We start from the raw sequence: 136,309 nt of genomic DNA on the forward strand, positions 1-136,309 counted from the left end.
CTACAGAAGTTTTATGGTCGCAATCATGAACTCGTGGATGTTTACGGTGTATCCATCTGCACCATGAAAACTGATTTGTTCATTGTGTCTTTCTTTCCCTTTCATCTTTCGTCTACCCTGGACATGAGCAACTCGAAAAGCAGAGGACGCGTATCCTACCGGTGCTCCTGGTCCATGCTCCCAGTTTTTAGTGAAGTCCGTGTTGCCCATTTGCTTTTGTTACTTTGTATGTATTATTTTAGTTACTTAATGTTCTTTATTGTGTATGTCTGTTTTCCATGTTTGGTCTTTGTCCCTGAATTGCTTTCTTTTGATTTCCGCTAAAACCTTGGTAACCTTGATTACTCTTAGAGAATCAAGTCGATGAAATTTATAATAATACATCAACAATACTTTCATTTTGAGAAGAAACTTTCAGTATTCAAGTTCTTCTAGGGAGAATTTTCAATACAGTTCATTTCACGAAATGTTTCAACAGTACATGTATAAACCCATGATTTGTGAATGTCCTTATCTTTCCAGCTCGACTGTTCCTACAAAAGGTCAAGATGTCGCTTTCTTTGCTTATATAAGAGCAAATTTAGTAAACTCTAGTTCCGGAATTACTGTTGTTTTCGTTGAAGTTGTTAGTTACAAATTATGTTAACAATTACGACCCTGTTCGTGGAGTATTCACGGCAGATACTATTCAGACATCAATGACGCCGGACGCCATCTCCATCTGTTTTTGACGAAAATTCAGCAGAAACTCAAATCAGTTACAGTCAGCTTGATTGGAACACCGACTCATGGCTACGGGTGGGTGTTTCTGCTGCCTAACACATGAACCGGGGAGATAGGGTCTGGATAGAAACTGGAATATCAGGTGGACAGAGCACACTAGTCGGACACAGCCTGGATCCAGACATTTTTAAAAGGAGGGGTGCCAGTCGAGGTTCCTTAGAAAGAGGGGGTGATTGGACATTATTTGCCATTTTTTTGCCAATTTTACACATGAAAATAACAAATTTTCTAATAACAAGGGTGCCAATTTCCTGCACCCCCTTCTTTGGATCCGCCACAAGTAGCGGTGCACACTTATTGGTCAGAAGTTGCGCACGGTGTTAATACCGTAAAGTGTAACGTCAAAACGACACTTGATGTTTCTTCTAAAAAGATTGTGTTAACGGTGTGTTTTTGCTTTGATATTAAAATCCTACTGAACTTGAGTTCAAATATTAAGCGTAGCTAAAAATCCATTTGAAAATAAAAACCGATATTTTTGCGTAAATTAAATCATTTTGAATCTACGAACAAATAACATAAGAAAGTCATTTAAGAATCCACCCATGCTTATCCATGCTAGTCAATAATAGTGACTGTTTTGTTGTTTGTTGATGTTGTTGTTTTGGTCGTTGTTGTTTTTTTTGTTGTTGTTTTTGTTGTTTTTGTTGTTGTTTTTGTTTGTTTGTTTTTTTTTGTGGGGAGGAAGTCCCCGAAACAAAATTTGTTTGCCCTTAATCTCGATGTATAAAAATTCCATCTCCGAAGTGGACTTCTAAAGTACGACCCTTATTGTACATCAATCCTTGGCATTCATATAGCAAGTATGTACATGTGTCATTATTTAGACAGTATTTTTGCGCGGGCTATTTTATTTTTTTTTACGAAAAACCACGAAATTAAATAATATTTTCGATGCAACGGTGGATCAAAACAATTGATTGGAGAAAAAACAACAAAACGTTTTATTCGCTGTTCGAGTTTTGTTAATTTTACAGTTTAAACAATGGGACTTTGATTGGTCTGGGATTTTTGTATGAAAATGCGCCTCCTAAAAAAGAATCCTTTGATCCGTGTCTACGTGCAAATTTACCGGGTAAGACTATGTCGGGGTCGAGAGTACTGGTGGTATATCATACGCAGTTGGACGCAAAGTTATAAATCAAGTCGACGAAAATACAAAAACAGTGAGTTGCTTTTCAAAATATTGTCCAACGAATAGAATAAAAATAACGATCATACATGCTTACATTTTCAAACACGCATAATGAGAAAAACATGAACAAAAGAAATAACTCTTACACACCCTTACTTTTTAAAACTTCACATACATGTACCCTCCCGCCCTTTTATTGGACAAACGAGTGCATCGATTAAACAGGAATATTGTCTTAAAATTTGCATTTTGTTTCATTCTCTGTCCAATTGGTCTCAAGGCTTTTTATACCGGTATCCTTTTTTATCTCCGTCGCCAAAGGCGAAAGCAGGTCTAGGAGTGTCACTCCGTCCGTCCGTAATAGTTCAGACTGTCCTTTCAACTCTTCTGAAACTACCCAACAGAAATTTTTGAAACTTGGTATGTTGGAAGAACTCATATGGAGTTGTGCATATTGTCAGAAAATTTTGATTCTTTACTTTATATATATATAAAGTATGTTTCATTTTTTTAAAGTTTCCTTATACCATTCATTCTTTGTTTTTCGTTATTTTTCTGCTTTTGCTAACTTGTTTACTTTGATTTGCTCTTAACAGCAGATTGGTAATCCATATTTGGCGTGGTTTACTATCAACGCATATTGTTTTTATTTTGTTGTTTGATTATTCCTAGAGCGGGTATTGAAGAAGAAAACGTTGCGGATGTTTTTTTTCTCCACTCAATGTCGCATGCACTATAATTACGTCAAATAACCATGTGGACATTTTATTTAGAAATCGCAAAATACTGTATATATGTGATGCATTTATGCAAATTTCATAATTAAGGGTTTCAAAAGAAGTTTTGAAATACACATTTCAAATATTTCTGTTAGGAATGTTTAACTATATTCATTAAATATATATAAGGCGTGAAATACATTAAAGCCATGCTCAAATTGGTAGAAATATAGAGGTGATATTTCCCTGATTGTTCTTGTTGTCGGTTCTATATTAGATGCACATTCTTCATATTTTCATTTCTTCTTTTTCTGTGTATAAAAATTCATTTTTATGGGTAGTTTACCGAATTTTCCGATGATGTACAGCGTCTACATTACTTACTCTATATGGAAAGTGGCCATGCAGAATGAATAACAGCGCTCACCGCCATGGTTTCTAACATATAAGAAATTCGTGGAATTTGGCGTCGCTTCCTGCAAAATTAGGGAATGCATATTGCATTTCGGTTTTTGTTAAAATACTATATCCGTTCTGAATGCAATATTTAGGTTACGCGTCTACAGTAATTTTTAACGATTTTGGTGACAATTTCGTGTCAGAATCCGACTGAAGTATCATAATGTGCCGTTTTTAGGTATCATAATGTTAATTTATGCAAAATATCAAATATTTTGATATGTGATAAATCCTACTTTGGTTTACTGTTTAGGACTCGCGCAAAATTTAAAAAAAAACTACGCAATATTCGCAACACAGTATTGAACACCGTGCGCAAGGATTTCTTATAACTGCTTATTAAATAAAGGGTTGGTTTTTTTTAAATGAGTTCATACATAACATAAACTTATACTTTGATAAAAAAAAAGTTTCTAAAAACACATTTTATTTATATCTCATGCACTAGAAAAGTTTTTAACTAATTGTTTTCATTACAGATCAAACAAGTGTTTTAATAAACGAAAAATTAAGTATATAGAATAGGAGTAAACTTGCTTGTTTGTTTGTTATAGATCTTGCTTCTATTATGTTTTCTTTAAATTACAAATGGTAATCGATATGTCATCTTTGATCTCGGGATTTTCATTTTCAACCAACAAATGCCTAGAAGGGAGTGTGTTTAAATCAGAACAAGAATGATCGACTCCATCTAAAAATGAATGTAAAAAACCATTACTGTAAACCACTGACATGTAGGGACCGGGCATTAATTTATCTCCAGAGTTGGTCGGCAAAAACGTAGGCGGTCAAAGAAAAAATAGAAAATTTTAAAGGGGTTATAATTTTTTTCTGATTTATTGAGCATGATTTAAAAAATACATTATTCATTCATGATTATATGATGCAATCAATATATGTCGGTCCACTCCTGGATATGAATAATAATCAAAATTTAGTCCAACTACCACCCACATACACACGGCAACGGTCACGTAGAAAGGGAGATAAGTCAATAATGTTAGACTTAATTTTGTGCTGTTTTTAACTTTAAGAAAAATTAGAGCAATTTTGATCATTTATCAATTGCGGAAAGTCACTATTTTCTCTAAACGAAAGGAGGTTAAATCCCGTATTGGCGCACTTTTAATTTTATATAGTATTGGCAGTTTTGGTCATATTTAGGCTAATATTCGAACGTTAGTCAATAAATCAAAGTTTAATGTTCCCCAAACTTATAACGGCGTCGATCTGCCGTAGATATCTCACTCATTGAAAATGTCGGCTTCAGCAAAACCGAGTTAATGTTCTTTCATGTCTTGCTATATACGGAAGAAAAAACTATTCGTACGCTCGTCTTTATTGTGGACATGTCGGAAATGGAGAAATACAAATCTCAATCCTTGAAATGACATAATAACTTACAACATTAGAGATACTTTATCCCTCCTTGGAGCTGTGCTGTTGAAGCACAGTGCTTCGAATCTAATTATTGACATGGCAGGATTTATACCCTTCTTATATATAGTTTATGATATCAATGCATTTTTCACGAGTTTTGAGATTCATTAATTTGATCTTGAACTTGACATTTTTTATTCAAGGTCATGATGAAAAATTTTTTTTTTTATTTATATGTTTAGGGTATAGTGTACCGGTGCCAAATTGTATGCCAAATTTTGAGGTCAGACTCCGAATGTGGAAACGTCTCTTACCGTTCATTTGAGAATCATATTTTCACAGTTTGGAAGGGTTGTTGACACATTTCCCGTTTCTACTTTCTTGTCTATTCTTTCTTGTTCTATTGATAAATAGTAATGATGTATTTTTTCAAATGGCTTTGTGTATGTTTTTATATATATAAACATATTTTTGTAAAATTAAATATTTTAACATTTGCCATAGATTTTTTTTTATAATTTATGATAAAATTTATGACCCGGAATGGAACGTCAACTCCTTTGTAAACATCTTTAAGTTCCTCTTTTCGTCGATCTGCAAGAGAAGGTCAATATATCTGATTAATCAACTTTGTTGTGTCCTAAAATAGCTTAAGTACGAGTTGTTCGACGATGAGACACTATTAATAGGTACAAAAGAAAAGAATTTCGGGCTAAATTTACTTCATTTTAGGAAACATACTCAATTTTCTACAGGAATTATCTCTCATAACACTTACAGTAACAATACTTGATATTTTGATAAAAAAAATCTCATTTTGCCGGATGATGGTTGAAAATCAAAGTTCTTTAAAGTAGAGATGTACTTAGATAATCACCTAGAAGTGATAAATCAACATAGAATGTGTTCTTTGAAAGTCGCACTACTTGGATAACGTTGACGTGTCACGGTATATTTATGCCGCTTTATATATTTTAGGAGGAGGCTTGGTACAACACATAAACAACCTTGTTTCATAAACTATAAGTGTCCTTGCTCGTAAGTCCACACTTTGAGTTGGTGGTATCCAGGCATTTAAATGGGAACAAATTGTGCTACTCTACTTGCTGACCTATTCCGTCACTCTTATGAGGCTGACTTTACAGCTGAACTAATCCAAAAGAAGGAGCATTGTTTAGCTAGATCCTTTAATCTCAGTTCCCGCTATACAGATGACGTATTATCGTTAAACAATCCTAGTTTCAGGGATTTTATAAATCGCATCTACCCCCAAAGAACTTGAGATAAAGGATACTACAGACACAATGAAGTCAGCCTCATATGTTGAGCTATTGGTTCACTCTCTAATAATGTATAGGTTTTGTCTTTTGTATTGCACATGTTTGTTTGTGTGTGTTATTCGGAAGTTCCGTTTATGCTATCATTTTAACTTAGTCATGCTCGAATTTAACACAATATATGGTATTTTATCACCCATGATCTTTTTATCTTGGAACACTTGATCATTTCTAAAACAAATGAGGAACCGAGGCACCAGGCGGAGCATCAGGTAAACACCAGGCGAACAAAACATTGGTGGTAAAAAGACAAGTTATAAGTTGTTTATTTCATAATAGAACATGAGCAAGTCCAAGTTTCCGGAATAGTGGAAATAGGAACACATGAAGTGATTTGTAGATTTTTCAGGTCAATGGGCATTATCATGGTTATAACATGACATAAAAAATAAGAAAATGTCAGTAATACTTTTCTCAGTAGCATATAAGAAGAGGATTTTCAGTATTATATATATACAAAAATATACATATTTGGTACTATAAAAATACTTTAAAATCCGTCCTCTTTCTGTATCCGTTGAAGAGGTGTTGTTGCAGTAATTTTAGACAATTTTTTCACCGTGTTACTTATACAGACAATAGTGTCGATGACTTCACGTACTTCGACAATCAGTTTAAATGTTTACCTTCTATTTTAGTACGCCGATGGCGACCTATTTTTACAGGTTTGTTTTCATTTAGAACTTAAACCAAATATAGTGTGTATTCAATGGCCGTATTTCAGACATCTCACAAAAGTAAACAGAGTGAAACACTTACAGCAAAACAAACCATCAAACATATAATGAGTCCAGTGTTTTCCTTCATTAAGATTAAACTCACCATCGTCAACTTTTTATACATAGTTGAAGTGTAATTTTGATATGATAGAGTGGGGATCTAATGTTAAGTTTTATAAATCAATGGCTTTCTGTCACATTGATAAATATTTACTTAGCGCTAGCCTTTCTCTAGGAGGCCTAAGATTGTGTGTTGACAATAGGTCCCTGTTTGATTTTGTTTAACATATAGATCTATAGATTTATGTGACGGGAGAATAAGCTCTCAAATATGGATCATTGAAGATATTCACATCAAGGTAAATTGCTTTTCTTGTAAAATAACGGATAATTTAACATCAAAAAGAGAAATTTCCATAATTCGATAAAAACCACAATAGCATGTAAGAAACGCAAGATGTTTCGTAAAATCAGAATAAAATGGTGTTTCTCTTTAAATAAAACTTATCTTCATAACATTCGAGTGTTATTACCACTCCAAACGGATATTAAGGTCAAAAGCCCATAAGTGTTTCAATACATCTGTTAATAAATGAACTGTGCTACAAAAAGTGATGTTGAAGTGTTGATGTTTTTCTTTCGAAAGAAGGTAGGACACATTTTATATGATTTAAAAGTTATTTTACTCGTCAGGAAGGTAAGCTTATAGTGAAAATAGATATCACATTTTATTTTTTATTAGTGATCTAGAATTATTTTGTTTTCGATCGAGAAAGAAGAAGAGAAAGGGGAGAACAAATGGAAATCTGACAATGCTCACTGGGAAATAAGACAAAGTATATACATGTACATGTATGTTGGATTACAAGGATTATATCACTATGCCGTTTATCAACGGTAAAGGGAACAACGCAACTATCTCAATGTGAAGTATTGTCTTAGTCATTCCAATATAAATTGTATTTATATAGTGGTCATATAGATGGTCACCGACGATAACGTTATTTATCCCCAATATAATAATCTGGTGGTTGTCAAAAGCGCAAAAAACTATAGCTATTTAAGATTAACATTTTCCCACTAGCTTTCACATGTAATTCCTAACTTAAAAAATAACAATTGATCTTTCATATCTACCGTAGAGAGATGGGGGACCAACGCACCTAGTCCGACCTAAGCCTTGGTTGTTCAAATTTTGATAATAAAACGTGTGAACGGCTGTTAATACCAAATCAAATGGATTCTCTTCACGGGAATACAAAATAGTAAATAAAAGCGATATTGTATATCAATATCAAATACTGTAAGTGTTCACAAAATAAACAATGGATTATAGAAAATCGACATTACCTTGATACAGTAAAGGGATAACATATTAGAACGATAGTCTTCATATCATGTATTCAGATTAAAATATACATTTTTTTTGTGTACGCATTACAAGTGACTGTAAAAACACCATATGGTTCACCCAATATCGCACCATACTCGTAACACAGTTGACGTATAGTTAAGATATATAATGAAATGAACATGACGTTAAAATCTGTATCACAGGCGGTATCAACCCTCGACCTATATCATGGCGGTTCCCCTTTGATTGGGTGATAGACATGTAGTAGCCATGGGTTTATACGGTATGTGATACAGATTTTGGCGTGTTATATCCAGTATATAACAATGATATAAGACGTCAATAGATCGTGGATGATGTAAATAACTTTCTATCAACTTAGTCTCCTTTTTTCTTGTTTTAGTTTTCTTTATATCGGGACCACCCCCGCCCCTTTTAGCACAAAAAGTTTACTTGATTATATGAAGTAAAAATTGAAAATCACTGGAGTGCCCCTCCCACTTTGACCATTTAGCGGGTCTCCACTTTTGGAATTACTGTAAAATGTATATAGCCTTTTCAGAATCAACAATCAGTACAAGTCTATAAAGCAAAAACCAGGAGAGTGATTCAACTGCATTCTTACGTACACATAATCACTTACCACGAGTCAAAACAAGATATTTTGTTGCCATTAGTTCATATATTTTCATTAACCAAATCTCCAGCGTCCCTTTATTCACCATTTTAGAAAGTGAAGTACTCGATTAACTTAATATACTAGATCAAAACAAACCAGCAGGTTCTGATAGAATATCTCCCAGAATTTTTAAAGAGGTGAAAATAAGTTTGATCAGACGTCTTGTACTACTTTTTAATTATTCGTTACACTTCAAAAAGGTTCCTAATGCATGGAAATTTCACGTTACACCTATTTATAAGGGTAAAGGTACAATGTAGTTCTCATGATAGTCTTAACTACCGCCCTATTTCTCTTACAAGTGTTGTTTCCAAAATTATGGAGAACATTCTATTTAAACACGTTTTTAATCATATGAAGGTGATTAACCTATCATCAAAATATTAGTCTAAAATTTCAACCAGGTGATAGTTCTGTTAATCAGCTTTTAGAAATTTATAATGTACTGCTATCATACCTTGATGCTGACAAGGATGTCCGTTAGATTTTTTGTGACAAATCCAAAGCATTTGATAAGGAATGACACAGTGGATCTATAAACTCAAGTGTTATGGTATAAGCAACAATCTTGTCAAATGGATTCCTGATTATTTGATAGATGTCAAAATGTTGTTCTAGAAGGTTTCTCATCTGGGACCCTTTTTGTTTTAGATTTACATTAATAGTAATAAATGACCTAGGTTGTATCGATACATGGGCTAAAGACTGGGCTGTTAATTTTAACCCATCTAAAACTGAGAGTATGACATTCACCAGAAGGAATATAGAATTTCCTGTTATTTTGGACAAGGAGGTGAAGAAGTAAAGCAAGTTGAGAATCACGGTCATTTAGGCCTAAATTTCCAAAATGATGATACATGTTTTTCAGTTATACCATTGACTTAAACCGTATCAACACTTTCAAACCTTTCTTACTTTTACTTACTATTGTAAATCCTAAATTCCCTTTAAGTTTTCTTGTTCTGATTTACTTTACTTTGTTTCTATCTCACCTTAATTAAATTTCAACGTAATATGTTTTCTTTATTTAATTTCTTAAATTCTATATATATATATATATATATATATATATATATATATATATATATATATATTCTTTTCTTTGGTATTTATTTTCCTTTTAAAATGTGTTTTCATACTTAATTTGTGCTTAATTATGTTACTAATTAATTTATAATGTAAGTGATAAATGGTTTAGCCTCTTATTTTACTTCTGGGTGCATTGAATATTTTGTGTTGTGTACAAATTTGCATAGTGAAAGGAAACTAGCATAAGCATAGTTGGCCCAAAATTTAAACACTGATATAAAATTGTCAGCTATATTTAAAATATATATTGTATTGGAATAAAATCATTGAACAATGAAATATAATTACGGACCTTAATACTTTGTAAACTAGTGTTTTTAGTACATGGTTAAATCATAACATACAGTCATATTTATTAATCCTCTCTTAACCAATATATCAATATAAATACATATAAAAATAAAAATATGTCAACCAATGTGTCTTACACATTTTTCAACAGTAATCATGCTAATTATATTCACTTAGATACAATGTACATAACAGTTTATATTGTATTGCTTACCGAATGTAATTATTATACCTTGTATTTTTGGTCAGGGCTCATACGGGCATTGCCTGCTGTCCGATCCTATTCAGCCTTATACTTAATAAAATAGAGTTTAAACTCCCTTTATTCAAAGTTATCAAATATTGATCATTTGAAATGTTATATTTATTTTTTTCTCGCGTCGATAACTATTTTCTAATCCATTTATTTTCCGATTTAATGCCCCGATTTACCCTGTGTTTAAACATTTATCATAAGAGTACCTTTGACTGAGATACGTGTTCATTCCAGCCGATACAAAACATCTCCCTGTAAAATTGGATTTATTGGAGACAAACAGACGGATATAAACAACATATCTTAATTGCATTGTTTACATCGAGCAGTCATACATTTTATTGTCATTCGAACCTCAAATTGGTTTCCGAGTATTGTCATTCATGCCGCAAATCAGTTTCCTTATATTGTCATTCATACCACAAATCTGTTTCTTAATGAAGGTAATTCTGCGACAGTCTGTTCTGATAAATTGTTTTCATCTATTTCCAGTAGGTACAATGTTAAGGGACATTATTGGCCCAATTCTTGTTCTCAACAGCTGTGATCCGTCGTTACATATGGCTAAAATGAGCTTTTCATAGTTTTAACGCACAATCATATATAATAATGCACTTCTTTACATGTATTTTATGAACATGCGATAAATTAATGTGATTTTATTTGTAGTGTTAAAGAAGGAATTGCTCGAGGCGGTTGTCGGTGATATGATGTAGTACATGACAAGACAGTGGGGGAAAATAGTTCAACCTAGCACTTCGACAAAACAGTTCTGAATGTGGATATTAATAAGTGTTGTGAATTCTGGAAAATTGAATTAACTGCTTTTCCGATCAAAAGTACGGTAAGTTCATCATATAATATTAGATAATATATGATCAGAGACTGTTGGTCAATGTTTTTAGAATTGCAATTAATCGGAAACATCTATTCTGGAAAATAAGTATTAAGGTAGGTATATACACAAAGACCATAGGTATGGTATTATAGAACGTAATATATATCTGGTATGATGAACAATAATTACAGTAACATTCCCTTTTCCAGACCTCACTGTGATGCATTTCATAGAATGGGACAACTCGAGGGACACATATTTAAGGTTTTTCATCCTACAACGCCATTAAGACAATTTATCATTTTAATACTAACTACATGTGTATGCGATTCTTAAAAAAATAAGATATGTGATTATAGCGTTTTAATTATCTCCATATTGAACTCGTAAACATTCATTTTGTTGCATGGAAGCAAACCAAGCAGACACATTTCTGATTCTGTCACTGTAATGTTATCGAATTTATGCAAACTATGGTTATAGTAAAACTTCAGAAAACAATTTATCAGTGCTGTCTTTAATACCAGTTTATGCTCTCAGGCAACATTCAATGATTTATTGGTTGTCAAAGTTTCAACCCTGGTATAGCATGCCTGATATAATCATAATACAAATTGGTTTGGTTTCAAAACACAGTTTCATTTCCTTGAAATTTAGGAACAAATGGCATATTATGTACAAGATGTTTATGCTGAAGTAGAATATACACTAAAACTTTATGTAATTAAGAATTGTAATGTTCTCATTTCACAGATGTATTGTAGCATGCTATCCTGAGGGTATTTTATTAATTGAAATTTCATGCACATTGCCATGGAACAATATGTAAAGTCAGGTAGAAAGGACATGTTGACAATCCATTGTAATGTTTACATGTACGTTTACACTTTAGAAAGTATGTTAATTCAAATTAAATTGCGATAATTTCATTTGCTGCCGTTTTTTAAAAAACCCAAAACCTCATATTCAAGCATAGCAACATTCTCTTTTGATTTCATAGGATGTTAGAGGAAGTTTGAAATCGCGCCCTATTGCTGTAAAAGACTAAATTTTAAAGTATCCACCATGTTGATGTTGACATTTATGTTAGTTCGCCTTACGCACCGAGTGACATGCCTTATACTGTGCATAAAACGATATCAACTTATAGGTAGTAAACTGATTAGCTAACAGTATTGACATAGCAAAGAAAAAGCAAAAAGATTGATAAACAGATAAAATACTACATCAAGTACATGTATAACTAGTAAATGTGCAGATTGTAAGACTATGTACAGCTGTGTAAAGGGAAAAATGTATTAAAATTTATATTCTCGAATCACGTCATTTCAGAAAATTAATGTTTGCTACGGTTAACCACCGAATTTTTGTTTGGTTAATCTCTAACGACCTTATTAATGTGAAATGCCGTTTATTTTAGCATGTACGTAGTAAAAAGATTTGTATTATGTTTCAGTTACATGTAAGTTTTGCCGACAGACATGAGATAACCAGATGAACAGTTTATCCTCTTGCCTTCAAATTTGTAACCTTCAGGGTTCACGTGACCTATCTGGTTTCTAGCAACGTGTTACAATCCACTTCAAAAACTTATTTGTTTAAAATGCATGATAAATCAGTTTAGTTTATCAAAAAGCATATGAATGTGAACTGTCTGATAATATTTTCTAGGGGCATTCATATGATGTAACAAGTTCGCTGGCGCTGTCAATTGTACGGAACGATCTTCTATAACAGCGTCTGACCTGGGTTTATATCACGACCCAGCATGATCCTTGTATAAATGCAAAGATACTTTTGTTACATCCGATTGCTTCATCACGATATTGACTGGATATTCCTGTGTTCCATGCATTTTAATTGTCACATTATTCCCAGAACTTTTACAACAGGATATCAAGAGTCTTATTCTTATAGCAGGAAAGAAGCGTCTGTAATGTAGATCATACCCTATAACACTGAGCATTCTTTTCTGTCATATTACAAAATCATACAGACATATATTTTCAATGAACAAAAATGAATTGTAAAATTTCAAACATTTTAAAATTGTATAAAGCTACTTTTAAGGGCAGATAATTAGCGGGAAATGCAAGTTTTTTGGTCGTATATTGAAATGGCGGTGTATTCGTCGTCGTCCGTAGACACTTGGTTTTCGTATGATGAATAAAGTAATGATTGACCAATTGCTTTGAAATTTTGAATTAATTTTACTAACCACTAACGGAAGGTTCGCATTAAATTTGGACTTTGTGTCCCCTACCGTTTTAGAATAAGGAGCCAAAAAGGGAAAAATTGGAATTTATTTATATTAAAACCTATGTAGAATGTCTGTTTTTCTTCAAATTTTGATCATTCCTTATTTATTGTGTTCCCTATCTAATTCGAGTAAACCAGTGTATCAGCAGATTTGATGCGTTTTGTTCTGTTTTCGAGTTATAAAGGGTCAAATTGTCCATACCCAAATATAATCGACTTTTTTATTTTTTGTCCCATTTCAATTATTTTTATATAGTTTTGGATTCCTTATGAAGATCCCTGCCAGTTTTTATCTAATATTACAAGGAAAAAAGTTCGGTGATCTCCTGTTTTCTTTTTATAAGTATTAAAAAATGTTAGTTAAAGGTTTCCTATCAGTATTTAAAATTAGAAGAAATTCTATCTGCCAGTTTTTATAGAATGCGAAATAGTGAAAATTCCCACAGAATCCACACAAAAAATCGCCTCTATCAAGGCTCAGTTATTTATAAATAAAATTCGGAAACCTATGTTTTTTGCAATAAATTTTTAAAGTATGTTTATTATGGTAATTTTCCAGAAAAAAAATACGAAAATTTATCTACTAAAAATATTAGGTATGATAATATCCTTCCAGTACTACTGTGGTAGATCGGTCAGTTATATTTGTTTTATTGTTCAAATCTGTCGGTACCACCAGAGCGAAAGTTGCCAATGATTTTGGGTCAAAGTGCTAAAGTCATAAAACATTCGTATTTTAATCTGTCCCAGATAAAAACATTCGGACACAAACTTATTTTCCCAATACGTAAAGAGTGTATTTTGTAATATGCAATCCTAAGGGTGTGAAGTGAACTTCTTTATTGATATCCATGTGTCAAGTGCCAAATTTTGGAAGAACGAACTTGTTTGTATTAAACATCGAAATCATACAAAGTTAAAGATCATTTACTCGTGCATCTGCCATGCCCGAACACAACTAGTAACCATATAAAATCAAATGAACACAAAGCTGGTTATAACTACATTTACATACCGTGTACGTTAGATGGAATCTCTTTTGATAATATGCGTGTTTGTATTTTCTTTATAGTTCTACCTCTATTTTTCTCTTGGCTTCACAGATCTGAGTATTGCACAAAACTGTATAGGCGTTGTTTCCTCTATTCCACTTACGAAAAGAATATTTTTGGAATATATGATCATATTCAACTGTAGCTTTGTAGTATATTTAATAAATTACAGATTGCAAATAAAAGTATTACTGGTGTATGATATAGCAATTACATTCCATTTTTACAATAGCAAATTATAGCTTCGAACAAGTTTAAGACGTCATTGATGAATAGGAAGTTCATCCAATAGTTATGCTAATTGTATCATAATATATGATATAATTTTTTAATCAGTTCTCCTAAAGTTAAGTAAAGTACACTAGGAGGGGACCATTTTATTTAACGACAGCTGTGGGCTTCTTCATTTTTGTTTCCTCAGTATGCACTGTAAGGTGTAAAATACCACGACATTAATATTCACATTTTTTTACAGCAAATCGGTAATCGTTGTGTTGATGATGCTTTTCGAACTTAACGTCTATCATTGATTGAAAAATTGCCTCATAAAATACTCTTAAATGACAATTTATGGCCAAATCTTCTCTTGAGAGGGTTTTGGTATATGTTGCTTTATGACTGTTCTATGTGAGCAATAACAATTTACAAAGTTATGGTTCAGGAACAATCAATCATTTCTCACTAAAATCTAAATAAAACTGACTTGTAAATTTCTAAGACAATTATTGTGGAACTGTTCGTGTTGATATAATTGGTACGACTATATGTACCATATAACTTACGGTTATTATTCCATTCTGTTGAACGGTATGATGAAGTGGATAGGAACAAGGTTAAGGCCCGATAAAACTTAGTTAAACCCCACCGCAGATTTCATGCGCCTGTCTATAGTCAGAAGATGTTCCTTTGTGTAGTTATATTACTTTTTAATTTGGTTTTGTAGAATTGCCATCGTCCTGCTTCCGTATATTTTATAACTTACAATTACTATAAAATCGTAAAAAGGGGATTTTTTTTATCAAATACCGGACTTCAAACAAGCTTTTGCATATCCAAACACATTTATTTAGCATCTTCGCTTTCAATTACTTGAAAAAGTTGCACATTAAGTTGTGAAATGGAAGAAAATATGGAATTCCGAAATTCCCTTTTTTATGAAAAACTTATTAATGTCACCCTGAAACTGACAAATGCTTGTCTGAAATGAGCAGATATGTTGGATACATCGATAATTAAAACAGTAGTACCCAACATGTCAATTGTACACCATTTATATGCTTAAAATTAATATTTTGGTTCATCTTGAGGTATTTTTCATGTGTAAAGGGGGGGGGGCAACTTTTCACCTAACTTGACTTGGAAAAGTTCAATATTTATCACTTTGGTCATTTGAAAGCTAAGACAATATATAAATGTACTTAATCACAAAAAATTGTTTAAATTACGATATAAAAATAATGACAATAATAGTTAAAATTCTGAAATTTTGAAAATTCCCATTTTTACCATTTTACAATAATTGTAACCCCAAAAAGAAAATCGAAGCGCCTGAATTTATCATATTTATTGGGAACATCATTTTCTTAATCATTAATGTCTAAAATATGCGTTTTACATTGTTGGTATGTTGTGAATGGGAATTCTGTTTGATACTGAGACCAGTTTTCTAGGGGTATGGGTAATATTTTTAACATTTTTTGAAAGAAATCTTTCTTGAAAGATTTCCGTAGGTTATTTATGTAGAAAATTAAATTATCTGTAGAAAAATGACAAATTTGAGACGTTTAATTGAAGAATTGAGATTATGCGACTTTTTACGGGAAAAACGAAATTCCCATTTTGGGCGGTTTTTTTTTCTACGAAAATCGCCACAAATCATCAACAGAACCCCCAAAAGTATTAATTGTGATAACACTAAACAGAAAATTCCAAATAAGCCATTTTTTACTGATGCATAAATACTCTAGGTGTTTTGACGTTGAAAAATATGTCAATTTGAGCGATTTTTCGGTGGGATAGGGGACATTTTTTTTTTCATTTTACTCAAAAACTCTACTTTCTTGATACCATTGTAAATCTAAGACATTGGGCTATATGATAATACTAACGTATATTTAGTTTCTTTACATGTACTGTCCCAGGAAGACTTACATGTACTGTCCCAGGAAGACTTAGACCCTTGAACAATTGAGTTACAAAAATATTGGCTTTTTGACCCAGTAGGATACAAATATAGACTTATATAGTACTGAAAAGAACCCAATAATATTCTTTGGCGACAAATTGCTTCAGTTATTGGAGGTATAAAGGTACCTGAAAATCACCATGAAGTTGATGAGTTGGGGTGCACGGTGGACCCTCCCAGCCCATGGACTAATACTGTTTTATTTATTTTGAAATCTTGAAGAAACCGATTCTGGTTTACATAATTCGTATCTTAGGAATATTATTTTCAATTTATGACAGTACTGTGATTATTTTGAACGCTATATAAAATCTATCTTCCAAGTTCTGGTTTTATCTAGGATTGGATGAATGAATTAACTGTATAATTCAGAACTGTGGGATCAGATCAATTACCACAAACTCATTCATAAAACAGCGTCAAACACATTTTATTCCTCGTCTGTACTAGAGCTAGACACTGCTATATTTATTGTCCATTACCAGTATATAGCAAAGTTTACATCCAGTGGGAGCGTTGACCATATAACGGTAATATTTACCCTCTAGTGGCATAAAGTAGAATTGAAAACAACTTCAAAAACCGACTTTATTACAAATAGTTATTAAGCTAAAGCTTGTTTATTGGTATTCGTCCTCGAGAAATGCTGTAAATTAGTTACATAATCTACGGAAGGGTGTGTTGACATATTTCCAAGACAGGGATTTAATCAAAAATCAGGAATAATGCTGAGAGTCATCTACTATGAGAGCTCGTGTTCAATTTACAACTTTTCTTATGTAAAATTGCATTTGTGTTATTACTTCTTCATGAAGATAAGAATATTTCTGTTTTCCTGTATCAAGATATATTGGTACATACGTTCAAATAATCTCGCCTACTGCTTTTGGAGCGTAATGAGAATCTACAGAGACTCTATGTAATCCATAAATACTAGTGTTTCTATTAGTTTGTCATCTCCTATTAGCTATAAACAAGTTGTATATGAAACAGGTGATTCTCTATGTAGTTCTGCTGTAAATCATAAACTAAAATTTGTTGTCATATTGTAGAGAGGGAAGCTAGCTACGAATGATACTTTAGTCATTTTAACGGTAGAAGGTTAAACTAGGCAATAAGTCTGAATCGTTGGCAATTGGTAAATTGGTTTGGTTAATTGAGATTAGTTTGGTATTAATAACAATGCCAAAGTTTTTATTCAAAATAAATGTCTTGCTGCCATAAAGCTGCTTATTAATTGTTTCATTTGAGAGAAAAAAACAACTATAACAAAAATGTTGCTTAAAAAAGAAGGAGTGCAAATGTATACGGTCAGTTCAGGCAATAGGACCCATTTCCAATTGAATATAGGCAAAAACCCATTCCAGTATCAACACAGGAGGAAAATCCAAAGACTTCAAAATCCAGACATTGACAAGACATAAAGTCAGGAAAGAAAGAGTATCCACATACACAATTTAGACAAAAGAATTATATACATTTTAATGTATAAAACTGAAGAAATGGAAAACATGATATCACACAAAATACTTAAGCACTTGAAATATGAACTCCAGAGAAAAAAATCCGCCAGCGACATAAAATTCTCCTTGAATGTAAGCATGTCCTGCCCGGCCAGAGAAATCTGTCACATTATAAGTGAGTAAAAAAGTTAGGGCGGCTTTCAGTCCGGTAAGACGTAAAATATAACTGAATATAGTTATCTTGTCTCATCTAAGAGATAGAAACTTCAAATCGGTCAATCAACATGTGATGACAACCATTGAAATTTTGTAGTAATAAGAGCAACAAAGGCCTAACATATCCCTTTCTCCTTGCTTTACTACAGTTCGAATTACATGCACAAAAGTAACGTGTTAATCCTGTAAGCTGGAGATGTTGGTATATTGCCACCAAGAAAAGGGTAGTTTGTAAACATACGTTTGTCATAAATGTTCGATTTCAAACGCCCTGTTTTATCTGTGCACAAGTTTAGTTGACGTATTTATCAGAAAATCTTCAATTTCAGTTCATTTTGAAACCAAACGTAAATTGTCCTTAAAGTAAGTATCATTCAAAGGTAATACATCATCTATATAACGGAACCGAAGACCAATAGAGATCGATTGGCGGACAGTTTATCCTCGTATCTACTCACAGGAACAAAATATTGTTCACCATGCCTTTGTATTACAAATTAGACTCCTAGAACTTCTTGTGTGTGTTTTTTTTTTCAAAAATAAACATCATCTGTACATAATAACAGGTATTAAGCTGAATCCTAGACATTCGCAGGAATAAACGTATGACGAGATAGCTGCCTGTAAGTCATTAATCCGAACTACGACTGAAAAATAAATATATACTTGGTAAAAACCATCTTCTGTATATTATGAATCCATATAAGCATGTCTAAATATAGTGCAACGAGGTTAATATTATATAGATATGCAAGTTTTTATTTAAAACATTTGATGCACATCAAACCAAACAGACTATAAAAGCAGGTATATTGTATGATTAAAGTGTCTATATGATTTACCTTAACCAACGATGTTGACTAGGACTTGTCTGAGGAATTGATGGCTCCTTATCATACGTTACATTTGTATTCAACACGCATTTTCTAACCGACTAAATTGAAATACTTGAATATACGACCCTGATTTGATAAATTGTATTCTTGCTGTTCGATGAGATAGGTTTACTTTAAACACGGAGATATCTCTTAATGATAAAATGAAGTAATGCTGTCAGATATACGTCAACAAATTACTTTATGTTTTATTCATGCAACTTAAACTAAATTAAAGATTTTTTTAAGTTAATTTGGTGTTTGTTTGAAAGATAGTCTGTAAATTTTCTTCACTTTTTGTCGTACCGATTCATGCACATGCACTGTGTGTACTGATGTTCACTGTGGATTTTCTGTTTATATCGGAGGTAAGATACTAAACACGTTTACTTCTAAAATTAAAATGTAGTCAAAAGAATATCAGAACCAGATCACGTGAAAATGTTTGGCCATATTTGTTTAATGTCCATAAATATGTACCAATCTTCGAACCGCGTCTGATATTCCTATACGTGCGTAAAGAGGGGACACGAGAAATTCCGTCGTATGTAGATATTGGCTTTGATAGCATCTGATCTATTTTCGTGTAACAATTCTACAGCATCTCATCCCTTGTTCATAATGCTGTACAATACAATATGTTATTGAGCAAGCTTAATCGCTATTGAGCGGTTAAATGAACCATCTTTTAAAAAAAAAAGATGATATTGAGAGAAATTGAATTATGCATTGAGTTAATTTGTGACGAACACAGTTTGAGTCAGTAAGGGGAGACGGTTTCACTTTTGATTATTCAGAATGTGAGTGGCTTCCTGATTGATTCCACTGTTCCTTGTTAGCGAATGCAAGTGAAGAATTGTTTTATGTATATTGACTGTTAACGGTATAAATCCTTTCTCTGCAAAAGAATCTAACGTCAGATCACACTCACATCAAATTTGAGGCTTTATTTGGTTTGCAAATCTACTAAAGATTTGTATCATTCCGGCACTGACAGAAAAGTAACGGTACGAACTTTATCAGTTTGATATTAATATAGTATTGATTGTTATCTCAAGGAAATTACTAGCATGCTGCTCCCCTGAGGTAAGAACTTTATACTTCATGTTATAATGCATTAAAAAAATCCGATAAAGCATAAAAATATGTTTTCTGTAAGGGTTATGATCTGAATTTTTTTACCTATTATTGAGAAAATTAATGAATTGAAATGATTTTGAAGAAAGAATACGTTAATCTGTACTTCGCTTAAAAAGGTACCAGGTACACTAACTTAGTAGTAGAAAAATGATCTCGAAACAAAAGGACTCCTGAGCAGTTTCCAATAGGAAAGAAAAATTCGTACATAACAGGTTTGAAATTTATCCTCGTGTTTTAGGCTATCAGTAAAGAACGAAGGTTTTCTATCCTTTAATCAGTTTTTCACTCCAAGTATTTTTTGACGGATTGATTGTAGTATGGCAAGTTCTAATCACCGAAAGAGTACATAGTATACTGCGTATTCTTCCGAAGATAAAAGTAAATGCCGCTTGTTCAGGTTTTTTTTGCTGATTTAACTGGCTGCGTGCTTATAAGATAATGTAGGTCATTAACCGAAAATGACATATGAACTAAATTGAACTTTGAACTCTCTGTCTGGACTATTGTGGAAGTACACTGTATAGTAGTGTCTTATCATTTAAAGGTTCTAAAAAGCGGACCAATTAGATCTACACGGCATCTATTAGGTAACTAACTAGCGATGTACTAGTTAAAGAAAAGTACAAAATCATCATCCTCTTTACGTATCCAAGGTCTCCTGTTGCGTATATAATGTAAATGAAAAAGTTTTTAAGACTATGTAAATTTGATTAAAATTATAATTTATTAAATGTTGAGTTAAAATCTGAAGGAACTCCATTGGCGCGAGCTTCAATATTCTCTGTGTTGTGTTATTCACCCCAACATTATGTTCTCTTAAAGGTATCACTTCAACAGGGACTCTTTTTTTGTGTTTTGTAAGATATCAATATTTGAAAACCCAGCAGCACTTTGATGGCATATAATATTTAACTCTGTGCATTATATTGTTTTATATTTTTTGACAATCTTAGATTATTAAAAATCGATTAAAAGCTTTTCTGATGTTGCATCTTTGAATTTTACTTGGAAAAAATGATATATGGTATGATTGCCAATGAGACAGTCAAGCAACAAACAATTAAACTTCTACAGGTCACCGCACAGTCTTCAATGATCGGTAAAACCCATACCATAAACGTCTACAGGTCACCACAGGGTCTTCAATGATAAGTAAAACTCATACCATAAACTTTTACAGGTCACAACAGGGTCTTCAATGATCGGTAAAACCCATACCATAAACTTCTACAGGTCACCACAGGGTCTTCAATGATCGGTAAAACCCATGCCAAAAAGCAAGCTGTAGAAGCCCACAATATGAATAAAGTTGAATTATTTATAAAGGACGAAAATCGACCTTAAACCGTAAAACGAATAACAATAAACATCAAAAAACGACAACCACTGTATTACATGTTCCAGGCTTGGGATGCAAGCCAATGCTTGAACCCATTTAGGCAAAAACAAAATGTCGTCCATGTATCTCTTGTTTAACGTATTAAAATATAAAACAACCGGTAATACAGATTTATATCGGTTTTGTTACATTTGTCAAGCTAGTAAATAACGTGTTGGTTGTATGTTCTTAAATAAAGTTAATGGTGGTCAGATTAAATCGCTTTTGATGATATAAAATGTTGATATGACATTCTTAACTGGACATTTGTGTTAATCTAAATGTCATCTGTGTCACTTCGCCACAATGAAATATATTTAATATTAGTTCTGTCAGTTTTTATTAACTTGTGCATTTGACCGATGTCATTTTTATGAAAATCAGGAAAAAAGACAACTTACTAATTACTAAATGCGCTGGGTTCTCAGTTTAATGTTCAACGTATTGCCTTTTCTCAAAATGGTCCTCATCAAAATGTTTACAATAAAACATTACCGCATGTTGAGTCGATAAAGGTATCTTTTGGTTCCCTTCTTTACTCTTTGAACCATTCCTCAGCAATGGTACCACATTCTATGTAATGTAATGTAACTGTGGTGAGTAGTTTGCAGAATAAAGTGTTCAAAACATTTTTTTTTAAGATCAGACAGATGCTCTTGAATGCAATTCAAGCAGTATACCTCCCTCTCTCTTGGAACGAGGATATTTAAGGAGATGCAATTCGTATCTGCAAAAATGTCTACAATCAACTTCAACATAGTTTGCCTTTCCTCGTTTGTCTACCCCGGACTTGACTTTTTATGAGCAACTCGCAGGGTGTTTCTAGAAAAGCAAAGGACGCATACCCTACCGGTGCACCTGGTCCATGCTCCCAGTTTTTAGTGGAGCCCGAGTTGCTCATTTGCTTTTGTTACTTTGTATGTATGATTTTAGTTACTTTATGTTCTTTTTTGTGTATGTCTGTTTTCCATGTTTGGTCTTTGTCCCTGGGTTACATTCTTTTGATTACCGCTATAACCTTGGTTCCCTTGATTACTCTTTCACTATTACTATTTACTGTTTTGCATTTCTGGATTTAGTGTAGCCGAATTGTCCGAATAATTTCAAATTATAAAACAACCGGTAATACAGATTTATATCGGTTTTGTTACATCTTTACATTAGTACAATTCACGGAACAGTCGTGACGTTAGATCCAGGAACTGCTTTGTTACAAATGTATACAATAAGTATAATAATGAATAAGGGACATGCCTATGCTTATTTTCTCAATGAATTGTTTTTTTGATTTAACAAATACAGTCAAAGCTTGGCCAACATAATTGTGAAACAAGCTAGTCGTGCCTTTGTCCCAAATCTACTGGGGCAAACTTATGATAAGTAACTTGTCTATCGATAAGGGCTCTTTGGCTTATAATATCGTCCTCTTACAGGTTAAACATGCCTCCTATCAATTATCTACTACGACATTGGATATTACAAAAGTACTATAAGTATTAAAATACTGGGAGAGGATTTGCTACACAGTTTCTACTCCTACCACGTAAGAGGTTGGAATCCCGTTCGTCTATACCCCAACCTCTTACTTCCGAGCGCCGTATTGCATATAACTCTCGTTCCGCCGTTCTTTGAAATCGGCAGAATTATAGTTAACTATTTGCCATTTAAAACGTTTTATATAGCTTCTTTACCATAACACGACAGAAGGTGACTAAACTACAGAAAAAACAAATGACCTACCCGATGAGAAAATTCACCAATCCTGGAAAACTTTTGTAAAAACAGTTAAAATGAACTTCATATTTGGTTTTTAGCTTTTTGAGTGTGTAATAATTCCGGTTGATAAAATTGCGGATTTTAAAATTTGCGAAACGAACATTTCAAATAAGCGAAGAATTCCCTTTACTAACTTTAAGTTTGTTTTGTCAGAAAACATTGTATTCCGTAAAATAAGTGACCTAATTCAAAATGGCTGGTCATTTTGACAACTGTCTTCATTACAAATGTTTTCTACGTATTTAACGAATATTTAGGATTTTTATCGCTCGATTTCCGGTAAGTTAAACTTCTTTTATGCAAATAAAAGACTTAAAATATTTTAAAACACATGTTTAGCTAATTCACATTGGCAGTGGCTTTCAACATGTCAGAAGCTAGAGGTTAAAATGGCACCAAATCAGAAAATAGCTTGCCAGACAACCTCTAGGAATGCTGGAGTACACAGTTTCAAACCCGACATGTGAAAAGTTCTGTGGTCGTCACCTTGATGTGAGTGACAAATGTAGCAGAATAATTACAATGTACATTGAGTAAGATATTTTATAAACAATAGAAAAATCACTCTGCTACACTCGTTGAAGTTTGATACTAAAATACAAGGATTGACTGTTATATATTTTCGGTCTATGAAGAAATAACTTCAATCACGTGGTGCACACTAAATAACCTGCTAAGTGTGCACCATGTGGGCAGACATTGAAGTTATTTCAAATAGACCGAAAATATATAATAATCAATCCTTATTTAACTTAATTTTAGTATCAAACCTCAACGATTAAATCTTTGAAGAAGGTTGATGACGTCACAATCACATTATAAAACTTGGTCTATAAGACGATGGACTTTTTTACCCAACCAGAAAGCGTGTTACTTCTGAAATTAAATTATGTAATAATATTGTATTTCGATCATAAAAGATGAATACAGAGTAACAGTTTAGCTGTTCGTTTTCGAAATTTCTAGTAATACTTATGAATATTCATGAATTAGTAGAGCTATTTTAGAAATGACTGTTATATTTTTTTTTGTCTTTGAGAGGATAATTTCAATCACGTGGTGCACACTAAATCACTTGCTACGCAGGTTATTTTAAAGTATGCACCACGGGTATTGTTGTTTCAAATATACCGAAAAAAATGTAGCAGTCATTTGTTGTAATTTAATGTAATTATCAACATTGAAAGAGTAAATCAGCAAAAACAGGTTGATTACGTCAGTCACATTACAAAATTTGGTCTGTGATTCTGAACAAAATATTACATCCAGTCAGAAGCGTGTTATAACTGAAATTAAATTATTCAATTTTGTAATCGAGTATACATGGTTTGGAGATTTGATTGGTCCGTTTGATTATTGGCGGTAGTTGTGAATTCTATTATTCTTGACCGGGAGTAGGGTTTTGGATTTCTTATAGTTTGCACTTGTTCTTGAAGGTAGTGGTTGCATTGAGTTTGATATTGCCATGTTCATATGTGTATGATATACAGTTCATCTGATTAGACATACTACTGGTGGACAATACTGGCCATTTCTTACATATTTTGACACATTCCTATATATGTACTGTTTCAACTGGCCAGGACCATAAATTTTACCCACGATACACTCCAAATGTAAGTCTTTGATATTGGGTAATAAACCATCTGAACCCTAGACGGCTCGGAGGTGTTTCTTTTGGCCTAAACAACCCCCTTTCACAAATGGCGCCAACGTATGGATTTTTTTTTTCATGTTTGATGAGCGACATATAACTGTCATAGATATCTTTATCTCCACTTGATTATACCTTCTACAAAATGCAGAGCTGGTGCGTTGCGATAAGCAGAGAACTGCTCATTATTCAGGAGGCCCTAAATTCACCCCAGTTTTAAGTAGGGTCCCTGCTGTTCGTTTTATCTGTATATACGTTTTGGTTCTATTGTGATGTACACTTTGATCTTCGTGTGCTTATTTTTGTATTCTCAGTGTTGTTTTGTCAAGAGATTCCCAGTCTTCTTACAGTAGAGTGTGCGAAGTGCGATGTCAATATAACCAAAAGATGAAAAAATCCTCACCGGTTTTTTACCGAGAAACTTCAGAGATTCATTTAAACCATAATTTTTTATATGATATAATACGTGTTCTGGTCCACTATTTCCAAAGAAGAGAACGTCTTCTTTGTTAGAGATATTTTCATTTTCTGTTGTTTGACTCGATGAAACTATTTTACATTTAGGTTTTAAGCATGTGCATGTATTACGTTTCACCATATCCGTTTATTTTTCTTTTGATTTCGTCAATTATCACCCTGGGCATCGTCCTTTTGCGCCAATTAGATAAAAAATCGTAGTTAAATTGCGCAAAAAAAAAATTTTCCGTGTAGTTCTTTTCCTACAGAAAAAAGACTACCTTTTGCGCCAAATACAAATAAGTAAATCAAACATCAAAAAGATAAATATCCAATAAAAAACCATCATGAAATAAAGAAAATGAGTTAGAAAAGAAATAAATTAAAGATAAGAAGATTAAAGATGTCTGCATGCTTTATTAAAATAACTCTTTTTAAACATTAACTCCCCCAGTGAAAGCTGCCGGTCCGGAGCTCAGAAAAAGGAAAAGGGTCTATATTTCCATTTTTTAACTAAAATAAAAATCTTATTTTTCTTATATTTTATAATCATACTTGCATAAGAGATGAACACCCAGTTATATAGAGATTTTTAAAAAAAAAATGGTGAATAACATACAATAACCACAACATGCATCTAATGTACCACTAAAACAATATCAAATATATATTTACCTGTATTCTGGTGCAAAAGGATCATTAATTTCTTGGCGCAATTTAACTACGAAAATCGAAAAGAAAACTGGCGCAAAAGGAGTACTGACACAAGAGTTGTGGCGCAAAAAGAAAACTTCCATCTCCCTTTAGTTTAAACTTTTAAATTTTGACAATTGCCTCGATTAATTTATTATTACCTCTATTAACCAAAGCATTCAAACATCCTTACTACATAATTGTATGTAATTGTTAGGATTCGTTTTATAGAACTTATTTCCATTTTCTTATTTAAGGTTTCTGGAAAAGTATGGTTTGCGAATTATCAAAAAATTCAATGCTGTAATGAGTACAAGAAGCCACGTTCAAGTCTGATGTGTTTTATAGGTTTTCGCATTTTCACGATTGTCATTACATTTGATATGCTATAAGAAATTTTTGTAGTGAAAAAACTTGGTTTTTTTTTATAGAAAAGTGCTTGAACGAGCCAATGATTTGTGTGGCCCAGTGGGTAAATCCCTCGTCATTGAAATGGTATTACAACAACAACAAAAAATGACATGTAAAAAAACCACAAGTAGGACCAATTTAAAAAAAAAATGTTAAAATGTCCAAAATTTTCATTTAGTTAGAATCTGTAGAAAAAATCCTAATGTTCCGAAAATGCATATTTATGGAAAGTCAGATAGGAAAAGTACAAAAATAAGCAACAAAGGTACTACATTTTCGGTATTTTTGTTCAAAATTGAACAAAACCACCGTTGAAAACATTACAGTGTAATGTTTTTTACGATCTGAGTCGTACCACTCTTTAATATATGTAGTGGCAGTCGTATCACACTGTAAGCTATGTAGTGTTGGCAGTCGTACCACTCTGTAAGCTATGTAGTGTTGGCAGTCGTACCACTCTGTAAGCTATGTAGTGACAGTCGTACCACTCTGTAAGCTATGTAGTGTTGGCAGTCATACCACTCTGTAAGCTATGTAGTGGCAGTCGTACCACTCTGTAAGCTATGTAGTGTTGGCAATCGTACCACACTTTAAGCTATGTAGTGGCGGTCGTACCACTCTTTAAGCTATGCAGTGGCAGTCGTACCACTCTTTAAGCTATGTAGTGTTGGCACTCGTACCACTCTGTAAGCTATGTAGTGTTGGCAGTCGTACCACTCTTTAAGCTATGTAGTGGCAGTCGTACCACTCTTTAAGCTATGTAGTGTTGGAAGTCGTACGACTCTTTAAGCTATGTAGTGGCAGTCGTACCACTCTTTAAGCTATGTAGTGTTGGCAGTCGTACCACTATTTAAGCTATGTAGTAGCAGTCGTACCACTCTTTAAGCTATGTAGTGCTGGCAGTCGTACGACGCTTTAAGCTATGTAGTGGCAGTCGTACCACTCTTTAAGCTATGTAGTGTTGGCAGTCGTACCACTCTTTAAGCTATGTAGTGGCAGTCGTACCACTCTTTAAGCTATGTAGTGGCATCGTACCAATCTTTAAGTTATGTAGTGGCAGTCGAACCACTCTTTAAGCAATGTAGTGTTGGCAGTCGTACCACTCTGTAAGCTATGTAGCGGCAGTCGTACCACTCTTTAAGCTATGTAGCGGCAGTCGTACCACTCTTTAAGCTATGTAGTGGCAGTCGTACCACTCTTTAAGCTATGTAGTGGCAGTCGTACCACTCTGTAAGCTATGTAGTGTTGGCAGTCGTATCACTCTGTAAGGTCTGTCTCTAATATATTCATGTTTTGCGTTCATTAGTTAAAATGTTATTATTAAAATGTCATTTTCTTGTTTCAATAATCAACGATTCTTACTTTGTCAGGACAGTACATTTTATTTTAAAATTTCATGTTCTGATGTAAGACATGATACTATCCGAATGAAATCTTATCCTGTGGAAATTATGTCAGATTATTATTTTTTTCGGATATTACTTCACTATAAAAAAATTTCACATATTAAATTGTTTCCAGTACTTGAACAATGATATTTACTATAGTAAATTATGAAAAAGCTAGAGGTACTCCTAAATTTATACATGATCTTATTTCATACTACAGTATTAAATAATATCCAGAAAATAGTTCACATAGATTGAACAGAAATCGTGATTGTAAACAGAATATTATTTCATACTATTGAATAATATTCTGAATATAATTCACATATGAAGAGTGAACAGAATTCATACTGTTGATAAAATTGATAATATTTATCAATTAAATAGTATAATGGATGAAAAAAAATATGTATAAAACATCCCCATAAAATGTCATCCAGGATACTTATTAATATCTGAAATTATCCTGGATGAAAATTAATATCATGTCATATCAAAGACTATCCAAATCGTTAATACCAATAACAGTGTGAACTCTTTTTACCCAACAAACCAAACCCCACTTTTTTTATAGTACCCTTAAAGGAAACAATTTAATAGTCATGGGAAACATTTAACTATTATTCCCGACTTGCGGACCAACATTTTATCAACATTTATCTCCCTTTGGAGCAGGTAACTATTCGGAACACGTAAGGTTTTCCATCCGATATCGACGAACTTTAGAAAATCTCGAAAGTCAAAAGGGAATTTATCGTTCTACTGACCCTGCCATAAATTTTCTTTACCCGGGATACAAACGGAAATCATCCTTATGTAACCTACCAAAAAAATGAAACACGCTGTAAATTTTAGATACACCGTTGTGTCATTCCGTAGACCTAGGAGCCTAAGAGATGCCCTAGTAAGAGCAGATATTTCATCTCAGTCCAAACAAAATACAACGGGCCAGTGTCGACCATGTGGAGATAAGAGATGTAAGACCTGTACCCAGATGCTGCACACCAAAATTTTTAAAAGCTACTGCACTGGAAAGGAATTTGCCATTTTTTGCGACGTAACTTGCAAAACCGAAAATACCATATACCTTCTCCAGTGTCGATGTTGTATGCAGTACGTTGGCGAAACAGAACAACCTTTCAACAGGCGTATGAATGGTCATTGCAGTGACTACAAATGCAAACCAGACCTCCCTCTAAGTTGCCATCTTAGATCTGCCGGACACACCCAGGAGGATCTCCACAACATTGTTGTGACGATCATAGAACATAATAAAAACTGGTCAAAATGTAAAAGAGTATCTCGGGAAAGCTTTTGGATGAAGAAATTGTAAACAACTTCTCCAGATGGAATTAACGAGAAACATAGATTTTAGCGGAAGTCACCCAATTTTAAAGCATATCGCATTTGTACCATTTCGGATGTTGAAAGTAAGCCAAAATCAGTGACAGTGAATATTTGACGATTAGCGACTTTGAAGACGTCAGTCTTGGATTTAAATTATGTGAGCACTTTTCGGTGAACAAAATACCGGGGAAAGTTGGCCCAAGCCTTCTTAAAAATACAAAATGTTCATTGAAAATACTGAAACTAAGATACGGCTATGTTCAAGAAATTTAAATCAAATGCGGGGGATCAACAATACGCCTGAAGCAACCTCGGAAAAAAAACCTAGTACGACTGTGTGGTCAATTATTTAAAATATGTTGGGTAATTAGCTCAATCGTTTAGGTATATTTTTGAAAAGAAGCACATCTCCAAAAAGATCATTAGCAATCTTTTTGCACTTTTCAAAAATAATTCATCAATTAGGATGGGGTATACTTCTTTGGAAAAGTGTTCAATTTAGAGCGACAATGTCAAAAATAAAAAAATGGAATGCATTGTTAACGATGTGTACCTCGTTTCAGGTGTTTTCAAATAGCAAAATTTACAATTATAATAACAAAGGTCTTTTTTCCACAAATTTCGGTGAAATTAAAACAGTTCTTCAAATGACTCTCAAATTAAGGTAAAATGTCAAAAATAAAAGAAGCATTTTAACGATTTTGCTATTAAATTTTGTTCTCCTTTTATTTTATTCTTAACAAATTTTCATTTGTTATAAAGGGTTTTTTTAGCGAAATTTAAACAGTTTCTCACATCATTCTTACTTGTAGTCAGACTCGAAAGTGGGAAAGTTCGAGTAACGCATATGTCTTACAGTTCATGAGTTTTAACATGCTAGTTTTAAATGCTCAATCATTTGGAAAATATTGACATTCATATAACACAACTTTCTACTTGAACAGCAGTTTGACCAAACCTTTAACTATGCTATATGACTACCGAGTCACTATCGAATTAGCCGCTTTGTTCAAAATATTTTAACTGCAAACTGTATTGACTTGTTTTGTACTAATATACTCGATTCCCTAATACAAATCAACAGTCAGTCTTGGAACTCATATAGCACTATCTTAAATTTACAGAGACTTCATTTGCAGAATACCCCTTTTATGGCATCCGCCATTAACCCATAGCCAATCTATTGATGATCTTCTATTATTCATCCAGCATTGCCTGTTTATATTGTCTGGATTGATTCCTCGAGTAATCTTAGCCCCACACTCAAAGGTTAACATCTTATACTCTCATCACTGACAAGGAGTGGGCAGATTGTAAAGATAAGTGACCAAGGGAATATACTCAGAACTATGCCATAAAGTATAGATGTTTTCTTTTGAGGTATTAAGTCATTTACATATAATAAAATACAATTTTGCCTTTGCGGCTTGTCATTAATATGTGTGCACTTTCTTCAGATTAAGTCAAGTACTTAAGCACTGATTTGTCTTCAAACAGACATGTGGTAGATATTCTATGAACAAACGTTGTATTAACTTCAGACAAATTATAGACATTACAGACAGACGGACATTGATGATAGGAACTGTCTTATCGACGGATACTGATGGAGACACGGGGGGTCATTGCAATTTTACAACTATCTGTACTGAGGACGATGTTGACTTATTTTTATTGGCTAAAATTGTTCATGTGGACACGTTTCGTTTTGCAATTGCAAATGTATACCCATGTACTTTTAAAATAAGCTTGTGTTAAATATCTTTATAGTTCTTTCGCGACCTTTACAGGACATTTTAAAACTTTTTGTAATTTTTTTTTGTAAGTGTTATAAACACCTCTCCGGTCTATATTATTCATACTGTTTCTTTCAATTTTCAATTTAGTTTATTTTACATTGTTTTTATTTCCTCAGCTGTAGTCTTTGGTTTGAGTATGGTTAGGAACAAAGACTTTAGAGGTATTAATAGCACCAGACCACGTCTACGTTATATATGTAAAATTATCAAACCTTAATTGATATATGATTTTCATTTATTTCCTAAAAGACATATCAATTTTCTATATCAAATGGGATTCTTTATTGAATGTGAAAGACCAAATAGTAATATTGAATTTGTGTCAAACTTGAGATTGTTTTACTATCCGCACATAAAGACTTGATGTATTGCAAGTCGCACGGTAATTGAGAAGGAGAAAAGATATGACCGTCATCAATCTACTGGGAATTTTTGCATATATATTAATCGTTCAGGATGTAAATTCAAAACTCCCAGACTCCTCAGACAGTTACCGTGTCTGAAGAGTTATAACTTGTCAAAAAGAAAATATCCGGAACGTGTCAGTGATACTTACTGATACCTTACACACAATCGTTCTTGAACGTACTTTCATAAATATGATTCGGATAACAAGCCTCACATCTCAAAATATGTGATTTTCTTGTGATTACCATCCTGATTTCCGACTTGGTTTAAGGTAAATTATTGTAATTTCATTGCAGTTTGTAACATACAACCGACGGAGATATCTTTATACGAGCACATGCTAAAGTTCGTAAGTTCGAAGTCTTTGGGCTTTTGGACATCCTTAATAAGGCACACAATGAATGTTACAAATTCAATTCAATATTTCAAACACAGAAGTAAGTTTCGTTTCAGAATTGTATACCTACTACAATCCACGCAAATGTCTGCATATGTTGTCGGACTCGAGTAACACATAGGAAAATGTGCGTATACAGAAACATAACTAAATGCGTCTATCAGAAAGGGGCTAATCTTTTGGAAACAAAATCTAATATAGTGTTACGCAGTGGATGTAGTGTCGAAGAAAATATGTGTGAAAAAAAGGTTCAATCAGCATTTATGATAGTTATCACCAGTAAGGGGAGGGTGATTAATCTCAATGGCGACACATTGTGTTGTCCACTTAAAATTTAAACACATTTTCTGTTTTGTTATTATTGAACTTCAGATTTTCATAAAAACAGAGATACCCTATTAGGAAAAAGACTTTTGATAAACTCAGAACAAAGTAAAAAAGGATGGGTATTTTTTCTAAAATCTGATGTAAATGCTTGTTTCATTATTATTATTATTGACTATAATAATAAAGAGTACATATTTGGAAGTACATGTAGTAGATATTGTTTTTTGCAAACAAGTTTCTGATTATACAAATGTAAACACAGGATTGAGCGAATAAAAATGAAGAATACTGAAAAAAAAATAAATCATTTAGTCCGGTTTCCAAGCATTATAATAACCGTGTGACAAATGGAATACTCGACAGTTGGGTTCTACCACTGTTTGATGGGTTCTACCACTCTTTAATTGCTTTTATTTGCTCTCAGCTATTTCATATCTACCTTAATGAGAATACGACTTCTATTTAAAAAAGCGACTCCCCTGAACTCAGTCATACATTCAAGGGACGTTGAAAGGACGTTTCAAGTGAATTGAGAAAGTGCTTAACACTTTGCGAGCAGACTTACTAGAATACATTTTCTCTCACCTGCTGTCTTGAGCGGTTATGATTTAACATTTGAAAGTCGTGATATTTATTCATTGTTAATTAAATGATTGACGGAGTAAATTAACTTTTTTTTAAAATTTTTCTCTTAACGAAATGTTTCTTCAAAGTATTTTCAAAGTAATTACTTTTCATGGTAAAGAAATTTTTATACATTGATTTATCATATATAGTAAATAGATATGCTGTATTTAGAAATTGATTTTCTGTGCTTTTGAGGAATGTGTTTTTACTTAGTTTAATGTCAAACGTGTATTTTTCTATAAAAGAAATATGTAAGTGCTTAACGAATATGGTCATACATTTTGTCGAAAAACGATCAATAACAATATTTTGTTTGGTTGAATATATCATGTTGCTAATTATCTCCATATACTTATTTTCAGATAGCGAAATGGTGTTAACAGACAGTTTGTAACCAACAGGTGCTAAACCAATGTTTTATTCCGTTGCTAAGCAATCTTCAGCCATCAATCAAGCCAGTGGATCAACTTCCAGCCTATAGAAATATCAGAACGTGTTGACGTAGATACAATACGATGCCGTTACCAAACCATAATAGTGAAAGTAGCAAGTCAAATACTTCATTATTGAATAAGACTGGTACAGGTAAAACACCTGTCACGAACCGGGCACCAGGTGTATATCACATTGCCCATGTGGCTCCAAGTGGGAATAAAATGGGCAATGGGGCAAGTTCTACTCATGTTGTGATAGATGGGGAACAAATTGATGTTGTGAAATTAAAACATTTAGTTCCAGAATTAAGGAAGGAAATTAGAAATAGGGATTCTAAAATTCAAAGGTATGAAGGTGAACTTGTAGAAAAGTGTAGACAATTGGAAGAAAAAGAGATTGAAATCAGTAAACTGCGAGCTGAAGTGGATAAATTACAATCAGTGCTACAAATTAAAGTTCACAAAGATGCTGGAAAACCAGATATTTTGGCAACCATCCAGGAAGATGCTACAATGGCAGGACAAGAGACACGAACCAAAAAACAGGGAGTGTCTGGTGAAAGCTCAAACGCTAATCAAAATCTGGAAATATTAGAGCTTAAACATCATGAAAAAGACTTCAGGTATTATAAAACTGATTGTATTCTCTTATATTCAAACATTTCTGTCATAAAATGTAGGTAAAAAAATGCACATTCTTTATAGTATTACCTTACTTCAGGTTGAAGTGCGTCGTCGAGCAAGCGATATTACAAGCTACATATTACTATACTGTCAATATATATGTTTGTTAAAGTGAACAACGTATCAAAAATATATTAGGGGAGATTAAAGATAGATCGAGTCCGTATGCAGTTGCAATGATTGATATCGTTTTAATATCTGTTCTTTCCTTCACATTAATTCATTTATTTCGTTTGCGTGCGTTCGACAATTCAATCTTTTATTGAGAGTATGATTACAGTGCATGAACTATTCTACCAGTTTAATTCATTCACTACCCAGTTCCTGTTTTATATGAGAAATCAGCCCTCACATGAAATATCGTCATGTATCTCCATAAACTGCAAGAAAATTGAATATTGCATGTTTAATTGAATAATGGCCTATTTCCTGAATATATCAAAAGCTGCTATAACTGTAAACGAAGTGAAGACGGGTTTAGAGTTTCCTGTAAAGATCTACAATCAAACTTTGATCTACTGTTAAAATATTTGCGGCTCAATACTTGACGAAGTTATACTTTAAAGGCAGAGTTCATATTTTCATAAAAAATACTTAAGTATAGATTTTGAACTCCCGACATCAGACAATGTCTTGAATACATTAAGCATAAGGCATTATTTACCTAGTAAAATTGTTTCAAAATGTGTTGGTCTTGTAGTCATCCAAACGTTGCTCAAAAACATTAGTATTCAACCGTTTCACCAATGAAAACCATGTTAGCCCTTAAGTGTATTATACCGTATTTGCAATAAATTGGGATTTTGTGGTGTTAAGTGTACCATCAAGTTTGGTTTAAATATTTTTATCATGTTTTTGGTGCTCAGTGCCTCGTGACATTAACATGTTTATCAAAATTGTACTGTAAAGTAAAATACCAATACCTGCAAGATGTCACGTTAAAGCAGAAACAAACAGAACTAATGAAACATGTAATTCATACTGGAGTCATCCATATTCTTTCTCTTCATACAAACCAAATTACATACATACAAACCTTCCTAATTAGGTTTTTAGCTTACATTTGTCAGTTTTTAGACTATTTCTACATCGATAATTGGTATTGTTCGTAAGTATGTTTCATGATATTCTCAACCTTAATTTAAAAACAATTGATGCCATATTTACATTCGATTCACAAACAGATATTCCAGATTGCCTGTACAGGCTTGTCTCTTGGGTAGATATCCTTTTGCTGTACTATTTACATACCAGTTCATTCCTATTATATCTAGATCAAAGCAGCTGATTAAAGATGCAATACACGACAACGATTTCTTGAAGAACTTAGACTCTACCCAAGTTCGTGAAATTGTTGATTATATGTACGAGAAAAAGATCAAACAGGGTCACTATATAATACGAGAGGGAGATGCTGGACAACATCTATATGTAGCGGCAGGTATTAACCATGGCTTGTTTCTCTTCATCCATGTCTTTTATCACGACTTAACCTAACACTAGTGATAAGGTGCAGAGGTGTAAATTGACTTCAGTATTTACAAAAACTGTCACAAAGGTGTGTCGTGCGACAAGTCCAGATAAATATCGATCTACCTACATGTAAACTGTAGATAAACATGTATTTATTAGCAAAATAGAAGTATTTACGTCGTCAAAAGAATGTATATAACAAGTAAAAAACAGATTTTTGATGTTATGATTGGGTATCTGAGTTTTTAAGGCCACAAACTCTCTGATGTGGTTATTTTGTCATTTATCTCATGAATCTTGTCTCATGTTCGAAGAAATTATCAGGTATAAGTATTACCAATAGATCAGAAACCCATATAAACCAAGATATACATCGTTTTGAACATTCATCACACAAAGACAAAAACCTACTTTACACTTAAATTCATGAAATAACGTAGAATTGTAATTTCATTACGAGTAATATTGCATGTTTTGATTCTTTTAAAATATCTTTCCTTTATACCTAACTTCCGTAACTAATATTATATATAGCTCGTTTTGTATGAATTCTACAACTTAAGTGTCTAAATCCTCCACATTTCAGATGGTCAACTAGAGGTGCTGAAGAGCAACAAAGTATTGGGTAAAATGAATGCTGGTAGAGCGTTTGGTGAACTGGCAATACTGTATAACTGTACACGGACAGCTTCTGTGCGAGGTGAGATCAAATGATATACTTAGTGAACATTCATGTTATTTAATAAAACAAAATCATTAAATTTGTAATTCCCTTGGTAGAATTCGTATAAATGATAGTTTGCTTGCTTGATATACAATAGTGAGTGTTTAGACCAGATATGCTTGATACTGCCGGTAAATTGTTGAACTATAATGTTCTGTGCAATGGCAGGTGAACAAGTCATTGTCATAACTTCTTAAACCTTTTTTTTTCTCTAGAAGAATCTTCCATAGAAAAGACACAGTCATGAAGTTTTGATACAATTTTGATCGTAAAATCATATCTCTGTTACAATGCATGGAGAACGTCTCAGGGAGATCGATAGATGCATTTGTAGATATATTCGTTGATGACTTCCGCAATAATTTATCATCTAAGATCTGACCATTAATATTAATATCTTAAACAGTTATATGCGGCATTTTCCTGTGATGCAAATTGCCTGAAATTTCCTCTTTAAATGGGCGAATCACTTCTTGTTAATTACCTACTCCAAAATATTTGTCTTCAAATCTTTATACAGTATCTGTCTGGCAATGTAGTAATCCCAAGTTATATACAAACCCTTATCAGGTATCAAGCAGGATCTAAAACCATTAGATTTAGTTAAAATAGTTGAAATATGTTAGAATTGTTATACATTAGATAATAAGAAGGTTTGATAATCATGTTATGTTTTATCAGATTAACACATGACATTTATGATATCACATGTATTATTAGCCTAAGGTTTGATATTGGCCCAAGAGCCGCAGGCTTGAGGGCCAGTATCAACCAAGGGCTAATAATACATGTGATATCAAAAATATTATGTGAAGTTCTTTTTATCATATGCTTCACAACAGGAGTGCAAAATAGGGCTATTAAATCATACATTTTGAGATATTTCAGTAGTGAATGGCTCAGACTCACTTTTTTTATTCCAAAGGCCCTTTGACTTCAACTTTTTCAGTTTTCAATTGATTATAGAACCTCACTTGAATGATGAAATCCTGGATCCCTGGTTGTGTTAATGTTAGCCTTTTCTGAGAGATATCTGGAGATACTACTTTGAAATGTTCTCATAGTTCCGGGTTCATATGATGTACCATCATTTTTTGAAATTTTTCATGAAGAATCGGGCCAATATTTTATCCAGTTCGTGAACTGGAATTTCTTCAATTCGTCGTTGTTCTGAACGCTTAGACAGTCTTGAAAAAATGTCAAATTTTTGGCCCTGAAATTTGCTTCATTATACAGTAAGAAATGATACTTATTTTCTATAAGTATATGATAATATGGAGTATTGTAGTCTACTATTATAACAAAACATGAATGATAATTATTCAGACTGATGACTTAAGAAGATACAATGTGAATATGATAGTAAAGAAAACAGCATTGTTTATGGGCAAACAACATTCCTTGTATAAAGTTGTTAATTTCATGACACCATTACAAAGCCTTCATAAAGTGTAACCTTAATAGTACTGAGGCTATGGTGAGGAAAACTACCATAATGGTGCTTCAATTTTAACCCTGAGAGCTTGGTCAAGAACATTTGTAAATTGGACACACAAAGGAAGTTTAACCCTCTCGCGTTTTCGATGGAAAAATGCAAATAAAAGATACAACCAAAACAAAAGAAAGTCAAGCAATCTACTGAAATTCTAGGGAGACAAATGGTGTGACCCGTGATCCCCAATACAGGAATAATGTCGCCATTAAATGAAATCTATAACTAAGTTTCGATGTGGAAAAATCATAAAACTTTCTTGATTTGATTTTGTATCCCAAACCATCAGCATCTAATCATATCTGTTTGAAAAATAACAACTGTGTTAAATGTTTGCGACACAATAGTCCAGCTTTAATCAGAAACGAATTAGCATTGAAATAGGAAATAGCTTTGTTTGTCATTTAGATTTCTTGTCATATGATAACGAGGCTCTGATTTCAACGCATTCTTACCATAACTAATGGACTATGGTCATATTTATATGCATTTATGTGGGAGTTTAAGCTCCTATAAAGCGAAGTACACAAAACGGGATATATAGGAGGGGGGTCAAATTATGTCATTGTTGTCAGAGAGACTAATAAGCAGCTCACGAAAAAGTGACACCAATAAATTCCCTTCATCTTCAAAAAAGTATTGCTGTCATATTGTTTAACATTAACAAAACTAAGTAGTCAGAATATTAGATACGTTTAATCCTTACCAGTCAAGACAACCGAAAAACATACGAGTTGAATGAAATGTCCTAATGAGCTCACAAACGTTAGAATTCTTTTCTGAGTTTTCATACAGGCAAATCAACATACCAAACCTTCCAATAACGCAATTTAAAAATATATTGCAATAGTTGGACACTATGGGGCGCTTCTCAAAAATACATTGCAATTAGCTTTATAACAAGTTTTCGTAATCTTCGAAACAAAAGAGAAACCTGACACTTTTTTTTTAGTACAAAATGTTCTTTCCCTTTTAATGTAGACGTTATCAAATAAAAACTTGGCAGACATATATGAGTTGTAAATTTGAGAGCATTTGTTGTTTACTATATTATCGTTCTGTCTCAGCATTGACCGACGTCCGAGTATGGGTTCTTGACCGACGAGTTTTCCAGGCTATTATGATGAAAACAGGTCTTCAAAGACAAGAAGAGAATATCAAGTTCTTACGAAGGTAAAGATTGTTAGAGTCATCGAAAACTTTAAAAGTACATGGTTTAAAAGAAATGAGTTGATTGAAATGTGATCAAAGTTCCTTACGTTCCTTACAGAAACAGAAACTTATGATTTTCAGAACCGTAATAATACTGCAAAACGTTAAAATATAGAGTGAAATTTGTCGGCCAGATTCATTACGTATTTGACAGAAAGTTTTGAAGTATATTTCTAAATATGTTTGTTCGTTTCACAATTCTTTTTTGTTTAAATAAGCCTTGTCCAATAATCGAAAGAATTTTAACCGACCGTAGTTGATTAACGTTTTTAAGTAGACATTAAAATGACGTCGTTATTAAATTGGTTTTTGTACATCGTTTGGTTTGATGACCAAAGAATCCTATGTGATAATTATTGTGTTGATGATGCGTTGCTGACATTTGTGAAAATGTATTATGATTGTGTTAAAATAATAAAACATTGTTATTTTGTTAAAAGTGTGCTTTAAAGAGTTTTTTTTTCGTTTTTCGTCGGTGTTTTATCTTTATTGAAAGTAACTTGATAGGAGCATGTGCAGTGGGAAGTCTTCGGGATAAATTACTTCTGATACTGGAATAAACAATCCATGTTTATTTAATACTCAAACATAAAAAGTACCAACACAAGACGCCAATAAAATGACGCTCTCAAAATGCATGTTTATATTGTATGGGTGTTAACACGATTCGACGCGGTGACTATCCTAATTTTTTGAATTATATTCTCGAAACCATTTAGCGAAAATAAAGCAGTAAAGACGATCAGCGATAATATTGCATCATAAGATTTGTAATTGAGTTAACTATAGACTGTTTAAAATTAAAATGTCTATAAAGATGACTTATGTTATGTGTTATAGTGTTCCATTACTACAGACATTACCAACAGAAAAATTAGCAAAAATTGCCGACGTGCTTGAAGTAGTAAGTTTATACATACAATCATTTATCTAGTATGTGGTATTTGATCATTTATTTATTGTTTGAATTTTGTATGTTTTGAAGAAGGTATAGCGTGCACCTTATCTAATGTTAGTGTAAACATCAACCATTTTATTGATTTTATTCTTCATAATTTGATTTAGTTTTTTTTTTATTTAGTTGATTTCTGTAACCAGAATTTATTTTCAAATACTTACAATTTACATTGTGATGTGAAGCCAAAAAAGGGTTGTTTTGGTTGGTTATACAACAATATCTTGGATATTGAATGTTTGAAAAAAATCACAGTCCCCTTTCCCGTTTAAAATGATTTGTGTATCACAATGAGTTGTAGCCTGAATAAATGTAATAATCCTTATATTTTATCATTGAATTGAAGAAATGCTGCGCTTTGATTTCCCACGATACCACAAAAGGTTCTGTATTTTTGTTCCCAAAATTTTGATGACATTTTTTTTTCTATTTAATGTCAGGACTTTTTCCATGAAGGTGACTACATCATTAGAGAAGGCGCTGTTGGTGACACGTTCTTCATCATTAACAATGGAGAGGTAAATATTTAAACATAACTTCAGCCTTTGTATTTTACGATACATTTGACCCGTTCGCATCAGTGTGGTCGTTATATAAACCTGACAGACTGAGTTTAACTACCAAATTATCGCATTACCGGAGTTAATGGTAAAAACGACATAAATTATGGTTATACTCACGGTGATCAGTGTTGTTTAACGTTATATTAAATATAAAAACTAATAATAATGAAACCATTAATTTTAAACTATTTAAGTTTTCATTGTTATTCAAATTTTACTTTTTTTGTTCACGTGTAAATCTCTCTTCTTAAACGTTTAGGTCAAAGTTACCCAGAAAATCTCAGGTTTTGAAGATCCACAAGAAATACGCCGATTAGACAGGGGTCACTACTTTGGTGAAAAAGCTTTGCTCAGGTATGTTAGCGTCTGATATCCACACGGATGACGTCTATATTCAAAACGCGGAGAATCAATTTTAAGAACAAATTTGCCATATTTATCAGGCGATAAAGATGTTTGGCTTTAACCCTTAAATCTAGTTTAAAAATGTACAAAATGATTTTAGGGTAAAAGCAACCCATCCTCATTGAACACTTGTACTATAGCTACGAAAATCTACTTCAGTTTTATCCACTGTATGGAATCCTTCCGCCAGCTTATGAAATGGGTAATGGCTTAGACAATTTATGACAACTACTAGGAATCTCTTATTTCACTTAGATCCTATTAAACCAGCCACTTTCATTTATTTCTATCTTATACCTCCCTGAATCAATATTCGTTTCATAGAAAGCAAAGTACCATAACAAATTCTGTGAATTTAAAGCCTGGCACGCAAAAACAAAAAAATATTGAAAACTACCGGTCCCCAGGCTGAAATATGACGTTTTATTAATTTTCAGTGAAGACAGAAGAACTGCCAATGTAATAGCTTTAGCACCAGGAGTAGAATGTTTGACTGTAGATAGAGAGTAAGTTAGAAAGAGAAAGCACAAAGTAATCTATTCGTGACTTGATAAGTAGTAGTTACTCGATAGTGCCTTTCCATAATCATTTCTATAATTAAAGTGCTGTGGTTATAAATGGCCATGAAAATAATTTTAGTATAATGGCTTGGCTTATTAACTACAAGAAAATCTATGAAATAGTCTACGGACTGTAGCTTGTTACATTGTCTTTGTTACAATTCTATGTATAAGTACGTATTTGTAGCATCAATATTTTGCTGTCACCTGACCTTGAACTATATTTGACAATGTCGTTTATATTACTGGAGATTGGATAAACGTTTTTATCAACATGTATTTTAATCAGTTTGAATTAAGTGAGATTGAGAATTAAAAACAGAATGAATTAAATTCAACAATTGTTCGTGTTAGTTGAATATTGAAGTTGTTTAACGGTCGATCTACCCTAAACACAACATTTGAAGTCTTTTTTAACAATTTTATAACAATTACTTCAGAATATGAAACAAAAAAATATGATACACCTCTACTTTTCATTTTTTTGAGTATTTAGTGAATAAACAAAATGAAGCAAATCTTTTTATTTTAACAGATCCTTTAATCAACTAATTGGTGATTTGAATGAGCTCAGAGAAAAGGACTATGGCGACGAAGCACGCGGTGCACAACGGTATAATTCATCAAACAGTGTAGATTTAAGTTGTGCATTTTGTTCCTTTGATGTAAGACTGCTTCGGTTACATCGTTTTAGTGTTGCGAGGATAATAACTATTTTATATGTTCTTTTCTATTTGGTTTCATCTGATAGTGCTGAAATGTGTAAAAAGTTAAACAGTCCGCATTTGCGAGCATATTGAAATCTATTTGTACATTTCAATAAAAAGGAATATGCACACAATAGTTTGTAACATTGTTGATGAAAGTTATTGTTTCAAATGTTTGGGTTCAAATACAAATGAAAACTTTGGTGTATTTAGGTTAACAAGGGATCTCAGCCGAAATGGAAAAGCTAGAGTTACTATTCTTCGAAACATTCGTCGAAAATTGAAGTATAACTTTCGATTTTTCCTATTCCCTTTTTTCATATAATTATGACGTATTTTGAACGTCAATGTTACCTTTATATTGTATCATAACTTTTACTTCATTTCTTTCTTTCCATATTTCTGTTAGAAATACTTCTGGTGAAGGCTGTGATAATGCATGAACAATTTTCCTTTTTATTTGGTTATTGAAATTAAATGTTTCAATAGCGATCGCATTTGAGTTTTTCCTGTGAATTATGATGTAATAGTAAAATATTTTTATTGAAACTTTATGCCTTAATATTTTTAGATAGTCAAATGTATGTTTGGGCGATTTTCATTCTTTCACCTTGATCTGGAATGATTTACACTGCGATAAAGTTATTATAAACCATATCGTCGAATCTAAACAACCTTTCTACCTATAACATTATACCTTATTTTTGCTGGAGACTCAATCTCTCATTTGTATTCACCTTTTTTTTTATCGTTTAAAGTATTTTGCTTTGTTTTTTTTTTTCGAGCGGTTTGGTGGTCTTCTTGGATTTATCATTTTTTCATCGATTTTTTGTTAAAAATAAGTATGATTATTTTATATTTATTTCTCCTCTTCGTATAAATCTTTTGGAATTTCCCAATATTTTGATTTGTATAGCTTTTGATTAATCAAGAAAGGTGTACCTTACAGCGATTTATTTTAATGTATGAATGAATTCATTGGACGACCTACAGTTTCTGTATCACTGCAGCGATATTTTTCAAAATTATTATTCCATAATGAAATTTATGCATCTTATGTTGTAGAATCAGTGGGGGAAGTGGTTCAGATGTTACGCTATCGCCTATGCGAGAAAAGATTACAGATGAATTTACTTTTATATCCCTTGATCAATTAGAGATTGTAGCTACGCTTGGAATGGGAGGCTTCGGGCGTGTAGAATTGGTAAGTTAGTCAACATTGTATACACTCACGCAAAATATTTGACCAAGACAATGCACATCTACACCCTTGATGTGCTGATAATCATCCTTTCTTCCGCGTACCATACACATCGTAATTCTACTTAGATGATACCAAGTATCATCCTCTATGTGCTGACTATCATCATTTCTTTCACGTATCATTTACATACTGGTAATTATACTTAGATGCCATCAAATATCATCTTCCGTGTGTTGAGTATCATCATTTCTTCCATATAATTACATGTAATTAGTTTTCAATAAAATATCATCCTCCATGTGCTGACTTTTTGCACGTTATTCCTATACATTGTTCTATTGTAATTTTATTTGAATATTAAACATATATCATCTTCAGTGTGTTATTAACTTTTTTCACGTTATTCATTTACCAAAATACTGTTCTATTATGAATTTATCGAAAATCATTCTCGACTTGTGGATATCCTCTCTTTCACGTTACACTTGAACACATGTCTGCTGTATCTGGTATCAGATGTGCTGCATGAATATCAACATTCAACCGTTTACGTCAATCTACTCAAATGCTTTTAAATATCATCCTCCTTGTGTTAACTTTCATCTTTCCTCCGTTCAACAACCTATTGTGATGTCATCAAATAATACTTGATATACTGACTCAACATTTTTCATGTAATTTTCTCTTAGATGCCATCAAATATCTCCTTCAATGTGTTGACTATCATCATATCCTACATGTAATTCATCCGTTAAATCTCTGTACTGTGATGATATAAAATATTATCCTCCATGTCTTCATTTTGTCTGTTAGTGTCTGTTTTTCTACATGGATCACATTAGAAAAAGGTGAGAAAAATTGTAGAAATATGTCAGACAAAGGCGGGGCAATGGCAATCATTACACTCAGAGTAGTTTGTCTTTTTTTTAATTTTTCATTATTAGAATGTTTTCCGCTATATAGATTTCAGTTTCCGCTATATAGATGACGTATTATCTTTAAACAATCCTAATTTCGGGGATTTGATATTGTCAACTTTCCTTTCATCTGCGTATGGAGTGTTCATATCACAATTGCTACGTTATGCCAGAGCTTGCCGAAACTATGCAGACTTTTTGTATCGCGCAAGAACTCTAACAAGTGGGCTTCTGGAACAGGGATCGTTATGATGTATCTATCTGCACTATGAAAACTGATTTATTCAACGGGTCATAGTTTTCTTTTCCTTTCCTTGTTTGTCTACCCCGGACTTAACTTTTTATGAGCAACTCGGCGGGTGTTTCTAGAAAAGCAGAGGACGCTTACCCTACCGGTGCACCTGGTCCATACTCCCAGTTTATAGTGGAGTCCGAGTTGCTCATTTGCTTTTGTTACTTTGTATGTATGATTTTAGTTACTTTATGTTCTTTGTTGTGTATGTCTGTTTTCCATGTCTGGTCTTTGTCCCTGGATTACATTCTTTTGATTACCGCTATAACCTTGGTTCCCTTGATTACTCTTCCAAACATTTAGTATAGGTTCAACTTGTATCACGAAGAAGATGATAACAGCATGTTTTGTTCAACTTCCATGACAGTATACATGCATCCAGTATGCTTCATTGGTGACTTTAGAACCATTCAAAGTAATGAAGGCGGTTGGTTGGCAGAGTTGAAAGAAAAAAGACTGGTTATTAAGATATTTGAAGTGGAAATAAATTTGGAACGAATTATTTTTCATTAACATTCAACTAAACCGTTTTGACTAACTTTTTTACTTTACTTTCCTGAGATACGATATGTTTTTGGTATTTTTATCACTTACAGCACTTTCCGAAAATAATAAGTTGTTTAGAAGGTTGACAAAAACTTACAAGTTTTTTTTCTTGAATTTGATGATACCTATGTAGACCAGAATTTAAAACGATCAACTTATATATAGTTTTTTTTTCCAAAACAAGACTAGGCACGATAAATTCGCATAGAGCCTCTACAAAACAAGACACGACACGATTAACTCGCATAGGGTTTCTACAAAATAAGACTCTGCACGATCATTTAGCATTAAGCTTCTACAAAAAAAGACACGACATGATCAACTCGCATAGTCTTTCTACAAAAAGAGTTTCTACAAAGCAAGACACAGCAAGATCAACTCGCATGGGGTTTCTATAAAGCAAGATTCAATAGGATTAACTCGCATAGGGTTGCTACAAAACAAGACACGTCACGATCAACTCGCTAAGGGTTTCTTTAAAACATAAGCTCTTGTCCCACTCGTGTTAAATTAACATTTCAATTTCAATTATGGTATATTCACCTTCAATCAAAAAAGTCATTTCATAATTTTTTTTTTATATTTTTTTTGGTTCTTTACGTAAAACATTTCCATGCATTTGCACATCATGTATTACGTGTTTTGTTTTGTTTTGTTTCATCGATTTTCTTGAATAAAATATAATCAGATTAAATACCGCAGAATTCACTGCAAGATTTTATTTGATAGGTATTATGTGGTAAATGAAAAACTGCCATCTCGCATCAATAATAAATCCATTCTCAGGACTACCCTTTTGACCCTGTTATAAAATTTTGCGCGCATATCAATTTCGTCTGGCACTTTTTTCATTATTTGCAAAACATGCATTACATGTTTGATATCTTTGAAAACGAAATGAAACACTCTAGATAATCTGTCAATGGTCGTATCACTTGTTCTATTAAATACGTCTTTTAAAAATAATGTATTTTGTACTGCTGTTATACTGAACACTTTTTATTTGTTTTGGCTTCATGACTTTTGTTAACATAGCCGGTTGTATTTTAGTAAACAACATTTTCGAATAATCTTTTTTTATACAGATAACAGTTTCATATTGCGGCTCATTTTGTTTTTTTTCTCTCTTGTTTGGGCATTATTTGTTAGGTTATTTGTAATATTATTGGTTGTGATTAAACATAGATTATGTCACTGAATTTGTATCTTTATTCTGCTTCGATCAAACCAACTTAATTTTTTACGGCAGATTGTTCTCATAAATTTCGAAAAAAATGGATGAAAAACATTAACAAATACATATTCATGACTTTCAAAGTACTCTTACATATACGAGGCGGAAAACCATTTTTTTACAGTTTAAGACGTAGAAGAGATTTGATTCGTGATCTCAAGGCCGTATAAATATAGACAAATGTGTTCATTGCATACACGCAAAGCCGATCGTTTATTGGTATTGTTTCAAGGAATTGTAATGGCGAATTCATTTATGTCCATATCATACGCGGTCGCGTCTTCACATATACGATCTATGATAGATCATGGTCGTTAAACGAAGAAAAACGTGTGCCCTTAATTGGTTATTGTCAAGTCTGTCCTGATTCCTTGATTATACTCTGTATAGATACAATCAATGCAGCATTGAGTAGAATGTTAATGATAGCATTACCAAATGTTGCTAATGTAATAGCTATTGATGGTAGTCAGATTAACTTTCATAGTTGAAAATAGAAGTGATCTTATACATCTTATTGGGGTTGCATTGCTCTCATTATTATAAAATTTAACATGTTTTCAACTCTTAAGTGACAACAATCTTCTGAAAAAGAGGCGTTTTGTGTTATCTGATTTATGATGAGTAAAGCAAACACGAACCGTGTTATTTGAACGTTGATCCAGTATTTTGAAAGTAAAATTTTTTTTTTGTTGTTTTTGTTTATCAATTTACTAGTTGTGTTTTGTATTTTACAGCGAGAAATTCAAATAAATTAATATATACCTGCGATCTTTCAAACTATACAGTACTTTATTAATTAAAATGACTTTTTTTCTTGCAGGTGCAATTTGCAAGCGACAGATCACAAACATTTGCACTTAAGTGCTTAAAAAAGAAACATATAGTTGACACGCGACAACAGGAACACATTTACTCGGAAAAGAAAATCATGATGGAATCACGATCACCCTTTATAGCCAGGTATGTTAATATAATACAAATATCACATGATAAAAACCATACTGCAATAATAATTAAACTGTGAGAAAAGCTAATATAGACTTTAGCATAACTGGAGTCTTGAATATTAAAAAATGAAAAAATGAAAGGAAAAGCCCAAATATAGTCATTATACAACCACTATTTAAAAAGATTTAACGGGGACAAGACTATGAAGGGTAATAATCAGTAGTCAAAATGAATAGTCGAAAAAGAAAATCCGTATAAAAATTGGCATGGTAAAAACCGGAAAGTTTGAAACCACCACTATGGTCCTGACTTGGTACATTCATTTCAAAATGAAAGGTGGGTTGAACCATGTTTTATAGCGCACTAAACCTTCCGCTCTCATTACGGTTCACTATTTTCGGTATATTTGTCAGCACAAATGGGCAGCATGAAATTGCCACCAGTCACTATCTGTTAAACTTTCACATATTTTTAACATCAATTTTACTGTATTTCATAACTTATATCTATCATCGTTAATGGCTAGTTTACGTCTAATCAAAACGGAAAATACTAATGACGCTCATGAGTATCTACAATTGTTGATAAACTTCCAATAAGTCATTTACAAGTCCAAAACAAAAAGAGCCTTCCACATGGAGTTCGGCTTAAACTTATACGTGCCTTTAATAATTTACAAAGTAATCAGGAACCAACTTCCTTAAGTCAAATATAAGTTTTAGTGTACTGAAGGGAAGACGAATGTTATATAATTAATTTTGATTCAAGGTTGTACAAGACATTCAAAGATGTAAAGTATGCATACATGTTAATGGAAGTGTGCTTGGGAGGAGAACTTTGGACAATACTCAGGGACAGGTTAGTTTGAATTATTAATTTTATTATCCAATAAAGTACTAAGTATAAAATAAAAGGTTCTGAGGTATCGAGTTATTTTGTCCGTGAAATTGGAATTTACAGACAATGACAAAGATATACCCACAGAGACTTAAATTATCAAAATACTAAGATCCTAAGAAGACCGATTTCCCTTGATATCTTTTTTTTCTTCCCTTTTAAGTCTTTTTTTTCCACTCCGATTACAAATTCTTGAATTATATTTTATGTCTAATTTAATCATTTATGATGCATATTATTTTGTGTACAATAGGCTTATTTTTTTTCAGAGGCTGCTTTGACGAGATAACCGCCCGGTTTTGTATATCATGTGTTATAGAAGCATTCCGATATTTACATGATAGAGGCATTATTTACAGAGATCTGAAGCCAGAAAATCTACTATTAGATAGTCATGGCTATGTAAAACTGGTAAGATATGGGTATAAATGGATTTTCTTTTCCATGAAAGCCGCTAATTGCGGAAGGATGAACTTTTTTAAAATCTCATTTGTTGTGACGTTATCTTGCACGGATAATATGGTATGTTATCGCGTGACATTATCTAAGCTTGTTAACACATATTACGAAAAAAAAAAAAAAAACACAGCAATCAGAACTTTTTTGGAACAATAGTAGAATAATAAGACTCGGGAAAATGTCAATTGCATAATTTCGGCATGTGCCATTAAACAACAAATGTTTACAATGAAGCACCATCCTGATACTATACGCTTTGATTGGCAAAGTAGTGGTTATTTGATAATATTAATTTAACTCAACAAGTTTAGACCTCATTTCAAACAAGTTCAGGCATCATTATACAATGTCAACTATCATTTCAAACAAGTTTAGGTACAATTGTGAAATGTCAACCAGTTTTTCGAACCAATAAGTTAAGCCCCCATTGTGAAATGTCAGTTTGAGATGCTTGTTTTATATATGCAGGTTGACTTTGGATTTGCAAAGAAAATAGGTCAGGGAAGAAAAACATGGACATTTTGTGGAACCCCTGAATACGTTGCCCCTGAAATAATACTTAATAGAGGACATGACAGAGCTGCTGATTACTGGTCACTTGGAATATTAATGTTTGAACTGCTCACAGGAAGGTACGCACCTGAAAAATATAGAGTAATGATTGATATGACTGCAATTATTTAATCGTCTGTCTATAGAAAGTTCTAGCTGGCCTTACTTAAGTATATTATTAGGACTGCAGTCAAAGATTGTTAGTGTAATTTTGGATAATTTCTAATAGAATATTGACTAAAACGGTTAACACAATATACTTTGTCAATATTGTGTAATATTTGACGAATACTAAATATGCGTCTGTAAGATGTTTCTGACGTGAAAGATAGATAGACAAATAATTCATCCATACTATTTTCTCCTTTGATATCCGGAGTCATGTTTTACTGAGAAGATTACGTAAGATAATTGATATGAATTGGTCCAAACTTATCTTTCCTGTCATCTCATCTCAGTAGACTCTAATGGAATGGTTATCACAAGGCATATGTCTATTGTTCTATCTATCTAAACCAGTCTTACTTAAATCTAGAAAACCAACTATATATATCAGTCTGAATTTGATCCTTATCAGCTTCAAGTATACTGATTTTATTAGTGTTTTATATTGATCAATCTGTGTGTCATTAACTTAATTTGTTGTAGTCTTGTCAGGAAAAATTAATATGTCTGCATTAATAGCTGATTGAGATATTTATCCCGGGATCATGGATTTCTGAAATACCAATCAATCTTGTTTTCTATTCTAAACAGACTATATTGTATACATGCATTTAATGGTTATTTATAAGATAGCCTTTGTTGACTACTATACTTTTTAGATATAAAGAAAATGTAACAAGTCAATAGTCAATGACTCCTTTGCCAAAGTCGGTTATAAACAAAGAAGATTTTCAAAACAGAATAATTGCCTAAATGTTTTAATTAGAAAGCATGACAAATTTATTTGTTTTTGTAAATGTAAAAAACGACGGTTCAAAGGTCCTTAATTTTTAAAATTTCTAAGCGTTTTGTTAGACTTTTCATAAAAGGAAACTTCTTTTTTTATGTATGTGATTTCTAAATACTATTTGGTTGACAGCTAGGCTGTTTGTATCAATCTGTTTAATTTTCCTATATTTCTGAGTGGGTAATGATAAAAACAATTCAAATGAACACTGACAATTACGCAAGTGCTATGTTGGTATGGATCGTATGAGCGCGAAGGTATTTACCTACCCAGTAGGATCCCGAGAGTATTCAGCAACCCAGTAGTTTGACTTGTCTGACGCGAATCATATCAGATTTTATTAATCAAATTTACCATCACATTAGGACCAAACTTTATTCTATACCTCTAACTCTACTACACTCCCTTTACAAAACAAGTCTTGACACTCCTGTTTCTGACCCCACCTCATCATTATACAGACTTGTTGCCATCATTTTGGATATTGGTTTCCACAGACTCTTTAAGCCAGTTTGTGTGAAAAGTCAAGATGAAGAAAAATGATCATTTCTTCCACTACCATGTGTCAACAAAGGTATAGATGCAATTAATTTGGCTAACATCCTCCATCACAAAAACGTTGCTAACAAATTCTCCCATATTTCAAAAACAAATCCATACCAATTATTTCATATTCCTATACTTCACCCATTGCATCCAAAATTTTCAATTATAAATGGCTATTGCAGAGCCTCGAGATTGAGGACTTCAAGGCTAAACCCACCTGACTGTTCTTGCAAAACCTCTGCATTCAAATATGGTCATTCTGGTCACGTTGTTACGGGAGATTTAACCGTTATCGAAAACGAATCTCTGTGTAATATCCTTTCTAAAGGTCCCAAGTACCGTGAACCACGCTCCATAAATTGGAATTATAACTTTAAAGTTCTTATGGATGCCGTCGAGGACTATGCAAGAAAATCGATAAAACGAGAACAAGAAGACATTAATTCTCTGTCAGAGTAGTTAAAGGCCGTGAGGTCTTTAATTTTGAAACGAATGAAAGTTTTAAGTAGGTCAATGAGTGCTAAGGCTACATCAGTTTTCAAAGATCCCGATGTAGCAAAAACATTGTCTACTATGCATGACAAATATGTTGTCGCACCAGCAGACAAAGCCCAAAACAACATTTTTTTGTCTGCAAAATGTTTTATATCCAGTGTTTATTATCAGAGGTAGACGTAGAAAATAATAGCAGTGATAAGACTTATACTGCTACCACTCTTTCCAAAGAAGAGATTATGGAAAACCATAAATCTGTGCTATCCTCTTTTGGTCTCTCTACCAAGGACGATGATTGTGATTTACCGTTTATGTACTGGATTCCTAAACTTCACAAGAATCCATACAAACAACGTTTCATAGCTGGATCTGCAAAATGTACCACCAAACCTCTTTCAAAACTTTTAACTTCTATAGTCACAACTGTCAAAGAGGGTTTGCGGTCCTACCACAACAACTCCCGTAGTGGTATTCAATGTGGATCCTGAAAAATTCGAAAGATCTTTTGGAGACAATCTGTTCAAGAATATTATCTAAATATAATAGCATTAAAACCTATACTTTTTCAACACTGTATACTTCTATTCCTCATACTCAGTTAAAATCCCGACTTAAAAACATTATACATCGTTGTTTTTCCAAAAAAGATGGTACACCTAGATACAAATATATAGTTCTTGGTAAAGATTGCTCATACTTTGTAAGAAATAATTCCAAATCATCTTCCACATATACAGAGGAAGAAGTTTACAAAATGCTGGAATTTTTTTAATCGACAACATATTTGTCCAGTGTAGTGGACGTGTTTTTTCAACAAACGGTCGGCATTCCAATGGGAACAAATTGTGCTCCTTTACTTGCTGACCTATTTCTTAACTCTTATGAGGCTGACTTTATAGCTGATCTGATCAGAAAGAAAGAATATCGTTTGGCTAGATCCTTCGATCTCAGTTTCCGCGATATAGATGACGTGTTATCTTTAAACATTCCTAATTTCGGGGATTTGATACATCGCATCTACCCAAAAGAACTTGAGATGAAGGATACCACAGACACTGTGAAGTCAGCCTCATATCTTGCCCTACACTTAGAAATCGATGGTAAAGGAAAACTATTGACCAAACTTTACGACAAACGTGACGACTTTTCATTCAGAATTGTCAACTTTCCTTTCATCTGTGGCAACATCTCTTCGGCTCCTGCGTATGGAGTGTTCATATCACAACTGATTCGTTATGCCAGAGCTTGCCGAAACTACGCAGACTTTTTGTGTCGCGCTAGAACTCTAACAAATAGGCTTCGGGAACAGGGTTATGTTGCTACAAGATTGAAGTCATCACTACAGAAGTTTTATGGTCGTCATCATGAACTCGTGGATCGTTATGGTGTATCCATCAGCACCATGAAAACTGATTTATTCAACGGGTCATAGTTTTCCTTTCCTCGTTTGTCTACCCTGGACTTGAGCAACTCGGCGGGTGTTTCTAGAAAAGCAGAGGACGCTTACCCTACCGGTGCACCTGGTCCATGCTCCCAGTTTATAGTGGAGTCCGAGTTGCTCATTTGCTTTTGTTACTTTGTATGTATGATTTTAGTTACTTTATGTTCTTTGTTGTGTATGCCTGGTCTTTGTCCCCGGATTACATTCTTTTGATTACCGTTATAACCTTGGTTCCCTTGATTACTCTTTACCAAAATTTGCAGTATTATAAATTTAATTTCAATGTACCTAATACACCGAGGCTTCATTCAGCAGAACCTCTTGGTGATGGATTTGGCGAATCCTTTCTATAGTTTTCTTGTACACAATTAATTTTGGGATTTAGATATATCCTATATATTGTATTATAATGCTGCTGATGAGAAATTACTCACTGAAACATGGGTACAGCAAAAACAAAAAAGTCGAAATTTATATATATGTGATTGGTATTTTTGTATTTTATGCTACGACTTTTAACTGTTTTTCAAATATTTAAAGAATTACTTAAGTCATTTTTATCAACAATTTGTCTTGCATATTAAGTAACTTACAAATTGGTAGTAATTTCTGTAATTAAGTTTTGGGCAAACATAAAATTCCATTAAGATAAATAAAATTGGTCAAGTATTGTATCTGTGTAAATTGTTATTTATAGTCCACCATTTGCTGGTTCAGATCCAATGAAGACATACAACATCATATTGAAAGGAATAGATGTTGTTGAGTTCCCCAGAAGAGTTGGTAAAACAGCGACAATGTTAATTAAAAAGCTGTGTAGAGATAACCCAGCAGAGCGGTTAGGTTATGGCAAAGGAAACATCAATGAAATCAAGAAGCACAAGTGAGTTATTCTTTCCCAATGAATCGATAGGTCTTGATTGTTTTAATATACATTATTTTTTTCATTTATACATACAAAAAAAGATGAGGAAACTGTGGAATATTTGGTTCTATTTCATCAACAACAAAGTACATTGCACCCTTTTAAAAAAAATCAACGCACTTAAAACATTATTGAACGAAATTACATGATTTCTATGATCTAAATTGACTTTAGCTACACATCATTTACAGGTGGTTCCAGGGTTTTGACTGGGAAGGCTTACTGACAAGGTCTATGGTCCCTCCAATTGTACCAAAGGTAACTAAAACTCATATGGTAATGAATATTTAGAAAATAATCCTTTTTTTTAATGTGAAAATTTCAAAACTTATCCAAGTAAAATTGAGTTTGAAGCGATATTAAAAACTCGAACTTCAAGAAGTAAAGAAACGTGTACGAAGCAACAATCCTTGCATAGAAAATGAAAAGACATACATACAGATAACAACTCTTGACAAAACCAGGAAACACTTATAGCGGGAATTAACTCACAATAGTATTGCCTTTAAAATAATACACCACTCGATCGACAAGTTCATGACGGCAGTCTAAAAACTTTAAACCTGATGGCTTTAATACTAAAGCTACATAGTTTACACGTAATTGTATAAATTAATCAATTTTTGTCGTTCTTTTTGGAAAAACCTATCAGATAATGTTTCGTTAAATACTGACTGTGTATAGTTTGTTTTAAGATTAAAGGTCCAGCCGATTTTAGTAATTTTGACAATTATCCAAAGAGTTCGGATATACCTCCAGATGAAACTTCGGGGTGGGATATCAATTTTTGATACAATGGACTAGAAGATCGTAAGTACTTTTTGAGTTTGTTTGTTTGTTGTTTGTTTGTTTGGGTTTAACGTCCGAGCAGCAATATTTTAGCTATATTCAGACGATGAGCATGAAATTGATGATAAAATGAACATGAAATGATGATGATGAAATGAAAAAGGGATGGGACACAAGGACAATGGGGTCGACAATTTTTTAATGCCACTGGATTTAGGGAGAGGTGGATAGGGTCGGGCAATTTAGCCTCCTGTGGCGGAGCCCTATGGTTCCTACTCCGGGAGAATACCACAGTAGGGTTCTTTAACGTGCGCGGAACGTGGCATCATTCCCAACACGATGCACCACTATGGTTTGCGGTCAGGTTTTCCGTATTATAGCCTGACAACCCCAGCATGTAACACGCCAGGGGTACCCCATTCCACCACCTGGGGCACACATCCCAGTTGCTCTGTGGGCAAAGCGCCCTAGCCCCCGGCTAGGGTTCTGAGCACTATTTAGTCGCCTTTTACGACAAGCTTAGTGCTGCTGCAGGCCTATTCTTTTAACACCCGGACCTGCACGGGACGTACTTTTTCAGACTTCTGGAAGACTTCTGGAATCCCTTCAGAATGAGTTGATAGATATGCATTACGTTTACATCAATTACTTTTCTCATTTCATCTCCCTCATGCTATTCTAATTGCTTGCCGTTTTTGCTAATGATCACCTGGATTTCTAGTATTTAATTCTAATTGTACTATTGTATTGCATTCATGTCAATAATTTCTCATGAGGAAAGTTTTACTGCAAATTGAAATAGGGCAGTTCCAATTTAAATACTAGTTCAAATCTAGGTAGGCTACTTGGTAATTTAAATAGTTTTCTATGTAGAACTCTATCCTACATTACGAAAGTGTGTCCTTAATTACAACTGAATACCTATGCGATCTTTTGGACACTTCATTTAAAGTTTGAATAGCTGTCAATTATGATGACTGTAATTGAACATGTAGGGGCCATCTCAAAAGTTTACTAAACACAGTCTTACCTAATATTACGCTGTTTTAGACATTCAAGTATGCATGTGCACCACATTCGTTTTAAAGGAAGAAACAAGTAAGTCACTTAAATGTAGAGTACAAGCTATCCAAGATTCAGATTCAATATTTCATTAAAGTGTCACTACTTGTGCGACATATAAAATACCATAATTTATACAATATACTTATGTTAAAAGTCAACAATAAAAGACATAAGTATGAAAAGCAGTATACAAGTGCCATTCTATTAAGAATTATGAGAGATTATTGAGATATATTCATATATGTACACATGCAAAATAAAATACAAGAAATATACAGCACATTGATAAAAGTTAACTATTTATATAAAAAATAGTTCTCCTACAAAAAATATTACAGCAGGTTTTAGCAGCTAATTGACACAATTCTTCACAATTAGAAATATATATAACTTTATCGTTATCAGACAATGTATAAAACGATTCATTATATTTATACGCTTCCTCAAATGATAAATTACGAAGATCTGCATGTAATGGACATAAAGTTAAAACATGTCTTTTCATCTTCGATAATATCTTTACAATTAAAACAAATGCGCTCAGATACTGGTTTGTTTTCATAACGTCCAGTTTCTATTTTTAAAGGAGCAATACCACATCTAAATTTTGCAAATGCACTTCCGTGTTTTTGGACTTATTTTGGTGGATGGTATAATATAAAGGATTATGTCATCATAATTGACACCTATTCAAACTTTTAATACAGTTTCTAAAAGATCTTACATGTGTTAAGTGGTGATTAAGTAGGACATATTACTACAATGTAGGGCAACTTTGTACCTGACTTAGATTTGTATAGAAATTGTAATTGGTCTATTTCAACTTGCTGTAAGATTTAAATTTACTTTTTTTGTCTCTCTCGCCGGGTTCTTTAGAGTCCATAAAACTTGCTTTTCCTGTTTGGGATTTTATTCAGCTGATAATAAGCTTTAAGGATATAGTTAATTTCCTTTTCATTTTCCATATTTGTTTGCATATATAGTTGTATATATAAGTGGATTCTATCTAGATTCTTGATTTAAAAAAAAAAAACACTATCTAAAATCACGTATGACGAATACATACATATTTCTTTGTTACTTCTTGTTACTTCTTTTGATATATTCTAAATTAAAACTCTCTAGATTAATTTATATATTGATGCAGTTTTTTTTATTGTTTATGCGTTGCTAAATGGAAAAAAAATCTTAAATTGCTTTGCAGTAATAACTCAGAATAAATAAATTTGTTATTTTATGTATGCACACAAAATATATTTTTGATTAATAATTTTTGTGAACATTTATGTTTTTTTGTCCTTTACAGGTTGGAAATTCTCAGCTGCCAAATTTTTACAGAACGCAATGCTCAAGTACATCGATATGGCATGGCAAGCAAAGTCTTTTTCCTTTTGGAGAATCTTTTGTTTTTGCCACGTTATGCATATATCGACGTTTACGATGTTAAAGGCATCATCGTTGTATACTATGCAGGTCGATGTTCGAATCGTATGTTTTGTTGTATAATTTAAAAAAATCAAATACATTTAAATTAGCTTTCCATGACATGATGATTGTTGGTAACGAGAGTATGGATATATGATGCAGATATACCTCTTTAAACTTTGTTTTATTTTGTGTTCGTGACTGTAATGAAACAATATGCTAACTAAGGATGGCTTTAATTTGTGTTACTTACGGCAAAACACGCCATTTCTGGGATCATTTAAAATTATTCTAGTAAGATCCTCAATAACACGAAAATATTACTTTTAATTTTAAAATCAGTTAAAATGTAACCCGTAGAAACATATTTGTTGAGCTTAATACACTGTTGCTTTTATAAATGTGGATATCATTTTGCTACACTGATTTAGCACCTTTAATGTATCATCAGACTTTCAAATAGACGTCATTCTGTACTCACTCTTTAAATTCATTTAATATGAATCTGTCCTACTATTTAGTGAATTCGTGTACTGAAATCATAAAAAAGTGTTTGCATTTATAATACAAGCTAAGTGATCTAGATTGTTGATTAAATATGATTACATCAAGACACCTTCGGAATATGATTTTGTATTGCTTATATTCAGATTTATAGAACGTTTTCTAAGGATGTTCGCTGCTCTATTTAAGTATAGCAAGGATTCCAAAGGATTGTGAAATCTTTTAAGATCTTTCAAAATTAAAAGGAAAAATATATGGGTCACTGTGCTCGTTTTTTTTTTAGATATAAGAATTTGAAATCTTGGCGGGAAAATGATTTCTCTTGATTTTCCATAGGTTTTCTCATAGTAGGTCTTACCTACTAAAAACCCCAAAGAAGTAACAAGGATTTCTTAAGAACTTCTTAAAGTATTTAAGGTGTGTTAAATGAAAATATGAAAAGAAAAGTGGGGGTCGCTGGGCAAAAAATATATATGCTATGAAATGTATGAAACCAGAGGAGTCTGAAAATCCGACAAAAAAATAATGGACATGAAAACATCCTTAACGACATTATAACTATATTGTTTGTAATCCGAATGCCACTATATTAAGGTTAACGTATGAGGTAACTCTGTCGTTAATGAATTTTACTGATTTCGTATACTGTTAGAATATCTATTTGGCCTTTCTTGTCCATTAATATGCAATCCATTATAATTATCACTAAAGATACTTGTAATGTTTTGTTTTAACGATTTTGGTATACAACATTGGTGCTAATTATGTATATATACCGTATAAATATTAATTTCTTGTCTTCCAAAATTTTACTGGGATGGTTTCTGTAGGGTAGAACTTATTTACATAATAGTCAAGAATTTTACTGGGGAAAGTATTTTGGACCATTTATTCTTCGTACTATATAGCTTTTGCCTTATTTTGAAGATATAGCCATGGGCATGTGTCTTTAACTGTATTATTTAATTTGAATATGGCCAGAATCATTTTCTTCTATGATGCGGGTTAATATACTTTATTCATTCCAGGCTTTAAGATTTGGTACCCCTAATACAGTTGGTAAAGAATATTCTGTTCTGATGTATTTATGTTGATCTTTATTATGTTTAGTAATGAATGAACTTTGTTGTGTTTTGTTACATGATGCAAATTTTATGAAAAGATGAATAAACATAATGTATTACAGACTTGAAATATTGAAGTAAAATGAACATATTAAATGTAAATTGCAACCAATAAAGGTAACAACTAAATTACCGAACACTAATCCGATCCATAATGAAAGTAAGTCCAAAATAAATCTGGCAAAATAGATATTATACCACGGTACCGCAATGGTCCTGGCTTGTTAAAGTGATAACATTGTCACATTAAAAATAACACTTTTACAGTGACAATAATAATACCTCAAGATTGTCCATAGTTTGTGGATTTATACAATAGAAAAAGAACGGATATGGTGAAACGTAACAGATGCACGTGCTTAAAACCTAAATACAAAACAAATTTTCAAAGATCACCAAAATGTCTTCAACAAGTGTAAACACACCGTAAAGTAAGCTGTAGAAGGCCCCCGACAAACAAATGTAAAAAATTCATGGTGACTACACGATGACAATTCTTCAGAATAAAATTTAAAAATGATATAATGACACAAAGACCATTAATGACCAACATCTCCTGACTGAAAAGGCGCGTGGAATATGCAATAGGTTAAAGTGGTCTTCTCTAAAGCTTTAATTGAACCATCTCCTTTAATGTGAGGTCAAGATGAGCTGAAACAACAAACACCCAATATTCACTTAATTGTACATCCAATTCTCTCCATTTAATACCTCACCATATACCAAATAGACCAAGTGGGACATCCACTTAAAGAACGCTCGCAGTTACCGAATAACACATAAAAGAATGACAGTCCAATTAAAACTTCCCCTATTAGAAATAATCTACAATTCCAGTGAACTGGACCTGCACCAGTAGCGTCAAAGTAAAAATAATTAAGATAATTAAAATTTGATGAAGTACAATACTCAAAAATGACTTAGTTATTTTTATGTAGGGATGCAATTAGGAGTCGAATATCTCTATCTGTGAAAACGAGGTTCAAAGAAATAGACAACATTTTGAAAGTCGTATCCCTTACAGAATCTTTTAAGGACAATTGATAAATCGAATCTTGTTTGAAAGAATGTGCTTTACAAACTATATTTTTGTTAACAAATGGGTGAACCTGCAAGTGCTATCATATTTTTTGTATCAAAGTTTTTTTTATCAGGGAAAAAACAGAAAATGTTTTTAGAAGTTTGTAATATCTATACCCTGGTTGCAAAAGCTTTTCTGTGAGAAATTTGTTGAGTCCATAACAATCTGACACTTATAACTAATGCGAGCAAAGCGGGTCAGTTATGAAATAGGAAGAGGAAAATCAAAATAATCTTTTTGTCATATATTGCCATTTTCTGGTGTAATATCTAAATCATGAACAGGTGTACGAGTACTACTATTGTTCGTCTTAGTCAACTTAAGTTCTTTTGGTTAGATACCTTGAATACAGTTTTTAATTTCGAAGCAAGGGTTATTTATGACCATGATATCATTAAGATGTCTAAAAAGTATTATTAAATTCGTGCGACAGATCATGTTTTGAAGGACCTTTAAAAAGTTTGACCATGACCTGTGATTCACAAATAGGCTATGAGAGGAGTACAATAAGTTGCCATTTGAATGCCACTTTACAACTTGTCCAAAACACTTGTTACTCCCGTAGTGGTAATAATTCAAAGTGGATCCTGAAAAATTCGATAGATCTTTTGGAGACAATCAGTTCAAGACTATAATCAGAATATAATAGCATTAAAATCTATGATTTTTCAACACTGTATACTTCTATTCCCCATACTCAGTTAAAATCCCGATTTAAAAACATTATACATCGTTGTTTTTTTTTTTATTTCAAAAAGATGGTACACCTAGATCCAAATATATAGTTCTTGGTAGAGATTCCTCATACTTTGTAAAAAATAATTCCAAATCATCTTCCAAATATACAGAAGATGTTTCAAAATGCTGGAATTTTTAATCGACAACATATTTGCCCAGCGTGGTGGACGTGTTTTTCAAAAAACGGTCGACATTCATATGAGATCAAATTGTGCTCCTCTACTTGATGACCTATTCTTTCACTCTTATGAGGCTGACTTTATAGCTGGTTTGATCCGAAAGAAAGAATATCGTTTAGCTAGATCCTTTAATCCCAGTTTCCGCTATAAAGATGTATTATCTTTAAACAATCCTAAATTAGGGGATTTGATACGTCGCATCTACCCAAAAAAACTTGAGATAAAGGATACTACAGACATTGTGAAGTCAGCCTCATATCTTGACCTACACTTAGAAATCAATGGTAAAGGAAAACTATTGTCCAAACATTACGACAAACGTGATGAGTTTTCATTCAGAATTGTCAACTTTCCTTTCATCTGTGGCAACATCCCTTCAGCACCTGCGTATGGTGTGTTCATATCACAACTTATACGTTATGCCAGAGCTTTCCGAAACTACGCAGACTTTTTGTATCACGCTAAAATTCTAACAAATAGGCTTCGGGAACAGGGTTATATTGCTACAAGATTGAAGTCATCACTACAAAAGTTTTATAGTCGTCATCATGAACTCGTGGATCGTTACCGTGTATCTATCTGCAACATGAAAACTGATTTGTTCATCGTGTCATTGTTTTCCTTTCCTCTTTCGTCTACCCCGGACTTGACTTTTTATGAGCAACTCGGCGGGTGTTTCTAGAAAAGCAGAGGACGCTTACCCTACCGGTTCACCTGGTCCATGCTTCCAGATTTTAGTGGAGTTGCTCATTTGCTTTTGTTACTTTGTATGATTTTAGTTACTTTATGTTCTTCATTGTGTATATCTGTCTTCCATGTCTGGTCTTTGTCCCCGGATTACATTCTTTTGATTACCGCTATAACCTTGGTTCCCTTGATTACTCTTTCATAAAAAAAGATAGTTAACACCATTATTCACATATCATTTACTTCAATGAGTAATAACAACATTTTAGCAGTGATTTAGTGATTGATAAATTAGAAATATAAGAAGTAGAACATTCGCTAGAAGATGAAATAAAACATGACTGGGGCAGCTTTTTTGTGACGCTTTGGTATCCTGTAGAAAGTCGGAACGGTCATGTGATCGGTGTTACTAGTACACAAAAGATCAGCTGATTTATGATGGTCTTAAGTTACTTCACTCTTTGTAGAACTTATATATTGAAAAGTACTCCAGTTAGTTATGTCATTACAAAGTACTTCTGTACAAGGTATTTACAAATAATGTTTAGATAGAATGAACTATGAAAAAGTACAAGGACATCTCAATATAATTTGCATTGTGCTAGCGTTAAACTACTATAAACATTCATCGAGATAATGCATTGGTTGTTTAAAGGTACATAAATTAGATCTATGACCTGGTGGGTGGTGTCAATATTTGTTGGTCCAATGGAAACATGAAAGATGAACAAATGTGGTATAGAAAGTATTTACAACATAAGAACAGAAAAATATACATTGAAACGATAAATACATACAAAACATAAAATCATTACAAAAATATCAACTATATCAAAGAAATTGCATTTTGCTGAACATAACAACTTTTTATAACTACTGACACCATGACATTAATGAGACCGATGGTATTCAGAATCAATGTGGCCAAAGACAAAAAAATCAATATAAAGAACGAACAAAAAAGCTTAAGCACGCAAAGCGCAAGTAAGAAAACAGAAAAGTATGAAAATAAACATTTAATAGTATAAATATCTCAATAGCTGGCTAATGCTTACAAAATGTCTTCTAGTTCCACATTGAAATTTCATGACGTTGCGTACTCAGATTATCACTAGGTTTGCACTTTCATTATCATTTCTCAAATAAAAGCGTCTAAGGTAATGCATAAAACTGCTCGAGAGCACTTTTTAACAATATGATGAACCTAAAATCTAGTTTTCCAAACAAAGAACGCTATTTTAAAAAAGTGTAATCAAGAGAACCAAGGTTACATCGGTAATCAAAAGAATGTAATTCAGGGACAAAGACCAGACATGGAAAACAGACATACACGACAAAGAACATAAAGTAACTAAAATCATACATACAAAGTAACAAAAGAAATGCGCAACTCGGACTACACTAAAAACTGGGAGCTTGGACCAGGTGCACCGGTAGGGTAAGCGTCTTCTGCTTTTCTAGAAACACCCGCCGAGTTGCTCATAAAAAGTCAAGTCCGGGGTAGACAAACGAGGAAAGGAAAACTGTGACCCGTTGAACATATCAGCTTTCATGGTGCAGATGGATACACCATAACGATCCACGAGTTCATGATGACGACTATAAAACTTCTGTAGTGATGACTTCAATCTTGTAGCAATATAACCCTGTTCCCGAAGCCTATTTGATAGAGTTCTAGCGCGATACAAAAAGTCTGCGTAGTTTCGGCAAGCTCTGGCATAACGTATGAGTTGTAATATGAACACTCCATACGCAGGTGCTGAAGGAATGTTGCCGCAGATGAAAGGAAAGTTGACAATTCTGAATGAAAAGTCATCACGTTTGTCGTAAAGTTTGGTTTTTTCTTCCTTTTTTAGAGCAGTAAAGTGAATTCATAGGTAATTTTGGTATGGGAAGAAAGATGTTTTTTTGTTTCATTATGTCATTAAGTAATAGTCAATTAAAATTGCAGACACTGAGATTATTGGTGTCGAACGTTTTTTCGGTCTACAGAATGATGCTATATTTTAAGTAACGATAGTCCTTTCTGCAATTATAACTGCATTTTTTAGAGACCCATATCTTCATCTCTCACTAAAATCAACCAAATCAAAGCAATCCAAGAACGATAACTCTTCCAAAGTGCCAATTTCATACACAATCTGTACATTTTTATCTTTCCCGAATGACACAGTTTTATGTTACATATGTTTTATAATGGCGGGGGGGGGGGGGGGTAGTGAAGAGGAAAGAATGTCACTTAACATAAAGATTAAACAACAATCACATTCAAATAGACCAAGAACAAAATATTTCAGAGGCAAAAAAAGTCCTCAAAGATAAAAGTGAATAAAAATAAAAAGATATTGATGCAATAGGGAAAACAACATTGGCAAAGCAAAATAAAAAGGCTCATTGAAGCTATATGATATCAATTTTATATACAATAGGAGTAAAGACTAGAAGAGATTAAAAGATGAAGCATGTTGTAAAAGGAATAGACGAGAATTGAAGATAGCTAGGATGAAAAACTAACAGTATCTGTACTTTTTTAAAAGATACATTCAAGTCATACTGAAGATAACGAGAAAAATGGAAAAGTATTAGACGTCAGAATGAAAAATTGGCATCAGCACCTGGACCTTAAGAAGTGCCATTCGAAATGTATAAGATTTTGGTGAAGTTCATGCCGTACGTTTTAGTTAATGATTGTTGTGTAACGTTCTTTTTAGTGGACTTTAGTATTCCCGGCCATGCTGTCTTCATAAACTTCCCTTGTTTGAACCGTCAGCATTTTTATTTTTCTTTGTATAAATGCATTAATTCGACAACTGCACCATGAAAACTGATTTGTTCATCGTGTCATAGTTTTCCTTTCCTCTTTCGTCTAAAAATGCAGAGGACGCTTACCATGCCGGTGCACCTGGTCCATGTTCCCAGTTTTTAGTGGAGTCAGAGTTGCTCATTTGACTTTGTTACTTTGTATGTATGATTTTAGTTACCTAATGTTCTTTGTTGTGTATGTCTGTTTTCCATGTTTGTCCCTGGATTACTTTCTTTTGATTTCAGCAAGAACCTTGGTTCTGTTGATTACTCTCTTAAATTAAAGAAATCCCTATCATTAAACAATCCTTGCAATTTATTGAAAAAATTATTTTATACTTTAGTTGATCCTGTAATGTTATGTAGAAGTGGAGTTTGGGGAGTTGTAAAAATTTACAAAGACTCAGACCCTTATGAACACCTACACCGAACATTTGTAAATAGAACTAACATAAAATTTAATTGAACACTCTTATACCTCAGAGTTCAATTAAATAGTTTTGAAGTTTTTAGTTCGCATACTTAACTATCCAGATTCTCTGGTTCATGATATTTATAATAAAGTTAAAGATAGTAGTGTGTGTGTGTCACACGTCAAAAAAATGTTGAATAATCTAGGTTTCAGCTACCTAAATCTGAACCTTAATAACATTGAATTTTACATAAATAGAACTGAGCAAAGAATAATTTATCAATCTAAATAAAATATAGATCATGTGATATTAGCATGTGAAGAACTATCTTTTTTTTCCGAAAAATCTACACACCTTCGAAAAGACCTGCTTATATATACATTTGTAAATTCCGTATTAGTGCCCATGCTTTAGCAATAGAAAAAGGGAAATATAATAATATAGACAGATATAAAAGAATTTGTAATTCATGCAATAATGGTGATATTGAGAACGAACACCACTTTTTCTCCATATGACAAAGATCAGTAGTTTTTCATTCTCAAATTCATTCTTCTCAATGAAAGAATTAATTTACTTACTAAAAAGCAGCTCATACAGCATACTTAAATTTATAATAAACTTTATGAAAGAATGTTGGGAAATCAGAATAAATGTATAAATATTTCTGTAAAAAGTTAAACCATTGTCACATCATGCTCATGAAAATATTCGTATGTGTAATTATCCAATGTATGTTTTGTTGCTTTATATACATGCCATAACCATTTAACGTAAATGTGTTTGAGCTAATAAATATTGTCGATTTTCTGTTGTCAAAAATTATTAGTCAAGCATTCTTGCACTTTCTTATGTTAACATTTGATTCCTAATAATCAGCTAGGAAAGTAAGAACTTCAATATTTTCAGTTATTTAAGTCCAATCAAATAAAAAAATGATCAGGGGTCCAATCACGTTGATTTGGAGAAGTTGTATATATCTTTTCATAGATCACTTTCCTGTTCAAATCATAACTAGGGCAAATACATATGAAGTGTATTTTGTCTTCATAATTAAGTGTGCATTTCTCTCTTCTTTCTTATTTCCGTCTCTCTTTGATAAGAATCTGGCCGTTAACAAGTCCTCTCCATCTGTCTATTTCGTTTGCCACCCTGATTGCTTCGGTTCATGACTAAAATCCTAGGTCTTTTTCGATGATTCTTTTCCAGGTTTCTTTAGGTCTGCCTCTCTTTCTTTTGCCATCTGGTGTCCATGAGATGGCTATCTTTGCGTGCCTGGTGTTATCCATCCGCAGTACATGTCCCAGCCATTCCCACCTTTTTCGCTTGATGGTAACACTTAACTTTTCCATGTCAGCTTTTCTTCTGACCTCATCGTTTGTTACCTTCCGTATGTGAAAGTATTGACATCTTGTATCACCGTTTTTTTTGTGCTAGTGATAGGCTGGTTTGTACTGACATTAAACCTCATCAATTTTGTTTTTCCTGCATTGATCTTTAGGCCGGTGGAGTGGGCAAATTTGCTTACATTATCAAATTTTCTCTGTAGTTGTTCTCTTGTACTTGATAGTAGAGCGATGTCATCTGCATAATCTAAGTCTTCTAATTTGGTGGTAAAATTCCATCGGATTCCGGTATTATTTTTTATGTTGATTTCCTCATTACCCAATCTATAACTAAGAGGAACAGGAATCCGGACATGTTACAGCCTTGTTTGACTCTAGATTTAATTTGAAACCATTCAGAGGTGCCGCTGGATGTTACTGCAGCATTCATCGTTATTGTACATGCATTTCAATAGTTGTATCAGTTTGTCTGGAATTCCAATAATTTGCTCGAGATAAAGATTTGTTTTGTTGTCCCCCGTCCTTCTATATATCCAGCTTGTTCTTCCCTTAGATGTTTGTTTACTTCTTCAGCAATTCTTTTGATGATATTTTTCCGAGAATTTTAGATGTTGTTGGTATTAGTGTTATATACCTCTCCAGTTTCCACAGCAAGTGGGGTCCCCTTTCTTTGTCAATTTGACTATTAAACTTTTCTTCCAGTCAATTGGTATTACTTCATCGTCCAATATTTTTGCCAGAAGCTTGCGGATTTGTTTTACAGATGTTTCGGTGTCTGCTCTTATCAATTCACCTGTGATGTTGTCATATCCAGGTGCCTTCCCATTTTTTAGCTCTTTAATGACAGATCTAATTTCATTCAAAGTTGGGTGTTCTGTATTGATAGGAAGTGTTTCAATTTCATTTGCTACTATATCAGCTGTAGTTGGTGGTTCTTGTTTATTGAGAACTTCAATGAAATGCTTCCTCCATCTTGACTTTACTTCACTTTCTTTAGTTAGAAGTGTCCAATTTTTGTCTTTTATGTGTTTAATTGGTGTTGTCTTATTTTTGGCAAGTCTTTTTTCTTTTGGTGATATCATAAACTGCCTTCATGTTTCCTTTACTGGCTGCTGTTTCCGCTTCAGTTGCAAGATGTTCGAACCATTGCCTCTTGTCTTTCTTCATATTTTTTTCACTTCTTTGTCTTTATTGCTATATTGCTGTTGTAGCTTCTCTTTGACCCTCTCCGATCTTGTTCCGTCTATCTTGTTTTTAAATGCCTTTCTTTCCTCCACAAGTTTCCAACTCTCTGCACTTATCCACTCCTGAGTTGATTTCTTTCTTCGATCGATGATCTTTTGTGCTGTTTCGTTGTAGATGCTCTTAAATTCTCTACATCATGTTCTTCAGTTAGGGCACTGAATCTGTTTCTCAATTTTATGGTAAATCTTTCTTTAATTTCAGGTATCTTTAGCTTGTATGATTCGTATCTTTTAGATTCTATTGGTTTTCCTTGAATTTTGTGCAGTTTCAGTTTTAGCTTGATGACTAGTAGGTTATGGTCACTTCCTACAGCTGCACCTCTCTGTACTCTGACATCGTTTATTGACCTCTTGAACTTTCCATTGATGGCAACATGGTCGATTTGGTTTTGGTACATGCTGTTTGGTGATGACCTAGTGTGAAGATGGATATCCTTGTGATGGAACATTGTTGTTGTTATGGCAAAGTTGTTTAGGCCACAGAATGAAATAATTTTTTCCCTATTGTTCCTTTCACATTGTATTCCGTGTCTGCCTACCATGCCGTCTTCTCCTTCCAGCTTGTTTCTAACTTTTGCATTAAGGTTTCCTATCAAGAGTATAGTATCATGACGTGGTGTTTTGTCAAAGACCTTTTGCAGTTGTTCGTAAAATGCATCTTTATCATCTTCCTCTGCTTCGTTGGTGGGTGCATATACTTGTACAAGAGTTGTTTTAATGTATTTTGACCAGAATCGAGCTGTTATTGTTCTGTCACTGATTGGCGTCCATTCCTGAAGCGATTTGAATGCATCTTTTATCATAACGATGGCAACTCCATTACTGTGATGGTCATCGGATCTACCAGCGTAAATGATGGTCTCTCCGGTTTGGGTGATGATCTTTCCTTATTCTGTCCATCTGCATTCACTTATCCCCCAAATGTCAAAACGATACCTTCTCATTTCCTCCATGACCTGTGCAGTTTTCCCAGGGCATACATGGTTCTGACGTTTCATGTACCAATTCTCCTGGTGATCTTGGGATTAGCCAGTGTATCTTTCTGTGTGTGAACTTCCGTTGGGCTTGCATTCCCATGCGTCATTGTAACATTTTCACTTCGCTGAGCTGAAGTGTGTTTGATATCTGATCCATCCTTTCTTGTATATTTCGACTTGCTTTCGGTTTCCGTAATCATCTTCTTTTTTTCCGAGGTGAGGTGATTAGCCTTACGCTCAACCTAGGTACCTCCAGGCTCGTGTTTTCTTTCAGGGTTTTCCTTCCCTTTCATACCATTGCTGATGAACTCCATCTGTCCAGGTTTTCTGTCTGTAACAAGGCAGAACTATTTAACCCATAGCTGGGATCTAGTTTTGCAGGTATCAGGGCATATCCACACGCCAGTGAGCCTAGCATACCGTGCATCTAGGGGCCTAGACTCTCCGAGACCTTGTGATTTAGCCTGGGACCGCAAGGTACCCAGTTACCATCTGCCACCTCGTGGAGGATCCCATATACACACACTGTGCGCATCATACAATCAATTGGCAAACAAATGTGCATTTCTCTGCAATGTAAAATCTCTTGCTTGCCCGTGTCGTTTATTTTCCTCTCATGGTGACTAGTTTCTATTCTGAGCGAGTAGTTACTTGTGTACACTGCATTTGTAAATGTTGATTCTTAATATATAAATAGCATTCAAATTCAAAGGTTGATTTAAACTTGAAACATGTATCCAAATTTTCCATGGTCTTGGTTATAAGATTTTTTTTATATCATCCCAATTTTTTTTCTTTTATTATCTTTTTCAATACCATTTGTAATTGCCAGATCTAAGACAGCGGCAATTTTTATCCTGAGAGGAGCTTGGGATTCAGTAGCAACTGAAATCATTTTTTTTTTATTTGCAAGGGTAATCAAGGGAACCAAGGTTATAGCGGTAATCAAAAGAATGTAATCCAGGGACAAAAACCGGACATTGAAAACAGACATACACAACAAAGGACATAAAGTAACTAGGCTAAAATCATACATACAAAGTAACAAAAGCAAATGAAAACATGAAAACATAAAAACTGAAAAAAATGATGATGCCCTGTTAAGTAATGAATAATAAATTTTTTTCTATGAATGAGTAAAAAAAATAAAAAATTAAGAACATTTTTTTTTTCAAAAACACCCCCGCCCCGTCCCACTTTCCGCCTAGAAAATGGTCAGTATCAATTCTAAGAGAATCTTAATTTCAGTGTTTTCGACATTGGTCCGGAAAATTCGTCCGTGTTAGTTCCACAAAAGGAACAGCTTCGTAGTCATTTAAACGTTTGTAAAAAAAGGAGGATAATGTGCAAGATTCAAGTTTTCCACGACAATGAATATTGCGCGGGAAATTGGAAGAAAACATAAACAAAAATATGACCAGCTAAATAAATTACCTTATTTTTGTTCTAAGTAAATCTTTTTGGGACATTGTATTATTAAAATGGATGAAGATGACTTTGATTCGCAATATGCAGACGAACTTGATGCAATGGAAAGCTTCGAAGAACGTACGTATTATGAAAGCTGGAACAGGACAAGGCAAAATAAATATTCGTGTGTTCGTCTCCCAACACGGCACGGTTGTCTATTGACTTATTTACTTTGAGTATTTTCCCAAATGCTCGAATATATATATACGAGTTGTATTTTTAATAATTAGATTGGCAAATAAACAATTAAATAAACAATTGTTTATTTTATTATTAGAATCCCAATTTTCAAAACTTTATAATTTTGTTATTTTAAATACAATTTTGGTTCTGTAAAGTGTTTCATTTAGATAAAATAATTCATGTGTTGTATATGAAATTACAACTCTTTTACTTGAAAAATAAAATTGTTATGATATATATTTGTAAACTTCCATTGAAATCTGATGCTTATATGGTCTAATTACTGAATATTCATTTTAAAATTCCATGGATTATCCAATAAATTTTCTTGGCAATTTTTGGAACCAAAAGAATTCTTCAATTATCTTAAAAAAATAAAAAAAAGTTATGATGATTTAAAGTTGATGTCCCTTGCCACTCAATGAATTTTTTGCCAACCTAAACCAAATCACAGGTAAGTGATGACATCATGAAAAACTCTCCTATAAAAATAGGCTGTTAGATATGTACAAATTTTGGTTTGGAATGTAGCTAATGGTAATAGATAATTGTAGTATCTGTAATCAGTGAGCACTGTGAGCTTTACTACATGTATACGTGTACCATCTGTTCGAGACTCTTAAAAATAGTAAAGGACAAAAAGTCCTTTGGCACAAAGGGGTGGGGATGAATGGGAATTTTTGTTTCGCAAATGGAACATTTTTTTATATATTTCTGCAGCTTTTAATTTGATAATCTGCCTTGTTAAATAGTGGGGAAATGTCTTATTTCTTTCATTGATTGAGTAAAAAAAAATGTTATTCCAAAATCCCAGCCCCATCACCTCTTTTTCCATTGCTTTCAAAATTGGTAACTTTTTAGCACTTACCATACTTTACAATTTTTAACCCTTAATGGCATCTCTAGCAACATCCTTTTTCAGATTTAAAAACAGAAATTTTACCGTTCTCCGCAGATGGATGGAATATTTTTCACTTGTGACGTAAACAAAATTCACACGCAACTGACAAGAAAATTATTGTTCTCCTATCTTAGAAAAGCAAAAGAGTGTTTGCTCTGATTTGGATAATACAATTTGAGTTCTATTTTTTCTGAGCCGGGTTAGGTTCTTGACAACAGCAACAGTGGAACAGTGGAGATATGCATATGTTCATCCTCGTTTTTTTCCGAACTTTTTAATAACACATCATATTCACTTCTTTTAATACATGTAAGTGAAAAAAAATGGAAAAGACTCAAAAATTATCAGAAAAGATAAAGTTTTATTACTGAAATGTTATCTTAACCTATATATTTTTGTTTGATTTAAGGAAGCAATGAATTTTTTTCATAAGGACAGTCACTTTTTGTTACTTCTGGGACATGACTTTTTTTTTAATAGTATATTTGGGAACCTTAAGGGAAATTTCTTCTAACAACTTTCAGGTTAAAGTATATAAAGCCTACCTAGTTTGATTCTGTTATCATTTCCCTGTATGAAGGTAACATATTCTTTACTAAATTTTCTGTTGTTATTGAGGTTTGATCATTTTACATGATAGACCCTGTTTTGTCTCCATTTTTTAACCATTTACATGTGAAATTGGCACGGGATGAGAGTGGGCTGAGCCTGTTAATTAAGGAACTGAGCAGAAATGTTTTTTTTTAAACTGAATCATAGATTTGGTGACTTTCGAGTCTGCTACCAATATATGGTGTCAATATACAAATAAAAAAGAGGAGGGTTGCAGGGTTAGAGGAAATTCGGACTAGTATGGTTAAACAAATGCCAGCACTTCTAAACAACCAGGAACAGTATTCTTTTCAAACAAGGAATCAATGCTGAAAAGTAGTCAGTTTGTGTCAACATGCCATGTCCACATACTTTCCATCCAGTAAAAAAAAAATGCCTACCTAACCTGTTTGAAATGACATGTAATTAGATGAGATTTTTATTGCTAAATCCAAGGCAGTATCAAGCTTGCAGACTTATTGTTATTTCATTTTGCCTTGCTTCTCATTTACGCAAACTTTTAGTATAGAATCAAGGAATAAATGCAATATTCTTCATATTACCAAAAGAAGATTAACAAGTGAACCAATAAATGCTGTAAAAGAAGCACTGGCGCTGAAATACAGCATGTGGAGATTGTCAACCACCACCATCAGCAAAATAGAAAAGCTTGTTGAAAGTGATATAAAACATTTCCATACTTAAAATTGTCTTATTCATTTTTTGAATATTAATCAAAAGTTAATAGACAGGTGCATGTACTTGTATCAACTTAAAAAAAAAAATTGTTTTACTTTTTTTCATTCAACTTTTCTTTTCCAGCACCCCCCTATTCTCCTCCTAAACCAAAGCGGTCTTTGAATTTCTGTGCTCCTGTTGTAACCCAAAATGGCAGTACAATAGAAGATTTAAATGACAGTTTGATTACACCCCTTGAAAGTCCTCTGGATCTATCTGATGGATCTGTCATTAAACACAGGGTCAGATTAGACTCAGACACGCCATGTAAAACAGGAAGAAGGGATAAAAGAATCCGTAGCAATGAGGACACAAGTGCCCAGGAGAACAGTCCAGCTAAGAATGATTTAGGTTAGTATTTTTCATTGTTCATGTCATGCAATCCAAATTTCTTTCACTGTTCTGATTATGCAAAGTTCATGTACATGTATAATGTGCAACTTAAAGAAGTTGGTTTACAATTTTATTATGCAAAGTTTGATACCCTTAGGATGCAAAGTATACAACATGATATACATTAAATCATTTTGTACTTAAATGAATTTGATTGCAAAAACAAGCTTCTCTGATTGGTACCTTTGCTCATACTTACATGCAAATTTAACTAGCATTGTTTTCAACCAAAACAATACATAACTGCTAAACATATTCAATTGTCAGCTACACAGTTATAGTATTATAGGTCCGCAGAGTAAGCGACAGAGGGTAATTCGATCCTCACAGCTACCAGATATAGATATAGATGATGTGACTCCACCAGCCTCTCCTACGACTGCGGATAAAATTGTCAGGTTGAGGAGTAAAAGGAACAATAATGAAGATGACTCTGATAATATCTATGATGGTAAGTATCAGTTCTTAAATATGACCTTGTTTTTATACCCCCACTCAACAAGTTGGTGGTACCGTATTCTTCCGTGTATACCACACACTTTTTTTCAACTTTTTCTTTGCTCCAGAAGAGGGATGCACGGTATACACCAAAACAATGAGTTTCTAGATTTTTTTTCTAGAGACATAATTTTCAGGTCCATAATTTTAGGGAATCAGAACCAAAGTCGTCAACTAAAGACAACATCGAGCCATTGTATTTTTGAGAACATTTTTATGTGAAATAAAAAATAAAGTTTTACTGCTATTTAATAGTTGTTTTATCCATCAATGGCGTTTCCTTACATTTCATAGTTTGTACGAAAAACCACGACTAGCTTCTTATTGTTCTCTCAAATCAAGTCGTCTAATTTTAACTTCTTCACCTATGTGCTGTGGAGCGTTAAATACACAATACAGGGAGTGCCAACCTGTCCTCGGGCCCATTGTCATTTAATTATCAAATAACAAAAGATCAATTTAAAAGGTGAAACAATTATTACTAATCCTTCAATCTGCTTGATGAACTGTTTCCAGATGTCAGATATCAATACACAACTTGACAAATTAAAACATCTATTTATAAACGGTCGGACTTGACGCCATTGTTTTAGTAAATTACCTGACAGGAAAAGTAAACATTTCAGCCAACTCAGATCCAATACATTGCTATTTATAAACTATTTTAATTAATAAATGGCTTGCAAATGCAGGGAAACATGGAAAATAGTTTTATTTGAAAGATTAGTGATGAAAAGATCCTTTCATCTCAATGTGGTCTTCTTTTCCTCGCTTCCCAGTGCGCGTTTTACCCAGTAACTAACTTTTTTCGCCGATCTCCTAGCCAAGAAGGGTTGCGCGGAATACACAGATGCATGTAATACATGGAAGAATACGGTATATTAGAATCATCTTGTCTGTCCATCTGTCTGTCTGTCTGAATGCTGTCACAATTATTCTGGTTTGAGACCTGGATTAAATATAACAATGTATTTAGGAAGCAGTTTTGTAATATTAACTGTGTTACTTTTTCAGGTTATGACTTTGAGAGGAAGCGAGTACTCACCAGAGTACCTAATGGTAATTTTATTAGTACAAGAGGAACTGAGGGTAAAACAGTGTATCTTAGTGTCAAAGATGAAATGGATTTGTTTTCAGAGGTAAAGTTTATGATATCTTTTGTAAAATATACAAACAATATTTTTTCTATTATTAAATGATAAAACAGTGTAGTATACATGAGTATACAATACACAGGTAAATGTAATCATTTGATATTGACAACAGTTGTATACATGAACCAGTGACCAAAGTAAGGTTATGCAATCACTTTGCATTCATTATCTTCCATAGTTGCCTGAAGCTTTTGAACATGTTGTTCTGCTATTTTGGAACCCTTTATCCAAACTACCATTTTAGGTTTGTATAATGTACATTTATATATTGTACGTCGTGTGTTTTGGAAGGTCGAAAAAAACATTTTTCTTGACATGGGATATGGTAGAATTTTGTAGACAGAAGATCAGTATTTTGCACTTGATCAGTCAATTTATTTACCTTGGTATGATATTTCATGCAAATATGTGCAGGAAAAATCTTTATTTACACTAAAACACCATGTAAAGGCTGGGTAGCTGTTTAAATTGGATAATTTAAATTTCATAACATGATAAAATTGCCACAGAATTAATGAAATGGCTTTAACAACTCTGTCGAAAGTCAAAAAAATCAGACAATTCCGGTTTTGGTTTTTACTCATTTTCAAGATTTTTCATTTTGAAATTTTCTTTTAAGAATAATAATTGTTGGAAATAATCAAAATACTCAGTTGTGAAGCCCCGTGCAGGTCCGGTTGTCAAAAGAATGGGCCTGCAGCAGCACTAAGCTTGTCGTAAAAGGCGACTAAATAGTGCTCAGAACCCTAGCCAGGGGCTAGGGCGCTCTGCCCACAGAGCAACTGGGATGTGTGCCCCAGGTGGTGGAATGGGGTACCCCTGGCGTGTTACATGCTGGGGTTGTCAGGCTATAATACGGAAAACCTGACCGCAAACCATAGTGGTGCACCGTGTTGGGAAAGATGCCACGTTCCTTGCACGTTAAAGAACCCTACTGTGGTATTCTCCCGGAGTAGGAACCGCAGGGCTCCGCCACAGGAGGCTAAATTGCCCGACCCTACCCACCTCTCCCTATTTCCAGTGGCAATCAAAATTTGTCGACCCCATTGTCCTTGTGTCCCATTCCTTTTTCATTTCATCATTATTTCATGTTCATTTTATCATCAATTTCATGTTCATCGTCTGAATATAGCTGAAATATTGCTGCTCGGACGTTAAACCCCAACAAACAAACAAACAAACTCAGTTGTAAAAGCATTTAACCAGGAGTGATTGACAAAAAGGATGTTGTTACATGTACTTTTTTAGTTTTTTTCATTTTAATCTTGAATCCTATTTTATCAAAATTATGTACAACCTTTGTCAAAACATGTTATAAAGACATTTAAACATTACCACAAAGTGACTAGTAAAGTCCCTGGTTTTCAAAGTTCAGTGTCTGATAAACTTCTGATGCAAATGTTTTTAAGTTAAAGGAATAGTCATTTAGATTAAAATTTCTTACATTATAATGTTGTTGTTGAATTATATTCAGATAACACCCAAGTGACTGATTCCATTTACATTTGTATATTCAGATAACACCCAAGTGACTGGTTCAGGCTCCATAACTAATCAATACTAAACATTGACTTTTATTATGGCTATGGTTTCAAGACAGTCAAGTTTATACATTGTATATGAAGCTGTACTTTTGCATTATAAATTAAGTACAAAAATGTGAATCATATACATTGTAAGTACATGTATTACAAATTTACATATATTTCAAGGAGTAACCTCTCATCAACAGTATTAGAATCAATTTTGTAAGAAGTTTGGGATCCAAAAAATAAATAAAATAAATTGTTGAAGTACTCAAAACCAAAAAAAATTGAATTAGGACTAAGAAGTTAGACAATTTTTAATACAAAAAATGAAGCCTCATTATTATTGGGGTTTTAAATTTTGTGCGAATTTTGGTACATGGTCTATGATATAATTTTGGTCATCAAAAAATAAGTTTCAAATATGTATTGTTTAAATAAACATGTGTAACTGTATAGTTTGTTGTAATACTCATATTATTGTATATTAGTTTGACAGGGTGGGTAAAACAGCCAGAAGTACTAAGTTGTTACAAGTATCAGTTGAGGACTTGAAGGAAGAGCTAGAGACTGAAGTAAGTAAAGGCAAGAAAAAAATATATGCTGTTGATAAATGTAAGCACCAGGGCATAATCTAGGATTCAATGAATAGGATAAGTGACTTCTCCCTTCCAGGAGTGATAGGGAGAAGTTAGCCTTGAATGGGTAGAAATTATACTTCATTGCTAGAATATTTTATCACATTGATATGTAGATTTTAATATGGACATGTATTCAAATAAATAATAAACAAATAAGGTAAGTTTAATACTGTAATTCAATTTTCTAATGAATTAGTTCATGTATAATAAGTAACTGGAATTTAATATAGCATGTGATCAGATTGTCATTGAGAACTTGTTTCTTAGTAATAGTAGCATGTTCATAAAATCTAAGGATGGCCTCTACCTTCATGTGGTCTCTTCCTGAAAAAGAAAAAGATAATTTATGTAAATTATCTCTGTTCTGTCATTATGATGCATGCACTGGTATTGTAGGTGATACACAGTACAAATCAACCTGCACAGATACACATGTATATGTATGTCTAATAGGGTCATTTTAAAAAAAAATTGGTAGTTAGAATTAAAATTGATAAATGAATTACTGTATCTTGAAGTGGCAGGCTTTTTTCCTATAACTTTCCTTGATTTTTATTTTTTATTTAAATTAGTGGCAATAGTTCATTTCATTTTAACAGCTTAATTATCTTTTGTTTGACCTTATCAAAACAAAGTGTCACTTCACACCCCCTCATACACAAAACTGTGATCCTAGCTGAACCTGCTAATTTACTTGTAATATAATTGTAAAGCTGCAGAGGTCACTTAATGTGTAAGTAGATTAATGGTTGTCATCAAATTAAATGGTTATTGAAGGAATACAGAAGTTGGTTCTACAGAGACAAAGGCCATGTGAGCTATTACCATCACTTGGCATCCTTATTGTCCATCATTGTCATTAACAATTTTTCAAAACTCTTTTCCTCTGACACTACTTGACCAATTGGAACCAAACTTGTTCCTTGTGGTATCCTGCATAGAGCTGTATGGGGATTTTTGATATATGGAAAAACGTGGCCATGGTTACTAAAAATAGAACATAGGGGTCAGACAGTAGTTTTTGGTATATATATCTCCAAAATTGTTAGGTTTAGCCAAATTCAGACAGGGTGAAAATGTTCAGCATGATGAGATCTATCTGTGGTCTAATGTTTGTTTTAATCTGTTAAGCCATGTTTGAGTTGTTGCTCTTTTTCAATTTTTTTTTTGTTGCTATTTTTTAACGTTATTTTTTTCAGTTGCTGAAATGATCCTTATTATTAAGCCTTCAAAAGTCTCCAAGGGATCAAAGTTGTCTAACGACTCCTTGCAAGAGTCATTGCCCTTGAAAGGTGAAAAGTCTTTTTTTTTTCTTTTTGAGTCAAAATTGTTTGACAACTTGTTATATTTAATATCTTTGAAAGACAAAATTTAACCAGATTAGCGATTCAGGCTCCTGGGAGCCTCTTGTACACAGGTACGGCAAAATAGTTGTCCCCACCCCACCCCCAACCATATACTCCAGCAACATAAAAGTAAAATGAAAGTGAAAACAAAACAATACATACAGAGGCCAGAAATTCCTGACTTTGGACATGCACTAAAATGCAGGAGGGTTAAAGTACTTTGGTGTGATCACAACCCTTTCCTTTTTAAATCTTGCAATTGTAGAAAAACATATTACACCATTAAACACACCTAAAATCAGTACAAAAAGGTCTGAGTCCTTTGTTTAAACAGAAATAAAGAAACTTATCACATGTATGGTCATATACATATTTAGTGAATATTGTAGTATGAACAATGGATTAAGCTGAACAAATATGATTATTTCAGAGACATACCAGACTTTTACAAGAGGCAGCAAAGTTAACACAAGAGATGAAAAGGTATGTGAGATCCTTGTATTCCTTTCTTATACATTGTATTAAATGCAAGGTATAACAAAGTCTTAAAATACCTTAAACTTGTGTACATGACAAAAAATTTGAAACCTTTACTCCAAAAGAAGGGGATATACTTTACTCTCTTTTACTTGTTCATCATTTATCTGTTATCTCTTTATTTTTGTGACAGGTACTTGATATTTAGACACAAGCTTATTTTAGGTGTGTGATATGGGATTTGATTTAAACTGCAACAAAGTCTGTTTGATGACTCAATTTATATTATGACCATATATGTAAGTTAGCTTGGTGGAGTATCACTAGTAGGGATTGGTTTACAGATTCCTTAGTGATACTATTAAAGATAGAAAATACTTTTTATTCTGCCATACATGTAATTTTGCTTCGCCTTGTTTTCAGAAGCTTGGATGATGATAATGCAATGAGTGATGATGAGGTTACTGTGGAAACAGAGGACTTATCTCCCGAGAGGAAGAGGTTGTTATGGGTGGAGAAATATGCACCAAGTAAATACACAGATTTACTAAGTGAAGAGGTAAGCAAATCCAATGTTAAAAACTTGGAGAATGATAATTCTTTGGCATATTGCACCTAATTGATCAGTTTGTGATTATCAAAATGTCATACAGATAATTTCAGTGACTTTTTTCAATAAAAATGGTAAACAGGTTGTAAGATTTTCTCATCAAACCCTTTACAGTATAAAATTTTGGTGAAAAATCCCAAGCTACAGTAAAATCTAAATTTAACTATTTTACTTTTTCAGTCTATAAATAGAACATTGCTGCATTGGATTAAACTTTGGGACTTTGTTGTGTTTGGCAAAGATGTACCTATTAAACCTAAAGATAAGAAGAAACCAGTAAAAGAAGTTAAAAAGAAAAAAAATCAAATTGAGGTCCTAGATGAACTGGACAAATTGAACCGACCTAAACAAACTGTGAGTAATATTGAAAAAAAAGGAAATTGCATCGGAATATATATCATACTCCCCCTTTCCACCCCAAGTGGGAGGTATATAGTTATCATGCTGTGTGTCTGTTTGTCTCTCTCTCTCTCTGTCTCTATATTGCTGAATTGAATTTGATGACAAACTCATAGATCCTTATCACATGATCCCATTGTACATTTCATATTTTGTTTTTCTATCTGGATAACTTCTTGTGTTTACTATGGATTTTGGGGGATTTGAATAGGTGGGGTATTACAAATTGAGCTTTGCTCACAATTTTTCTAGCCTTTTTTTTTTCATGTAACAGGGCTCATGCTACTAGGTGACTTGGGCAAAATAGTCACCCTGAGGTCGCTCACTTCGCCGTAAGACAACATCAAAAGCAAAGTGAAGTCGCCCTCTCATTTTCATTACTACAGTATGTGTCAGTAAAGTTTCATTTTTAATTGGTCGGTAATAAATTTTGAACATAATATTCATACTCTTGATCAACTGTGGTAAGGGGTAGAGAGGTATAGGAATTCAATTACATGTATATACAATATAGTCAATCATTTTGCAGGCTGATTACAAATTGTCCAAAGTATTTAGTTACTTACACACAAATGTAAGTAGTATAAAGAAAAGGTAATATTTAGATGGATCTCAATTTGAAGAAAATAGACAAATAAAAAATGCTTGCCTATTGTATGCATGCATAATATTAAACATATATTATAACTTTAAAAAAAGTGTTAGTGAATGATCGATGCCCATGCGCATTCACTTCTCCCTGTCCACTTCCCATTTCTCCCTGATGTCTCTCTGAAAGAGAAGTGACTTCTCCCTGTTTTCTTAAGTAGCCTGAGCCTTGATGTAATTGTTAAGATTTGTTTGTAATTTTCAGGAAGTAACCAACATTTTCGTTGATGATTAGCCTTGCTTTGTTTTTACTTTCAGTTAGTGCTTTTAAATGGTCCTCCTGGTTTAGGGAAGACAACTCTAGCTCACACAGTCGCTAGACATGCTGGATATAATGTGGTTGAAATCAATGCTAGGTTAGTATAATCTGTATTAGGATAGTATATATTTTTTCTCTCGATGTGGTTGTTTGGTTCTTGATTATTAAAATCTACATTTTGACTATTTATCAAGAACCAAAGGATTACAATCACATTTTATAGTGACTAAGTAATAGTGATAGATGCACACAAACATTTCTTAATTTAAAATCTATGAACATATGATACAAATGCTATAAATTTCTTTGTCTTTAACTTTATAACATATAGGATAAAAGCAACTGCAGATATAAATCCTTCAATGACTACAACATTTAAAAAAATGTCTTGTGATGATAGTGTAAACAGACATTTAGAGAGGTCTTAACTATGTGTAATCTGTAACCCAAAAAGTTGTTCACCAACATAATGCAAACTTTGCATACATTTTGTATACATAATTACATATTGAAAATGTACACCTCCTATTATGAAGAAGTTTCATAATCTTTTTCCTACATTTTAGCATGTTGCATTTGCCATTTTTTTCTCAGCAATGTATACTATCTTTAGTATATTACTGTATGATTGAAGTGATTATATGCGTATCGAAGATGCTTATGTGCTGACAAATATATGATGGGGATGCATGTCAAGAAATATATGGGTCTTGTTTGTCAATTGAGTAAAATGATGACTGAATAGAACTCAACTGTTTACTTTATTTACATTTATAGTGATGATAGAAGTTTAGAAGTATTTAGAAACAAACTAGAGGCAGCCACACAGATGAAGGCTGTAATGGGAGCTGATCCTAGACCTAATTGTCTAATTATAGATGAAATTGATGGCGCTCCTCAGGTTTGTACTAGAGTAAATGAATTGATCCACCTTTTCAATATCTTAATATTAATGATAAAAGACTTTGACTTAGAAAATGATGTTGTTAGCATTGGATGAAAATGCAAATTGTGTTAAATGAATTAATTTTTTTATGAGAGTTTTATTAGTACTTAACACCAGCTTGCTATACTGAATTTGTGTCAAAATAAAATAGAATAAGACTGGCAGGCAGTGTCCATAACATAATAAATGCATAAAACAAAATAAGAATGGTAAGAAGATATTAATGAAGTATTATTTCCAAAATAAGAAAATGAAAATATTTTTCATCTACATTTCCTTTGAAAAACATTTGACTTCATTTCAGCCTGCAATTAATTTATTAATCAACCTGACAAAAAGACTGGATGATCAGGCAGCAAAAAAGAAGAAGAAGGATGGAGGAGTATTACTACGACCTATCGTCTGTATTTGTAATGACCAGTAAGATCTTTTAGAAGGATAGGAACAATTTCTCACTTTTGAGATCAATGGGAACCCCTCAGCTTTCTAGTTACACAAAAGAAAAATCTCGGAGGCACTAAGTGGAAGAATCTGTCTGGAATTTAACTGATCCGATTCTAAACTTACAGTTTTAATGGTTGAAATTTTTACCATTACTTTTTTCCCTAATTTTTTTTTCAAATTCTTGACAGAGTTATTACTTCTTATTTCTAGTGATATCTATCTAAATTTGTTAGTGCCATCTGGTGGATAGAACTACTTTGAGTTGAGTATGACTACAATTCTAGCAAATTTTTCAAGAAGGAATTCCCCTTTCTGCATCCGAGGTTATATTTTTGGTGTAGCAGAAATGGTTGAGTAGTTCCAATTCTTTTGAGATAAGAGTATTCCTTCTTAGCTATGTGAAATTTCTTTACCTCATCCACAAGTGACATCAAACACACGACACTATTTGTAGCACAATAATGTATCATCATGACATCTTTTCTATACAAACAATGGTTTTGTTTGCTTTATATACCTCCGAAATAAGGCTGTTCCCCTGATGAAAGTTTCCCAACTGGTAAGAAAAATAACTCGAAATAAGATAAACTACTTCCCAATTGGTATTTGAATCGTTAGGATATAGGTTTTTTTGTTCAAAACAACAAGCATTAGTTGTTTATGGCTTATCTTTTTCTTGACATCTTTTAAATTACCATAATTGCGGACTATAAGTTGATGTGGAATGTAAGTCGAAGTTTGACCAAAATCGATGAAAAAAACAGAGATAAGTCAAGGGTCAGACATGTGCATTTATATCATACGTGTCAGCGGAGATCAGAGTTCAGCGGTTTGTTTTCAACAGCATATTATTCCAGCGATGTTACAAAGTATAAGATTTCTGAATTAAATTGATATCTGTGTTTTTGTTAAAGTGTACTTTGTCCACGACTTCAATTATTTTTATTGAATGTTGTGTAAATGGCTCTGAAGCCATAGATCATCAGGAGTACAAAATTGTAAACATGTCAACTGTGGGCACCTATGTGTGAAATTAGAGGGAAATTTATTTGTTGAATTGGCCATTATTACAAGCAGTAATTAGTAAACAATATTACCCGGTATTATGAAATACAATAAAAAAATAATTGTTACCTGCAAATTTGGTTGCAATTAGCCATTTAGATAACACTTTAATTATAATTTGAGCCATGTGGGAATGTGTTACGACATACCGTAAATGGGTATAAATTTGCATATTTAAGGACCGATAACTCCAAAACAATCGATAATGTTTCCAAGTTAAAAAAAAAAGAGTTTTGTTTACATATCTTCTAGAGCTTATTTATATATTTAAAAGGTTTCAAAGTTTCAGAGTTTTTATTAACATCATTGTATTCATTCATAAAGGATAGTGGCAATGATTAATAAAATTCAATTGCAGGTTTTATTGTGAGGCGGCTTTTGTTGATTGCAGTTATACCAAAAATTTTGAATAAAGCAATCAAAAGTGAACTAAACAAATCTAATGAAATGCATTGTTGATGAACATTTTTCTTGAAAAATCCTTAGATAAGTCGAGGCTGACACTTAATTGAAAAAAAATATCGACTTGTTGTCCGGAAAATATGGTAAGCATTTTAACTACAAGTTCAAGGTTCTGTATTCCCCCCCGCAAAAAAAAAGGGATTTGGTAAATTTGAAAAAAGGACAATAAAATCACTGACAAAGATATACATGTTTAGTGGCTAGTAGGGTATTTAGTAGCTGACATCATTAAATAGTTTTATGAGTGATATTCACTTGTGACTTTAATATAACAAGGTGCATTTGTGTTGGTGTAAATTTGCTTTTCTATGAAAGTTTATTCACACCTCATGTTAATATTTCAGGTATGTACCAGCTTTAAGACAACTAAGACAGTGTGCATTAGTGATGAATTTTCCTCCAACAGAACCAGCCAGATTAGCTGCTAGGTTATATGAGGTATGGATGTAATTGATCAGTGTTGTAGGTGAGAACTTGGTTGTTTATGATATGGAGATGGTTCATAAATATTGAGGTAACTTGAATTAAGTTTGAAGAAACCTGTTCAAAACGTTAAACCCTACTTCCCAGGTTGGTGAAATTTTGGAATCACCTTGTCCGTCTGTCTGATCTTTTCTGCAGTTATCTTGGCTCACATTGGATTGATTTATTTCAAATTTGGAGAGTGGCCTTCTAAAGATTAGGCATACATTGTAAGCTGTCAAATATCAACTTACTGTTTGACTCGACCATTCTTCATTATATGGAATGATAGAGAAAATTTGAGAAAATTTCAGCTGCCACTGAATGGATTTATTTCAAATTTAATGTGTGGCTTTATATAGATGTGGCATAGTTTGTAGTGATTGTGGGTGCTGTCCAATAATTTTTTGTTATATGGAATGATAAAGAAAATTTCGGTCATGACAAATCAGAGCTTCAACAGATGGATGAATTTCAAATTTGGTATTTGGCATTATATGATGGGGCATATCTTGAAAGCTATTTTGGATGCTGTTCTATATCAACTTCCTGTATGAGTTGGGGTTTGACTTATTACTGTCATATATTTATTATATTTTTCAGACAAGAACAACTGCTACCATGTGGAGAGAAATTTTCACAAGGTTCTAATTTCCGCTTTATCTGTGAGGTTTGGGGAATTACAAATATTAAAGCTAGCCAAACTCAGTCCAGATATTTCACAGTTATCTCCAGTAGATAGTATATATAGAAAAAACAAATAAAGACTGCAGAAATTTAATACCTCTATTCATAGTTCAGATTGCCAAATTTTGCCATTTGCAAAAATGACCCATTTGACAGTAAATTTGTACCTTTCTTTTCAGAAATGGTACTCTCTGTATAAAGGTTTATCTTTCTTTTCTAGGTTATCAGACAAGAGCATTTGAAATCTGACATGACTACACTGTTGGCACTTTGTGAGAAGACAGACAATGATATTAGATCATGTTTAAATACATTACAGGTAAGAATAATAGGATATATGATTGGAAAGAGTGAAAAACCAAAATATGATCAGGAGTGATCATAATTTGGTTATTCACTCTTTGTGATTAATTATCCTATTTATTATATAGATTTCCTCCATTTTTTGTTGCTATTTTCAACAAAAATTTTAAATTTTGTCTGATAGTTATATTACACTATTTATTTCACGGTGTGAATTATTAAAAAATTTACACAAGGAACAGAGGATAAATTACTGCTATCTATGTAATAAAAACATAGATCTATTGTTGATAAGAATAGATTAATGTAGAAATGCTCTGTTATTATATTGTACATCAAAGCATGAGAGGGGCAACACTTTGTCCCTTTGTTTGTTCATTCATTTATCTGTCTGGTCTCATTTTTCCCAGCTTTTACATGGCAGAAGATTCCAAATATGGCATACAATTTAACATTTTGAGTTGAAGGTCATCTTCTGTTTTGAGTGTTGCCAGACCCATCTTCAATTTTAGATATAAACTTTATCATATTGCCATGTTGAATATGGACATTTTTATTTTTATTTTAAGTAGCAGAATGATTTCAAATTTGGTAAAAAACTATTTGCCAGATATGTTGTAGGGTATCTCCTATTTTGAGTTTTACCAGACCTCAACTACATATTGCAAAATTTTCATTACAATTTTCTCACTTCTTCTGAATGCTATTAAGATTAGAACAAAAGTTTTGCATGATGATACTTTGGCTACTTCTAATATACTTTTTCTGCTGGATCTGACCGTCCAGTTTAATAAGCAATTGTAAAAATTTGCAATGAATACATCTATCCTTAGAACAACATCACATGGAACATCTTGTTACAAAAGGAATAAATATGAAGGCTGTAGGTCATAACCTAGATGAATAATAATAATTTTAAACTGTTATATGACATTTGTCATCTTTTCAAGAAAGTGTCATAGTTTTTATTACAAAACAAATAGTAAACAACTTAAAAACTATAGATTCTATTCCAGAGGTTTAAAGAACAATTATACTCTTATATTGCGAACTATTTCTAAATGATAGAGCAACTTAATTTCCATGTTCCTGTTTGGAATGTTGAATCGTATAGTGACTCTCGTGTGTTTTTGATGTGATATTATAATTGACGCAACCTTTTTCTAACTTTAACACAATTTTATTTACCATTAAATTGCCTTTTTCTCATTTTATTACAGTTCATTCAAAGAAAATGTAAAGAGTTAACAGTGAAGATGGTGCAAACATTATCAGTGGGTCAGAAAGATAGTAATAAAAGTTTGTTTTCTCTATGGTATGAAATCTTTTCATTACCAAGACTTAAGAAGTAAGTTCATCTGTAGTATTGTTACATTATAGCATAGCTGTAAAGTCTTCCACTTTTGGCGGGATCCTCTCAATGTTTCATTACATGCCCATGTCAAAGTGGTAGATTTCTGCCATCTTTTCAGATCAATTTTCTGCCTAAAATTGAAATTAATTATTTCAATATTCATCAAAACATGTTGTGAAAAAAAAATTCAGCAAATCTCCTGCTTTGAGAAAATTTTTAGAGGGAGATCTGCTTTAAATTTTCTGAGGTTAAAACCTATGCATTATAGTGTATATTGTACACAAGATAAATTGCAACATTTGTTTTAATTTTTTTTAAATACTGTGGAAACATGTTTTCAGGAGCAAAATTAAACTGATTTTTTTCCAGCTTATAAAATTACAAATTTGTTTTTTTTCTGTAATTATGTAATACTGAAGTGTTTCACATAAAAGAAAAAGTAAGAAAAATATGTTAGAAGTAACATTTAAATGAATACTAAAATATTGAGATTGAGTATAATTTGTCACTTTTTTTTTGCCATACATATTTTTGTGGTTTTTCCGATTTTTTTTTGATAATATGAACTTTGATTATTAAAGTGTTTTCATGATGTTCATAATAAAATTTCAATCACTTGATGTATACTTTTTTATTAATCAATGGATATACATCAACACTCTCTTGGTTTATTGCAATCTAGTGTCTTCAAGTAACAATTCTGATTATTTTTTTTATTTCAGAAACAGATTTATTACACTTCAAGACATCAAGAACAATGAAGTTCAAGTCAATAACACAACATTATCTGCGAGGTTGGTCAATAAAATTATGGAACGATATAATGAAGCTACAGTATATAAATTCATAACTTACCCAACTGACTAGTGACAAATACAAATCTAAAGTGAATGAAATCAAAAAGTATAATAAACCAATGATAACACTTGAATGTATCTTAAAATGATAAAATGAAAGCTCACACAGTTTATAGATAATCATTTGATATCTATGCTGAATATGTTAAAAACCATAAGTTTGCCATTTGTGATATATAGACATTACAGAAATTATTGTATTGCATTTATGAAAGTGATTTTGTCTTAAATCTGGTTATTATTTTTATTTTCTGGTCACATTTACTTTGTCCCCCGTGCAGGTCCGGGTGTTAAAAGAATAGGCCTGCAGCAGCGCTAAGCTTGTCGTAAAAGGCGACTAAATAGTGCTCAGAACCCTAACCGGGGGCTAGGACGCTCTGTCCACAGAGCAACTGGGATGTGTGCCCCAGGTGGTGGAATGGGGTACCCCTGGCGTGTTACATGCTAGGGTTGTCAGGCTATAATATGGAAAACCTGACCGCAAACCATAGTGGTGCACCGTGTTGGGAAAGATGCCACGTTCCTCGCACGTTAAAGAACCCTACTGTGGTATTATCCCGGAGTAGGAACCATATGGCTCCGCCACAGGAGGCTAAATTGCCCGACCCTACCCAACTCTCCCTATATCCAGTGGCAATCAAAATTTGTCGACCCCATTGTCTTTGTGTCCCATCCCTTTTTCATTTCATGTTCATTTTATCATCAATTTCATGTTCATCGTCTGAATATAGCTGAAATATTGCTGCTCGGACGTTAAACCCCAACAAACAGACAAACAAACATTTACTTTGTAATGGTAAAAGCAATATGAACAGTATATATGATTATATGTACCTGTAGGTTTAACAATATTCTGATGTCCACTATGGCAGCGGGGGAATATGACAGAACAATTCAGGGTCTGTTTGAGAATTACTGTGAATGTAAATACAAAGATCCTAAAATGGAAGGAGTAAGTAGACAAAAATATACTTGTTTGGAATCAATTTTTGTTCAATTTCATCACATTTGTCTTTAACCTATAGAAATGGATTGTTAGATGTTGCTTTTGAAAAAAAAGAAGTTGATAAATGTCAATAGGTCTACAATGTACTTGAGTTTCTTGTCCAGCATATAATATGATTTTAGGCTTTGCCTATAATGGACAGAGCTATTTGTGCTCAAATTACATTAACTTTATTGATAAGTTAACACACTGTTCTGTTGTTATAATGCTGATTCCTTGACCAACTGGAACATACAAAACTTTCTATAACACATGATGTGCAACTGTGTTTTGAGTTTCAAGCATACACATCCTAACTACATACATCACTTGCAGAAATAAGAGTTTGAACCATTCATGTTTTTACATAGGACCTGCATATATATAACGTTGCTGATGCTCAGTAATTATTACTGGAATGAAACTACTAAACCATTAATTTATCTGTCCTTTTTAGGTCTTGATTCAGTCTTCAGTTTTTCATTTCTGGACATCAGTTGAGCCTTTGTAGTAGAAAAATTGAAAAGAAATAACTTTTTTCTATTTGAGTTCTTTCTCAGAAGATTTGACTTAGAAAAATAACTCCTGGAAATGGTGACTTCCAATACTTGTATATTTGTCAAACAGAACAGAAACAGAGATTCCCCCCCTTCCTCCCCCCAGATTTTTTAATTTCATATAAAAGTTTTTTACTCAATCACCAATTAGCAGTCTTAGCTGAAGAAGACTTAAAACCTGACTGATTCCAATCACAAGCATTTAATTTATATTGTCATTATTGTATTATATTATTTTTAGTTAAATTTTGCTATGGATTGACTGACATTCATTGATACAGTATTTCATTTCTTTCAGTTAAATTTTGCTATGGATTGGCTGACATTCATTGATACAGTAAACCAGTATACATTACATGTACAAGACTACAGCTTAATGGGATATGTTCCTTATATAGCAGTGACCTTTCACCTTTTATTTGCTGCCAATCAGCCTCCCCGAATCCAGTACCCTCATAGTCAATATGATGTAAGAGACCAGTAATTCAGAGACTTTATTTATTTAATATGAGGCTGATGTAACCTGTAATAGGACAATTTGTATAATATATTAATATTTAAAAATAATTATGTTTTTGCAATTTTTTTGTCAATCAGGATTTATTTTTCCTCATAATTTAACAAAATTTTAAGATGTATGACAAATTTTCCATGACTTTATTTTCAGTTTTTACCAATTATTAATTTGGTTACTCTTTCTTTAAAGGTATTTTCGGTATTGTAAATTTTGTATATTTATTGTTTCTTACTATTTTTTTCAGGCATTTATTAAAACAAGTAAGTGTACAAACTTGATAAACTCCATGATGTCTGATATGTCACCATCAGTCCGTAAATACCTGAACACAGATGTAGTGACAAGGGAAGTATTACCTCCCTTACTGGACATTATTCAACCAAACTTACGACCAGTCAATACACAGCTCTACAGTACAAAGGAAAAGGAGGAGCTAGCTCAGCTGATAAGGGTGATGATAGCATACAATATGACATACCACCAGGAAAAGTCTCTAGATGGACAGTTTACTTATGTCTTGGATCCGTATGTTCAATTTCATTTCAATTATTTTGTGTTAGTTTTAAGACTATTTGATAATGCCTGACTGCCCCATATAACATTTGGACTGATCAATGACCCATTGCTGACTGATCAATGACAAATTTGTAATTAATAGTAACAGTTTATAACCGGTCCATTTTTTTTTTTTTTTTTATGTAAAATAATGAATTTATTTTAACTTCCATACGTCTGAAAAGAATAAATACGCTACAAAGTAATTAGTTGTGTACTCAAAAGATAATCATGTTAAATTTGTGAATTTAAGGCTTCAAGAAATATTTTAAAGGCATTTTTTTTCTTTTGATGGGCGTCTTTTTTTGTTTTACTTGTATTTTAATTGCAATTAGTTCCTTTTATTTTCACATATTTATTGTTGATATCTTCTGTTTTGACTACTGATTTTACCAACTTAAACTAGTGGCAATTTTATGCTGCCTGTTTATATTGTAACATATAAGAAATAATGAACTATAATAGAAGTGGGACCTTCAGCACACTGTAAAATCTTGTTTAACCCACCATTTAGAAATGCCTGTCAGGATTATCGCATTGGTTCCCAACTTTGTAATTTTAACATTGATATTGTTATTTGTGGTACAGACTTTCTTTTTGGACTATTACCTAGGGTTTATCAGTTAAGTAATTTTGTTGTTACCCTTAATTTGGTCGTCAAATTTGATATTTAGAATTCATAAAATTCAACAAAAATTCATTTTTTGAAGAAAAAAAATATTTCCACATAAAAATAGAAAACAACATCTTGTAAAATATGTGAATCAATTCAAGAGGCATGTTATTTTAAACAGTTACCAGTTTGACAGGTCATAGAATGGTCATTGAATGGTGGATGAATATTTAATATTGAATGATTGCAAAAAAGTTAAATTGATTAATTCAGGAACAGTTGTGTACACATATATATGTAAAAGAAATACATTTTTTTTTCATTTAAATGTATCACAGAATCATTAGGACAATTTTTTCTAGATTTGATTAGCAATTTTGCTATGCACATTTTACTCTCACAGTTGTACTTAAACCATGATATCATATCAAAAAGAGCAAAAGTTTACTTCTGTCAGAGTTTTTTTTATACTGTGAAAGTACTTTTATTGGTGGATACCAATTTTTGTGGATTTAGGTAGAAACACAAGTTTATGGGTTTGGAGGTTTTCAGTATACACATCAAGGCAATTTCCTTTTCATTTGGTACCAAATTTCATGCTTTGGCCTACCCACGAAAACCACGAAAAATGGTACCCCACAAACAATAGTACCTTCACAGTAATCAAAATCTGAAAGGTTGTAAATTTTTTTTTTCACTTCTGGTCTGCAAATCATTCATGTAATGCATAGGGGTTGCAATGCCTGTCACAACTTGAGCCATTTAAATTGTTACATGGTGTAAAATGCTTATTCAGTAAGAAAAAAATGCTTCCAAGAATATTCAGGGTTTGGTTTAGCCTTAAGATTTTAGATTCAATAAAAAGTGAATGTTATTAAGAAAAGCTATGACCCTGTACTGTTTTATCTTTATGTGTATTTGGTTTTTATTGCTTTGTTATAGGTGTTTTGTTATATTTCAGGCACATGGATGAAGTTGTACGTTTTACTGGTATGAAACAACACAAACAGTTGACATATGCAGCTAAACAGCTTATTGCTAGAGAGGTAAAGTAAATATGTCTTAGTTTTGGTGTTATTTTAATAAGAACACTAGATTCCTGATTACACAACCTCTGTAACATGATGAAATTTCTGTGTTAATAAAAATTGATATGTTTCTACAAACTAATATATTAAATAGTCAAGATGATCATTAAATCATGTATAATATCCCTGCATGGCAGAGGTTTCCATTGATGTTTTTTTTTTTTTTTTTTGGTCAGAAAAGTAACATGAAGTTGTAGATTTTCCTATTGCTTACGATAAAAAAAAATTCTACTTTCTGTTAAAAGTTCATTCATGTCAGAAAGAAAAGTAAGCATTATTAGAGTATAGTTCATATTGTAGGAAGATAAAGCCATAGAGCTTTATGTTCTTTTGTTAGGTTTTTGATTTATCAATATACCTTATGTCGCCAGTCTATCACTGGAACTTTCCTTCTATTTCTGAACACTACACAAAAGTATAGTCCAAATGTAATTTCTTTTGTATCATTCAATACCTCTTTTATAACCAGTAAATATGTTTCCTGCATTTATTCAGGTCAATAATATTCTGTTAATTTTCTGTTAAATGTTATTTTTTGTGACAGATTGAAATGGAGAAAATGAGAAGAAATGAAGCAAGTCTACCAACGCAGTAAGTTTAACACTCATCTTTAATTTATTTAAACTAGTTAGATGTTCATGTATTTGTGCTAGTTGAAAGGCCAAAAAATAGTAGTTGGTTTCCTGCTACAAGCAAGAAAAAAATAATGCAGGTAGATAGGTAGGGAAGTTATTTAATTTTTGAAGAACATTTTACTTTGAGTTAATGGATTAACAATCCTGACTTTAGCAGTGCTTATTTTCAACATATAAATTTTTTGCCTGAGCAGCATAAATGTTACTTCCTACAAATTACGAAAAGTTTATAGAAAATCTATTTTTATTACATGAAATTGAGATATGAGGTAAAGTAAATATTAGGGTTGAACTTCAATAACCAAACCATTTAACTAGTGTTTTATTATTATATGTCGAAATGAGGAGTCAAGCATGATGTGAAAGTATTCTACTTAGCATGGGTAGCTTTTGAAATCACCAGCGAAATGAGTAATCCTATAATACAGAGACATACAGATGTACCCTATAGGATAAAAAACATTGTAAACATGCATTAAAACCATTATTTCTTCCCATCAGAATAAAGTAAATATTCTTTTATATATAAAGGTATACAGCTTCAAATGTTACGTTGTTAATTAAATAGATTCAGAATGCATACAGTCTTGTGTAAACATTGTTTGGCCAGAAAATATCCAAAGTAGCTTGTTAATGTAATAGTTTAGCAAGTTGTCATGATTTATCTCCTTTCAAGTAACTATCCTATAATTTCAGTTCAGTGTATTAAAAACTATGTTTCAGTACTACTCCAGCCAAGCAGCCCCCTGGTAAAGGTAGACAAGAAAAGAAAACCCCTGTGATACCCAACCATAAACAGAAACTACAGGCTATCTCAATAGACTCTGTACAACCAACAGTATGTACTTACCTTATAAGTATATACACTTTTGGACACCATTAATGAAACTTATATATTTTCCCATTGTTTTGAACTCTCCTTCAACTGAAAATTATTGATGTGATTATGTTATTTACATTGTTTCTCAGTTTTCAAAAGGTTATTTGTAACAGAATGACAAGTGTGAATTTATGTATTCTTTTCATGGTGAATAAAAGGCTACTAATTATACCCAATGAAGTAATGTTCAAATTTTTTTCAGTCCAACTTATCCTAAACTACTTGATAGATTTTGAGGTAACTTTGAAGGTAGGAATAACATATACCATTACAGAAGACATTTTCAACCAAATGTAGGAGCAATTTCTAAATTATGAACAAATAATTTAATTTCAGATCATATATATTTTGTAGCCCATTTTTATTTCTTGTTCTACAGGAACAAAAAGATTTCTTTGGTAGAGTGATCAAACAGAAAACGCCAGACCCAAACTCATCATCACAGAAAGGTATGTGTCAACACAGAAATTAGATGTTTTTATTTTTGTGAAATTTTGACAAGGATGAACTTGCATTTCTCTTCTTCTGAAGTTGGACATAATGTCACCACACAAGTTCTCCCTATTTCTCTCTGTCCACTGACATATGCTATGTGCATGTATTTCATATCCTCTAGTGTTTCTGATCAAAAGTAACCAATGAGACTGCTGCAACTAAAAAAAAATTGCCCAGGGCTTTTTTAACATTTCTGGTCACCATGGGAAACAATTTTTTCCTGTTGAGCAGGGGATATCAACAATTGATCTGTGCTCATAGTTCTTTTTAGTTACTTCTCTGTTTAGTTTCTTACGTTTACTGAATTGCTTTAAAACATGATCAACCATATGTTATTGAATAGAAATACATTTTCTACCTGTAGATGGTTTTTTAAAAGGTATAGCTTTTTTTCTTTTTAGTTAAATATTACTTTTTTTGCAAAAAATTTCAATTTATTTCTTTGCAAGAATAATTGTTCTGTTTGTTTTACAGTTGAAAAGAAGAAGAATGTTCTGAATACAGACATTTGGTTTCATTTTAAGGGAGGATTTTCAAATGCTGTAAGGAGAAATGTTCGGGTACAAGACCTATTGTGATATTCAAATATTGTAATAAAATTTTATATGGTATATTTATTATCTGAAACAGCAAAGCAAAATGCTTATAGTGCAATAAAAGTATGCCAGTATTCTTTAGATCATTGTGTCTTCGTAAATGTCCTGATTTGAAGCAATATTTTTTTTGCGGCATTTCAAGAACTGTGCATGCATTTTAAAAAATTCACGGATTTCAATTTAATATGTTGTTCAAGACTTTGGAAGAAAATTAAATCAGAGACAAATCCACTGGAAGCTCAAGAACTGTTCCATTACACATAAATAGACTTTAGTTGATGATTTTACTATTTGTACAGTAGAAGAAGTTTAACTGCATGAATGGTTGGAAAAAATACTGTTTGTAGGGAAACAAATTTTCATGAATAACAAATTAACTTCCATTGAAATCGATGAGTTTGTGTTCCTACAAACTTACAAAAATACAGGTTTGTCAGTTAATTGAAGGTGTTAAGTCAATACCCAGAATGAAGGGTAATTACTAAATTAACAAACTGATAATCAAAGCAGTGGTCAAAAACGAAAGTCTGTATAAGAAAAGGCAGTGTCAATGTAAAAGTATAAAGAATTTCAAGGTGTTTTTGGAGGTAAATTTCTAATCAGTATTTTGAATTTTTATTATTCCTCCTTTTATTGCCTAGCCCTTTATCTTGGCTTTAAATTGACACAAGAATAGTTGCTATATGGCTATTCACTTAAGAGTTATTTCTTAATTGTATACCTGTATTCAAAAAAAAAGTTAATCCTTTCATAAATTCAAAACTTCCAGAGGATATGTTGTTCTGAAATGATCCAGAGGATATGTTGTTCCGAAATGATGGCCTACCGGGTTTGGTAAATATAATATGTGGAGAAATTTGAATCTATTAGATTTCATTGCCAAGCAAATTTTGTTAACAGTCAATTACATTGCATTTTAAAATAGTTTTTTCGTGTACAGTAATGACATATTTTAGATCATTTTGAAACTGCCATGTGTAGAGGTTAAAGCAAATTAAGGCTGGGAATTGATTTACATGTAAAATTTTATTAATTTCAATAACTGGTTCTCAGTAAACTTAAACAGACATAAAAATGTAAGTAGAATTATTCAGCAAGTCTCTCATTTGAGTTTATATACACTTATGACAAGACTTGAATAAATTCTGTATATCAGTATGTCATTTCTGGAAAAAATTATTGAAAGAAAATAAATGGAGAATACATTTTTTCTATTCAGTTGAGAACGATATTAAATCTAATTAATAATCAGAACTAAAGTAAAAAATCACCAATTTCAAACATTAATTAGAAATTGCATGGCAAAAATTATAGAAATTGTCTGAAATTTTCCCATGTTAAAAATTGTGCTTTAACCTGATGTTTTTATACCCGAAACTATACTGCTGCATTCAACCTTTAGATTTGACTTCAAATTCATCTATCCTTCATTTAATTTTATGAGTTGTTCAATTTAAAAGTTCAAATTGTAAATTTCTAAATAAAATCCCAGTTTTGTTTCAGGGTTGGGGTAGGTTTTTCACTTCAACTACCACAAGATATTGATTAATATTATAATGCTTGCACTCTACATAAAGTAAAAATGCTAGAGGATAATTTAGTATAAAGAAACAGTAATTTATTAATTGGTAAGTTCAATTACATGAATGATACTCAGATGTAAAAATTACAAAAAAATTAAAAATTATGGCATTGCTGTTCTTTGAATTGAACGTTTTCATTCTTTGTAGGAATTGCCAGTTGTCAAAAACAGTTTTCTTTTTGTAAAATAGTAAATAAATGTGGTCTTGAAAATTCCACAGGCTAGGGTGTATGTGGTCCATGGACTATTTAGGACTGTTGTCAACTATTTTTTTAAATTGATTTCTTGAATCACATCATGAACTGCATGCCTGTTAACCGTTGGAACAGTTCATATGAGAAGTTTTGTACACAAAAGCAAATTGTTTTTGTTATTTAGTATTTTTCACAGAAAATATAGTCAAAAATGTCCCACAGATCTTATATTTTTATGGGGGAGATTATAAATTTTTCATTGATTTTTTGGGAGTTTCCTCACATATTTGATGGGTTATTATGTATGGCATTATGATCAAATATGATCAACAACATCCTAAAGATAGATCCTTTGTCCGTCGTCCTCGTGGTTAACAATTTCTTCAAACATCTCAAAAACTACTATACAGAATTCAACGAAAGTTAATATTTTTGTTTTTTAGGGTATTCTTAACAAAATGACCGTTTGGATTTTTGATCGGTTAAAGAATATGGCCGCCGTTACTAACAATAGAACATAGGGGTCAGATAGCAGACTTTTGCATATATCTCCAAACCGTTAGGTTTGGCCAAATTCTTACATGGATAAAAGTATTCAACATGATGAGATCTATCTGTGATCAAATTGTGGTGAAAATCTGTTGACCCATGTTGGCGTTATTGCCCTTTTGGACGTTTTTTGCTGTTTTTGATGTTGTCACTTTCAAAAATCTTCTCGGAAACTACTATATTGAATTCAATGAAAGTTGGTATTTTGTTTTTAGGGTATCCTTAACAAAATGACCGTTTGGATTTTTGATCGGTTAAAAATATGGCCGCTGTTACTAACAATAGAACATAGGGTCAGGTAGCAGATTTTTGCATGTATCTCCAAAACTGTTAGGTATGGCCAATATCTTTCAAAATTGCTGAAATATTCTTATTATAAGGCCTACAAAAGTCTCCAAGGGATCAAAGTTGTCAGACGACTCCATGTAAGGGTTGTTCTTGAGAGGTGAAAAATGACTTGTTTTTTTACAGTTTTCAGTCAGTATCTTGAAAATTATTATAGATAGAATGAAACTTTCGATTGGTGAAAGGATCCTCATGATATGTCCTACCAAGGTCTTCATGGAGTCAAAATTGTCGGACAATTTCTTGTTACAGTTATTGCCCTTGAAAAGCAGGAATTTAACCATGTGAGCGATTCAGGCTCCTGGGAGCCTCTTGTTAAAGTTTGAATGTGTATCCAAAACAAAGTAGTCAAAAACTTTTTTAATAATAAAAGTTTTGCATACCTACATTCCCTTGTTATTTTAGACCATTTTAGTAGAAAGGATGGGTTGCTGCTACACCTTGATTGAAGGCATAACTGTGCTGTTCACTGTTTTAAAACTGTAACATGCCTGAAATGTTCAAAAACAAACTATCTACATACATGTCGAACAACACTGACACAAAATCTTGTATCCATGTGGAGATTTAATTCTGTTGAAATATCTTAGTGAAACCCAAAGTGAATAATTTGTAGACCATCCAAGCAACACTTTTGCTCAGTTTTGTTAAAAAACTGGTTATGAATTTTTTTTTCAGTCCTACTTGATTGAATGTGATTGCCTCTTTACTTGTTGGGAATTGATTGGTGGCCAATTTGCTTAGGTCACTCTTTGAAACTGGAATGAAGTTCTGAAATGATATATGTTGTTTTGTTGACACAAATAATATAATGAAATGAACCTATAATACAGTGAAGGAATGATGCACGTAGTATTGTTGACAATAGTAATAAGATGAAACGACCGATACATACAGTAGTGATGACACCTATAATACAGTGAAACGAATGAAACATGTAGTATTGTTGACGCCAATAATACAATGAAACATCTTTAAAGCATGGCATCTGGGTTGGCTTCTTTGATGTCTTCCGTTACTCAATGCTCGAAGCAAGTAATAAAAATTCTCATAAAATGCGAGGAAGACATATATTTTGCTTGTATTTGATTGATGGTAAATTTTACAGCAGTGACGAAAGCAATGTGTCCAAGTTCTTCCCTTCTGATACAGATTATATTTTGAACCTCAACATAGTTGTTTAAGGCATATATCTATACTTAGGGTAATAACATTGGTATGCCCATTGTTGTTGCCTTCCTCTCTTTCGCCTGATGCATGCAAATGCTTAGTTGAATCTTTTATGAATCTTACTCTGGTTAATACTTCCAACTATTACACCAAACTACTAGTAAAACATTCAAACTTCGATTTATCGATACTTCTTGGTAAGACAATAAATTGTTTGAGTCCTGTAGCCTGAGTCGTGTAAACCATATTTTGTACCTACATATGAAATGTGTACATGTTAGTTGTACGTTTTTTAAAGTACGATCAAACTACAACTTCTTCAAGATAATTTAGATACAAAAGTGTATCTTAAATTGTTTGTCTTAATGTCACTTTTTCTTTCCGCATATTAAAGTATGGCATATTTGATCAAAAACAAGGTATAGATTAACGTGCATGGGTGAAATCCAGAGTTGTTTCTCTTATGACAGATTGATTCCATTGCAGAGAATATACGTGCGTTATTTTCTATTACTTGAAACCTTTGATAGAATGTATTACCAAGTAGTATTGTTAAGATTGAAAAAAAATAGTGTAAAACTTCTACATTTATCTTAATTATAAACTTCGTTTGAATTCTTCCGGACATTTTCCACACCCTCAGAAGAATGTATGACGTTCTGACTTAATTTTTTAATTAGTGTCTGTTACATCAGAATTTGTACTTATTCTGTTTGACACTGACCTAACAGTTACACTTTCTGAAATATCTTTCTCGCCTCATATCTGATACCTGTAATACTCACTTCATAGTGTTGGCCATTTACAAATTCAAATGTTGTATTTTTTTTTATTATTGAAAGTCTTCCCACAATTTTTACGGAAACAATGGGCTCCCAGCATTAAATTTTATAAATAAACTACGTATGGAAAGCCACAGAAAAAAATATCACTAATTGATACCTGTGTCACAAACGCTAGATTCAATCCTTCCGTCACGCTTTGGAGTACCTATTTTATGTAAGATGCAACTCGTAAAGTATTTAAACAATGATTTTCAAACGTTGCTCAGTATATACATATGGAAGATATAAATCACTTATAATGCAGAAATTACGTTTATTTTTTCCTACAGTTTTGCATGTTGAATTTGGCATTTTATTCTGCAGTATATGCAGTCATAAGAAGATTGTATATGGAAAGGACATGGGCCATTTGCCCTGGATTCTGACCATAAGTTGGGCCATTAAAAAAAAATGTTCAAGTGTCCGAAATTTATTTTTATTCCGAACAAAAAAACCCTTTTTGTTCCCAAAATGTAAATTTAAAAAAAAATCAGATAGAAGAAATGTGCCAAAAAGTAGCAACAATAGTCGTTGAAAATGAATTTTGGACATTTTGGTTCTAAATTGAACAAATCGAATCGGGAATTTTCTAAAAGCACCGTTGCATTAAGTGTTTGTTTTTTTGCGTGTAAAAATTCTTGGTGCTGAATATGGATTTCTATATGTTTGGTATAATTCTTGACGCCTTTCATAACTATTTTCCTGGCTAGATTTTTTACTAGTTAAATGAAAAAGTCTAACCTTTTCAATTGCAGTTCGAAAAGCCTACAGTAAAAAATACAAACGACCTTATTCCATAGGGATAACCTCGAGTACAACATTAAAATTGTCATCCTAGGACTATATTAAATAAAATTATCACTCAGGAGAACCCATTGTAGAGTTAATATCTAATATTTTTGTGAAATACAGTCAGTAGTAAAATCTCAGTTTGCCTTAAGATATCATGTTTGTCAGATAAATAGAATTAATATACGTAATTATTGTCTCCCTCATTTTTAAACTTTAATTTGTAGATTCAAATTAAGGTGGAGTAATTTAATATTTTTGTTTGCTTACTTTGAACTTTACAATACTCTATTATTTGATGATTATTATACTCATTTTGAATCTCGTTCAATGTCTGGACATTTTATGATACTAATATGGTTCTTATAATTAAAAGAATCATATAACCTTCAAATTGAATAATGATTTGTTTTCCGTATAATACAAATTAGGTATATAACATCAGTGAGTTGTAATTAACTTGAGAAAGATTTGGAAAATTACATGTTAATAGTTTTTAAAACAGGGATTCATATTCTTTTGGCCTAAGTTCAAAATACAGTTGAAGAATTTCTGTTATCTGGTGCTAATTAATGAAAGGTAATACCAAAATAACCGAAGTGATAGACAAACTCTAGGCAATAATCACAAGAAGGAAATTTAAAAATAGCAATATTCAAGACCGAAAACAACAGCCTCAACTTTTAGACATAATTTGATTGGAATTAACACAGTACTTGTGATGTTATCCTTTTCAAAACCACAGCTTGTTTTAAAAAAGCTAAAATGACAAGAAGACTCTGAAAATGCAAAATTCCTGCATAGGAAAAAATTTGCTTTTCAAGTGTTACAAAGTAACCAATTATGCAATGACAATGGTCTTTTAATTTAATCAACGTATTGTCATAATAAAACATACATGGAAAACAGCAGAGCAATTAATTTGTTTCTTTTTACGAGAAACCTTATCATGCTACGCAGTGGGAAAGCCCATGGACCGTCTAAACCGTGTATTTTGTTGTTTGTAGTTGTTTCTTGGCATATTTTCCACTTTCCCCAGTAAGTATACTGTTACGTAAAATAAAATCACCAAACTTCTTTTTAAAATGTTTATGTACATAATTTCTTCTGTCATTTTATACCCCAAAAAATGTTACTAATTAATACCTTTCCCAATACATGAATAAAGCCATGTTAAGATAAATCTTGATTGTTATAATAAACCTTGAATTGTGTTCTTTTTTAATACCGCTCCCATTATATATGTTACCCTCAATTTCCCATGAACGAGCATACACACTGTTGAATTTTGACATCAAAAAGTCACCGAATGAGATTTCGAGGTAATTGCGTCAAAATGTAGACGTTATAACATTTCATATAAATTCTGTAGTTTTTTTTATTTTACAAGCTAAACTGTTATATTGAATTTCTTAAAACGTGTATTAGAACAGTTATACGACGTTCTTTTATATTAAAAAAAATGGGGCCACCGAGCTTTTTTTCAAAACCCTTGAATTCTCATTTCTATAGAACAAGCATCTCCCTATTAAAAAGACAAAACAAATGGTTGTAAATTTTCTTCAATCCTTGTATTGTACGCTGTAGAACCCCTCGGTGATGGATTTTGGCTTCCTATTTCGATAGTATTGGTTTTGAGTATTTGTAATATACAATTAACATTTGCATTAATATCGTTCTAAATAGTTGACACTAATGCTGCTAATGAGAGGTTATTCCATGAAATTTCGTACACAGCATATCGAAAGTTGCAATATGTATGATTGATATTTTATCAACAAATACCCCACAAAAATTTAAATTGCAGTACATAAAGCGTTACTATATAAAACCAATGCAAACATTCCAGTTTGCTGTATTTCCTCCACAGACCTGATAACCACTACCTGATGTAATGCATATCACTCTGTTTAAGCGATATCTTTATGTAAACATTTTCATAAGACAATTTGTTTTGGGAAGTATCCTTGTCTGCTCCGACATACGTGTGACACGTGCGCTCGATAATCATTTTTAGATGTATGTCATATCGTAGTCGTATTGAATATGTTTTTAAATAACACTATAACAATAAAGTTGAAAACGATAGCACTTCCGTTACACCCTTCATTTCGTGCATTATAAAACTAAGATATCGTTGTTTCTACTATCTGAAAAAGAAAGTTTATTATTATTAAGTTATTAAGAAGTAAAGGAACTGTGTCTTGTTGCTTAATTTACCTGACAACCATTAAATCCACTAATAAAAATTCAACTTAATTCGAACTGTGTGAAAGATAATCAATGGAACCAAGATTCTATCGAAAATTAAAATAACGTAGTCCAGGGACTAAGACGTAACAGGAAAAACAGACATATACAACAAAAAACATAAAATTACCCAAATTATACGTGGAAACATGGAAGTTGAATTCGAATTAAACAAGGGAGGTAACTTGCTTAAAAACTTGCTGTGTTTTGCGTTTCAAAAAATTATTTCTTTGCCAAAAAGATGGTACATCTAGATATAAGTATGTAGTTCTTGGTAGAGATTCCTCATACTTTGTAAAAAAATAATTCCCAATAATCTTCCAGAATACAGATGTTTTCAAAATGCTGGAATTTTTTATCGACAACATATTTGTCCAGTGTGGTGAACGGTCGGCATTCCAATGGGAACAAATTGTGCTCCTCTACTTGCTGACCGATTCCTTCACCCTTATGAGGCTGACTTTATAGCTATTCTTATCCGAAAGAAAGAACATCGTTTAGCTAGATCATTTAGTCTCAGTTTCCGCTAAATAGATGACGTATTATCGGCAAACAATCCTCGTTTCGGGGATTTGACACCTCGCATCTACCTCAAAGAACCTGAGATAAAGGATACTACAGACACTGTGAAGTCAACCTCATATCTTGACCTATACTTAGAGATCGATGATAAAGGAAAACTTTTGACCAAACTTTATGCCAAACGTGATGATTTTTCATTCAGAATGGTCAACTTTCCTTTCATCTGTGGCAACATCCCTTCAGCACCTGCGTATAGTTTTCACATCACAACTCATACGTTATGCCAGGCCTTGCCGTAACTAACTATCGCGCTAGGCTTCTTACATTTAGGTTTCTGGAATAGGGTTATGTTGCTACAAGATTGAAGTCATCACTACAGAAGTTTTATGATCATCTTGAACTCGTGGATCATTACGGTGTATCCATCTGCACCATGAAAACTGATTTGTTCAACGTATTATGGTTTTCCTTTCCTCTTTTGTCTACCCCAGACTTGACTTTTTCTGAGCAATTCGGCAGGTGTTTCTTGAAATGCCGAGGACGCTTACCCTAACTGTGCACCTGGTCCATGCTCCTAGTGTTTAGTGGAATCTGATTTGCTCATTTACTTTTGTTACTTTGTATGTATGATTTTAGTTACTTTATGTTCTTTGTTGTGTATGTCTGTTTTCCATGTCTGATCTTTATCCCTGGATTACACTCTTTTGATTTCCGCTAGAACCTTTTTTTCCCTTGATTACTTTTTCTTTTCTTATTTAAAAGACACTCAGATAGAATAAACTGGCTTAATTTGGTGCGTTTGTATTAAAACAAAAACAAAAAAAACAACAAACAAAAAAAAACAATTGACATTTGATTTTAGTAATAACGAGTTTACTGTTTGGATATAAAATTTGTTCTTTTACCACATAGATGTAATTTTTTGATGTGACTGTGGCAATCGTATTCCTTTTCAATGATCTATTTTTAAAAGTTACTAACTTAAACTAGAAGGAATGACTTTGAATGTTTCTTTTTCGCATATGAATGTTGATCACACTTTAAAATACATTTAGTGTGCAACACGTGACTGAGGCTAGTTTTACGTACACAAAAATATACTTGTCTTTTCTTGAGTGTAATCAAACAATTAAATTGATTAATTTTCCACGTCCTCCACCATTATATATATTATATCTCCTTGATTTAAAAAAATAATAATTCGTTTTCTCATAATAATCCTGAAATCTTGTAGTTATGTGGAAATATGGATTTTAAGATAAAAATTCAAAACTTGAGTTAAATTATGTTATGGTGTTTTGTACGATAATTCTAGAATTTTAATAGAAGTTAAATTAATTGATTAATACAAAGTGCTTAAATTCTATCTACTGTATTTGTTTTGTGCTTTCGTTCATTTCCAAGCGGCTGTTTCTGGGGTTTATTTTGTACAGTTCCTGACACAAGACTGCAAATTTTCTCTGTTCTCTGTTGCAAATGCTAAGAGGTTAGGATAATTTTGGGTATATTGACTCAAGCGCATTGACAGACAATTTTCAAATGAATGTCTTTATTGTCGTACATGATTGATTGCTGTGGTTTAACGCCCGAGCAGCAATATTTCAGCTATATTCAGGCGATGAACATGAAATGGATAATAAAATCAACATGAAATGATGATATAATGAACAGAGGGATGGGACACAAGGATAATAGGGTCGACAAATTTTGATTGCCACAAGGAAAAAGGGAGGGATGGGTAGGGTCGGGCAATTTAGCCTCCTGTGGCGGAGCGCAAAGGTTCCTACTCCTATGGAATACCAAAGCAGGGTTCTTTAACGTGCGAAGAACGTGGCGTCTTTCCCAACACGGTGCACCACTATGGTTTGCGGTCAGGTTTTCCGTATTACAGCCTGACAACTCCAGCATGTAACACGCCAGGGATACCCCATTCCACCGCCTGGGGCACACATCCCAGTTGCTCTGTGGGCAGAGCGCCTAGCCCCCGGCTAGGTTTCTGAGCACTATTTAGTCGCCTCTTACAACAAGCTTAGCGCTGCTGCAGGCCTATACTTTTGACACCCGGACCTGCACGGGGCTTATTGTCGTACAGCATAGTTTGTTTATAGATCTTTAAAGCAACTCAAAGCGAATTTGTTGTAAAACATACAATTTTACCTAAGTTTCGTTAGTAACACATTCCAATAACATAATTGATTATTTCACTAACGTTCACTTAAATTTTGTACCCTCATAAGAACATTGGTTTTAATGCTGAACCATATGTTATTACGCCTGACACCAAATAATCGTTCGTAACTGGTAATTAATACAATGCAATACTTCTTTTCCAACACTGATTAAAGCGTTTTATTTGGAAAATTTCACACGTATCTTAGTTTTTCAAGCATAAAGGTGTAAAAACCAAACGTTTACATCACAAAATAGTTTTTATATGTCGATTTTATTCAATTTAGGCATCTTACGCTATTCAGCTTAAAACGCGTCTCGCACGTTAGTCTGTAGAATAACTCGAGGTGGTACACCGTAAAAAGTGAAAGCTAACCCACAATTTAATGTCTTAGAGTTGATAATATCTCACCCTCTTACGGCGAACGTGCGCCATGACGGACGTTTATTCTTCAGTCTGTCCCACGGTTGACAGCGAATTGAACGAGATTGGACTCTTAATGACATTAATACAGATAAAATGTGTCCAACATTCCCCGACGTATAGAAAATTATTTCTGATTAACAAGTATGGTTGACACCAGGACTAATGCGGTAATGGGTTTTAAATCATTCATTGGACTATAATCAAATGGAATCACTTAGAACTATCAACTGGTTTATCAAATGATATCACATACTATTCAGTTGTAATGGGAAAGGTCTTCATCTAATGTAATATATTTATTATATACGCAATTTCTTCTACATTTGATATTAATCATATCCATAATATGATTATTATATATCAATATTAATTGTATTGGTAATGAATGTCATGGACGCTTGAAGGCTAAGTTTACACATATGCATAATGTTACTCGTGAATGTAAGTTGGGCAAGTTGTAAAAGTGAAGGCTGAAAAAAAACCACACAGCCAGATAATACCATCAGCGGTTGTCCAGTTATACATCATGTGCTAATTTTCAATCCTCTCCATGAAAGTTCGTATTTTAGAAAAAAAATTACCATCCTACGAACAGTCCCGTTCTAAGTAAAAACTATCGTAGGGAAAGAGAGGAGTACTGGATACGCAGACTAGGTACTGCAATACCTTACGGATGCAATGACAACATAAAAAGTATAGGAAACCTTTCAAGCCAATATAACAATAGCATAAATGTGATGAATTTATTTGACAAAAATCCAAGACGGGAAAGGAGTCATGGTCACTATACGTCACCTACATTACATGATGTCTCCATAGATGGTCTCCTTCCTTTCATACAAAAACCTCTTGGACTTCATCAAATTAGAACCAAACTTTATTCTATACCTCTCACTCTACTACACTCCCTTTACAAAACAAGTCTTGACATTCCTGTTTATGACCCCACCTCATCATTATACAGACTTGTTGCCATCATTTTGGATATTGGTTTCCACAGACTATTTCAACCAGTTTGTGTGAAAAGTCAAGATGAAGAAAAATGATCATTTCTTCCACTACCGTTTGTCAACAAAGGTATAGATGCAATTAATTTGGCTAACATCCTCCATCACAAAAACGTTACCAACAAAATTCCCCCATATTTCAAAGACAAATCCATACCAATTATTTCATATTCCTATAATCCACCCATTGCATCCAAAATTTTCAATTATAAAAGGCTATTGCAGAACCTCGAGATTGAGGACTTCAAGGCTAAACCACCTGACTGTTCTTGCAAAACCTCTCCATTCAGGTCCTTCTGGTCACGTCGTTATGGGAGATTTTACCATTATCGAAAACGAATCTCTGCGTAATATCCTTTCTAAAGGTCCCAAGTACCGTGAACCACGCTCCATAAATTAGAATTATAACTTTAAAGTTCTTATGGATGCCGTTCAGGACTAAGCAAGTAAATGGATAAAACGAGAACAAGAATTCAAGAACATTGATTCAACAAGTAGGTCAATGAGTGCCAAGGCTACATCAGTTTTCAAAGACCCCGATGTAGCAAAAACATTGTCTACTATGCATGACAAATATGTTGTCGTACCAGCAGACAAAGCCCAAAACAACATTGTTATTGTCTGCAAAACGTTTTACACCCAGTGTTTGTTATCAGAGGTAGACGTAGAAAATAATAGCAGTAATAAGACCTATACTGCTACCACTCTCTCCAAAGAAGAGATTGTAGAAAACCATAAATCTGTGATATCCTCTTTTGCTCTCTCTACCAAGGACGATGATTGTGATTTACCGTTTATGTACTGGATTCCTAAACTCCACAAGATTCCATACAAACAACGTTTCATAGCTGGATCTGCAAAATGTACCACCAAACCTCTTTAAAAAAATGTTACTTCTATACTCACAACTGTCAGAGAGGGTCTGCAGTCTTACCACAACACTTGTTACTCCCGTAGTGGTATCAATTCAATGTGGATCCTGAAAAATTCGGAAGATCTTTTGGAGACAATTAGTTCAAGATTATTATCTGAATATAATAGCATTAAAACCTATGATTTTTCAGCACTGTATACTTCTATTTCCCATACTTAGTTAAAATCCCGACATAAAAACATTATACATCGTTGTTTTTCCAAAAAAGATGGTACACCTAGATACAAATATATAGTTCTTGGTAGAGATTCCTCATACTTTGTAAGAAATAATTCCAAATCATCTTCCAAATATACAGAGGAAGATGTTTACAAAATGCTGGAATTTTTAATCGACAACATGTTTGTCCAGTGTGGTGGACGTGTTTTTCAACAAACGGTCGGCATTCCAATGGGAACAAATTGTGCTCCTTTAGTTGCTGACCTATTCCTTCACTCATATGAGGCTGACTTTATAGCTGATCTGATCAGAAAGAAATAATATCGTTTAGCTAGATCCTTCAATCTCAGTTTCCGCTATATAGATGACGTATTATCTTTAAACAATCCTAATTTCGGGGATTTGATACATCGCTTCTACCCAAAAGAACTTGAGATAAAGAATACTAAAGACACTGTGAAGTCAGCCTCATATCTTGACCTACACTTAGAAATCGATGGTAAAGGAAAACTATTGACCAAACTTTACGACAAACGTGGTGACTTTTCATTCAGAATTGTCAACTTTCCTTTCATTTGTGGCAACATCCCTTCAGCACCTGCGTATGGAGAGTTCATATCACAACTCATACGTTATGCCAGAACTTGCCGAAACTACACAGACTTTTTGTATCGCGCTAGAACTCTAACAAATAGGCTTCGGGAACAGGGTTATGTTGCTACAAGATTGAAGTCATCACTACAGAAGTTTTATGGTCGTCATCATGAACTCGTGGATCGTTAATGTGTATCCATCAGCACCATGAAAACTGATTTATTCAACGGGTCACAGTTTTCCTTTCCTCGTTTGTCTACCCCGGACTTGACTTTTTATGAGCAACTCGGCAGGTGTTTTTAGGAAAGCAGAGGACGCTTACCCTACCGGTGCACCTGGTCCATGCTCCCAGTTTTTAGTGGAGTCAGAGTTGCTCCTTTGCTTGTGTTGCTTTGTATGTATGATTTCAGTTACTTTATGTTCTTTGTTGTGTATGTCTGTTTTCCATGTCTGGTCTTTGTCCCTGGATTACATTCTTTTGATTACCGCTGTAACCTTGGCTCCCTTGATTACTCTTTCACGCTCTGGATTTACTTACTAGTTGGGTGAGTGGTCTAGAGCGTTGGACAGGCAGGCGGTGTTGCCAGAGATGTCAGAACAGAAAAGGGGTTCGAATCCGGCTTGTGCATCGCCAATTTGCAGCCTCGCATGTTAATCCTTGCCGTGCATGCTGTATGTCTATATAATAATGTACTAGCAAGTAAGATGATAGAGTTCCCACATCCCTTTAGACTTCTTGTATATTATATCCTACCTGGCCAAAGGGTTAATGGCGCTGGACTTAGTGACTTGGTACAGGCGGTGTTGCCATAGATGTCACAGCGGCACGAGTTCGAGTCCAGCGGAGGGAACGACTAAATTTTTCAGACCCTTCTATGCTTACGTTATTTTCCCTGTATCAACTTGATCCGACCGAGCAGTGTAGTGAATAGAGTCGTCACATTTTTAGACTTTTTAATAGTATTTGCAATTGGCCTTTTGTATGTAGATGTAGATGGTACAGAAACATTAGATTTGGATTGAAGTTCTTTTATAACCGGATTTTAGAGACAAACATAAGATGACTTCTAACCTTTGAAAATCTATTAAATTCACTTATGTTCTCACTATAGAATAATCATGTCAAGTCAGAATTATAATCTCAGAAGGTGAATCTTAGTGGAATTCAGGATTTATTTGCGAAAGTCATTATTTTCTACTGGTTGTCTTTTATTACCCCTGTTATTTAACTGATACTTCAATACTTGCATTAAAATTATCGTTACAACTTTAATTTATTACTAATCCGTTCTGCATTTGGTTTCTTTTTTCGATACTCTTGGTTCTGAGTATTTCTTGTATACAATTTATTTGTGATCCGTGAATTCCCTAAGTTGTTGGTTCTGATGCAGCTGATTTCTTGAAACAAGTATATATCATATTGAAGTTTACAATATTCATATGTATTGTATTTTTTGTATTTAGAAACCATGGCATTGATGCCACTGCTGGTGGGCCATAGGTCTTTGGGGATATTAACCAGCTCAGCAGTCATACTTACAATGTATATGAACCGAACTATATATATATTACATTATTGACCGAAATTTTCAGTGGCACAAAATTTTAATCCCTAGCTATAAAAATTAAAAAAACATTTCATGTACTAAAATGGTCGTTACAATAATGTAGCTCCTTTGAAAGACTTCGGTAAAACCAAACGGTGCTTGATTTTGTTTCCCATATCGATATGTTTGGTTTTGGATAGTTGTTGTATATGTTTTGTTCTTGGATTATGAGCTTCCGAAGTATTTCTAATACTGTTAGTGAGAGGTACTAACTGAAATTACAAAAAATAGCAATCACATATATTGCAAATTTCGATATGCTGTACACGTTCCTATTCATCATCATCATTAGCATCAATTATATAGAAAAATTTGAATCCCAAATTTGTTTGTATACAAAAAGTACTCCAAACCAAAACTATCGAAGAGTTCTATCATGCGTATTACAAAGAATGTAGCTACAGTGTTCTTTTTATTTTGAAATTTATAATACTTCAATTTTTGATAAATATGATAAATAAAATTTGATAGAATTCGGGGCCAGACATGTCTGACTATTGGGTTGGTGGATACCTTTGGGGACTTTAGGTCCACCAGCAGTGGCATCGACCAAGTGGTTATAAATTACAAAAATACTAATCATATATATTGAAAATTTGAATATGCTGTACACGTGTTTCAAGGAGTAACCTGTTATCAATATTACATGTGCAGTATACCGAAATTTTCAATAGTTTTATGATTTGTTCCTTTATATTGATTTCGTCAATGAAAGCTGAAGAAAACTTCATTTTCTTAATTTGCAACCCTATTTGTATAATATATTCATCACGTCTTGCAAAGTTTTATAGTATATTTTGAAAAATGGAACGTAGAATAACGAAAGAATAATTAGAGAAAGAGAATTCCATGAAGTTAAAAAAAAAACGATATGACTTCGTTATAGTACAAGAAGGTGTCGTCTTCAAAAGTTTTAATTTAGAATTATTTTAGCTTTTGTATTTAAACAACAAAAGATTTTGTTTGTTAATACGAAATTCCGATTTGTAATTGTTTGGATTTAAACAATTGATGTTATCCTTTAGTGTAAACTGGCGTTATCATACCGTAATTAAAAAAATTAATAACAATACAGTCATCAATTATTGTAAATTATATCTTATAGTGACATATTGCTACAGAACAACAGAAGTAGTTACCTGTACCCTAGAGACAGGTATGAAGAACTACTTCATTTGCTGGTCTTGTTCCTTTTGTCTGCCACCATTATCTTGTTTCCGCTTGTAAGACTAGGTAAACATGCTTGACTTGTGCGTATTATAGTGGCCTAATGAAAGGAACAAATTATGCCTGACTTTAGTGTTTGTAAATTTATCTTCTGTCCCTAATCTAATACCCTGGTTACATTATTTTAATCACTTCATGATTTGGGAGCACGATATCGTTAAGAATCTGCAGATGCTTTCATGTAACATGGATATTCCCATGTCGGCTTAGAATAGCAAGCCGTTCTGTATATTAATTTATTAAATGTAAAGACAGAAAATTACATTATGCCTCGTTAATTTGTATAGAAAATCTAAAGCCTATTAATACGGCATCCTTTAGTAATCTGATAGAGTCGGATCTATAGAGAATTAACGGGAAACGGGCCGTGAAATATCATTTGACTTCCGAGGGCTATGTTATGGCAATATAGATTATTAAAACTCTATATGAAACAACACTAGATTGATTAATTTAGTTTCCTTAGTAAATTCAATAAATACATATCTTAATTTAGTTATTCCTAATTGTATCTAAGTGATATCCAGCGCAAAGCCTTGAGACCATTTATTCCATCGGGTTAGCAGTGCAATGAATAATAAACAACGTCTTCGTCATCTTTGCTTCGTAACTGTCATATTTTCCAATAACTTGGACGGAGAATTTTCAGTGGTACAAGCCAGGGTTTGGTACCATTAAACATTTTTTTAATATGAAAAAAGTTTTTTTTTCTGGTACTTTTTTCTTGAAAAAAATTACGATATTTAATGTACATTGCTGCAATTTCCCATTATCAAATTTTTTCTGTATACGGGGGTTTTTATAACGCAACTCAACTGTTATTCAAGATGTGGAAAAACACGGAATACTTGTAAGGTACCAATCTCCCTATAGATAAGCTTTTTGTTCGTTTATACTGGAGTTATCACGTGTAAAGTTTGGATCGTTGTATTTTTTTCATATAATGTGGTTAACCTTGATTTTTAATAATTCAATAGAACATTATACTAATGCATAACTACACTGTACGACACTGTGACAGGTTATTTGGTCCCGCTTTCCAACAAAATAACCATTCATCAACATTATTGTTTTTAGTTTTCTAAGATTGATAGAACGGAAACTTTTCAATGATATCTTAATTCATGCTTAAACTCAGATTTCCAAATTGTATATGTGAATTAAAAACTCCGAAATCAATGAAATTTCACTTAATTCACACAACTACGGATATTAATAGTCACGATTGAAATTACATCAGACGATAAACAATTCGGTGTTCTACTCTATTCTATAACACAATACAAGTAAAAAAAGTCAAACAAAAATTTTGGATCTCGAGTGAATATTTATTTACAGTTGCATCCGGTTCTCTGTATCATTAAAGTTTGCCAAAGAAACAGTTATGAACTTCTTTTGTACTGAACCCAGTATTGTAACGTTACCTAAAGATTTAAAGTTTCATCTCTTTTAAATGACTAAATCTTCTTACTTTCACTCAGTCTACTTACATAACAAAATTTGATGTAATCGAGCTTTAATAGAAAAGCGCAAACGAGAAATGCAGTCCATCCTTTCACTCTCACATGTTTTAGTTGTTTTAGTTTTCAGTGTTGAACAATATTGTATCCTTCACCTTCAAATATGTATCTTGTATTTTACTCTACTTCAATTTTAATCCGTAATAATTTGCCAGCTTATAATATGCTTTAACACGTTGTTTATTCTAAAATATCAACATAATCCTTTTTTGGTATTTATACTAATATTGATGTCTGTTTCAAAGGAAAATGAAAGAAACTAGTGTTAGAACAATAATATAAAGAAGAATATAATCCAGAAAAAGAAAACAAGACAAAGTAAATAGATACAAACAATAAAGAACATAACTAAAATAACCGACATATATAAACAAGAGCAAACTGGACTACACTAAAACTCGGAGCATGCACCAAGTGCACCTATATCGGAAGCATTCTAACGTCCGCAGGTTTGCTCATACAATGTCATGTCCAAGGTAGACGAAATATGAAAGAAAAATGTCGACGTGGTGAACAAGTCGGTTCTCATGGTGCAGAAATAAATTTTAACTTTATTTTGTGTGGTAACGTTGGTGAATTTTTGTTTTTGTATGGTAAACTCAGTAAAAGTATGTTAAAATTACTTCTAAATTGTTTTGTTATCTGGGAAATAGAAAAATGACAGGATAACTAAATAAATGTTATAACAAAGTTATCGAACTCATAATTATAAATAATCGAACTAGTAAAATGAAGGATAAACCGAAAAAAAATAGGTAGTACGCTTCTGACTGCAGCTGGTATAGATTTCCAAGAGAATTGGTTGGTAACAACAGGTTTTATGGCAAATCGGGACTACTAGGACATTATGGCTACACCAAAAGTTCGCGCAAAGTGGTCATTTGAATTAAGTTTGTGTTATACATGTACTCACAAAATCAAAATGGGTTAAACAGTAGTTAATTCAGTGTTAGACTAAACAACTGGTGAAGTGAAAAACACATCTGTTATTATTTGTTCCGTTGTTACGGAATAATCTGCGATAGGGTTTTGATATAAGGGAACTTTAAGGCGAATTTTCTTGTATTTTGACATTTAGTTAGGATCTACGTCCCTGTGACATTTACCTTTTTAACAACTTTAAATGAAAACATATTTTGGACAGAAATTGTAAAATATTTTAATTCGGATTATCTTAAATATTTTAGTGAATTTGCTGGAAATACCTTATTGACAGGTTACTGTACAACTTTTTTGAAATTTTAAAAGAAACTTTTAGTGCTAAGGTAATGACACATATTGGAATTTATTTCTATCCAACAGCTAACTTTTTGTTTCATCATTCATCTTCATCTGGACTTCCATGATATACATTGTTTCTTTGAAGATCAATAAATCGACCCTAATTCGATAAAATTATAAAACGATCTAATAACATTACAGAATGCCATTATAACATTATAAATATGAAACAAAGATGTAGGATAAATTATTTATCCCATTTTATAGTATAATTCAATATCAGTGACAAAGTGCAGAAATTCCCTCAGTCTAGCTATAACAGAAGTTGTTTCGAACGTCAAACTAATTGTGTCCAATGATCATTCATACGTTTGCATATTAGTCTGAATTCTTTCCTAATTCAATTTTATTTCTTCCATGACCAAACAAATTGCTCTTTATTCAAGTTACTTTCGCAGGAAAACTGGTTTAAGGTGTCTTAGAAATAAACCTAAATTAACAGATAGTGTTTATATCCAAATTTATGTAATAGTTCGAAATTTTATTATGTGTAAGAACTGAATATCACTGACTCTTTGTCATCCCTCATATTTCATATATAAATTCAAAATGTGATTACAAGAGAACAAATACTATGTTATTGTTATTAATTACCACCATGGTTGTGTTTGACTGTTTGATTTTAGAATTTAAGTGTTATACGATTGTTTTGATACTTTAACAACTTTGCAAATATGTTTAGATATCAATAATTTAGTACCTAAAATTACAAAGTTAGTGAAACAGCCGTGTATGCAGGAATTGACATAATAAAAGTAACTTTAAATTAACCGAAATTAACAAAAAAAAACGAGCACATTAATCTTAAAGAATAGAAAAACCATTGTATTTAAATATTCATAACTATTATGTATAGTCATACTGTTAAATAAAGAAATAAAGTGGCGGGACTATTAACTATGTACTTATAGTTGGCATTTGATTTTAGAATGTAATGTTTAATTAAACCTGTCTTATATTAACTGCCTGCGGATTAAAAAAAAGAGTGATAACAATATTACGGAACTGAAAAACTTAAGGCAATAGTCGAAAGGAATAGTCAAAAATGAAATTTTGTATAACAAATTGCAATATCAAAGGAAACCGGAAATATGGAAATAACCACACCTTCCCCCCTGATATGGGACAGGCATTTCCGACGGAAATGATAGGTGGAGGCAGGTTTTGTAGCACACTAAACCTCTCGCTTCCATTACGGTTTATCAATTTATGTAAATCATTTAACAAAGGGTCAGCATAGGATTGCCACTGGTCAAAATTGATTAAATCAGCAGTCAAAACAGTAATGATGATATGAATATTATGTAATGGAAATGAAAGAAACTAAGTACAAATAAAATATTAGTTCAACAAAGAATACATCAAGTTAAAAACAAGTCTTGAAATGTTTGGGGGAGCGTCAAGTTAAAAAAAATAACAAGATACAAACAAAAAAATACAGAAAATATATAAGTCGACACTATGAAAATCCATCAATTATATACCTTTATCAGAAACAGCATATTTCTCAACTAGATCTGTATAAAGAAAACAAAACTTATTCTTTTTTCGTTTTAATCGGGCTTACGTTCAATGTTATATTTCAGAATTATTATCAAAGTAGTCAAAGAGAGTACAAAGGCATATGTTTCCGAGTTTTTAAAGAACAACTTAAACAACATGGATAAGCAAGAGACTAAACGAACAAGAAGGTACCATAACACATAATCGTCGTCTTTTTTTGTTTTGGTTCAAACTGCTTGCAAGGTTTAAGATATAAATATAGGTATACATTTGATACAAAAGAGGTTTTTATTTGTTTTAATGCTTTGCAACAATCCCAAAATATGCTTTCAAAAGATTGTATCTCTTGAACCTGTAATGTTTTATGTTGTTTGATCAAAACTCAAATTATTTTGAAAAAGTGCGTCTTTTGAGAAAATGAAATTGAATTTCATACAACTTTTACTCTTTGCAATCTATTTCTAAGCGCTGTTTGGTATTATCATTAATAAGTATAATTATAACCGTATCCTACGAACCTAAATAGAATTAGAAATCGTGTTCTCTTTTGTTACATCCGACGACTCTTTAATAAGATTTACCCGAGCAATATGAAATAATAATCTTCTAAAAAGATGAAGCCTTATTTGTAAATGACATAAGAGGCCCTCAACTCCCTAAGCAGATTACCTTCAGACAGGAGAATTCTAGTTTATATTATTATTAAGATGATAATTACCCGGATCAGTGGTTGGACTCGCTTCATCATAAACCATCAAAGGAAGTTTACACCTCAGAATCAATCTGAATTTATTAGGTACTCAAGTATACTTACTAATCAACTTGAGAGGAATCGCAGAAAAATAGGATTTGTCTGTTTTCTCCCATCATGTTAGATCATTGTTCGTTATGAATCGCAGACTTTTACTATGTGATACTTTTATTTGTAGGCTCCATCGTATGTCTAAATATTTTGCAAATGATTTATGTTGATGATTATACTCCTTACCGAAAAACTTTCTCTAGTCAGAGGATATGAGAGTCAGAGAAGGCTTTTGGTGTTATTATCTTCTAAAGCAATTTACTGGTTAAGATGCTTTAATTCATTAGAAGATTATTTCGTGAATATTTGGAGATATAGTCTGCAGAAAATGTATAATATTGGGAGTACACTTTCAACAAGCATCGTATAACCTACATCCAAAAATAGTAAATACCTTCAGAGGTCGTTATGGTAGTTGACAAATGCGTCTGAAAACAGGACTCATTCCAAATATTAGTAAGAAATGTGGAATGTAATTCACGCAATTTTTCTTTTGTTACTTTTGCACCTAATGATATCGCCAATTGTAAAAGGAAAATCTAGCAGGACTCGAACACAGCATTGGTAATAAAAACGAACATAATTAAATGATAAAAACTAGACAAAGAAAATAGACAGGCTAAAAAAAACATAAAATAACCAAAATAACTCTTTCATAGGAACAAAAGAAAATGAGCAACACGGACTCCGCAAAAATTGGAAGCATAGATAAGATGCACCTGCAGGGTAAGCGTCCTGTTTTTTTTTTATAAACATCCACCGAGTGTGGGAATTATAAATCTCTAAGCCAGAATGAGATCGTATCCATTTGCAAATACGTAAAATATAAGTTAAAAAATAAAGAAGTCGAAAATGTTATCATTCGCTGTGTTTTGTTTAAAAACTTAAAATGAGTAAGACTCAGTGTATACCTATAAAATTAGTATAAACATTATAATTATTATACTTGATATGTTTAGATACTAAAAAGAAAAGAAATGCACAACAAATGTCTTTTTTATATATAAAATTGACTCCTATTTATAGTTGATGCCGTAGAACTTTCTTGTCGTTATGGTTGTGCTTGACTAATTCGGTAACGTCTTTGTTTGCAACCGATGGGCTGTCTAAAGTGCCGTGTGCTGTAAGACATGGACGAGTTTTACTTATTTATCTGGAAGTGAAGATCAGCATTATTTTGTCTTTATTACATTACAACCGCTGATAAATCAATTAGGGAATGAAACCTCCCCTGAACCTTGACCACACTCATAGTGATCGTACGTTTCCTGTGGCCTTTTATGCCATATGGCCATTCATATTAAGAAACATGCGTGAAATTGATAACAATAATAATTATCATGTTTATTATATTTCATTATTGAATTTAAGAAAAGAAAAGGTGAACGTCAGCAGGAAATGATCCATGTAAATTCTTTCTTTTCTGACAATCATGGTCTTTTATTCATATATTTAAATATATGAAACTGCATATTAACAAAATGAAAATCTTGAGCAATAAATATTGAATGTCCGGTTGCTCTATTATAATTTTACTTATTTCTAGTGTCCTCCAAACTTATTTATTACTTTAACCTTTTTCTGAAAGTTTGTTTCATCAAGATATAGAAATGGCTAGGGAATATTTTAAAATTGATCTTTTTAATGAAATAACTTCTTTTTCCTCTTTCTTCCATACTGTTTAAGTGGGTTTGGGACTAACATTGGTTTCTCAATTAAATTATGTCTACTAGTCTGCATATCTCGGTATGACCGACAAGGACATTAATATTATCTCTGATCTTCCTGGTGGCTTCAAATTCTAACCAACTTTGTCTTTCCCTCTTTGTTATAATTCAATAACAGGATTTGATATTCCATTAAAGGGTACAGAGTTAAACAAGAATTTAATATGATTATCTAATTCTGAGTGATTTATGTGATGGTAATGTAATACAACATTTATTGACAGCTAAAACAAAACAAATCATTAAATTTTTTGCTTCGATTCAACCTTACTTCCTTCCTAATACAATTATTAATTAGACAACACGTGTAAGATGGCGAGATGCAGGAAGCCGTCTTTTTATCGATAAAACCCACTCTGTCAAGAACATTAGATATGTCACCAATGATAACCATTAGAATCATTCGGTGGGCATGGCCAACTAGAAATTTTCTGATGCCTAATTGAAGATTACATGCCATAAACTGAATTACTAGAAATGTTTGCAAATCGGAATCGGGAATATTACAATTATGATAAAACACTTAGTGAAGTAAGGCTCGCTGATGCTTACAGATTGCTGAGTAAATTGTATTAGCTGACAAGAAGATATCATTTCTGTTATTGCAATTTGAGGTAAGGACACTCTTCTTTTCTACAAAATCTTTTTAAGGAAATATTTTATTTACTCTCTTAATATGTTATAGTTCTTGAACGATTTCCTGTGTTTCATTATATTTTTCTAAATTCTGATTTATCAAACATAAAACAAAAATTACACGTATCAAATTATGTTACTTTATGCATATTTTTCTTGTTCTTTAAGACACCTGTTTACATGCAGGAAAACATAGTGCAGTTCAAGTACCAAAAAGTGTTCGATATTACTCTAATATTCTTTATTTTATCAGTTTTCAGAGCATATCACTGCAAAAGAATATGTTTTGTTTCCACTGTCCACCAAGTTTTCATCCGGCTGCTCGACAGTTTGGCATGGACCTTACACACTACCAGCACCACCACAGTCCATGTAAGTATTCTGAAACGTAAATACTATGATAACAAAAACTTAACTGTGTAATTGAAAATTTATTTGATAGCAAATTTCACCATGGTTCATCAGAACAAAAATGATGGTTGATGACCAGTTATGACATTGCTCTTTCGAAATTTTAGACAAGATTTGACAAAAGTACTACAAGCATTATGAACTATAAGATATCACATTGCAATATTTTATATGGTATGACTTAATAATAGCAAGACTAACATATGACACTTTTTACTTTTAGCAGAATCATATTAAAATCATATTAAAAATTTTGTAATTTGCGTTTACTGTTAGTTCATTATAATGAAAAGCTTATTAAAAGCCATTGAATTTTTAGTATTAGAACGAAACGACCTTGATAAAATTGTCTCAATAATAAAAATTAAAAAAAGAAAAAACAATAAATCATTTATTTCGTATTTTTAATTTTAGTTGTGGAATTTCGTAAAGAGCTATTCCAGTTTTTATGTATTTGTTATAGCTAACTCATAAGGTCAAGTTGTACTTGTATTTTAGTTCGTTAATTGTATTAGTAAAGGATACTTTTTCGTGCTAACCTAAATGGTGATGTTAAAAGAACGGGAGTTGCTTGCAAACTTCACTGTTTTCCTCAAAATGAAACAATTTGTGAATGAACTGAATGATGATGAAATTATATAATTTTAGTTATCTTCCCCATTTTTAATCTTATATAATTTTATAATTCAGGAGCAGTGTTACAATGTACTTTGAGAGAGATAAGACACAATTTTAGAAATAGCTGTTTCTTTTGCGATTAGTTATGTAAAAATATGTATGTTCCGCAGTTTGTATGTTACTGTAGAAAATGTGGAGATGTGTCCCACACACTTTATTTCAGCTTCTTGGCAAACAAAAAATTCAATATTTCTTGAAAAAAATATATCATTGATTGTTTGAAACTTGTTTGTTATTGCGACCAAAGGTTTGACCCGATCATTCACACGTTTAACCTTATCTATATATTTATATGATAATTAATCATATATTCAACAGGCCCTTTCGTACTAATTTTCCTATCCGAGCAGGCTCAGTTGGCACTTCCGCGCGGTAGGTGAAACACTTTCCTGTAACAAAACTGTTAGAGTTTTAACCGGAAAGTGTAGCATATACCTCTCAGAAGTACCAATTGAGCTTGCTCAGAAAATTAGCACGAAAGGGTGTATTGTTGCCCACTAAGTTAAAATAGCGTTTTAATGGGCATAAGGTTGGCTATGCAAGCAAAGTAGAAAATATCCATGACCATGTTTCCTTTCTACTGTTGCTTTCGTTGATACATTTTATTATTTCATTTGTTTTAAATAGTATGTTTATGTTTGATTAAGGCTGCTTGTCTGTATATATGGCACATTTCCCTTTATATAACTTTATTTTGGCAAAGAGTACAAGGTGAATAAAAAAAATATCATTTTAAACCTTAATGATAAAATCATAAAATAATTTTATCAGGGGTATCTTTTAAAGATTATACATTACTTGCATAATAATATTTCAACTTTTTGTAATAAATAATAATACATTTCACTGCTGATATAAAAAATCAAGGGCAAATTCTGTTAAAAACTCGAAACTCCCAATTTGTCAATGGTTTCTTTAAAATGAATTACTTCTCGCATTTTATTAATTTTCAAACAAAATAATTTAAATAGACACCTTTCTTACTTTACAGCAGAGGGTGTTTTTTAATCAAACATCGATCAATGAATCTGATATTGATCACATTGGCATACTTCATGAAAACTGCTAAAGGGGAAAGACGATATATCAAACACAAGGCGACTGTCATATGATAGTATCATGACTTACCTTCAGATTTACAAATATATATTTATGAAAAATGATTTGTTGAGTAACTGTTTCATTATCTTACATTTTGATTATGATTCTGTTTATATTTATCGCATACATATTTAAGAGAACAGTTCAAATTGCATATTTTTTGTCTGTCAATCAGTGTGTCTGCGTTTGAGTCAATCTGTCGTCCGATCTCACAAGACTGTATTTGGAATATTCATAAATGTATGTGTTGGTGAAAAGCACTTTTTGTGTTTCCTTATTTTTTTTTCCAATATATATGACTTGAAATGCTGAATTTAAAACTTGAAGATTAGCATACCAATTACTTAATCGCAGTGGTTTATTAACATCGTCTTAATTCTTCATATTATAATCAATTTTCAAGTTATGTTATTTTTTGTAAATAACACATCATGTACATGATGTCTACTATTCCTGCCAATCATCAATCAGTTGAACTGTGTGAAAGTTGTATTTTTGGAACTTTGAGGGAAACGTGATGAAAATATTGAAAAACCTCTAGCTACAGTTGAAGTCATGATATTTAGTTGTAATCGTTCAAACATGTCATAGAAATAGTGTTTACTGGTAATGTGAGGGGTATCTTCCGTGATACCGCTTAAATTGTTTGTTTTTGTTTTGTTTATTTGTTTGTTTATTTTTTGATTTGTTTGTTTGTTATTTATCTGTTCGATTTTTTGTTCAACTTTGAAGAATGTATTAATTATGTTGATGTGTAAAGTAAACATTTTTACTGCAGGAAATGACAATGTTTATACATTGTTATTGTATATGATAATGAAAAGTCATTGCAGTACGATTCCTGATCTAACACAAATTATTTCCTTGAAGTGGTAGCTGATTCTAGAGATAAATTGTAGAAAATGGCAATATTAGATTATATTTTCTTTATGATTACTTTGACAATTGATACCTGTGGAAATTTGAAATTTGAATTTCAAACTTAATTCAATATTATCATTGTAATTTTGTCACAACTTACAATTATTTTATTTTGGTCAGATTCGATGTCTTACAAAAACGGTTACTTAGTACAGTAATCTTATATTTTCACCGCTCCTTCAGATTGGCATTTACTACTACACCTTCATAAAAATCGATTGTGGGAGATTCACCCCGGAAGAACGATAACCAAGGGTCTTTTTAACATCCTACCTTTTGGTACTATGCTCAATTGAAACCCTTGCGGCTAAATTGTTAATGCTATGTCTTAAGGAGCTCTCCAGCTATGAACCAAGCAAAATGTGATTCATGGTTTGAAATCCTACATATTTTTTTTTTTATATTTTGTTTAAAATGTTATAGTAAACGGAAATTAACATGTGGCTTTCAAATAACCCCTGTTCATAGGAGATATTAATTATACAGAATGTACTATGTGATTCAAAATTAATTAAGGGAGATAACCCTGTAAATGACATTGAAACACTGTAGAAACTATTAAATTTTCAATGAGAATTATCTCCTAAGAGTAGACAGATTGGAATGAATGATAATACATCATATAGACCAACAAAACAACTTGATAACAAAAATGATAATGTGTAGCCTTTTTTAGGTGTATCACATATTTCACAAACTGGTTGATTCTTACTGCAACTTAAATAAGTGTTACAATTTTATAAACATCTGGTATTAGTATACATAAGTAATAGCATACGTCGTTAATGAAAGCATTTGCTTGAAGAACTCAATTGACTGTCAAATTCTTGTTTAATATAATCACCAACGTTATCTAGTGAAAAAAAAACTCATTACTCTTAAAATCTTTAAAAAAAAGATAGAGAAATATATAGTCGATGTCTTTAACAAAAAATCCACTCATTGACTTAGCATCGTTTTTTCCCTGAAACTTAAATTTTAATTATATCGCCATTGAGTGAATCGAATAAGGAGATGCTTTATTGTTATCAATAAGATTTCTTTATGATTCTACCTTGACACAGTTGGTCGGGTTAGCTACATTTTTTGCAACTTGCGGTGTGACTGGTGCTGCTGAAGGAGCAGGACATGCTTACCCTTCTTGGGCACCAGATGTCACTCTAGTTCTTCTGTGGTAGTTCACATTGATAGTGCTTTAGTTTTGCGTGATTACCTATTTTCCTTATCTTCAATTTTTATATGTACCAGTTATTGTATTTTATTCTGATCGCTACTTTGTGTATGTTTTCTTGTGTTTATGGTTTGGCCATGTACTTGGATTTTTATGTATCTGAATTGTCCTATTATTGACGCTTCGGTATTTTTTTCCGGTATTGTTAGGTGGCATTTGTTCGTTCATCATTAGTCATTGTCTTAAATGCTTTAATGAATAATTCTTAACTTTAGCATTTTATGAGTTATCACATAACTACCACGGCTAATCTCCAACCATACATGTAATTGGTCTTGACATATTCTAAATACCCTATTCTTTGTGAAAAAGATACTGCAAAAGAGTGATCAAGGGAACCAAGACTCTAGCGAAAAATCAAAAGGATGCAATCCAGGGAAAAAGACCAGACAGGACAAACACACATCTGAGAACATAAATTAACTAAAATAATACGTAAAAGAAACGAAAGTATATGGAAACTCGGACTCCACTAAAAACAGGGAGCATTGACTAGGTGCACAGGTAGGATTAACGTCCTCTGATTTTCTTGACACCCGCCGAGTTGCTCATAAAAATTCAAGTCCGCGGTAGACAAAAGAGGAAAGGAAAACTATGACACGTTGAACAAAACGGTTCGCATGGTGCAGGTGGATGGAAAGTTGGTTGTAGACATTTACTTCAGGAATTATACACGCCTTTCGTATTAATATATTTAGCATGTAACATCTTCCTACTATTGCGCGATATTTTATTTATATGTTAGTGAATCCAAATACAAAAAAAATATTGCGTTTCGTATACATTTTTATGAATGTTTAATTCTTTATATATTATTAGAAAAAGTGGCAAGTTTTACTTACCTACGCAACGCACATGCTCATTATTTGTTAGTTAGTTAGTTTGTTTTCGTTTTTGTTCAACAATAAATTAGGTGACTATCGAAATAATTTACAAGGTTCTAATCTATTAGGCTTTCGTGTAAAAGAATGTTTACTTTTCATTAGAGTATAATGTTTCCCCTTAAAACAATACTGCTTCCTTTGATTCCGTAAAGATGGACTGGAGTCCTACACTCTAAAAGCGTGCTGTCTTGCAATTACACAAATAAAATTTAAGAAATCCCCATCTTTTTCGCTTGATGTGACAATGAAATTACCGAGGTTTGTACGTTTAATAAATATATGATATTGATAGAATTATTTTATTGTTTTTCATCCGGCTTCACTCCGAAAAAGCCTTTTATTCTTTTATTAGTGAAGGAAAGCATTACGATCACAGACTTTGTCTTGTGTTAACTTCCATAGAAGCTAATATTTCTTGGCTATCTTAATATAATTTATCTATTAAATGAATCCTGGTCTAAACACGACGTTTAGCACGTTGTTTTATTCAATCAAAGACCAATCGTTAAAGCATCTCTCACGCTACATCCCGTTGGCGTTGACAAAGAGATCAAACTAATTCCTTCTGGCACGCAAGCGCGTGCAAATGGAGAAATGTGATAGGTCTCTAATCATATTTGCACACACTATTAAGGTATCCCTGTTGTTAGAAACCTAATAATTCCCTTCGGTTCAATTAAATTACCTTTGAAAATTTAGACCTTGTAAGAAGCAATTAATGTAATGATGACAGTGAAAATGTCATATAAAAGCAAGAGATCGGCAAGCACCTGCTAACTATTAATATACTAACCGCGATTCGCTTACCTGTCTCATTCCGTTCTTAATACAGATGTAATGGAACTTTTGAACTATTCAATACTTCCTCAAAGGCTCTGGATATCAAAAATCACTGTGTGAAATATTGCTTGAGCTGTTTTGTCATTATTTGAAACAATCTGATTTACAACTATTCCGATTTAATATATGGCTTAGCTGCAGATCTAATTTTAATTTTTATTTGTTTGTTTTTTCTCAGATCTTTGCTTTTGCTTTACTTGTATTTAAAAAAAAGATATTCTTAAAATATAAAAATCGAAATACTTTTGATGTTTGATTTGGCATTGAACAGCTTTTGTCTTTATCTTCGGTGATCGCATCTACCCCAAAGAACTTGAGATAAAGGATACTACAGACACTGTGAAGTCAGCCTCATATCTTGACCTACACTTAGAAATCGATGGTAAAGGAAAACCATTGACCAAACTTTACGACAAATGTGATGATTTTTCATTCAAAATTGTCAACTTTCCTTTCATTTGTGGCAACATCCGTTCAGCACCTGCGTATGGAGTGTTCATATCGCAACTCATACGTTATGCCAGAGCTTGCCGAAACTACGCAGACTTTTTGTATCGTGCTAGAACTCTAATAAGTAGGCTTCTGGAACAGGGTTATGTTGCTACAAGATTGAAGTCATCACTACAGAAGTTTTATGGTCGTCATCATGAACTCGTGGATCGTTATGGTGTATCCATCTGCACCATGAAAACTGATTTATTCAACAGGTCACAGTTTTCCTTTCCTCGTGTGTCTACCGCGAACTTGAATTTTTATGACCAACTCGGCGGGTGTTTCTAGAAAAACAGAGGACGCTTACCCTACCGGTGCACCTGGTCCATGCTCCCAGTTTTTAGTGGAGTCCGAGTTGCTCATTTGCTTTTTTTTGCTTTGTATGTATGATTTTGTTTGCTTTATCTTCTTTGTTGTGTATATCTGTTTTCCAAGTCTGGTCTTTGTCCCCGGATTACATTCTTTTGATTACCGCTATAACATTGGTTCCCTTGATTACTCTTTCAATAGTGGTAATAGTAAAAAAAAAGTTAATAAATGTAGCTACATCAACTTTTGTTTTTGAATTATCATGCCATGTGCATAGACTAGATCGTTTTATATTTTTTCAGATTCCAGTTATGGACTGCATACAGACTTCCAAGATGACAGTTTTGCACGTCGTAAGCAGAGAAGAAACCGGACAACGTTCACACTTCAACAGGTATTATTTTTATAGTAAAGATAGCAAACTACGTCGTCTAGGCTGTGAAAAATTAGGCTGAGAAACTTAACTTGATGTAATAAAAAAAATTGCACTGTTCTTCGATGAGAACAAATATCACATATTTGTCGTTTTATGTTGAGAAACATAGATTTGGTTTTGAATTTAAAATTATCGAACTAACATCACCTTACTTGATTGTGTTTTACATAAGTTTGATTTGCTTCCATTTACTGGGACATGAATACATTGTTTTTGTTTTGTTTTAATTTTATTTTAATATGGGAATAATTCCATGTTATGATATGTTTTTGTGATGTGTTGTGGACAGTTACTAGAATAATTGTTTTTCTATTTTAGCTTGAAGAACTTGAAAAGGCATTTGCTCAAACACATTATCCAGATGTGTTTACGAGAGAAGATCTGGCCATGAGAATCAACCTTACCGAGGCAAGGGTTCAGGTATGTGAACAAAATTGAAACTTTGTTTTCAACCTTTCTTCTTATATATAATATTTCAAATTCCAATTCTTATACCTGCTCAATTAGGCATCAGATGCTTCTTTACAAACTAGTTTTCTTTAAATGAATTAAAACAAACAAGTGGCAAGGTTTCGGTGGTAAAAAAAATACTTTACTACCGAGAGTGCAGAAAGTTAACTCACAGATTTCCTTAGTATGCAATGTTTTCGAGTATCAATTTTACAGTTCCATTGGGTGTTGTGTAGTAACAAAAGCGAGAATTACAACGCCAAGTTAATGAATATCTAACAATATTCCAATTCTAATGAGAAGACGTTCTTTATTGCCAAAATAATAAACTGATACCCATAATGATCGAACATATAACCCAAAATCAATCGAATTAAAATGATAGTTATCAATTGTTCCATTCAGTCACTGCATGTAAGATCTTATTATTATTTTTTTTTTGGTCATCTTTGCATTTTAGGGCCGATAGCTCGAAAATGCAACACGTAACAAATTTTATTACATCGTTGTGGTAAATTGGCTTTGTTGTTACCCTTTACGTAATTGAATGAATGCGCGATTTTCATTTGAGATATAAAACAATTAAATACTAATATCGGCGAATTTCATAATTATTGTCTATATAATAATAGGTGATAGGTAGAGGGGCATATCAACACTACAGAAGTTTTATGGTCGTCATTTTGAACTCGTGAATCGTTACGATGTTTTCATCTGCACCATGAGAACCTACTTATTGAACGTGGCATAGTTTTTCTTTCATCTTTCGTCCATCTTGGATTGACTTTTTATGAGAAACTCGGTGTGTGTTTTTAGAAAAGCAGAGTAAGTTCAACCTACCGGTGCACCTGGTCAATGCTTCCAGTTTTTAGTAGAGTCCGAGTTGCTCATTTACTTTAGGGGATTTGATTTCCGCTAGAATCTTGGTTCTCTTGATTACTCTCTAACAACACTCCATTCTAATATCTGTTCAGATGACCTTTTCAGAATCCTCGTTTTTTTTCTTTTGAATAATGCTTCCACAATCAAGAAAGTTGAATTCTTATTGGCTGATCAGAAAGGTCACCAGAACAGAAAGTTGAATGGAGGATTGTTAGATCCTACATGCAGTGACTGAATGGAACAATTGATAGATCTTAATGAAATTAGATTGATTGAACCAAAACTTTGGCTTTGGATAAAATGTCAGAAAAAAAACAGAAACTTTTATATATTTTATTCAAGAAATGCATTTAAAACAATAAAAATTTATATTTTTTCACAGCTAGAATTCCAAATAGAGTCACTGTTATTTGCATCTATGATATATGCAAAATCTAATTCGATGTTGACTTTAGACTGTCCTTTTCTTTGTTGTCATTATTTGCGGCCAACACATCAATAAATAAAGATATAGTCAGCTTCCTGATAGTATAAATACACATGTGTACATATACCTTAAATACTTCAGAATAGAAACATAAAATTAAGTTTAAATGCTATATGTTTATTATAGAAACGATTTTTTTAAATGTTGAATTCATAATCCGTCCCTCAACATTTGCCAATCATCAGAGATACGTTTTTTAAAGCAACTCATTTCTCCTTACCCAGGTTGAAAACCCACCAAAGGTAAATTTTATTTTATTTTCAACTGTTTTCACTTATTTCAAGGTATGGTTTCAAAATCGACGAGCTAAATGGAGAAAAAGTGAAAGGTTTACTGGATCTGCTAAACAGACAAAACCTGAAGACGGTGATAATACAACTGAAGGACAGCGAGAAACAATGCTAGATACCGTACCAGATGACCAGAGTGACATTGATCTTGAAAGGGTCACCAGTTCTGAGATATGCGTCGACATGTGTCAGTCAGAAGAAGAAAACGACGATGGTCCAACCCAGACTGAAATTCTGTCTCTGACAAATGGTGAGGATGGTGATCACGAGAGTGAAAATGAAGTTATAGACTGTTCAAATATCTCTCAAAACTCTGACAAACCGGACCATGTAACGGATGAAAATGAACAGGAAATCAGCAGTAACAAAACAACAGACACTCTTCCAAGTGTTCCGAATGATATTCCATCTCCAAGCATTGCTAGCACTAGTAAAGACATCGAAATCAAATCTCCTAATACACAAATTCAAACATCAACTATAAGAGGGATGAACTTTACACCACAACATCTTTGTCCGTCATCGTCTCTCTTAATGACTATGGCTAACCAATCACAGGATAGTATATTTCTTCAGAAACAACAACCATTCTTACAGACATCCTTCATGCAGACGTTGATTGCCCTTAATAACAATGCTAATCCAAGACCGCCGATGTTGCCTCTTATGGAAGGGTGAGTAATGTTTAGAAAAGTCCCATTATTTCTATGACAAATTTAAGTGTCATAGCATTGTTTACTTATTACCGATTTCCCAAGTTCATTCTGAATTATCTCAAAAGGCATACTCTACTGACGTGCATTGATCATCTTGGTTTCTTTATTCAGTCCAGGTTGCACATTTGATTATAGATTTTCGTACTGGTCTACGGGATAATAGGCGTTGTGTGCTGTGTTCGACTGTTTTTTTTTTTTTGATCAAATTTAAATCTTCTTAGGGACATTACTGTAAAAGAAATTACCCTGTGTAAAGCCTCGTCATTCATTTTTAATATGCTGTGTTCAATTTTTAATTGTCTTAAATGATGATCTCTCGGGCATTTAAACCTTTGATTCATTTATTTTCATATTGTTCCGTAAAAGTTGTGTCATCTCAGATCCAGAAAGAAGCTATACGCAATTTGTAAAAAGTAGCAATAAAAATGCAAATTGAGTGTACTCAAGTAGATATAATCGCCTATAATTCCTTATGCATCTTTTCATGTATCTAGAATTTATTTTATTCAAAGGATAAGTTTAATAGGAATTCTTCATGACGATTTGAAGATGATAATCGTTTTTACATTTATCTGTAGTCATGCTTTGTCTGTTTCTTATTGCTTCTAGACAATTCGTTAAATTAAGATTGGAAAAAAAATTGTGTAATTCATTAATTTGAAATACAAATTAACGTAATCAATGTATCATAGCTTGAAATCGACGGATGACACGAACTTTATTAATTGAACTTGTATTTATTTAAGAGATTTATAAAGATATCTAAAGTCATTCCTGTGCTGAGGTCTTCTTTTGACGTTTGTGATAGCTTGTAGATATGTGCTTTGTGGAATCAAAGCATTTCTGGAAAAAAATCGTTTTCTTTTTATAACAATTAACCGCCATCTATTTAAGAAAATTTGAATTATTCACTACTTTTTATCATGCGATAGTACAAATTTAATTTGTTTTAATTATTGATTGCTTTTCTGTGTGAAATGAGATATGAAATTTATTCATATTTATTTTTAAAAAATGTATTACTGTTTAAATCATAAATCAAACGCAGTATTTTATTTAATTCATTTTAGGAGTCAGTACAAGAACTATTTAGAGAATTATTTTGCTCCAAGACATTTTCTCCCAGGAATGACTCATCCAGCATTCAAAGGTAAAAGCATAAGATGTCATATTTTCGAACACTAATTGTAACATTTATTCAAATCCATCTTCTATTTATTGGCAGATTCATCTGGTTCCTTTTGTTTAAATAGTAGTATTATATTTCCTTAATCAAAACCATTGGTTAAGAAAAAATTATATCATTTACTGTACCGATAATTTTTTGCTACTAGTAATTAAAGGTTATATCTTTGAAAATATCGTACACAAACACAAAATAACATCAAAAATAATTGCTGAAGTTGTTCATACCAAACTTTTGTATTTTTCAAAAACAGTTTTATTTCAAAGATGAAATTTAATGTATTTAGTTTACTGTTCTTACCACCCTGATCGATATTTTATTCTTCAAATCTCTTTTAAAATATAATGTTTTATTTCCCTTAGCATGCTTACCGTTTTGTGGATGTTGTACAAAGAAACCTGATTGTTCTACTTCTATCATTCAACCTGATCAGAGGAGCTCTATAATCCAAACAGACCAGAGAGCTTCTATCATACCATCAGACCAAAGGACCTCCAGTGTTGCAGAACTTCGACGTAGAGCAAGAGAACATTCGGAGTCAATAACCTCTCTTCATGATAACCACTGAAAAGAGAACTTAAAACTTTGGTTTGTTGTGAAGTAGTTGGTGTGATATTGGTTAATTATATTATACAAACATAGATAATGACTATAAGTTTTTTTTCGGGAATCAATGGAATTTTGTTGTGCTCTGAGAACACATTGATATTTATTAAGAATTGTTCATTTGTTTCGTTATTTTCAATTTAATGTTTTAAGTTATCATGTAAAAATAAATAACAAATACCCTAAAGCGTTATTATGTATTAGACAGATTTTCAAAAAGTTATTGTGTCAATAAGATTACAGCGGTCCGTCAGATGTATGCTAGCACTTTAGAAGCACATGACATAAAAACATAATTAATCTCTTTATCATTAACCCAAAGAGAAAACGTGTCTCAAGTCGCATCACATTGCTTATTTCTTTATGTAAATTACTAATTTGTGTAACAAAGGTAACTGAAATTATTTCTAAACTAGCTTTGCAAGGTTTTGTCATCGTTTATCTTTCTTCCTAAACAAGATAGCGGCATTCCTTTTTTAGTATTGTGCATTAGTATGTCGGGTGCCTGTGAAAGTTGTTACTATATCGCTTTGTGGCTTTATTGATACAATTCTAGATACAATGAATCGCATCGTGAGAAAAATACAAACACAAAGCTTTGTTTGAAACTCAAAAGAATAAGGAACAGATATGGTGAAGCGCAACAAAATGCGCCATCATCTAACCATTATAAAAAATAAATACTTATACAGGAAATTATAAGCAAACATACATTATTTCGTTAATATACAAAAAAGGACGATATACAGTGGTAAAACAAAAGCGATTAAAACTATTTTATGGTAGCATCAAGTGCAAAATATGTATGCGTATGTGATCTAAAACACATCCAAAATACAACTCATAACAAAGCGGTTGTTTTTGTTTGTTTGTTTGGGTTTTTTGTATACCATAGCGATTCATGTCTTTTAAATGTTTAAATCTGTGAAAAATGGACCACAATCAGTGTATCCCTTAAAAAAGTGTTTAAATATCTTTCGCCAAAGTTAACTTTAACATGGCAAAAACAAACTATCATTTATTACCAGTCTATATAAAATTCAGATACTGCCTATTGCCTGGTGATGTGTGGTGTAGAAAAACATCCAAACACACGATATTTTTGTATCTGTATTTTTGAGAAAACAATTTATTCTTCTTCACTACGATCAACCGAACTTAACTAAATCAAGAACGATGACTCTTGCACACACACACAATATATATATATATATATATATATATATATATATATATATATATATATATATATATATATATATATATATATATATATATTTGAGTGAGTTTTATGCTCATACTGTTCGATGAGTTGTATGCTGAGGAAGGATATCAGCTATCCGAAATATTCAATTAAATTTTACCATCTTCTGGTGATGTTAAACATGTATATATATGTATCAATTTAATCCGATGGAGCAGTGTAGCGAATAGAGTCGTCACATTCTGAGACGTTTGTATAATATTGATTTGTTGTGACATGCATCATTAATTTGATCCTCTATCATACATAATAACACCTAGATGAACTATCTCGTACTACCATACATCGTGTACCAAGTTGGAGCCCTAGATTAATCCTACGAGGAGGAATGACCCGGTCAGCGAAAGCTATATTTTATATAGCCTAGCTGGTTGGCCGAGTGGTCTAGGGCGCTGGACTTTGTCCACTCGGCCAGCTAGGCTATATAGAAGTGAACTATATATATATATATATATATATATATATATATATATATATATATATATATATATATAAAGGTCTGAACAATTCCCAACGATGTTAGAACTGTTAAATTTGCGATGCAAATTTTTGGTCGTTCCCTCCGCGGTCTAGGGCGCTGGACTTTGTGCAGGCGGTGTTGCCATAGATGTCACAGCAGTACGAGTTCGAGTCCCGCGGAGGGAACGACCAAAAATTTGCATCGCAAATTTGACAGTTCTGTTTTCCATGTCTGGTCTTTGTCACTGGATTACATTCTTTTGATTTCTGCTAAAATCTTGGTTCCCTTGATTACTTTTACATTTGTTTGCTATATAAATACAATTACAATTATACATCACATGATTCCAATATATATCTGATTAAGGAGTGACTGTTATAATTTTTTCTCTTATTGAAGAAATAAACTCAAACGTGTAGTGCACACTAGAAAAGTGTGCAACACAGGCATGTTTAGGCTTTCCCGAATATAGACCATGAAAAATTTGTCATTTCTAAATATAATCAAGCACGGTTGTTCAAGTCACTGTCATGTATTAAAATTTTGTTTATAAAACGTAACTTCTGAAATTGAATTGTATTCAGTTCAAAAATATGTTTTCATACATTTGAGGTGGTAAAGAAATCTGAATATTGGTCGATATGCAATAAATACCGCTACAGACGTAATCAAAATATGGTAAAAACCATGCAAACATTTTGCACGTTTTACTCAATTGATGAATGTGAAAACTGTGTAATTGTCATTATGAGTCGAAATAATTCATTGGGGCGATAATTCATCATTGAATTCCGTGTTCTGGCAATTTATGTCGTCATTGTACTCTTTGATTTCATTCTGGGGTACGAAATCACCGGTCCGTGGTCAAATGATAACTTAAGTCCCAATGGATTTTTTGGGTTTTTTTTTTTTTGCAAGTTCGAAATTTTAGCTGTTATTAAGAATCTGAATAACGAATAACCGTGTCAGTTGCGTACGTATATTTACTATGGTAAAATACAATGTTAATTTTATTTCATGTTTCAAAGTTTAAGAAATTGATTTGAAGATATTATTATGATAAATTTAGTTCACACTATATAATAAAAACACATTTTTTAAATCTGCTTAGTAAAATTTAGACGTCACTTTTGTACGTAATAAGATAACTCTGTCTCGAGTACAAATAAAATAACCATTAAAGTAGAATTCAATTAACTTATAAAAGTTGACTTGTTTGGGTTTGAAAACTTACAGTAACGCTACGATAAAAAAGATCCAGAAACAAATTCTATCCCAGACGAGAAATAGATTACATTTTAAATGGTATCTCAATGGGACTAAATGTAATATTAGCTCGGAACGCTTCGCATTTGATCAATTTGCAATTTCAAGTAGGTTCATAACTAAAATGGTATTTTCTAATTTAGCCCCGCTTAACATCCCTAATCTAATATGCTCACTCACCAACTAAAGACATTATGTTGGTTCTGTGGATTAGAAAATTTATCATCTCTAAAGAGGCATTAATAGAGTTGAGCGGACAAACACAAGCTGTATGTTTAGTTACTGGTTCTATAGGGATTCCTTAGCTTATTACGCTACTCAGTCTCTCCTCGTGTCGTTAGGCACAATTTTGGTTACCGCTAATAGAATGAAGGGGGGATTTTCTGCTTGAAGGCATTGATTGAGAGAAATCATTTAGCATTGGTTTATTATGAATAGATTGGATAGCAACATTTCTAAGTTATCCCATCGTTAGAGTATTTTGCTTAATTCGTCTAATGATTGTTGATAGAATGTGTAAATACAATTTATGTTTCTGATGAATACTTCACATGGTTATTTTGTTAGGTTTCGTCTTATTACAACCGATACGTCATTCTTATGCTGTTTTCTTTATTGCCTTTATAACATTTTACAATTTCAAATTTGTTTTATATTTTTATCCTCCTTTAGGCTTGTTTCTCTATTTCCCTGAAATGAGTTTCATTCTATTGGTAATAATATTTGTTTCGACGAAAATGTATCAAATTAGTTTATGTAAATTATATTCATTTTAAAATGAAAGAGGATTTTGTGGTTATGATAATCACGATTTTATCTGACTATGTTATATCTTCCATTTTTGTCATTTTTATTTGGTTTGAATTTGGTTATAAAGTCTTACGAATGATATCAGAAATTTCTTATAATATCAGGCTGATAAATTGTGTTTTTGTCTAAGGTTATATATTTTATTATTGAACTGTACAAGTACTTATTCCTTTCTATTTACCCTCTACTTTTTCAAAATTTAGTATTCATTAACTTTGATGATTTTCCTTATCTTATTTTTTTCTTCAAAATTATATGTATCAATGACACTATCTTTAACACACCAAAAGACGTATCAAAACTCACACATGATCAGCATACCAGATTTCTTTTGTAATCTTAATTATTGTCATATTAGCCGTCCGCTGTAATTATTATTATAACTATTATTGTTGTAGTAGCGTCATGTCTAACTTACAAACTAAATTTTAGCGGCATGCTTGTTATTAGTTTAAACATATTTTATTTCAAATAGATACATCAATTGTAATTAATACAACAGTAATATATCATAAGGATTCGGAAACAAGCCTAAGCTCATGCTAATACGTCACCTTTCATATGACAGATATTAGGACATAGAATCAGCATGCTCTAATACGTTCGTTTTACATATATTTATGTAATAGTGAAATAGAAAATACTACTTGTACAGAGAGATAGCTATGTATGTTAAAACAGAGGGAATGTGATGAAATGCATCAGAAAGAAAAAAAATACAATACTAGTGTTAATCTACAAATCGTTTAAACTTTTTTTTAATATAAGACTGCACCTTCAAGAGAAATTCAATGCTTTGTTCTCTTGTAAGAGTATAAACTTATTTAAAAGGGAGACGTGTAAAGTAGCAGACTTTATAAATTTCAAATAAGAAATGATACATGCATGTCATAACGCACACAAAAATGTTTTATTTTTATTTGTAATTCATAATTGGTTACAGACTACATAATCAGTCTTTCTGAGATACAAAGCACTTTGCTAGAGTTATCGTTTTTGATTTGGATGTAAGGTTTTCTCCTATACACAGATCTGTATAAAGAGTGTACTATAGCAATATAAAATCATGACGTTAGTAGACCGAAAAAAACATGGCTTGTTTGCTGTGTTTTTCTTTTATCATTCACAGTGTCCGTTTGAATTTTTTATTTAGACTAGTAATTAAAATCAACCATTTCCCAATCTTATTTATGACTGGTATCATAAATTATGAATAGATCTTGTTTATCTCAATAACAGGCCTCCAATGGTACGGAAATTTATAAAGTCAGATTTCTAATGCACAATACTAACAGTATTATATCCATATTACAACCTCCACTAGATTTGTGTATGCACTTAGCATCACATCAAAATATGTAACATATTCAAATTAATTCGCTACACTGTGTATGTAGATCGTCATTGTTTCTTGTTTTCACGTTCACACCATGTATTTGAATTTTGACGTATTTGAATTGTCCCATTGTCCACGCTTCAGTATCTTTTCCCAGTATATTTATATATCATAGTGACAACTGTTTGGTTCGGTTAAGTATCCAATTAAAAGTATTTCAGTTGTTGAACTTAATAAAAGTAAGTAATAACTATATATTGACATCGATATATTTCATTTAAGAATTAGATAAATCAAGTTGGATCATTTTTCAGAATGGAATCGAAGTTAGTTGTTAGATATTTAAATTAAGCCTGCTTAATGTCATAAGCGGCGATAATTGGGACACGTGATAGGTCCCAGTGGCTATTCCGTCCATCTTTTCCTGCGCCAAAACTCGTGGTAATCGAGTTACGACACGAAGCGACCGGCATTAATTCAATAGTAAAACACTATTCCTCATTTAGCTTTCTGCTTTAACTGAATATTCACTATAATTTGGTGCACTGGAAGAGAAATTTGTCACATTTTGCAAAAGGAATTGGTTAATTGGCCGTCCAAAGGTCTAAAATTATCCTTGTAATTTATTAAACTCATAGTAAAGTAATTGGAATTGTCTCATTTTCAGGCGTAATTTATGGGTTTTCTGGTCTTAAATGAATTAGGCACCTTAATTAGTTCAAAAATCTCTGATGGCTAAATTTGTTTAAATTATTGATAAGACAGTTGTAGTGGGGTGTTCGGCTGGACTTTATTTTATTATTCACATTAACTATATGTTGCCTGAAGCCAAATTGATGTACGGCAGAAATATAGTGGACAATAATGTAATTGCCAGGCCACAAAACCTAGAAACAACTGTGAGATATAATAAACGATAAAAAGATATTTCGGTTCAATGCAACTGGTACTTTGAAGACTGGGAATAATTCCAGATATTCTTGTTATATCTCTTGAAGGAAATTCGAATATATGCTGAAGTACATAAAATAAACAAATCGAGGTTATCCAATTAGATAAAGGGACCCAGTTTTCATATTCCGTTTGCTACTAACATTGTATATTAATTGAGCGATTCAGTGGATGTTTTATACAGTTAACTTTTTTTCTTGATGCTCCATGTTTGTTGCTGTTGTGTGATGTGTGATGTTGTTTTTTTTTGTTCCTGTATTATACATGCTGTTTTTTAAGGATGGTATCGTTAGAAGTTTTGTTTTATATTATTTCAGTGTGATGTTTGTTCTTTCTGTTCAATAATTATTTTTTTATTGCTTGTTGTTTATTGTGATGTTGGTCTCTGTTTAATACCTTTTGTCTGTGTTATGCTTTTTGCTTTTGTGTGGTGGTTATGTTTTCCTCCACTATGTTTATTTAAGCTATTTGTTAAATGCCTTACATTTCAGTCATTGGTATAACATAATCAAGCATTTTTAGTCATTTTACAAATTGACTTGAATTTTTATGAATTGTCATTTTGGTTGTTGCTGTTTTCTTTATTTTTTCTTCCCTTTTTTACAGTACCTGTTAAATTCCCTCTTCGTTGTAAAATACCATAAGTTCACTATAACTACGCTTATAACTTATTTTTTGCATACTTATATGTTTGGAAAAAATGTGCTTTACCATAAAAGAATAACAATGAATTTGTTTCAAATAAGCTTTAGTTATTGTTTAAGGTTTCAGTCAATAATATCTTAATTAACTTTTAATAAATATTTATAAAAAGTAAACAATTGTTATCAGAAGCAATATCACGTAATAATCAAATCAATCTATAACACAGGCAGAAATGTTCATCTTTAAGAATCGCTAAGACAAGCTGGTGGTAGTCCACTTTTGTTTCATGTTTAAAACATCTTTAAGCAAGGCCACAAAAAAAAAGTCATCGTCAAGAAAGTCATTTTTGTTAGTTTGTTTTATGTTGTTGTTTTTTTTCTAGTCTTCGTTTTTGTTTGTTTGTTTGTTGTGTGTGTGTGTGTGTGTGTGTGTGTGTGTGTGTGTGTGTTTTCTTTTTGCTTGCTCGTTCGTTCATTTGTTTTGCTTTTGCCCTCTTTGATTGTTTAAAACTAAATTTGTTAGGGCTCTCTCCTATTTTCCTCAAAGATATTAATGAAGTTGACATCAAAGTTTAATGTTAAGAATAACTTGTACAAACTAAACAATCAGGACTCTGTGCT

General features: G+C 32.6%; 5 protein-coding genes and 1 long non-coding RNA gene across 12 annotated transcripts; 3 read left to right on the plus strand and 3 right to left on the minus strand.

Moving 5' to 3' along the window:
* The first annotated feature begins 6,674 nt into the window (after positions 1 to 6,674).
* Positions 6,675 to 58,487, plus strand: LOC148618828 (cGMP-dependent protein kinase 1-like). 7 transcript variants are annotated; one of them, XR_015921450.1, is made up of 21 exons: positions 6,675 to 6,891; positions 10,871 to 11,045; positions 33,253 to 33,947; positions 35,283 to 35,449; positions 36,068 to 36,181; positions 38,765 to 38,870; positions 39,750 to 39,813; positions 40,305 to 40,382; positions 40,687 to 40,781; positions 41,270 to 41,338; positions 41,928 to 42,005; positions 43,165 to 43,303; positions 47,116 to 47,255; positions 48,012 to 48,101; positions 48,410 to 48,551; positions 49,068 to 49,231; positions 53,283 to 53,468; positions 53,702 to 53,768; positions 54,206 to 54,320; positions 55,350 to 55,397; positions 56,671 to 58,487. XR_015921450.1 is itself a non-coding variant. In XM_088578088.1 (21 exons), the coding sequence occupies exons 4-20, from the start codon at positions 33,406 to 33,408 to the stop codon at positions 54,299 to 54,301; spliced, it is 2,337 nt and encodes a 778-aa protein (XP_088434214.1). In that variant the 5' UTR covers positions 6,676 to 6,891; positions 7,305 to 7,457; positions 10,871 to 11,045; positions 33,253 to 33,405; the 3' UTR covers positions 54,302 to 54,320; positions 56,671 to 58,487. The 7 variants fall into 7 exon arrangements, 6 of the variants coding, with proteins under 6 accessions (XP_088434214.1, XP_088434215.1, XP_088434212.1 ...); XM_088578088.1 differs by lacking the exon at positions 55,350 to 55,397 and adding an exon at positions 7,305 to 7,457 and having other exon boundaries at positions 6,676 to 6,891; XM_088578089.1 differs by lacking the exon at positions 55,350 to 55,397 and adding an exon at positions 7,309 to 7,457 and having other exon boundaries at positions 6,676 to 6,891.
* Positions 18,003 to 19,180, minus strand: LOC148618829 (uncharacterized). The gene is made up of 2 exons (XR_015921296.1): positions 19,057 to 19,180; positions 18,003 to 18,861 (listed from the first exon to the last, which is right to left on the minus strand). It is a non-coding gene; the product is annotated as an uncharacterized LOC148618829 (long non-coding RNA).
* Positions 58,488 to 66,289: 7,802 nt separating the features above from the next.
* LOC148618830 (uncharacterized) lies at positions 66,290 to 66,745 on the minus strand. Its single transcript, XM_088576875.1, has one exon. The coding sequence runs from the start codon at positions 66,743 to 66,745 to the stop codon at positions 66,290 to 66,292; it is 456 nt and encodes a 151-aa protein (XP_088433001.1).
* Positions 66,746 to 66,960: 215 nt separating this feature from the next.
* On the minus strand, positions 66,961 to 67,710 carry LOC148618831 (protein CFDP2-like). The gene has a single exon (XM_088576876.1). The coding sequence runs from the start codon at positions 67,708 to 67,710 to the stop codon at positions 66,961 to 66,963; it is 750 nt and encodes a 249-aa protein (XP_088433002.1).
* Positions 67,711 to 69,219: 1,509 nt separating this feature from the next.
* On the plus strand, positions 69,220 to 93,295 carry LOC148618832 (chromosome transmission fidelity protein 18 homolog). Its single transcript, XM_088578093.1, has 23 exons — positions 69,220 to 69,432; positions 71,852 to 72,118; positions 72,450 to 72,611; positions 73,673 to 73,797; positions 75,830 to 75,913; positions 77,756 to 77,808; positions 78,226 to 78,361; positions 78,593 to 78,766; positions 79,718 to 79,815; positions 80,496 to 80,619; positions 80,969 to 81,084; positions 82,980 to 83,073; positions 84,005 to 84,103; positions 85,308 to 85,435; positions 86,164 to 86,235; positions 87,139 to 87,250; positions 88,139 to 88,309; positions 88,602 to 88,882; positions 90,487 to 90,571; positions 91,158 to 91,204; positions 91,972 to 92,086; positions 92,508 to 92,577; positions 93,098 to 93,295. The coding sequence occupies exons 1-23, from the start codon at positions 69,366 to 69,368 to the stop codon at positions 93,199 to 93,201; spliced, it is 2,784 nt and encodes a 927-aa protein (XP_088434219.1). The 5' UTR covers positions 69,220 to 69,365; the 3' UTR covers positions 93,202 to 93,295.
* A 23,423-nt stretch (positions 93,296 to 116,718) lies between these two features.
* On the plus strand, positions 116,719 to 129,123 carry LOC148618833 (uncharacterized). The gene is made up of 7 exons (XM_088576901.1): positions 116,719 to 117,015; positions 117,291 to 117,409; positions 124,207 to 124,298; positions 124,659 to 124,760; positions 126,444 to 127,123; positions 128,236 to 128,315; positions 128,714 to 129,123. The coding sequence occupies exons 2-7, from the start codon at positions 117,319 to 117,321 to the stop codon at positions 128,917 to 128,919; spliced, it is 1,251 nt and encodes a 416-aa protein (XP_088433027.1). The 5' UTR covers positions 116,719 to 117,015; positions 117,291 to 117,318; the 3' UTR covers positions 128,920 to 129,123.
* The last annotated feature ends 7,186 nt before the right edge of the window (positions 129,124 to 136,309 follow it).

Source organism: Perna viridis, chromosome 4 (assembly GCF_037379345.1).
Source record: "Perna viridis isolate PV_CMFRI_1.1 ecotype Kerala chromosome 4, ASM3737934v1, whole genome shotgun sequence".
Classification (NCBI taxonomy): Eukaryota; Metazoa; Mollusca; class Bivalvia; order Mytilida; family Mytilidae; genus Perna; species Perna viridis.

Bases quoted from the DNA above. Each gene is read 5' to 3' on its own strand.
- LOC148618828 (XM_088578088.1), top strand. From the start codon at position 33,406: ATGCCGTTACCAAACCATAATAGTGAAAGTAGCAAGTCAAATACTTCA. The intron at 40,383-40,686 runs GTAAATATTTAA...TTAAACGTTTAG, and splicing joins TCATCATTAACAATGGAGAG to GTCAAAGTTACCCAGAAAAT. The intron at 53,769-54,205 runs GTAACTAAAACT...GTTTGTTTTAAG, and splicing joins TCCCTCCAATTGTACCAAAG to ATTAAAGGTCCAGCCGATTT.
- LOC148618830 (XM_088576875.1), bottom strand. From the start codon at position 66,745: ATGATATCACCAAAAGAAAAAAGACTTGCCAAAAATAAGACAACACCA.
- LOC148618831 (XM_088576876.1), bottom strand. From the start codon at position 67,710: ATGATAAAAGATGCATTCAAATCGCTTCAGGAATGGACGCCAATCAGT.
- LOC148618832 (XM_088578093.1), top strand. From the start codon at position 69,366: ATGGATGAAGATGACTTTGATTCGCAATATGCAGACGAACTTGATGCA. The intron at 69,433-71,851 runs GTACGTATTATG...TTTCTTTTCCAG, and splicing joins AATGGAAAGCTTCGAAGAAC to CACCCCCCTATTCTCCTCCT. The intron at 80,620-80,968 runs GTTTGTACTAGA...ACTTCATTTCAG, and splicing joins AAATTGATGGCGCTCCTCAG to CCTGCAATTAATTTATTAAT.
- LOC148618833 (XM_088576901.1), top strand. From the start codon at position 117,319: ATGTTTTGTTTCCACTGTCCACCAAGTTTTCATCCGGCTGCTCGACAG. The intron at 127,124-128,235 runs GTGAGTAATGTT...AATTCATTTTAG, and splicing joins ATGTTGCCTCTTATGGAAGG to GAGTCAGTACAAGAACTATT. The intron at 128,316-128,713 runs GTAAAAGCATAA...TATTTCCCTTAG, and splicing joins GACTCATCCAGCATTCAAAG to CATGCTTACCGTTTTGTGGA.